General features: G+C 46.4%; 3 protein-coding genes across 9 annotated transcripts; 1 reads left to right on the forward strand and 2 right to left on the reverse strand.

Moving 5' to 3' along the window:
* The first annotated feature begins 14,158 nt into the window (after window positions 1-14,158).
* On the forward strand, window positions 14,159-60,309 carry PNPLA1 (patatin like phospholipase domain containing 1). The gene is given in 10 exon segments (NM_001290109.1): window positions 14,159-14,802; window positions 37,123-37,355; window positions 38,724-38,789; window positions 39,996-40,205; window positions 41,707-41,767; window positions 49,288-49,872; window positions 52,447-52,525; window positions 54,140-54,265; window positions 57,940-58,045; window positions 58,865-60,309. Coding segments are annotated over 10 exon segments (1,698 nt in total). The 5' UTR covers window positions 14,159-14,597; the 3' UTR covers window positions 58,892-60,309.
* A 2,216-nt stretch (window positions 60,310-62,525) lies between these two features.
* On the reverse strand, window positions 62,526-83,710 carry BNIP5 (BCL2 interacting protein 5). Of its 4 annotated transcripts, none has more exons than XM_038553866.1 (12): window positions 83,526-83,710; window positions 76,350-76,972; window positions 75,114-75,233; window positions 73,358-73,422; window positions 72,854-73,094; window positions 71,686-71,817; window positions 70,777-70,835; window positions 70,230-70,467; window positions 69,224-69,355; window positions 68,286-68,350; window positions 66,594-66,851; window positions 62,526-64,529 (listed from the first exon to the last, which is right to left on the reverse strand). In XM_038553866.1, exons 2-12 carry the CDS (start codon window positions 76,966-76,968, stop codon window positions 64,494-64,496), a joined length of 1,965 nt encoding a protein of 654 aa, XP_038409794.1. In that variant the 5' UTR covers window positions 76,969-76,972; window positions 83,526-83,710; the 3' UTR covers window positions 62,526-64,493. The 4 variants fall into 4 exon arrangements, with proteins under 4 accessions (XP_038409794.1, XP_038409793.1, XP_038409792.1 ...); XM_038553865.1 differs by having other exon boundaries at window positions 70,230-70,470; XM_038553864.1 differs by having other exon boundaries at window positions 70,777-70,838.
* A 29,852-nt stretch (window positions 83,711-113,562) lies between these two features.
* Window positions 113,563-136,940, reverse strand: ETV7 (ETS variant transcription factor 7). 4 transcript variants are annotated; one of them, XM_038553869.1, is made up of 9 exons: window positions 136,041-136,378; window positions 135,848-135,904; window positions 134,926-135,055; window positions 123,142-123,306; window positions 122,640-122,765; window positions 120,369-120,584; window positions 118,729-118,871; window positions 116,117-116,217; window positions 113,563-116,006 (listed from the first exon to the last, which is right to left on the reverse strand). In XM_038553869.1, the coding sequence occupies exons 2-9, from the start codon at window positions 135,851-135,853 to the stop codon at window positions 115,889-115,891; spliced, it is 1,005 nt and encodes a 334-aa protein (XP_038409797.1). In that variant the 5' UTR covers window positions 135,854-135,904; window positions 136,041-136,378; the 3' UTR covers window positions 113,563-115,888. The 4 variants fall into 4 exon arrangements, with proteins under 4 accessions (XP_038409797.1, XP_038409795.1, XP_038409796.1 ...); XM_038553867.1 differs by lacking the exons at window positions 135,848-135,904; window positions 136,041-136,378 and adding an exon at window positions 136,698-136,940; XM_038553868.1 differs by having other exon boundaries at window positions 135,848-136,378.
* Between the last annotated feature and the right edge of the window lie 2,541 nt (window positions 136,941-139,481).

The raw sequence follows: 139,481 nt of genomic DNA on the forward strand, positions 1-139,481 counted from the left end.
TTACTAATCCTGAATTATTTTCAATCACAGCCAAATATTAACCTCGCCTTGATCCTCTGATTGATTAGAATGGACCACTCCAACTGGAGTGGAGCTTAAAAGTCCTTGTTAGGGGATCCCTGGGTGGCTCAGCAGTTTGGCGCCTGCCTTTGGCCCAGGGCACGATCCTGGAGCCCCGGGATCGAGTCCCGCATCAGGCTCCCGGCATGGAGCCTGCTTTTCCCTCTGCCTGTGTCTCTGCCTCTCTCTCTCTCTCTCATATGTCATGTCTATCATAAATAAATAAAAATAAATCTTTAAAAAAAAAAAAGTCCTTGTTAGGCTGGCGTAAGGACCCGTCTGGCTTTCTAGACTTGGAATCTGTTAAACTGACTATTCATCCTTGGGCTCAGAACCCCTCAGGGGCTTGAGACCTCTCTGAGCCCTGACTAAGCAGACAGGAGGGGCTAGCTGTGTGAACTGGATTGTCATATTTTCCTCCTGAGGGACAGGACAGCCCTGGGCATTGAGAGAGGAGCACAGTCCCAGCAGAGACTAGAGAGGATGTTCAAAGGGGTGTCAGGGACTGACTTCCCAGTTTGGTTAGACATCAAATGTCTGCACCATCAAAGACCATGATAGCATCTGAACAATGAATTGGCCACCTTTTAACCTACTATAGGACTAGAGAAACTTAATATAATAAATGTCACTTTATTACTCTGAACCTCAATTTCTTTTCTGCAAACGGGGTTAATAAAACCTCTAACTCAGTATTGCTGTGAAAGCCAAATGAGATGATTATCTGAAGGTCTCTGAAAACAGATTAAGAAATTAACTAAGGGGCACCAGGTGGCTCAGTCGGTTAAGGGTCTGAGTCTTGATTTCACTTCAGGTCATGATCTCAGGGTTGGGATCAGGCCCCAAAATGGGCTCTGTGCTCAGCTGGGAGTCTGCTCCCTCTCCTTCTGCTCCTCCTCTGCTTGCATGCTCTCTGTCTCAAATGAATAAATAAATCTTTTTTAAAAAAAATGAATTGTTATGCTTTGTTTTCATTAATAATACAGCTAACATCTCTACTGCAGCATACAGTATAGTAGTTCTTCTTAGACTCCAATGTGTGTATGAATCATCTGGGAGTCTTGATTAAATGCATATTTAGATTCAGTGGGTCCAGGGTATAAGACACTGCTTCTGGTTCATGCACACACTTTGAGTAACAAGGATGTACAGCAATTTGCAAGCATGACATTTTCTAATAGTAGATTCCAGGCAGACTTCAAAATTATCAGTTTGGACAGTCGTTATGCATTCCATGTTGTCATATGATCAAAACAGTCTGTGGCCTTTAATATCCTACAGGTGAAATAATTGAATGGCACAGCTTTCGAAGGTAGAAACTAGAGTCTACACAGGACTTTCCTAAGTGTGCTTGACATTTCCTTAGATACTAGTTAAAAAAAAGATGTGGTCACATACATTGGGTAAACCTTGGGTCAAATGAAATTAAGCCAAGTTTTTTTTTTAAAGATTTATTTATTTATGATAGACACAGAGAGAGAGAGACAGAGGCGGAGGCAGAGACACAGGCAGAGAGAGAAGCAGGCTCCACGCAGGGAGCCCGATGCAGGACTCGATCCCGGGACTCCAGGATCGCGCCCTGGGCCAAAGGCAGGTGCCAAACCGCTGAGCCACCCAGGGATCCCCTAAGCCAAGTTTTTTATTGTAATGTTGTAACTTATGATGCCTTCTTTCTCAAGTGAGTAACATAAAACCCAAATAGAAATTGCTTAAGTAAGGCCTTTCTATTTTTCTTCCAATACAAGAAGACTGGCTGCAGGGAAGTTTCTAGGCTGGCTAATCCAGTAGCTGGCTGATATCATTAAGGACCCAGGTCCTGTCTATCTTCTTGCTTTGCCATGTATGGTGCATGGGCCCCATCCTTGGGCTAGCTATCCTCATGACCAGAAGATGGTGGAGGCTGTCTTTTTCTTCTGAGTATTTTTCAGTTCTAGGATTTCCACTATGGTCTTTCTGTAGTTTCTGATTCTTTTCTGAGATTCCCTATGTTTTCATTCCTTTTCTTTTCCATATTTTCCTTTATGTTCTTGAATGTAGTTATAATGGCTCCTTTAAAATCTGTGTCTGCTAATTCTTCCATCTTGGTCATCTTGAGTTTGGTCTCCACTGATTGAGCATCCTTTGTCAGCTGGGCCACATTTTACTGTTATTCTAAATGTTGAGTATCCTGAACATTGCAAGCCATATGCTGTAGAGACTCTGGATTCCTGTTGTTCTTCTCAAGAGTGTTGCTTTCTGTGTTTGTTTCAGCAGGCAGTTGGCTTGGCTGAACCCCCAAACTGCAGACACTGTCTCCTCACTGGTGGATGCAAGCAGCCTTATCTATCCTACATAAGTGGTCTTCAGAGATGCATGCAGTCTACACACAGAGCTCAGGGTGATTATTTTGTGGCTCCTTCCCCTTTCCAGGATTTTGCTCCTCACTTTCCAGCCATGTGTTTACCAGAACTCTGTCCTCTGGTGTTTCTTTTTTTTTTTTTTTCCTTTAAGATTTTATTTACTTATTTGAGAGAGAGAGATAGAGAGAGAGAGAGAGCACAAGCACAGGGAGGGGCAGAGGAAAAAGCGGACTCCCAGCTGAGCAGAGTCTGACCCAGCGTTCAATTCCAGAATGCTGGAATTATGACCTGAGCCAAAGGCAGACGCTTAACCAATTGAGCCACTCAGGCACCCTATCTTCTTCTTATTTTAAGATTTTATTTTTAAGTAATCTCTACATCTAGCATGGGCTTGAACTCACAATCCTGAGATCAAGAGTTTCATGCTCTACCAACTAAGCCAGCCAGGCACCCCTTAGGATCTTCTATTATAATACTGTGTCATCCTGTATGCAGAATTTTTTAGTCTCTCTTTAAAAAATGAAGAGAGCTTTCTCAGAATTCCTCAGCAAATTTCTTCTGTCTCCTTGGCTGGAATTATATTCATCTGTTCTTTCTTAATTGCCCTCGTTCTTAGATTTGCTTGCCCTGAAGGGACATGGTTGCCCTGAAGAGGGTAAATAGAATTAGGGTTTGATTAGCCAGGAAGAAGCTGAGAATCTCCCAGCTGAGTGTGGAGCCTGACCTGGGGCTCAATCTCATGACCCTGAGATCATAACCCAAACCAAGAGTCAGACATTTAAGCAACTGAGCCACCCTGGTGCCCCCAGGCACTGGGTTTCATCAGTGTTTTCCACTCAACAATTGTTGGTGAACTATGCAGTGGCTTGGACCAAAACTTGAGATCTGAAGCGATTGCTGAAATAAACAAGAAAGTGTTGTCTCAGTTTTTGATGAACTGTTCCTGGAAGGTGGGTATCTCAAGAAAAATCCAAGGAAAATGAATCTTTCCTTATACCTGCACCTAAATAGAGGGCTCAGGGCTTTGCTCTGATAATTATTCAAACTAAGCTGAGGAAGTGGTGACTTCCCTGGATTTTCTGCTTTGCAGGTAGGTTAGCTAGACCCTGGTGCTGGGGAATGCCTCCCTCTAAAAGCACCAATTATCCTAAAAACAGTTTAAAATATGTTTTTAAAAAACTATTGAAAAGGTGATGTATTTTTACATCATTTTTACATGTAAAAATACTAGTAAGGACCATTTAAAAGTAGAAAGATCCCCACAGGGCAGCCTGGGTGGCTCAGCGATTTAGCCCTGCCATCAGCCCAGGGCGTGATCCTGGAGACCCAGGATCGAGTCCCACGTCAGGCTCCCTGCATGGAGCCTGCTTCTCCCTCTGCCTGTGTCTCTGCCTCTCTCTCTCTGTGTGTGTCTCTCATGAATAAGTAAATAAAATCTTAAAAAAAAAAAAAAAAGATCCTCACAATCCCACCACACAATGGTTTTCATTGTTACAATCCCTTTCCATGTGCCACATTTTTGTGTACTGTTTTTCCTTGATTCTAAAACCATCAATTTTAAGACTCAGCATCAATTTACTAAAAGCTTTTTAGGGAGAAGAAGAAACTGCCACAAGAACCTATTAAGAATGCCCATTGATTGTAAGATACGTTCTGATACCAGAAACTTTAAAATGTAGGGGAAAAACCCATGCCTCAGAATTGAGGAAAAAAGTAGGAAAAAAAACCAAACCATTGATCTATTTTACTTTGCTATGTAGCAGCAAGTGTTTTATTTTACTTTTCTCTCTTTCTCTTTTTTTTTGGGGGGGGGGGGAAGTAATCTCTATGCCCAAAGTGGGGCTTGAACTCATGACCTCGAGATCAAGAGTCACATGCTCTGCTGACTGAGCCAGCCAAGCACCCCCTAAACTTTTTCTTTTTCTTTTCATAGCAAGTGTTTTAAATTATTTGAGTTTTGAATTGGAAACATTCTCACATGGTGCAACATTCAGAAGGTACAAAAGAACTGTCAGTGACCTATCCGCCACTGCTCACCTCTCTGTCTCCTTCCTACGGGCCCCCAGTGATTTCAGTCTCTTGTGTGTCATTCAGAGGTATTCTGTGCTTATAGCTGCTGCGAGTGAAACCTTATATTCCCTGCCCCCCTTTAACATAGATGGTAGGTTATTAGACTCCCTTTTCTGAACATTGCTTTTTCACTTAAAATATCATCAAGCTTGATCAACATCATGTCCAGACCATATTGATTTCTTTTGTTTTTCTAAGACTGTGTCACAAGCTTATCTCTGTCTTTTTATATAATTGCCATAATTATCCTTTTCGATGACTGGTTTTGTGGGGTGACTGGACCCCACTTAATAACAACTCCCCGTTGTTGAGCATTTATATAATTTCCAGTGTTGCTCTGACAGGAGCATGCTATGACCATTTACTCATTCAACAAGTATTTATTTGACAACCATAAATTGAGCTCCTCCTCTGTACCAAAGTGTTTTCCCCTAAGGGGCTGACAGGCAAGCCGCTGGAGCCGCCAGGGAAATAAATAAGCATAGAAGTGTTTGCACTCTTCCAAGGAGCCTCTGAGTACAGTCAGGGCTCCCACATGGGTAGTGGAAGGAAGGGCGATGAGGGACTCACCCACTGTGCTGGCCTGTGTAAAGGTACAAGCTGGGTGGCAGCTTATTCTGCAGGCTTGAGAGTGGGTTACTGTGCACACAGGGCAGACACGGATCTCGCCTCCCAGGGCCTGGGCTGCGGTGGGATTTACAAAGGAGGTAAATAAAGACCATATTAACCATGTAAGCACTTCCTATGCATTTACCATTTGCCAGGTGAACCCCCGGTGGGGTAAATATTACGTTCCCATTTTTTATTTTTTATTTTATTTTTTATTATTTATTTATTTATTTATGATAGTCACACACACACAGAAAGAGAGAGAGAGAGAGAGGCAGAGACACAGGCAGAGGGAGAAGCAGGCTCCATGCACCGGGAGCCCGACGTGGGATTCGATCCCGGGTCTCCAGGATCGCGCCCTGGGCCAAAGGCAGGCGCCAAACCGCTGCGCAACCCAGGGATCCCACGTTCCCATTTTATAGATAAGAAAACTAAGTCACCAAGGTGTTAAGTAACTTGCCAGTGGCGCAAATGAACGTGGCTGTGATTTTGGTCCCTGCAGCCCGGCCCGGCCAGCTGCCACGATACTGTCCTGAGAGCACCTGCCGGGTTTAACCCTGGCAGCACTTGGGGTCTTGGTTCTGTAACCACTGACCCAATTCCTTCCCTTCTGAAATCTCAACACAGGTGAACTCAAGTGCCTTTAATTCTCGCTTAAAGGATGAGTGTTTCCCTCCTGGGAGCCTGGCTTTTCCTCCTCCCCAGAGAACTGCCTCCCAGAAGCCTTGAGATGGGGGCTCTCCTCCCCCACTGGGGAAGAGGATGCAGAGCCTTTTCTTACCCTGCAGCCAGACAGCACAAGGAGACTCAGAGCCTGGGCGGGAGGTGGGGACCCAGACCAGGGGACTCAGACAGCTGGCCTTGGTACCACAGGGACCCTGGCAGGTCCACTTGGCTCAGACCTGCCCCCACCTTCAGCTGTCTTTCCTCTGCCCGCTTCCCCCCCACACACACACACACTCCCATTCCACAGGCAGTTTCCCATCCCCCACTTCTCTCAGTTCCCCTCTCCCTTGTTCTGCAGAACCCCCCCCCCGCCCCCCCCCCACCCCCGTTCCCTGGACAATGGGAATCTCATCACCCGGCTGGAGCTGCTGGGAGCGCTGCCCTTCTGACCCAGCTCCGGAACATATGTAATGAAACTGTCCCGCTGACGCCCAGTCTCCTGTCCCACTTCTAATAATTCAATTGCTTCTCAGCTATTGGAACGAAGGCCCTCTTCACCTTGGAATATTTCAAATGCCAAAACAAATAGCAACTTATAGCAAAAATGGGACCATCCACAGCCATTATTCTTTGTTTACAGTCATGGAAATAAAAGGGAAACAGCACAAAAGATGGGCAGTGAACATGGGGTTTCCTTCCTACCCTCAAATCCTGGTCCTGTCCTTACAAGTTACCACCCTCAATAGTTTTATTTCTGGAGTTTTATAAGCACACACATAGAGGATCTTTTTTTTTTCTTCTCCTCCTCCTTTTCAACATAAATGAGAGCATATTGTTTGGATCTTGGGTTTTTTTTTAATTTTCATTTTTCCTACTTATCAATATATCTTAGAAAAATACATTTCATTTATTTATTCATGAGAGACACACAGAGAGAGGCAGAGACACAGGCAGAGAGAGAAGCAGGATCCCTGCACGGAGCCTGCTGTGGGACTTGATCCCAGGTCCTGAGCCGAAGGTGGTTGTCAACCACTGAGCCACCCAGGCGTCCCTTTACCAATATATCTTGGAGAACTTTCCCTATGAGCACATCCGGATCTCCCTTATTCTTTGCTATAGCTGAGGAGAGTTATATTATATGACCATGCCATAATTCATTTAATGAGTTTTCCACTGATAGATATTTAGGTCGCTTCTAGATTTTTGCTGTTACAATTGTTGCTTGTATGAACAACCCCATACATATATCTCTGGGGACTTCTGTGAGTATGTCTGTAGGATAAATTTCTACACGCATTTTATTTTAAAATGGATGGTACCAAACTGCCCCCCAGACTCTAGTTTTTCAATGGAGACGGAACCAATAGCTTAGGCTTGATGGTTAAATCATTTAAAGTAATCAAGACTCTATTTTACATGGGAGAGCTTTTTTTTTATGACTTCAAGCCACAAAAGCGCAAATTGTAAAGGAAAAAGAACGACACATTTTAAACTTCTATACCACGGAGACATCATTAAAAACGTAAAAGACAAGCCACAAATAGGGAAGTGATGTTTGCAACGCATTTAACACTAGCTCATGTTAGTACCAAATGTACATGTTCTCGACAAAAGACAAACACTGCCCCCACCCCAAAGGGAAGAGGCTAAGAACAAGGATTTCAGAGAAGAGGAAACTGGATTGGCCAACGGATGGATGAAATGATGCACAGCCTCACAAATAACCAGAAAAATATCAATTGAACAATGCGATAGCCTTTTACATCACTCAGATTGGCAACAATTTTTATTCTGGCAATACCAAGAGAAGCAAAGTAATTAGATTTCTTATAAATGCTCAGTGGATCGTAACTTGGCATGACCACTGTCAATGGCATGACCACTTGCCACTGACCACTGTTGACAGCAACAGTCAAATTGAAGAAGTGACCTCTGCATTAACTACATTTTCTTATTTTGTATATTCTTTTTCAAAAAGATTTTATTTATTTATTTGACACAGAGAGGGAGAAAGAGAGAGAGAGAGAATAAGCATGTAGAGGGAGAAACAGGTTACCACCAAGCAGGGAGCCCAATGTGATGCTCAATCCCAGGACCCTGGGATCATGACCTGAGTCAAAGGCAGAAGCTCAACCAATGAGCCACTCAGGGGCCCCCTTATTTTGTATATTGATGCTCTGGCCTGTGTGACTTCCCTGACTAGGGAGAGACTGCCCTCCCATCTCACCCTTCACCCTAGGGCTGGCCAATTCTGAGAAAGTGCAAAGGGTTGGGAGCACACCTTTCTTATGCAAACACGCAATCTGAGCTGAACTACCAGACTCTGAACTACCTCCCCTAATTGGGCTCCTACACCCCAGGAGGCGCTATTCCCTGCCCTAATCACCCAGGATCCGGTACTAGATAGCTAGAGACCACCCCTCTAGTTCACAGCCCTGGCCGGCATGCCCCCTGGTCTCTGGAAATGTTAAGTGTGGTAGTCCCCCCCTTAACCAGTGGTTCACTTTCCGTGGTTTCAGTTACCAGTAGTCAACCATGGTTCTGATGCAGACGATCCTCCTTCTGACGTAGTGCCAGAAAGTCAGTGGTAGCCGATTCTGAGTCCCACGCCTGCGTCATTCACTTCGTGTCATCTTGTCACATGGGCATCTTCTCATCTTGCGTCGGCACAAGAAGGAGGGTGAACATAGTACAGTAAGATATTTTGAGAGAGAGAGAGAGAGATGGAGAGAGAGAGAGAGAAACCACATTCACACAATTTTTATTACAGAATTTTGTTATAATTGTGTTGTTATTCATTATTGTTGTTAACCTTTTATGTACGTACTGTACCAAATTTATAAATTAGACTTTATTATAGTTATGTATGTATAGGAAAAAATAGAGTATAATAGGGCTCAGTACTATCCATGTTTTCGGGGATCCACTGGGAGTCCTAGAGTCCTTTTCAGGAGATGGGACCACCGTAACAGAAATCTTCTTTCAATGGTATTAGCCTCTCCCATCATCTCTCAGTTCCCTTCCATATATTCAGATTTTGTGGGTGCAGTTGATAACACCCATATCGTGACCTGAAAATCCCCATACCCTGCAAAGGGAGATGTAAATCAGGGTTGCTCACTGCAGCATTATTGGTTATAGTGAAATGGTGGAAACAACCAGAATGTCTGTCAGTAGGAGAATGATAAATATGTTGTCCCATGGTCCCGTAACGGGTCACCCAAAAGGAGAGAAATGGAAAAGACGAGAGCCGTGTATATCACAACATTGAATGAAAATGCAAACTGCATAATAAATCAATGTGTGCCCTTATGTAAAATTTAGAAATATGTATAAAACAATACTATACATTGCGTAGAAATCATATTCATGTAATAAAAGTGTAAAAACATGAAAGAGACAGATTTTATCCAATCTGGGACCTGGTTTCCTGTGGGAAGGAGAGTGGGGGGTAAGACTAGAAAAGGGTTCCAGGGAAGTCTCATCTCCATCCGTGGTGTTTCGCTTCTTTAAAGCCAAACAAATATTTGACCAAGATGTGGTGAAATGTTAAGGTTGTTGAATATGTCTGGTAGGTACTTGGATGTTTGCTGTTTGCTGTTCTATTTTTGGTACTTTACTGTATGTGGGAGCTACTTCATGAGAAGATATGATTTAGGTTGCATTAGTTATCTCAAGGTCATATAAAGGACAACATGACAGGATGCCAGCAAGCTCTGTTGCCACCTCTGTTGTGTCACATTTTCTCCTCTCTCCCTAAGCCTTATTTTAAAAAATTGCTGACTTTTTTAGAAAAGGTGTAAACACTTGCACCACACAGAGAATATACCTATAGTCGATGGAGTATTCTTTTGCTCATTCAGTGTGGAGGTTAGCCGCCAAATCAGCCCTTAACAATTTCTACCTTTTGGTATTCACACCCTTCCTACATTTTACCAGGGCCAGCCTGTGTGGCCAATAGAATAGGGCAGAGGGGATGGTATCGCTTTCGGGATGAGGTTATAAAACGGTTACAATTTCCATCTTGGGTTCACAGTATTTCTGGTTTTATTTTTTTCTCTCTCTTTATCTCTCTTCTGCTCTCTCACTTTCTGGCATCCCTCACTCTGGGGAAAGCAAACTGTCATCCTGGGAGCAACCCCTTGGAGAGGTCCATGTGATGAGGCATCAGAGCTTTCTATTAATAGCCAGCTAAGAACTGATGCCCACCAACAACCATGAGAGTGTTGAGCCACTCAGATAAGCCATTTCTGGCTTCCTAATGCTCAGAAACTGTGTGAGATCATAAATATATATTTTTAAGATTTTATTTATTTATTTAGAGAGTGAAATGCATGAGTGAGGGGAAAGGGCATCGGGGTTGGATGGACGTGGGGCTCAATCCCAGGACCCCAGGACCACAACCTGAGCCAGATGCTTAACCAACTGAGCCACCCAAGCATCCCCATAAATGTTATTTTAAGCTATTAAGTTGTGAGGTAGTCTGTGACACAGCAGTAGATAACCAATACACTCCCTGGGTCCACCATGTTTCCCTCATTAGGTGTAAGATGACTGCCATAGCTCCAAACATCACATTCTCACAAGGCAGCATCTCAGGCAGGAAGAATAGGGGATGGAAAAAATGGGGCTCGCTCTCCCCATGTACCTTTCTCTTTCCATCAAGGAGGAAAGTCTTCCTTAGAAGCCGCCAGTGGATTTCCCTTTGCTTCTCATTGACCACAACTGGATCTTCTGATTGCTTCTAGATGCAAGGGGTTGGGGCGGAGGGCGTGGCTGGGAAATCAAGTATCAGGTTTTTCAGCTGCTTTATAGGGATGTGGGCAAAGAACAAGTGGATAGGAAATGGGTGCCATGACAGCAAAGCCAGTAACTACCTGCCCTTCCCACAATTTCAGTTTGTCAGGTTATTTCCATCTGGCACTCTTAAGTTTTTCCTTCATACTCTGTATTCACTGTGAACTGGAAAGTAAGTCTTAATTAGATTCAGGTTAAACATTATTGGCAAGATTATTCATGGGCAATGCTGTGACCTTCATACTCGCTCACCCCAAGAAATTACCAGTTTCTTCACCAAATAAACATTTCACAACATTTAAGCAGAGGATGGCGCGCCATCAGTGAAGAGCTAACCCAGAATCTAGATGGTGTCTTTCTCCCTGAGACTTGTCCTGGGTAGCTTCACATATTTTATACTTATGGGAACTCCAGGTTCTCCTGTAAATTCATTTTTGGTTGTCTCGTTGTGATGGTGGGCGGTGAGCAGTCTCATTTTCCTGCCAGTGACTGCCTTTGTGTGGGGGGGGGGAGGGGCGGGGGGCTAATGAGTCACATGGGCAGTGCTACCTTAGTTCAAAACCCCTAACAGGGTTATGAGCTGACTTTAAAAATCAAACGCAGAAATACTGGAACATGATCCTTTCTTGATGTCATCCATTTGAGGTTCTCAGGGCTTTCAGTGTAACATCAGGAACGTGGGACAATGAGATGAATCTTCTCCATTGATCAACTCCGGGGCCCCTGACCATCGAGGCCTGCGGCCCACTTGCCCTCATCAGATGCGCAGGCACTTTGCCAGGGTCAGCGCTTGGTGAACACCAAGGTTGGCGGCTCCTCTGGGGCCTTCTCGTGTGCTACTGTGAGATTCTGGTTTGCTTGATGGCAGCCGGGCTGTCCTGCACCTGCTGGGGCCTGCGCCATCCCTGTGGGATACGTGCCCTCAAGAGAGACTGCAGCCTAGTCCAACAGCCAGGCCTGGGCCATGTCAGGACAAGGCACCACCATCCATGAAAGGGTGATGGGCCCCCGCCTTCTTGAGCCAGGGCAGCCTGTGTAGAGCAAGAGTCTTGCTTCCTATTTCAGGGATAGCGAGGTGAACCTGGAAGGAGAATATTTGTTCAAGATTGTCTTTCTTCAGCATAACCCTGTGCCAATCTCCTCCAGCTATTTACCCTTCTTGGCTGCCTCGATGGCAGGGATCTCTGACACCTCTCTGGGGCCTTCCCACACCCCTGCCTCCAGTTCCGACATCTTTTTTTTAAGATTTTATTTATTTTTTCATGAGAGACACAGAGAGAGAGACAGAGACACAGGCAGAGGGAGAAGCAGGCTCCATGCACCAGGAGCCCGAAGTGGGACTCAGTCCCAGGACCCCGGGATCATGCTCTGGGCCGGAGGCGGACATTCAACCACTGAGCCACCCAGGTGCTCCAAGCTCCAATGTCTTCTTATCTTCTCAGATATGTCCTCTATCCAGTTTCCTCAGCTCAGCCCCAGTTTCCTTAAGTCAGCCAAAGGCTTCCCTACCCATCCAGACCACCCTCCCCCTGCCCCAGGCTGAATATAAGGCATCAGCAGTGACTCATTCCCGTCCAACCAGTCCCCTGGCCGGGAGAGTCTCTCTGCGTCAGTGGCATCACTAACTTGTCTTCCTTCAGCTGCTGCTCCGGCCTGGCCTCCAATCTCTAGGAGGATCCGATGCTATTCTCCTTCTCATCTTCCAGTCCTGGTCTCCTTGCCCGGTGTGAGCCGCCTGCCAGCTCCTCCTGCACGTCACAAGCAGATCATGCCTTCCTCTTCCCACCCCACCTTTCTATTCCGCTGTATCTCCCAGGTCCGTCTTTTCCCGAAGCCTTGACCCTCACTACCCTTTAATCATAACAGATGTTCCACATGCCAGGCATTTTACAGCCACATCTGTATAGCTACAGCATAGGTGTTATTGTCCCTTTCACAGATGAGGAAAACCGAGTCCAGGAGAGGCTACACAGGTCCTGCTGCCTATAAACAGCTGGGATTCAACCTATTGTTGGTGTGATCCAAAACCCTTCATCCTGCGTAACCGCCCGCCATCACACCCGTCCCCTCCTCTGCAGGAGCTTGCGCTGTTCCCTACCACTCTACGCTCCCTCTTCCTTCTAGCTTCTTCATATCCCCCAACCCACGACTCCACTGCTTAGCTTCTCTCGTGGTTCCTGCCCACGCTACTCACCCTTGATTCTTCACTTCACTGGCAGGAATCTCAGCCTGCACAGTTTGGTCCTTAATTATAGACTGCCTTGTGTGGTTCTCTGGTTATTTCACATTTGCCTGTCTCATTCCCAAGAAGCCTGTGAGTGTCTGAGTTCGGGGATGGTGCGTCCACCACTCCTATCCCCTGGGCCCCCGTTACAGAGCCGGGTAATCAAATACTCAGTGGAACTGACCTAGTGTCCCAGGAAGGAGGCGGGTCTCGATGTTCCAAAAGCTGACTGAGCTCCATCCTGTCACATCCCACCTTCTAGTCCAGCGGTAAGCCTCATACCTCTCTCTGAATGCGTGCGTGTGTACACACAGATGCACACGTTTTCCCTGTCACTCACACATTTAATCCAAAGGGCTCTTCCCAGATGGAGGATCAAATTATGTATCTGGAACTATCCACCCAAGAGAGAAAACTCCTTCCTAACTGAACCCTGGGCATGGCCCTCATTGTGGATTCCAGGGGGGACCAGTGAGGCTAAGAGTTGATAGGAGTTCCCTGTGTCAGGTGAGGCATTGACATCATATCCTAACAGTGTGGAGCTGGACTGAGCACCAAGTGGGGGACTTGGTGGCTCGATTCCGATGCTGGAATGGTTTTGGGGAGAGGGGAGAGATGTGATCTTGCCAGCTTTGTAATGACATCCTAGGCAGAGGAATCTGTGGGCCGAGGAGGGGCCCTCCTCTCCAGAACCACATTGCACTGCTCCAGAGGGGGCATGACCAGTGCTTCCTGTAGCCAGCCTTGGTCCCCAAGCACCACCTCCTTGCCTTCTGGGCTCCAAATGCCTCACAGTCCTGACCCCAATGCCCCCATACCTGCCCTCCCAAGCTGCTCATTCTTGGGGTTAAATATTGCCATCTCCAATTTATCATTAGAAGAGCATGCAGTATGAAGGTCCAAACACTTAGAATGATCTAGATTTCAAACTGATTTTTTTTCCTGGATGCTGAGAAGACCACATGAGAGTCTGGGACTTGGTGAGAGGATGCTACAGCTGAGTGGGTCAGTGTTGGGCCAGGAGAAAAGCTGGAGAGCGATGGAGAGGCAGTGGAGGGTGGGGCTCTGAGGCCTGACTTCTCTTTAAAATTTTGCCGTGGCCAGTCCTGACATGTGAACAAACACACACATTCTTATGTAAGAACAAATAAAAACAATTGTGTAACACACCACACCCGCCCCCAGAGAGCCTGGGGAAGGAGTCCAGGGAGGAGTGATGTTGTCAGGGGGCATGGGTAGGAGGGAGTGTGTCCCCCCTCAGAAATCATAGCCCACATGCTGGCTTTGCCCCTGCCGGGGAAGGGACACCTTCCTCCTGGGAGAGAGGCCAGCATATAACTCCTTGGCTGCCACAGCATGTCAGAGACAGAGGCATCATCTGATAACCATCAGTGAAGGGTTTTGCAACTCTGTGTGTGAAGCCTCCTGGGCTGAGGGCTGAGCAGCGCTGCCTCTTTGGGGTGGCCCCAGTGGCGGCTGCCAACGCTGCTAGGTTTACGCAGCCTCCTGGGCCAAGGGCTGAGGAGCCTGTGCCAGAGATGAATCTAGCCACGCAATGACGCCAGGGGGGACTCGCAGACCCGAGACGCTGCTCATACATTCAGGGTGCCTTCTGCACCTTGACCTGGGCCTGAGGCCTTTGATCAGCATTTGGGACTGCCTCCTGGAGGAGCTGGATGGGCCCAGGCAGTGGCTGCTGAGCCGTCCGTGGGTGTCCCAGCCGACCCAGGAGAGACGGCCCCTTTCCAGGTGCCGGGCTAGCAGGAGAGTGCGGCCCTGACTTGCAGCAGGAGCGCAGCCCAGGAGGCAAGCCTTGCCCAGGGGCCAAGGAGATGGAAGAGCAGGTGTTCAAGGGGGACCCAGACACTCCCCATTCCATCTCCTTCTCCGGCAGTGGATTTCTCTCCTTCTACCAGGCCGGGGCTGTGGATGCCCTTCGAGACTTGGCCCCCCGGATGCTGGAAACGGCCCACCGCTTTGCTGGGACATCAGCAGGTGCAGTGGTGGCGGCTCTGGTCATCTGTGGGATTGAAATGGGTAAGGCGTTTGTTCTGGATTCCCTGGGGGAGCCTTGGGGGTGGGGGGACTCCCCAAAGTGGGGATGCTTTGGGAAACAGAGCCAGGCCTTCTGGCTGGTGGGAAGGGAAGGTTGAGAGGGATGGCAAGAAGCTGGGACATTTGAGGTTGGGGTCAGCCAGGTCCCAGTCTCTGAGCCACTGGGTGAGTGTGGACCCATCCCTCCTTCTCGGTCTCCCTCAACATTTCTGTGACACCCTGTCTGCCAGGGCCTGGGAGGGACAAAGGCAGTATCTCCCTCAAACATTCTGGTCTTGGAGTCACACCATGACACAGTCAGACACTGGGATGGAGTGTCATTCCGGTTTGGCCTCTTTTGTAGTGCACCCATCCTTGGGTGGGGCAGCACTTTATACCTTTATTACCTTGGCAGGGTAGCTTCCAGGTGGCTGGAGAAGTGGAAGCCTTGTGGCCACAGGGAACAGCCAGACTGGGAAAGAATCGGGAAGGTGTCCCTTCACCCTCTTTCCTGCTGTCCCGGGTCCCACTGCTGACCCGGAGGCCAGAAGCGCCATCCGGTGCAGGACCACCTGGCCGCCCCACATGGCAGGCCTAGCCCAGCGTCCTCACAGCTGCCTCAGATGGCAGTCATCCCTGCACTGTGCTACTGCTCAAAGGCCGTGCCCCGGGAAGCAGAAATTCTAGAGAGGGGAGACAGAAAAAAAACATTCAGACAGGCAACCTTGTGATGTCACATCAGGACACCATAAGATCTATGAATAAGATTATAGCAGGAAAGGGGCAGAGAAAAGAGAAGCTATTTTTTTTCTTTTTTTTTTTAATCAACCCAACCTTTTATCTATTTATTTATAATGTATGTATGCATGTATTTAGTCTATTACCCAGTTACCCCTTCCCTCATCCTCCTCCTCCCCCAGCAACCCTCAGTTTGTTTCCTATGATTAAGAGTCTCTTATGGTTTATCTCCCTCTCTGATTTCGTCTTGTTTTATTTTTTCCTCTCTTGCTCTATGATCCTCTGTTTTCTTTTTTCTTTTTTTTTAAAGATTTTATTTATTCATGAGAGAGAGAAAGAGAGAGAGAGAGAGGCATAGACACAGGCAGAGGGAGAAGCAGGCTCCATGCAGGGAGCCCAATGTGGGACTCGATCCCAGGACTCCAGGATCACGCCCTTGGCCAAAGGCGGGCATTTACCTGCTGAGCCACCCAGGCGTCCCTATCCTCTGTTTTCTTTCTTAAATTCCACACATGGTGGACCTCACATATGGTGAGATCATATGATAATTGTCTTTCTCTGACTGACTTATTTCCCTTAGCATAATATCCTCTCATTCCATCCATGTCATTGCAAATGGTGAGTTCCATTTTTTTGATGGCTGAGTAGTATTCCATTATATATATATACCACTTCTGTATCCATTCATCTGTCAGTGGACATCTGGGCTCTTTCCTCAGTTTTGCTATTGTGGACATTGCTGCTATAAACGTTGGGGTGCATCAGATCACCACATTTGTATCTTTGAAGTCAATACCCGGTTGTACGATTGCTGGATTGCAGGGGAACTCTATTTTCAACTTTTTGAGGAACCTCCATACTTTTTTCCAGAGTGGATGCACCAGGTTGCATTCCAGTGGGGGCTATTTTAGAAAGAGTGGTCAGGGAAGCCCTTTTGAAGGAGACAACATTCAAACAGAGACCCAAGTGCTGTGAGAGAACAAGCCATTTGAAGTGAGGGAAAGAATTTTCCAGCTGGAGGAGCATCCAGGGAGCCAGGGAGTGGGGGCAAGAAGAAAGGAGTGGGGGCAAAGGGTGGAGGGGCAGGCGGGGGTCAGATGACACCCACATGATGCCTTGTAGCCAGAGCAGCAAGCTCTGAGTCACCCTGATAGCTAAGGAGCGCAGGCAGGCTGTAAGGGGGCGAAGTGGGGAGGCAGTGAAGAGCACGTGATCCAGGTGGATTGGACCCCAGCTCTGCTGTTTCACCATGTGGACGTGAGGCAGACTATTGAATGCTCTGTGCCTCTGTTTCTGCATCTGTAAAGTGGGAATTCTACTCGTACCCAATTCCAAGAGTTGTTAAAGGGTTAACTGAGCTAGAGTGACCAGTTTATCACAGTGCCTGGCACAGGGCAACTGCGTGGGATGTGTCAACTCCCTGGTTAGGGTTTGTAAGGAACCCCAACAGCTGGGCAAAGTGCCTTAGGAGGAGAAGGGCAGCAACAAGGAGCTTAGCGGGAGACCACAGCGTGTCCAGGCAGGGGTGAGCACAGCAGGTGTCTGGGTCTTGAGGGGCAGTAAGAAGCCAGTGGGTTTAGGATGTACTTTGAAGGTGGAGCCAGTGAGACCTGCCAAAGGGCCAGCTGCAGTGTGCGAGGAAGCGGTGCCAGCAGGCTGCCTTCCTGCCTGGGGGCCTCTGTGCTGGGTGAGAAGTCTTTCTTCATCATAAAGAATATTAGTGATGCCCATTCACTGAGTACCTCTTATGAACCAGGTAATTTTTTTACTTCTAATATTTCACAAGTAACAAATTCCTTCTCACTGTACAAAATTCAAACAATGCAAAAGTATATGTCCTTAATCCCACTCTTCCTCCTGTAGCTAGTCTAAGAGATCATTTTTTTCCAATTAAAAGCATTTTAAAATTCCAGTATAGTTAACAAAGCGTTGTATTATTTTCAGTTCAATACAGCGATTCCACAATTCTACACATTGCTCAGTGCTTATCATCTTAAGTGTACTCTTAATCCCCTTCACCTGTTCCACCCATTCCCCACCCACCTCCCCTCTGGTTGCTACCAGTTTGTTCTCCATCGTTAAGAGTCCGTTTGGAGTTTGTCTCTTTTTCTCCTTGTTCATTTGTTTTGTTTCCTAAAGTGAAATCGCGGTATTTATCTTTTCCCTGCCTGACCTACTTCACTTAATATGCTATCCTCAAGGTCCATCCATGTCGTTGCAAATGGCAAGATTTCGTTTTTTTATGGCTGAGTAATTATCTATTCATCTCTCAATGGACTCCTGGGCTGCTATTATAAATAATCCTGCAATAAACATAGAGGTGCATATATCCTTTCAAATTAGTGTTTTTGTATTCTTTGGGTAAATACCCAGGAGTGGAATTGCTGGATCATATGGTAACTCACTTTTTAATTTTTTGAGGAACATCCATACTTTTTTCCACAGTGGCTGTACCAGTTTGCATTCCCACCAACAATGCACGAGGGTTCCCTTTTTCCCACATACTCACCGACACTTGTTTCTTGTGTTTTTGACTTTAGCCATTCTGGCAGGTGTGAAGTGATATCTCCTTGTGGTTTTGATTTGCATTTCCCTGATGATGAGTGATGTGGAGCATCTTTTCATGTGTGTTTTGGCCCTTCTACATCTTCTTTAATGCACAGAGTCCTCTTTGAATGTAGCAGTTCACTTCAGTCACACAGTAGACCCTAGAACAAGCCTTCAGAAAGGGGCTGGGTGAAAGCCCACACTCTCTTGTCTGGGAGTCACAGAATTCCTGTCCTTGGAGACATCCTGTCTCTGGGATTCTCTCCCTTTCTGGGTATGTGTGTCACTCACATGCTCCATCACTCCCACTCTCTTTGTGTCTTTATTGCGACTTCTTAAAAGACACTGTCTGAGAGAGTCTGTGGTGTTTCCACCCTCTGGCATTCAAGGATTTGCCATAATTCATTCATTTCAATCAGTTCCACCAGTACTACCAAAAACGGACTCGGCCAGGCTGCGAGAGGCATGGACAGCAAGTGAGAGGCACTAAAGCCTAGGAGGACACTTAACTGTAGGTGCGACCAAGGCCCTGACCATGCACACTGCCGGTGATCAGGACAGTAGTTCAAGGAGGAGTGAGATGCACGTGGGACTTGCCCTTGTCATTCAGCAGCATGTTTATGAGATTTATCCACGTCATTCCAGCCACCTTCATTCAGGTTAACTGCCACATAATTCACTGTTAACTAGCACTTCCTTATACCAGGCACTGTTCTAAGTCTTTGGTATATTAACTCATCCAGTCCTCACAGCAAGCCCCTGAGGTGAAAACTCTTATTGCCTCCATTTACAGAGGAGGCAACTGAGTCACAGAAGGCCTAACTAACTTGCCTACAGTAATAAAAAGAAGCATGCGGTAAAGCTGGGGTTAGAACCCAGTCTGGCCTCACCTTTTATTTACATATTTATATTTATTTTTATTAAAAAATTTTTTTTAAGATTTATTTATTTTAGAAAAAGAGAGTGTGCACAAGTGGGAGGAGGGACAGAGAGAGAGAGGCGGGGGGCGGGGAAGGAGACTCTGTGCTGAGCACAGCACCCAACGTGGGGCTCAATCTCATAATCCTGAGATCATGACCTGAGCCAAAACCGAGAACTGGACACTTAACCGACTGAGCCACCCAGGCGCCCCTGGCCTCACCTTTTAAACTACTCTGCTTCTTGACAGAGCAGGGTCAGGGAGTGCAGATGCTGGTTGTATGGCTCCTGGGGTCAGGAAGTCTCTCTGAACAGATGGAATTTGCACAGGGACCTGGAGGGGGTGAGGGAGTGAGCCACGAGAATATCTGGGGAGATCATTCTACAAAGAGGGACAAGTGACTTGTGTAACGTCCTGTTATCAGCCAGAAGCAGAGCAAGAAGCAGGACCAGATTTCCTGACTTTTATTAAGGATCTTTACCTCTTTCAGTATATATTCCATTAGGACTATATCATGGCTCATCCAGCCATTCTGTTGATGCTACAGCCTTGTTTTTGTTATAAACAACTCTGCCATGAACATCCTTGTTTGTATTTCATGCCCACATGAATGTTTCCCTAGGATATGCATTCACATTAGCATTACCAGACTAAAGTATTCTCTGAAGTGGTTGTACCAATTTAACCACTAGCAGCGTGTACAAGTTCTAATTTTCCCACAATGTCACCAGCTCTTGGTACTGTCAGACCTCAAAGTTCTAAGTCAATCTAATGAATGTGATACTATATCTCACTTTACTTTGCTTATTTAATCTTCCTACCCTGATTGGTAGTAAGCAATGTTAGGCATCTCCGTGTATTTATTGCCTGTTTGCGTGCCCTCTTCTGTGACTTACCTGTCTGCTTGTGAACTTCTCCTGCCTTTTTTCTCTACCATTATCTTGTTCTCTTTAACTTGTAGATGTTCTTGATATAGTCTGTGCATGAATTATGTCAGTTTTAAGCATTGCAGCTACACTATTCCACTCCGTGGCTTGTCTTCTTATTTAAGGATGTCTGTTTTTCACTCAGAAAATTTTAGTTTTAATATAGTCAAATGTATGAATCTTTTCCTTTTAACAACTTCTGTGTTTTAATATCTTCACTTTGTTACAATGAGTCCTATATTTTCTTTTAAAAGTTCTAAGGTGGGACACCTGGGTGGCTGAGTGGTTGAGCATCTGCCTTTGGCCCACAGCATGATCCTGGGGTCCCGGGATGGAGTCCCACATTGGGCTCCCCACAGGGAGCCTGCTTCTCCCTCTGCCTGTGTCTCTGCCTCTCTCTGTGTCTCTCATGAATAATTTTTTAAAAAAAGTTCTAAGATTTCTTGCTCTTCCATTAATCTAGCTGGAATTTATTTTGTGGCTAGTTTGAGGTCAAAATCAAAAATTTTCATTGTTTTGCCACATGATAACCAATTTCCCCACACCATTTATAGGCAACTGTTTTCACACTGGTCAGCTCCCTCTAGTTTCATTCAAGGTCCTGGATTCTCAAGGGTCCATCCCTGGAGTCTCTCTTCTCTCCCACTGGCAAATTTGTAGATTTCTGCACCACATCTCGCTGTTTTAATCACTGTAGCCTATTGTGTATGGCAATCCCTCTCTCCTCTGCTCCTTTTCTAATTTCATCTTCAACTATTGCCTCTGTTATTCATGCTCTTTCTTTCCCCCTTATGAAAGAACTTGGGATTTTAATTGAAATTATGTCTTCCCATTTATAAATATAGTCTATTTCTTCTGGCCTTTTATGTCATTTAATAAGGATTCTGTGTCTTTTATTGGATTTATTAGTTTTTGTTGCTATGAAGAATGGGTTCTTTTTTCCAATGGCATTTTCTAATCTAATCGATTATTGTTGATATAAAGGAGTGTTGATTGTTTTTGCACATCGATCTTGTTTTGAGCAAACCTGTGAATGTTCTTAATAGTTCCAAAAGTTTATTGATAGATTATTTCATATTTTATGTGTAAACAATCACCGTATCTCCATATAATCAGAGGTTCATTTCTTTTCTAGAAAATCTTTGAAGTGCCTGGGTGGCTCAGGTGGTTAAGCCTCTGATTGTTGATTTTGGCTCAGATCATGATCTTAGGGTTGCAAGATCAAGCCCCATGCTGGGCTCTGTGCTGGGCATGGGGCCTGCTTAAGATTCTCTTTCTGTCTCCCTCTGCCCCTCCCCACCATCATGTGCACATGTTCTCTCTTTCTCCCTCTCTCTTAAAAAAAAAAAAAGAATTCTCCAACACATGGCATGCAGGGCTTCTCTCCTCCCGGTCACAGCCCTCCTCTTGTTCCAGTCTGGGCTTTCTGCCCTGGGAGAGCATGTTTATTTCCCTCAAATGCTAAGGCAGCAGTGGGTCCACCTTCTGGAAAGTGTGCCAAGCTCTGTGATAGGACCAATTTGGGGTATATGAAAATGTTTGTAAAAACACTTAGCACAGTGCCTGGTTTTCATTAGTAATGCAGTAAAGGTTTCTGTTCATTCATTCATTTACTTAAAGATAGATGGTCTTAGTGACAACTGGTGGGGGATTCAGGATTTCCAAGCTGGACAAAACTGGGCCTGGGAACTTGTCCCCAGTTGCATAATTTTGAAAAATAAAATTTCTTCTTATTCAAGAATGGGGATTTGGTGGACTTAAAACCCCATCCCCGCTTTAGCTACTTAGCACCTTTTCCCCCATAAAAACTACATAAGCAAGCCCTTCCTTCCTTCCTTCCTTCCTTCCTTCCTTCCTTCCTTCCTTCCTTCCTTCCTTCCTTCCACAAGTGTTTTCTGAGCATATGCTTGGCTCTGCAGAGGACACAGAGAACACAAAATGAAACTCTGTCTTCGCCCTCACGGAACTTACAGTCTACTCAAACTCAAAGGCAGCTGCTGAGTAGGTACAACACAAGAGAGTTCCAACTGAATGTTGAACAATTCAAAGGGTTAGGAGAGCAGAGGAAGGGAACAACACCTCCAATGGTAGGAAGCCTCGCGGAAGTGGCATCTGAGCTGGCACTTCAAAGATGAGGAGAAGCTCCACAGGGAGGGATAGGTAGGGCAGGAGCCTAGCCTTCTAATGAGGACCAGGCATTACAGCACAACAGTAACACAACGGGGGAAACGTGATGCCTCCAGGAGGTGGTGAACTGAGCAGGTTGGCTGATGTCGGGGCCTTGTGCGAGAGTCACAGAAGCAGCTTTGTCTCAGCAAGAGTTGCCCAAGACGGGAAAGAACTGGTCCTGAAGAAAGGAGCACCTGCCCTCGGAGAGGCCCACACAGAACCTGGAAGCCACCTGTCTGGTTGCTGCTCCCATGGGTCCCCTTCATTTGGTGCAGTCACTGAGATGACCCATAAACCCGAGGACTCCAGATTCCAAGACCTAAAGGAACAGGGAAAAATATTATTTATCTTGTGACTCATCGTAAACATAATTCTAAAAACAAGAAAAGTTTCCATGATAGGATACTATCCATACATGCCATAATTTTATTTTATTTTATTTTATTTTATTTTATTTTATTTTATTTTAAAGACTTTATTTATTTGAGAGAGAGAGTGTGTGAGAGAGCACAAGCCAGGTGGGGAGGGGCAAAGGGAGGGGGAGAAGCAGACTCCTCATTGAGCAGGGAGCCCCAACACAGGGCTCGATCCCAGGACCCTGAGATCATGACCTGAGCTGAAGGCAGATGCTTAACCGACTGAGCCACGCAGGCTCGCCTCAAATGCCATAATTTTAATATTCTCTTCCTGTCATTAAAACGACTTCCATTAAATCAGTGGTCCTCTCAGCTGCATATTCGAATCACCGGGGTGCTTTCAAAATGTCCACTGCCCAGGCTTCTCACCAAGTGAATTAATCACATTCCCCCAGGATAGAACCCAGGCTCTAGTGTTTATTCAACCCCCAGCAGATTCCACTGTGCAGCCACGGTGGTGACCCAGTACGCGTTGAAAACCTACGTGTACCACTTCCCTAAGACTCTATGAATGTCTGACCAGGCAGTGGGAATGGGTTGGGCATTTCATATGCAAACCTGCAAAACGCCCATCACAGTCCTGGACTAATGGCATTTCTCTGTCTGATTATTAATGGGGAATGGCTTTTCCCAGGATAAAGAGAAACTGTTGCCTTAGGTTGGATTAGATTCTGTGAATTCCTCTGGCTGGGCCATAAATGAGGAAGACTGATTTTGTGAAGGGGTTGGTCCATCCCTTTCTCTTGGACCATCCCCAGGTTGAAACCACTTTTCAGAGAAGCCAGTGGACACCCCTGGCCCAGAGCCTCCCCTGGCTGTCTTTATTTTTCTCCTTTACAACCCCCTCCTGGCCTTTAACTTGCAAAAAACAGCTTTATTGAGATATAATTCACATACTGTACAATTCACCCATTTAAATCATGCAACAGAATGGCTTTTAGTATATTCACAAAGTGGTACATCCATTATTGCAATCAATTATAGAACATTTTAATTACCTCCAAAAGAAAGCCTAGATACCTTAGCTGTGTCACCTCTCAATTCCTATATTCCCCCCAAGCATCTGACAGTCGATAATCTACTTTCTGTCTCTGTAGATTTGTTTAATCTGGACATTTCATATCAATGGCATCACACAATATATGGTCTTTTGTGTTCAATTTCTTTTATTTATTTATGCATTCTAAAATATTTTTTCCTTAGATTTTATTTATTTATTTGAGAGAGCGAGTGAGAACAAGCCCGGGGGTGAGTAGGGGGGCAGAGGGTGAGGGAGAAGCAGACTCCTTGCTGAGCAGGGAGCTCTATCCCAGGATCCCGGGATCATGACCTAAGCTAAAGGCGGATGCTTAACTGACCCAACCACCCTAGGTGTCCCTCAGTTAATTTAGCAGAATGTTTTCAAATGCATCGTATTATAGCCTGTGCTAGTGTTTCATTCCTTTTTATTGTTGAATAATATTCTATTGTGTGGATATGACATTTTATTTATTTATTCATCGGGTGATTTACATTCGGGTTGTCTTTGCTTTGGGCTATTATGAATAATGCTGCTATAAACCTTCATGTACATTTTTAACACTTATTAATAACTTTTTTAATGAAAAAATTTCAAACATGTTGGAGAGGGCAATACCTCGACCCCCAAGGACCCACGTTATAACTTTAGTAGTTAATTACCAGCATTTACCAACTGGATTTCAACCACAGACTCCCCGCCCCACTTTGTTTTGTTTTGTTTTTTATATTTTTTGTTTTGTAATGATTTTAAGCTCAGATGGAAGTTGCATGGAGCCTCGCCAGGCTCTGTTTTCTGTGCCAGTGTTCCAGAGCATGTATCTCTGTGCAGATAAGGACTGTGAGCCTGAGGAAACCCAAGGGAATGGGACAGGTTGATCTGCTTGCAGCACAGAGAGTGTGTGTGTGTGGGGTGGGGGGTAGGCACCTGCTTGGTAGAGGGGACTGTTCTCCAGCTCTTCCCCCCTGGGTGAGGGGAGGGACCAGGAGACAGAGCTGCCTTTCAACTGAGATCATCAAATGACTTTGTTTTGTTCTCTAAAAGTAATTATCTTCCAATATTGTCACACTGCCTTCTCAAAAATGCCAACCCTGGCCTCTACTCTCACCACCTCCAAACACCCAAACCACTAAATAAAATATTAAAAGGGTGGGGCCCAGGATCCGGGCTGGGTTTGGGAGCTTTTCTTTTCACTTCCACAGTAGGCAGTCTCAGGAGATGTCAGTTCTCTACCTCTTTGGTGGAGCTGTTTCCTCTCTGAGGAATGCCATCTCTGCTTCTCTCCCTGTGGATCAGCTCTCCATCCTCCAAGTGAATCCTGATTCCCTTCAGGCACTGAATCCCTGGTGTTCCCACAGCCGGCTCTAGGATAGGCTTGTCTCAAAGGCCGGAATCGCCAGGGGAAAGGGCACCTGACTAGGAATAAGGCTCTCGGGACTCTGAGAACTGGAATGTCCCACAGTCAGATTATGAGCCTAGCTTGCCACATGCATTATTTTCACATGGTCTTTCACAGTAGAGTTTAGTAGGGAGGGAGGTGCTACAGGGCCTGGGCAGGGCACCACGGCACCGTTACATCCTCCATGTAAAATGACCTTCTGGTTTTCTCTCGAGAGATGTTACCCTCCCAAGACACCTTCCCATTTTACCCTACTGGATCTCTTTCCATGATCTCTAGTTTACCCACAGAATCTATCCACCTGTCCTAGCACTTGATATACAATCTTATTTCAGATGCTGCATCTTATTTCATCAGCTAGATTGGTTGAGCAATCTGAGATCTTATGGGTCCCAAGGCTTCACAGACTGCTTGTCAAACAAGAAATCTTGATAAACTCCTCACGATTGCTGGCCATGGGCAGGCATGACCTTGAATGGGTTTTCGCATTTCTATTTTGGGGTTCACCTGACTCTTAGATAACTTTGTACATTTATGGATATGACTTTACTTATAATACTAGAATTTCATAGAAGGAAGGTCAAGGAGTCCAACTTTTTCATTTTAAAGGTAATTGTATTTAGACTTTGTGAAAGGAAGTAACTGGCTGAAGGCAGACCTTGCTTAAGCCAGTGATTTCCAAGCTGTGTTCTGAAAAAAAACCAAAGTCCTATGGGAATGAGGGAGGTTGAGGGGTGGGGGAGGGAGCCAGGGAACAGGGAGAGAACACACACTGAAGCTCTGGGACCTTCCTCAGCTTCAAAAAGTATAGTCCTGCTATTGTCCATTCTTTTTAAAATTTCATTTAGAGGAAGTTTTCCAAGTGATTTTTTTTTTTTAAGTTTCAAAAAATACTGTTTGAGTATAATCCACTTAATGTGCAGACAAAGAAATTGAGGGCCAGATTCTGGCTGAATTACAGTGAGTTCCCGCAGTGAACAAAACGCTGTCTGCCCTCATAAAGCTGACATTGTCTTGGTGAAATCAAGCCATAAATAACCAAACACATAGAAAAACATCAGCATGCATGCTCCAAGGAGAAAATAAAGCAGAGGAAGGGTGTGGTGAATGATTAAAGGGTGAAGTTTCAGGTGTGCAGGTCAGGGGAGGCCTCTCTCAGGCAGAAGGAAGGGAGGAGGAGCCACATGAGCTCAGAGAGAAGAATGTGAGACCTATGGCACAGGCTGAGAGACCTATGGCCCAAATGCAGGCTGAGAGACCTATGGCACAAATGCAGTTGAACTCAGCTGTCCTTCTGGACAGAAAATGGTCTTTAAAAGGACCTCGCAAAGCATAGGAGAGGGCCGGCAGAGCAGTAGGGGCCCTGCCCCACATCCATGGGCACAGCAGGACCCAGCAAGACCCTCCCATGGAGAAGGAGTCCACCACAGCTGTTTGGTCTGCCTCCCACATGTGGGCCAGTGCTGCCTCAGGCAGCTCCTCCTACCCCAGAACCAAAGGCCTCCTGGGGCACTTGGAGCCAAGGGTGGCTGAAGTTATTGTCACTGGCAGGTGGCTCAGGTGTATTCTCCGCACTGGGCCCAGTGGGGTCTCAGGGGCATGTGCTGGGAGGACAAGACTACTTTGCAAGAACCTTGACTCTGGTAACTCCTTTCTTTTTTTTTATTTATTTAATATTTTGTTTATTTATTCATGAGACACACAGAGAGAGGCAGAGACACAGGCAGAGGGAGAAGCAGGCTCCACGCAGGGAGCCCGACGTGGGACTCGATCCCTGGACCCGGGATCACAACCTGAGCCAAAGGCAGACAGACGCTCAACCGCTGAGCCACCCGGACTGCCTTTTTTTTTTTTTAAGATTTTATTTTATTTTATTTTATTTTATTTATTTTATTTTATTTTATTTAAAGATTTTATTTTATTCATGAGAGACACAGAGAGAGAGAGAGAGAGGCAGAGACACAGGCAGAGGGAGAAGCATCTCCCCAATTCTTCAAGCCAGGAAGGAGAGCCTCCATTTCCCCTGTGCGTGCGCGCGTGCGTGCGTGCGTGGGTCCGTGTCCCTGTGTGCCTACGCGCCGGCACGCATGCGCATATGTGTGTGCGCGTCCCTGCGAAACCCTGGGTGGGCCCTGGCTGCCGCGTGCGCCTCCAGAGGCCGAGTGTCTTCATCAGCCGTCATCCCCAGTTACCTACCTGCCCGGAACGGCCACGTTTCCTGTACAGTCACTCCGCTCTGAGTCCTGCCTTGATGTCGTGCTATTAACAGCTATTTATCAAGCCCTGAGAGTGTGCCCGGCACTGTGCTCAGCGCCTCGCACGAATCACTTGCTCTAATTCTCTCGCAACCCCACGAGGCAGACACTGTGTTTAGACCCATTTTGGAAAGGAGGAGACAGGTGTTTAGAGCGGTTAGATAACCTGCCCGGGTCTATACGGCAGAGCCAAGAGTGAGCTCTCTCTTTTGCTTCTACCTTCTCCGTCCTCCAATCACGAGTTCACATGTTGCTTTGCGAGCAGCGGGACAGCTTTCCTGCCAAACTCTGCCCAAGCAATTATTTGCACGTTGCCTAAGAAAGTGAGATCACATGACATAATCAATGCAAAAAATGACTTTTTATAACATGCTATAGAAGTGACATCACTGCATGGTGATGGTTGTAACTCACTACGGTGTTGACATCAGTACCTTTTAAATCACTCAAAGCAATTTGTGTTTTGCATGTTTAACATTTCCAGCCAAGTGGATAAAGGTTAATTTCCCCCAAACAATCCTCTCGACTCTTAAGTTGAAGAGAATTGAATGGCAAATCTGGTCAAACTCTGTGCTGGTTACACAGTAGAAACATCTAACGATTTGGAAAACAACTCAGTGATGTCCTGCAACCCGTTTCCCCCAACGTCCGCAGGCGTGAGCTGAGCCCCTGCTGAGTGGCAGGCTCTGTGTGTCTGACAGCCCTGTCATCCGTGGTGGTTTGTTTGTTTGTTTGTTTTTAATTTCAATTATGATAAACTTTTAATTCTGGAATATTGCTAGAATTACAGAAAGGTTGCTGAGATCATACAGAGAGTTTGATATGTTCTTCACCCAATTCCCCTCCCTAATGTGAGCATCTTCATAACTATGGTACACTTGTCAGCAGTAAGACATCAACGTTGGTACATTACTGTTAATAATAGATTTCACCAGTTTTTCTACTGATGTCCTTTTTTTTTCTGTCCTAGGATCTAATCTGGGATCCCTCACTGCATTTCATGGATCCATTTCTTTTTTTTTTTTTAAATCACTCTGATTTGGTGACTTTTTTTTTAAAGATTTTATTTATTTATTCATAGAGACACACACCGAGAGAGAGGCAGAGACACAGGCAGAGGGAGAAGCAGGCACCATACAGAGAGCCTGATGTGGGACTCGATCCCGGGCCTCCAGGATCACGCCCTGGGTGCAGGCGGCGCTAAACCGCTGCGCCACTGGGGCTGCCCCATTTCTATTTTTTAAAAAGATTTTTAATCTATTCATTCGTGAGAGACACAGAGAGAGAGGAGAGGCAGAGACACAGGCAGAGGGAGAAGCAGGCTCCATGCAGGGAGCCCGATGTGGGACCCGATCCCGGAAGACCAGGATCACACCCTGGGCCAGAAGGCAGGTGCTAAACAGCTGAGACACCCAGGGATCCCCTATAGATCCATTTCTAAACCAACTCAACTCAGTATTAAGATAGCATTGTCTTTCTTGCTTCACTTTGGGATTAACTTCAGCAAAGATAGCAAGCTCCATTTCCAATTCTATAGGGAAAACAGGCAAACAACGGATAAACAAACCTCCAGACCAGCTTGACTCCCATTTGAGTCAAGAGTTGACCCATTGCTCCAACTCTGACCTTGTGAAACCACCACATTAGGAAGAATCTCCTCCTCTGCTCCAGCTCAGGGCTTTGTGCACATTGATCGATGTGGGGGCAGCAGCCAAGACCAGGCTTGACAGAGAAAACTGCTCTGTGGTTTACTTTCTCACAACCCCCAGTCTGGCTGAGTCACTGAAGTTTCTACCTTCCTTATCAGCCGTTGGAAAGATCCTTAACAGCCCAGTAGAAAAGATATTCTCTCTCTCTCTCCTTTTTTTTTTTTTTTTTCATTTTTATTTATTTCTTAGAGGCGGGGGAGAGCATGAGTGGGAGAAGGGCAGAGGCAGAGGGTGAAGCTGACTCTCCACTGAGCAGGGAGCCTGATGCGGCGCTCGGTCCCAGGACCCTGGGATCATGATCTGAGCCGAAGGCAGATGCTTAACTGACGGAGCCACCCAGGCACCCCTAGAAAAGACATTCTTTGATCTCCTTTTTCAGCTCATTCTTTCACTCATTTTGTTAAACATTTATTATTAATTTATTAAATTGGGCATCACGGGTGGCTGGGCGGTTTGGTGCTGCCTTTGGCCCCGGGTGTGATCCTGGAGACCCAGGATCAGATCCCACGTCGGGCTCCCTGCATGGAGCCTGCTTCTCCCTCTGCCTCTCCCTCTCTCTCCAATCTGTGTTTCTCATGAATAAATAAATAAAATCTTTAAAAAAATAAAAAAAATTATTAAATTAATAAACATATATTAAGTTCCTACAGTGTGCCAGGTACTGAATTAAGTGCTGGGGCGTAATGGGGAACAAAACAGAAATAGTCTCTGCTTGTGAAACATTAAATAGTTTATTTATTCTTGAATACTGACCAAGTGATCAACTCTGAGCTAGGCAATGATGGGAGAGAAGGGTATTCTTTTTTTTTTAATTTTTATTTATTTATTCATGAGAGAGAGACAGACAGACAGAGACACAGGCAGAGGGAGAAGCAGGTTCCATGCAGGGAACCCTATGCAGGACTCGATCCCAGGACCCTGGGATCACACCCTGAGCCAAAGAGACGCTCAACTGCTGAGCTACCCAGGCATCCCAAGAGAAGGGTATTCTTAATATAGGCCCTGCCCTGTCTTCAAAGGATGCAGCTAGCCAGAGAGACAGGACAGGCCACTCAAAACAGACTGAGCTAAATTGTGTGGATGGTAAGGGGAGACAGAGAGTGACTCCTATGGCATGAATGGAGAGAGATGGAGGTAACAGACCGGACCATCCGAAGTGTCGGACAGCGGGGGTAGTGAATGTCTCCAATCAACAGAAATAAACTTTTGTTATCATGGTGTTTGAAAGAGGGAGGCATGGGTGTTCCTCTGCGGTGGCACCCTAAATTGAGCATATCTGGAATGAAGAGATGTTCAGAGATGGCTTTCTGTCTGTAGAGCAGAGGCTCACATGAAGGTCTCTTGACTACCCACCCCCTCATACACAAAACAAAACAAAACCAGCTTTTAAGACTAAAGGGTGACTAGTTCACAGCTCTCACATTATCCCAGGAGCCCCCTCAGTAGTGCAGGGAGAATCTGGAGGGTAGGACAGGCCACAGCCTAGAAAGGAGACAATGTTGGTTTCTACCTTGGGGCAGGATCCCAAAGAGACTTCTAGATCCACCAAAGAAAACAGAGAGAAAAGAGCAGGGGCAATGGCCCTCAGAACATTCTGAGGTTCCAGAAAACCTTCTGGATACATTCCCTGACTGCTTGTTTTATCTCAAGGTGATGGGTAGATCCTTCAGTGGAAAGCTGGGGAGAGTGTGCCCAGGTTCTGGGGGAGAGGCACACAGGCAGAGTGAGGCCCCAAGTGCTTGGAAAGAGCCCCAGGGGCACCTTGATAGGAACCTAGGTGAGGAACCAGTGGGAGGCACTGCTGTTTCCATGGCAACCTGAAATTTAAAAAACAGATATGAACTTTTAAAGCCAATTCTCTAGCAAACTCTTAGGGTTAGAAAAAGGTCTGTGTGAAAGATTGTTATTATCCGTAGGACAGTATTGGTTTGGGGTTTTGTTTTTTATAAGTGCTTACTAGGTCAGACTTGTTTTGCCTTTGGCTGAAGCCTATAATGCATTCTGAACAGGGTAGAAAAATGTGAGTTTTGTCATACATTCTACTTCCAGCTTTTGTTAACATAGGCTGTGACCCAGGGTATATCCACCCTTTTCATTTCTCTGTGCATCCAGCCACCCAGCCATCCGGCTGTATTTATTGAGCTTAATCTTCATTTGGGCTCAATTTCTTACCTGCAAAATAAGAGAAATAGTCTGGTTTCGCATTTTGACCTAGGCTCCTAGCACCTTAGGAGTTTCAAGGTGGTGCTTTCAGCAGTCACCTTCCTAGGGTGGGATGGGGCGGCAGGCAGGGTCTGACACCCCACTTGGCTTCAACTGTTATGGCCCTGTTATAAGCCGTTATATGTATTGGATTTCCACTTGAGATTTCTTTGGAACAAAGGCTCCCTGACTGAAAAATCGCTGCCCCAGAAGATCTCCATGGATCTTCCCTGTGGCAATACTGTCGCTTCAAGCCAAACTGTTTTCCAGTCAATGCCCCTGCAGTGCAGGGTATGGAAATAGAATGGTGAAGGAACCAGGGTCACTACCCCTCGGGGGCTCGCGTCACTGTGAGGATAGACTGAGATTGTAAGCGTGAAAACCCGCTCGGGTGAAATGACTGTTGTTAAGATAATAATTTTTATTACTATAGTGCAGTCGCGCAGTGGAAATATACCCATGGGGAAAGGCAGCCGATAATTCAGCCTGCAGTTAGGGACCAGGTAGGAGCAGCAGACTCCCAGGGGCTCCACACAGGGCCTCGGAGAATTGCAGGGCTTTCCTGGGAACGCAGCTCTGCTCGCCGCCGCCTCCCCTGGGGCTCCCCGCGCCCGCTGCTGCAGGGGGCGGCCCGGGGCGATGGGGGGGGGGTGTTCGCTGTGATTGGCTGAGCCGGAGGTTGTTGCTAGGCTACCAGTCCGCGGGAGACTGGGCCACGCGGTCCCATCCTCCACCGCAGATCTGTCCCCCACTGCCGACACCAATCGGCCACCCCGTGAAGGAGATTCCCCAGCAGTTTAAAGTGGCAGCTGCCAAGTGCCCATCTTTCTAGGATTTTTTCACTTAGCTTGAGGTCTGGTGGAGGAGGGGAAGAGAAGCTGTTTTATTCTCCGATCGCCTTGAATAAGCTGCTTGCCTTTCTGGCCCTCAGTGTCCTCCTTCGATTCCTGAGGTCCCTTCATTTATTCATTATGCATGCATGCATTCATGTTTATTAAGTGCCTCCCATGCTCCCGGCACCAGATCAGGCGCTAGAGACAAAAGGATAAATAAGATAGAGACCATCCTTGCTCTCAGGAAGCCGGGATGGGGATGGAGGTGGGTGAAGCGGTGGAAGACATTAGACATTTAAGCAAATAAATAAGATAATAAAATAAACATTTATTTAATCCCTTTCCTTCCTCTTCAGTGATATTTCTAAGCCCTGTCCCTTTTCCCTGCTAAATCTGTAGGGTTCCCCAAGTTGACAATGGAGGGAGTGCAGATGCCAACAGTGCCTTTACTGCATTACAGCTGACCTACCTATCACCTTACTGTGCTCTGAAACAGAGGGACACTCTCATCCCCACAGTGCTTGCTCTTTTGCATCCCAAAGGAAGCCTGAGCTTACCTCAGCAAAGATATGAGGCAGCAATCATCATGGTCCTCTGTTCAGATGAGAAAGCTGAAAGCCAGAAACATCAAGAAGACTTCTACATGGTCACAAGAATTACTAGCATAACCTAACTGATAGTGAGCACTTATTATGCACAGAGACTTAAATAAAACAATCTGCCTCATAACATAACAAGTCAGTTAAGTTATTATTATTCCTATTTTATAGGTGGCAAAATTGAGACTGGAAGAAGTTATTTGACTTGCCTGTGATAGTATGTGGTGAAGCCTGAGCCTTTCTGAGAAATGGAGCTGGTCCTAGAAAAGAGTAAAAGACTGTCTGAGTGGCTGAGACCTGGCTTCCAGATGCCCTTTAAAATCTCCTAGTCCCCAGATCTTGTTTATTTATTTTCCTATTGAAATTCTTGGCACAAGAGACTCATAAAATTTGATGAATTGGCCACAGTTACCAATACAGTTGACCTTGTTGTCGCTCCATCTATCTGGGATGATCCTGCCTTCAAGCTTTTACTGAGTAATGATGTTGAGTAGCTCTTCCCTGTGAGCATCTCCATCGCTTGCTTCTCCTCCCTACCAGGTTTTCATGTTTCTTTGTTCACATACTGAACAAACATTGGGCACCCACCAAACGTCAGGAGAGGCTTGATAGTGGATGGATACTCAGAAAGGTGAGTATCCATCCTTGAGGAGTTCCCAGCTTACAGCAAAGGTTTCTGAAGGGCCTTCCATAGGCAAAGCGCAGTGATAGGCCTTAGAGAGGAAAGGACCATAAGGATCTTCCCCCAAAGAATCTTCTTCTTGGCTTGGGAGACAGACCGAACTTAGATAATAAAAGGTGTGAAAAGAGGTGGGAGGAAGCAGAAGTGAATGTAGCAAGTGTGGGTTGGGGGTGGGAGAGCCAACCTTGAGTCTCCTGTGGTGCTGCTTTTAAATCCCATCTTGCCGTGGTCAGTGTGGGAAAGTGTGTCTTAGAGCCCAGCAGCATGCAGCTTGGAAGGAGGCCTTTAAATGGGAGAAGGTGCTGGAAAGTACAGAGATGCATAAAGAAGCAAGCTAAATTTATCCCTTCTCCCAGCACCCAGCAATCGCTATGCTTAACACTTGACTTTCTACCAACAGAGACTTGTTTAACCAGAAGATTAGTCGCTTCTCCCTCGGCTGGGAAAAGAGAGAAAAAAGAGAGAGACACATTTAAGCATCGGCCTTCGGCTTGGGTCATAATATCCGGGTCCTAAGTTTGAGCCCTGCGTTGGGCTCTCTGCTTGACAGGGAGTCTGCTTCTCCCTCTCCCTCTGTACTGTCTCTCTCTCAAATAAATAAATAAATAAATAAATAAATAAATAAATAAATAAATCTAAGAAAGAAAGGGAAAAAAAGGAGAGACAGTCAAAAAGAGACAGAAGAAGGGATGGTCAGAGACTCTAAAGACAGAGACACAGAGAGACCTGAAAAGAAGTAGGAGAGGCAGGGATAGAGGCGGCCTCTGCTACAGAGTACCAGGGAGCAGCAGGAAAGAATTTGACACTGGGCGCCTGAGTGGAAGAAATCAGACAATCTCCTGCCCCCTCCCTCCCTGACTACATGATCCTGGCTAGAGCACTGCTAATTTCTAGAAAGCACAATTTTCAGATGTGAGTATCCTGGAGATGTCTGTACTATTCCTATTGTCTTGGTCACTGATTTGTCTCTGTCACCCATCACCACTCCTGAATAGCTGAGAATGGACTGTAAATGGGTGATACACAAAAGCCATGATTAAAATAAGCAATACAAGATGAAATATGCATGCCTTTGACCTAGCATTTCCACCTCTAGGAATTTATCCTAAGGACAATAATTAAGGACATAGGTTAAATAAAGGGGGGGGGGGCATGAGATTATTCCCTGCAGCATTGTTCAGAAAAGCAAAGAGCAAACTACATAGCTAACCCCTACCAGGCACCTGCTCAGCAAATAATGGTGTAACCTGACAATAGCTTTCCATGCCGCTTGTAAATTGGGTTATAAATAGACACTTATTGATGTGGAAAGATGTTATTTATTAGGTTAAAAAACCCAACCAAGTTACAAAATAATGTATATAGTATGACTCCATGTAAGTATTATTATTAGTAAGAATACATATAAAACCTATAGTCTAGGAAGACATAAACTAGATGTAATCTCTGGTTGGAGAGATGCCCAGACACTTTATTTTTTTTTTCTTTTGGCATTTCTGTATTTTAAAAAATTATTTTTGCCACAAGGAACATGTGTTTCTTGTGCAATGGGAACAAATTTCCTTCCATCAATCCCAGTGAGCATCTCCTGCGGGGAGTCCAGGTGTGTAGGGGCAAGCTGAACCAGTTGTTCCTGGCTCAGAGGCATTGTGGGAAAGGCCAACCAACCCATGCAAGGCCATTTGAGCTGCTCATTAAGAATTCCACAAACAGCATGTCCCCAGCCTGGTTTGACTCCCGTCCTGACTGGTCTGGTGGGCAAGAACTCAGTGACGTAGCCACTCGGTATCCACATGCAGTTGCTTCGTAACTACCGGTGAGTTGGCCATAGCTCTCCCTTGAGGGAAAACGCTGTTGGTACAAGTTGGCACATGGTAAAGCTAATCTTGCTAAAACCCTAGGTCCTTCCCACCTCCCGGGGACACCTTCCCCTGTAACAGGATGACGGCCAGCATGTTCTGTTGCTCTGGTCAGTCTCTACTACACAGATGCAGTTTGATTCTGAACGTTGGGAGGCGGGAGGCCGTCACTATGGCAACCCAGACTTGCTCGGCCTCTGGGATCAGTCCAACACCCGGGAAAGAAGGTGGGGTCTAGAGTCAGAACAAACATTGCGGGGCTATCTGACCTCACGCGAGGCACTTAGCTTTTCTCTGCCTCAGTTTCTACACCCATAAAATGATGCTGAAGCTCTTTATCCTACCCACCTCCAGGATAAACTGTAAAACATGGAAGGAGTAGCGCAGTCCTAGCTTTCATTTGTCTTCAAATTGCTGTGTGTGAGTTTGAGAGAATCACTTAACCTCTCCATGGCTCAGCCACTCTATTTGTAAATAGGAATATAACATCCACTGTGATGACTTCCCAGATATATTGTCAGGCATCTGTAAGAATCCAGAATCCACATGTTGGAAGGAATCTTAGCACTCATGCAGGAATCCCTTTGATAAACCCTCTGGCTGAGGTGCCTGTCCCTCCTTTGCTTGATTACCTCCAGTGGCAGAGAGCTCATGACTGCCCAACTTCCCAAATAACCATTGCTACCATGACACTAATTGTAAGAAAGTTCTTCTGTATAGGATTTCTTACAGTTAAATATTTATTTTAAAACATTGGCAATCCTTTTCCGAGCTATTGCTGCTTCTGATTTTGCCAGAGGGCTTGCACAGGGTAGAAATTAGCAGCAACTGGCAAGGAGCAGGTCCAGGCCCAGCTCTAGAAGCCTGTGGTTTAGTGTAAGGGAAGGAGTGTGGGTTCTGGTGTCACACACCCCAGGTTAAAATCCCACTTTGTTCAATTGCCAGGCAGCTGGTCTTGGGCCAGTTATAGTATCTCTCTGAGCTGCAGTCTCCTGATCAGTGAAATGAGGCTAGAAATGCCTACCTCATAGTGTTGCCAGGAGAATCTGGCATGATAACAGTTCTCATCGAAATTACACCCTTAACTTCCGCAGGAAATTCTAGGGATTGGGAGGACAGGTAACACCTTCTCTGTGATCCCCTGAACAACACATCTGCCCGCCAAGCCCCATCTGGCACATGTAGACTCTTATGTGACCTGACTGTGCTCCTCTCAGAAAGAGGGAGAAAGTTCCTCTCCAGGCCCTTGGGACACCTGCAGCCTGGCCTGGCGCAGTTTGTGCTCCATATTTTACGGCCTTCTCTCTCTCAGGCCTGTACCAGGGGTCCTAAAGGGAAGATGCATGCAATGGTTTCAAGACACAATTCACTTTCCCTATAATTCACCTGCCTCAGGGCCAGCACCCCCTCCCTGCCCACAGATATTGTGGGCACTAAGCTAAGTGTCACAGGGTGTCACTTGATGAAGGCTTTCAACTGTATCAGTGTGTTTATTTAATTTTTTTCAAAGATTTTATTTATTTGACAGAGCAAGAGAGAGAGCACAAGCAGGGGAGTGGCAGGCAGATGGAGAGGGTGAGGCAGGCTCCCACTGAGCAAGGAGCCCGATGCAGGACTCGATCCCAGAACCCTGGGATCATGACCTGAGCTGAAGACAGACGCTCAGCTGACTGAGCCACCCAGGTGCCCCTGTATCAGTGTTTTAATAGGAATCTCATATAGGGCAAAAAGTCTCTAAGACTCCAAAAGAATGTAGTCTGGTGGTAGATTTCCATGCAAGTTGGGGTAGGCATGGGGTCCTTTGCCCTCAATATGAAAGGGGTCAGGATGCCTGCATCAAGTTTGGCCATCGACTAGCTGCAGGCTCCCTGGAGCCAGTGACTTAATTCTTCTGTGCCTTGCTTTCCTCATGTGTAAAACGACAGGTTGATTCCAGAGACCAACACTGCCTCAGAATTCTAGGGTTTCCCGTGTTGGCTGCAGCCTGATTGCCACTGACCTCTCTTGTCCACAAGCAGCTGACCTGCCCCCTCCTTTCTGCTTCCTCCACAGATGAGTACCTGAGAGTCCTCAATGTAGGTGTGGCTGAGGTGAAGAAATCCTTCCTGGGGCCCTTGTCGCCATCGTGCAAGATGGTGCAGCTGATGCGGCAGTTTCTGTATAGGGTCCTGCCCGAGGACTCCTACAAGGTCGCCACAGGGAAGCTCCACGTGTCCCTCACTCGGCTCACGGACGGAGAGAGTGTCGTGGTTTCAGAGTATACATCCAAGGAAGAGCTCATCGAGGCAAGGGGCAGGGCCTGGACCAAGGGGTGGGGCCCAGTTTGGGGAAACAGTCCCCCATTCTTGGAAGGAGTGAAATATCACCAAATGGGTTATCACTTAGGAAAGGGCACTCTGGGAGCTTATTCTATACTCATTAATATAAATCTTAGTTATGAATTATTATTGTTGGAAAGTGCTGTGGATATGCCCAGTTTTCTTTTGGGACAAAAAGGTCAAGTGGCATGACCCTCTGTCCCTTATCTCCCCTCCCCTCTCCTCTCTGGAATACAAGGCCCTTGCCATGCAGACTCACAGCCCCATGCTGGCATGGCCATGATCTTGGGGGTGAAGAATGAATGGCAATAGGCATGGATACCTCCTTCACCTACCTCACGTCCTCCTGGATTTATTAGCACTCAGCTCTTCAAGACTTCTCTCTCCTGGCCACCTACCAGCTCCCACTCTTGCTCCTGCCAACGAGAGTGAACCATATACAAAGCAGACCTCTGTACCTTTGCACCTGCTGTGCCATCTGCCTAGGATGCCTTTCCCCCCTCCCAGCTTGCTTCACCTGCTTAACAAGACACTAGTCACTCTGCCTTGGAACTTACCTTCATCATCTGTCTGCCCCGCACTCCCCTGGGCTGGGCACTCCTCCTTAGGGGCCGCAATGCCCATGCTCACTTCCTTCACAGCCCCTGTCACCCTTGTACTGTCACCTACTTGCTTACTCTCCCTCATTGAGCATTCTCAAGGGTGAGCATCTTACCCTCCTTTGATTCCAGAGCCTGGCCCAGGACACACACACATTAATGGTTGCTGAATTCCATTGAATTCATGGAGATATGGGGCTAGAAGGAACCCTGGAGGTCACTGAGGCTGCCCTGTCTCTTTAAAACCGGAATCTTGGGGATCCCTGGGTGGCTCAGCAGTTTGGTGCCTGCCTTTGGCCCAGGGTGCGATCCTGGAGTCCCGGGATCGAGCCCCACGACAGGCTCCCGGCATGGAGCCTGCTTCTCCTTCTGCCTGTGTCTCTGCCTCTCTCAATCTCTCATGAATAAATAAATAAATACATCTTAAAAAGAAAGAAAGAAGAAAGAAAGAAAGAAAGAAAGAAAGAAAGAAAGAAAGAAAGAAAGAAAGAAAGAAAGAAAGAAAGAAAAAGATACCTTTAAAAAAAAAAAAGGGGAGGGGGGGAATCTTGGGACCAGACTACCAAGCACGTTCACAGGGACGCAGCTCTTTGGGGCCAGGCCAGGAATTGAACCTGGGGCTCTGGTCCCCATAACAGTGCCTCTGTCTTGGATTTAAGAAGGGCCAGGCTGCTGAGGAGGCCTCCCCATCCAGCCGCCAGAGCCTCAGGCATCTCTGCTGGTTCTCTCCCCACAGGCACTGTACTGCAGCTGCTTTGTCCCCGTGTACTGTGGACTCATCCCCCCAACTTACCGTGGTGTGGTGAGTGCTTCGGCGTGGGAGAGGATGAGCCAGGACCCAGGAGTGCTCTGGGGCCCATAACTGGGAGATTAGAGGGGTGGTCTCAGAATTCAGTGGGAAGACCAAGAGTTGGAAAGATTCTTGTGTTTTTCTACTTCTAATTCCCAGTGTGGATGGATTTCTGGGGCTTTGAGGTGAACTTTCCCTCCATACATTGGGCTTCACTCTGGACCCACCAACCCATTACTGAGCCTGGCTAGTCAAGACTCCATAGGCTTGCTGGATTTTCTCACACTTGACAGAGGGTGTAGAATAAGACCCTGTGACATTGGTACCCGGAACTGTGATTGACAAGGACCTTTAAAGTCATCTAGGCTAGAGTACATGAATCACCTGGGGTCAGAGGGAGTCATGTAAACTAATGCAAATTCTAATTCCCTAGGCCTGGGCCAGGGCCAGAGACTCTGCCCCTCAGACCAGCCACGGCTAACGCCAGTGCTGCTGGTCCACGGACCATGCTTTGAGTAGGAGGATCTAACCCATGTCTCTTCTTCATTTTATATGGAAAGAAAATGAGATCCAGAAATCAGGATTCAGCTAAGAGATGGAGCACATATTGCACATGTCAGCCGTGTACTTCTCAGGCACCCCAGAGAAGTATTTGTGGTCCTTTGTTCAAGATTGAGGCAACAGAAGCCCCATGAGGGAAGGGATATGTGGCGGCCAGTGGCCAGGCCAGGGTCATTCTGGAGAGTGCCAGGGATACCTGACCTCAACAGAGGGAGGCAGTGTAGACACACAGCAGTCTGGAGAGGGGATATTTCCCAGCCTGCTCAGACCCACTATGTGTTCACATTTTCAAAAGGCCATGGGAAGGCTCCATTCCCTGGCCCTGCCCTTAGCAGTTGACTGGCTCAGGAGGGGTAGCCTGGGAGAGGGAGCTGTGACTGGGAGCATTTGTTCATGCTTTATCCAGATTATAAATGTCCCTCTCCCTGCAGAGGCCTGGAAGCCCCAGTCTCAGGACCATAGAGATGGCTGAGGACAGACAGTGAGGGACAGAGCACTGGGCTGGGGGTTCAAGGATCACGTGGACACACCACTTACCCACCTGGACCTTGGTCTCAAGGCTTGTCCCAAGGGACTCATTTCCTGGGGGTACTCCTTGATCGGGGAAAAGGAACTCTGATCCCATGAGCATTTATTACTCTGCCTGCCCCCCCATAGCGCTACATTGACGGGGGCTTCACGGGCATGCAGCCCTGCTCCTTCTGGACCGACTCCATTACCATCTCCACCTTCAGCGGGCAGCAAGACATCTGTCCCCGGGACTGCCCCGCCATCTTCCACGACTTCCGCATGTTCAACTGCTCCTTCCAGTTCTCCCTGGAAAACATCGCCAGGATGACCCATGCCCTGTTCCCGCCAGACCTATTGGTGAGAGGAGGGGCCCAGAAGGGAGGGAGAAGGTGACAGGGCCTAGGGGTAGGGTTGGGGAGCCAATGGGGTCCATGCATTTCCATTTGTGTCTCCTTAAACTTCCTCCTAAACCTGTATCCTCGCTTTGCTGCTACCTAGCTATGTGACCTTGAATGAGGCCCCTATGTGCTCTCAGCCTCAATTTTCTCCCTTGTAAAATGAGATGATATCAGAACTGCTGATAGGAATCTTACCTGAACTTTTCCACTCTGACATACAATGTAGGCAACAGCAGCCATGGCCCATGAGCCAAATCCAGCCAGTGGCTTGTGTTTTGTTTTCAATTTTCAATTTCCAAAACTGCTCTTAAAAAAATAAAGTCTACATGTCTTTCCAAATGTATGTCTTTCTCCAACACAGAAGGGTGAACCTGGGAACAGGCACCACGTTTAACTCACTTTTTTTACTACACTCACCATGTCTGCAGAAGGCATTGCTTATAGAAGGTTCTCAGTAATTGTTGTTTGAATGATTAACTCCTCTGAGCCAGTTTTGTGACTTGCACTCTAATTATTGTTTACAAAACTCATAATCAAAACACTATTACACTTAGTCAGGCTATGGATACACAAGGTATTTTATTCATCTGATTGACTTTGTCCTCCAACAGTTGCGTTAGGAATTCCAGCATCTGCCTTAAACTAATTCTTTGGTAAAGATTATGTCTATTTACTTTCTTAAAAGCAATCCACAAATAGGCAGTTCAAGAAAGATAGAACACAAATAGGCAGTTCAAGAAAGATAGAACAAATGCATTGTATTCGTCAGAGCCTCTAGAACTTGAGTTTCTGCTCACAATCAGTGCCTGACTTCCATTCTCAAGGTGGCTTATTTTTATATAGCCTGTGAGCTGAGAATGGGCTTTCCATTTTCAGAGGGTTGTAGAAGTAGAAGAAAGAGAAGGAGAAGGGGAAGAAAGAAAAAGAGGAGAAGAAAGAGGAGGAAGAAGAGGACAAGAACAAGAAGAGATAATCTGTGGCTTTCAAAGCCCAAGTTATTGACCATCTGGCCCTTTATGGAAATGCTTTGTGAGCAGTGATAACCCATGTAATCCTCCAGAATCCTTTGCAATAGATACTATCATATTCCCATTTTACAGGTGAAGAAATCGAGGTTGTGAGAGGCTACAGCCACACAGCACCAGGATTTGAACCCAGTCTCCAAATTCTGCTCTTCTTATGGCCCAAATGCACCTTCTCTGGCTCTGCTATAAATATCTCTCCTGCCCAGGGGAAGCTGATGATCAGCTAGAAATGGTTTAACACATTAATGCACTGTCACTATGGACCCATAATCTGCAACTGCTCCCCACTTCTCAGTAGATAGTGAGGGATGGAACACTGGATGGGTACATTCTGAAAAATCCATCAAATAAAGCTCAAGGGCCATGAGGTGAGGGGACCTCGGCTCTCTCCATTGCTGCAGCCTTAGTCACTTTCCTGCTGTCCCCTCCTTGCAGATCCTGCACAACTACTACTACCGAGGGTATGAAGATGCTGTTTCATACTTGAGGCGGCTGAGTAAGTACGGGGTAGGGCCCCCAAAGGGGTGGGTTGGGGGGTGGGGTAAGACAGGAAGTAGAAGGGCTGAGTCCAGGAGCATTGTCCTAAAAAGAGAACCCGAGATGCCCTTCCCCAGGAGGGCTGGGAATGGGTGCAAGGACCTGGCAGCTTGCGTTGTCCAGGACACACCACTGTGGCCAAACATTAGGATCTCCATGGAAAAGTGGTCTTTAGGGTCACTGCTGGGACAGTCGATATGTTTTCATACAAATATATTTCTGGATTTAAGGACTGTGTTTAGGAAACACCATAGCTTGTATCTTCCCGGAACATTCCATTTTCAGGTCATTTCACTTCATTCTCTTTCCAAGACAATTGCATTGTTAATGCAGAACTAGACATGATGAGTTTATATTTGGGTAAGACTCCAAGAGACATTGATCAACAAAGGAGAGGGTCTGTGTCCAACAAATGTTGGTTTAGCAAATATGGTCCCCTACACCTGCAAATGGCTCCGTGCATCCTTGCCTGGAAGATTCCAAAGGCATGTATTTTACACGCTAACTCCACGAAGACCATGGCAAGCGTCCCTGACAAAAGGAAAGAAAAAAATCTTTTGCATATTTAGAATTGTTTCCATAGAACATATTTCCAGGGGGAAGAAAGGATTCCGGGATTGGATGGTGTTTACCTAATGCTGTTGAAGTGGGGGTTTTTGTTTCCCAGGTTGTCATGTGGTCTTTGTGACTGTCTTTTTTGGCAATCCTGTGATATTCCATGACAGTTGAACAGAAACTTTGATCATTCCTTTGAGTTTCCAAATGTTCACTATTATAAGCAATACTGTGGTGAACTTTTTGTGTACATAGTTTAAAAAAATATTTTAGGAGTGAGTTAAGGGATTGAATGTGGGTTTTTCCCTAGGATGTGTTGGCTATTTTTCCTTCAAAGCTGCTTCCTGCTTTCCCAAGCTCCCTTTGTCTTGACTCTTTCCTTTCTCCTAGGGCCATTCTCCGAACAAGGGGTGGGGAGAAAAGGATGGAGGGACTGTGAGTTCTGGAGGCAAGTAGGTCTGGGCCAGGATTCTCATCCCCCCTGGCTGTGTGAACTCAAGGAAATCACTTGCCCCCTCTGTCTTGATTCCTAACCTGTAAAAAGGATTAAATCGTTGTTCCTGACACCTACTAACTGTGTGATCTTGAACAGGTAATTCATCTTCTGGGACCTCAGTTTTCTCATCTGTATAAGGGGGCTGACCATGGAACTTACCTCAGAATTATATTCCTAGACACAGTCATTCCAGCCCACTGACCCTGTGACATAGGAGTCAGGGCCATCCTCTCACCTCCCTGGGGGAGAGACTCCTCCTCACCCCGACTCTGCTTGGACAACTCTCCTCTTCTCCACATTTACATGAGTGACATCTCTGAAAACTATGCCAAGCGTCCAAAAGCTGGACCACCTGAGGGGTGTTAGTGGAGGGTTAAGATGGAGTCTCACCTATGGAGCCTCCGGAATAGGAGGGGCTGGTGAGGGCCTGGGGTCCTTTCCACCACCAGCTGGGAAACCCCTTCACTCTTTCCTCAGTGATGGTGTGTACTGGGGATGTGGTGTTGGGGGATCCCCTGATTTGGGACCAATTCCCTATGTCAGGAGACCCCTCTACCTCTCAGGTTCCAGCCTGGCTGCCTGGCTACCACCATACCTGTCTTTCCCCTAAAACTTCTTTCTCTTCCTCTCAGGGCAAGCCTAAGGAGAGTTACAAAGTGCTTTGCTTTAGCATCTCTGGTGTCCCTCACTCCTCAATAGCCTCTGGAAGGAACCCAGTGCCATCTCATGCCCCCACACTCTTCTACCCTTAGGTGATATGAACACCATGGTCTAAATGGCAGTCTTAAACCGAAGGATGCTCTAATAGGAGCATTTTGGGTATCCATGAAAGAATCAGGGCAGAGTATGGAGGCTGGTGGGCTTTCCCAGGGGCCATGGAATCACTCCAAGTAGGAACTGACACACTGTGTAAGGAAAAAATGTCTCTTGCTGGCTACTGACTATTTTTTATTCCTCTTCCAATTTGCCAGTGTTTGCATGGCTTTCTCAGTGCAGGTTTCTTCAGCTCCACCCTAGATCCTCTTAGGTTTGGTAGGGCTGGATTTTCCTCCCAGCACCAGATGCGAGCAGGAGGTATGACGCATCTTGAGAAATTGTGGCCAGTGCCCAGAGCCACACTCTTAATTCCCACCTCCCATCTGGGAACAGAAAAAAATGAGAGTCCGCCCCAGCCTCCCACCCACCCTACTGCTTTCTGGATGGGGGTCAGCTCCAGCAGAAGGCTACACCTGCAAAGTGTCACCCTCAATTCCTCCACTCACATCCTGGCATCTCCCTCTGCTGCCCTCCTCAGGGCTCAAATCCACCTAATTATTCCTGCTGCCAGGCGAGCTTCCCTCTCCACCCTTGGCCTCCCCTGGCAGCAGCCTTCTGCCAAAGGGAAGGGCACTGCTTGCTGGCATGCTTGAAAATCCACATTCCCCACACAGACATGTGGACGTGGGTGCTGAGTGAGGTTGGAGCTCAGAGGATGCCATGTCTAAAATAATCCAGCTGGCATCCAGGCGTGCCTGGCCAGACCAACCCATCCATCCTTCTTTCCTCCTTCCCTCCCTCCCTCCCTCCCTTCTTGGCATTCTTCCTTCTCTCACAATTTGTTAAGTTCTCTCTCTCTCTCTCTCTCTCTCTCACACACACACACACACACACACACACACCTACCTATGAAACTAATACCACAATCAAGAGAGTGAACCATTATCCATCATGCCCCAAGTTTTCCTTACGTTCTTTTGTGACCCTTCCCACCTTCCCCCAGAGTCCCCAATCTACTTTCTATCATTATAGAAATTTCCTACTGGACTTACAGTATGGGCTCTATTTTGTCTGCATTCTTTCACTCAGTATAATTATTCTGAGATTCATCATGTTATTGCATGTATAAATAGTTCATTCCTTTTTAATTTCCAATCCATTTATGAAAATCCCACAGTTCATTTCTCCATTCACCAATTAATGGACATTTAGGCTGTATCCAGTTTGGGCTATTATGAATAAAACTGCTGTGAATACTCATGGAGTCTTTCTATGAACATATGCTTTCATTTCCTTAGGGTAAATACCTAGGAGTGGAATGTCTACATGGTATGGTAAATGTACATTTAATCTATAACCGTATTTACGTAACATACAATATTATATGTGTATAATTAAGGTAAATGCATAACACAAAATCTATCATCTTAACTATTTTTTAGATTTTTTTTATTTTTTAAAAATATCTCTACACTCAATGTAAGTTGAACTCACAACCCCGAGATCAAAAGTTGCACGCTTTTCCCACTGAGCCAGCCAGGTGCCCCACTATCTTAACCATTTTAAGTGTACGGTTTGGTAGTATTATGTATAGTCACATTGTACAACCAATGTCCAGAACTTTTTCTTACTGCAAAACTGAAACTCTATACCCATTGATCAGCAACTCCTCATTTCTCCCTCTCCTAGGCCATGGCTACCACCATTCTATTTTCTACTTCTAGGAGATTGACTACTTTAGATACCTCATATCAATGGAATCATACAGTACTTGTCTTTTTGTGACTGGTGTATTTCGCTATCATAATCTCCTCCAGGTTTATCCATTTTGTAGCATGTAACATACCACATTTTCTTTATCAATGAACAATTTGAATTGCTTCTTCCTCTTGGCTATTGTGAATAATGATGCAATGAACATGGGTATGCAAATATCCTTGTTTCAATTCTTTGGGATATAGAGTAAGGACATATATCCAGAATGTATGTTTAACTTTTTAAGAAACTGTCAAATTATTTATCAAAGTAGTCGTATCATTTTACATTCTCACCACCAGTGCAGAAGAGTACCAGTTTCTCTGTATTATCACCAACACTTGAAATGGTCAGTCTTGTTAATTTTAGCTATGTGAATAGTTGTGTGGTGGTATCTTACTGTGATTTTAATTTGTATTTCCTTAATGACTAATGATGCTGAGCATCTTTTCAGGTGCTAATTTGCCATCTATATTATATATCTTCTTTATTGAAGTGTTTAACTCTTTTGGTCATTTCCCACCTAGACTTACAATAAGCTTTATTTTTAAAAATACTTTTAGATTTCCAGGAAAAAATATGAAAATAGCATGGAGAGCTTCCATATACTTTACATTCCCTATTATTATGTCTTACATTTGTTATATGTTATAGTATGGTATATATAAAATTTGGTACATAGTATAGCATCGTGTCTACAATTAATATGCTAATAATGGTTATTATTAACTGAAGTCTGTATGTTCAGATTTCCTTACTTTTCAACCTAATGTCCTTTTTCTGATCCAGGATCCCATTCAGGATACCACATCACATTTTACCATGATGTCTCTTTAGGTTCCTCTTATCTGTGACAGTTTCCCAGACTCCTTGTTTTTAATGAACTTGGTAGAATGGAGTACTGGAATATTCCTTAGTTGGGGTTTGAGGTTGCCTGATGTTTTTCTCAGGATTAGGCTGGAGTTCTCAGTTCTGGGAAGGGAGATCACAAAGGCAAAGTACCATTCTCATCACATTATATCCAGGTGCATGCTATCTACATGGCTTATTATTCATGATGTTGGGCTTGGCCATTTGTCTGCAGTGGTATTTATTGGGTTTCTCCCTGTGAAGTTGCTCTTTCTCCCCCTTTCTCTTTGAAAAGAAGTAACTATGCACCACCTGCTTAAGGGATGGGGAGTTAAGCTTCACTTCCTTAAGGACAGGGTAATCTACAAAAATTATTCGGAATTCTTCTGGTTGGGAGATTTGTCTCTTCTCCCCTATTTGTATACTTCTTCAATTCCTTGTTTGTTTCAGTATGGACTCCTGGATACTCATTTTATACTTTGGGCTATTATTCAGGTTTCCTTTATTTATTTTGCTACTCAAATTGGTTCAGCTTTGGCCATTGGAAGCTCTTTCAGTGGGCTCTTTTGCCCATCTTAAAAATTGAATTGTTTGTTTTCTTATTTAAGAACTTTTATGTAGTTCAGATAAATGCTCTTTATCAGAAATATGATTTGTAAATATTTTCTCTCAGTCTGTAATTTCTCTTTTCAAGTTGTTAAGTCTTCTGAAAAGGTATTTTTAATTTTGATAGGGCCCATATTATTAATTTGCTTCTTTTATGGATTATGCTTTTGGTGTTTAATTTGCTTCTTTTATGGATTATGTTTTTGGCGTCTTATCTAAGAAATCTTTGCCTTCCTCAAGATCACAAAAAGGTTTTCTCCTATGTTTCTTTCTAGAAGCTTTATAGTTTTTTGGTTTTTCATTTGTGTCTATATTCCATTTTGAGTTAATTTCTGACTATGGTTCAAGATAAAAAACAAAGTTCTTTTTTTTTGCATATGGATATCCAGTTGCTCCAGCACTATTTGTTGAAAAGGCTATGCTTTTGGGTGGCTCAGGGTTTAGCGTCTGCTTTGGGCTCAGGGCATGATCCCGGGGTCCTGGGATCAAGTCCTACATCAGGCTCCCCAAAGGAAGCTTGCTTCTCCCTCTACCTATGTCTCTGTCTCTCTCTCTGTTTCTCATGAATAAATAAATAAATAAAATCTTAAAAAAAAAAGACTATGCTTTCTCTGTTGAGTAGCCAGTTGTCTCTATATGTCATGGGTCTATTTCTAGGCTTTCTGTTCTGTGCCATTCATTTATTTCTCTGTCTTTATGTCAGTATCATACTGTTTTGATCACTGCAGCTTTATCATAAGTCTTGATACCAGGTAGTCTTGGTTTTCCATCTTTGTTTCTTTTTTTTTTCTTTCAAAGTTGTTTAGGTTATTCCAGGTTCTTTCTAATTCCATATAAATTTTAGAATTAGCTTGTGGATTTCTACACAATGTAGTCGTGCTGTATTTGTCTTGGCAACCTATTCTCTCCTCCTCTGCTATCACCACCCTAACACTTCCCTACTCCCTGACCTTGCCTCCAAACAACTTTACAAAAGAAAGCAAAAGCCAACAGAGAGTTCTCTCAACTTTGTGCTACCAAATATACAAACTCACCTTGCTTTGTTTCCCTCCTTCCTAGAACATTAAAGGAAACAACCATCTTCTTGCCTAAAGCCCACTTCCTACCTGTGCTCAGACCCTTCCTCAACTCAACTCTTGAATTATCCATTATTCCATCTCTCTTTTACATATCCACCCTCCACCTCTCAACTGGATCCTTATCAGCAACTTGTAGGTCTACCCCAATCTTGCCTATTTTAGAAACTTGGCCTAGGTTCCTCTCTCCCCCTCTCTTTGCTCAGTCCTGGCTTCCTCCTCTTCTCACTCTGCTTTTCCTCCCTCAGCAATCTCCTCCATGGACACCATCACAGCTTCAGTGACCATCCATAGATGGGACTCCCAAATGTACATCTCTAACCCTCATGTCTTCTCTGAGATCCAAATTCATGTATCCAATTGTCCACTTGTCATCTCTCCTTGGACATTTCTAAGGCCCCCTAAAATCCACATATCCCCAAACTATAACCTTTGCCCTCCTCACTGCTTCCCTGACCCATCCCCTTCATGGTCACCCTGCCAGCACCAGCATGCATCTGGTTGTGCAAGCCAGCTACTTCCTCTCTTTCCCCCAATCAATCCATTGCCAGTTCTCATTTATTTTACCTCCTAAACAGAATCTTCTATTTCTGTCTCTCTCCTTCCAAGCACAAGTCCTAAACACCTCTCCACAGCAGCCTTACAAGTTTCCTGGGGCCTCTCTGCCCTTTTCAGTGAGTTTCCACACAGCAGCCACAGTGATCTTCTTAAAGCCAGTGGCAGTGCAGCATTCCCCCCTACCTATAAGTCTTTCAAGGTTTCCATGAAAACCAAAGACCCTCAATGATGTCTATAAGCATGGTCTGGCCCCTGTAGCCTCCTCAGCCCCATCTCCCACCAAAGTACCCCTCTCCAACCACACTGACCTTTAGCCCCTCCTCATGCTCCCTCAAACCTGTGGCATTTGTGTGTGCCGTTCCCACTGTCTGAAATGCTTCTCATCCCACCCTGACCACCCTCTGGAACCTCACTTGCCCTTCAGATCTCAGTTCAAATGTTGCTCCCTCAGGGAAGCCCCCCTCCCCCCCCGAGGAAATCCTCCCTGCTATCATGGTCCTTTCTTGCCTAGGACTTATCTTGGTTAAAATGAGATTATTTACATAGTCAATGCCTGCCCCCATGCCAGACTGTAAGCTCCAAGAGGCCAAGAACCATCACATCTGTTTTTGTCCACTTCACTCCTCAGCGCCTGCTATAATGCGTGGCACATACAGATGCACAATAACTATCCGTTGAATAAGTGAATCAATACACAATATAAATTTGAGCACATTCTGCTTCTGAAAATAATTTGGGAATTTTTGCAAATTTGGCATTTTTGCAAATGCCAGACTGATGTCAGGGGTTAGTAAAGCCACCAGTGACCCCAGGCTGTTGTTTTCCTAGATGCTGCTTACATCAATTCTCCCTCCAAGAGAGTGATGTTCCCCCGTGTAGAAGTGTACTGCAATATAGAACTTGCCCTTGGCAACGAGTGCCACGAATGCAGTCAGTCAAGCCTCCAAACACAGCAGCAAGAATCCATACAACTTCACACACAGAGGGCTCCTGAAGGAGAAGGAAAGGGCAGCCACGGTTCACTTCCGTCCTCACCTGTGCAGACACCCGGAGCCACATGTGAGTGGCCTGTAGAGTCACCTGTTTCACCACCTGTCCCTTCACTTGAGCAGTCACCTGCAACTCCACTGGCTTCATCACCATCACATTCTGCAGCTGACCTGCCCCCTGCTTCGCTCCCAGCTGTACCCTTACCACTCAGCTCAACACTTGAGCTGTCACGTGTATCACCACAGCAGCAGGTACAAACTACTGGATCGCCACCAAGATCCCCACCTTCCCAGTCATCTCTGTCACACAGGCCACCCTTGGGGCCTTCATCTGTAGGGGCATCTCAAACACTGCCCCAACGTTCTTCTTCAGCATCACCTGCACAGCCACCTGTGGAGGAACTAGGCCCAGAACAGTCCCAAGGTACAGACCCTTCTGGCTTCTCACAGCTTCCTTACGTCTGGAGCCTCTCAACAAGTGTGCAACAACATGGTAGCTGATAACCATTGCTTCGGAGGGGTGCACTGGTAAAGTTAGCAGTCAGCTTTAGCAGCTCTACCTATTTTGAGGATAGGCCACCACAAGGGAACAGTGTTCTTGACATTTGTTCATGTCTTTAGTCCAGTGATTTTCAAAGGTTGGTCTCTGACCAACAGCGAACTCATCACCTGGGAATTTGTTAGAAACGAAAATTCTCAAGCCCTACTGTAGACCTACTAACTCAGGGGGTGGGACCCAGCTACCTATCTTTTTTATATGCCCTCCAGGGGATTCTTTTGAGAACCATGTTTGGGAACCACTGTAATGGAAGGTTTTTATTTTGTGATAACCACCGTGCCAGGGCAGTGCTACTCAGAGTGCTCTGTGGACCAGTGCTGGTCCCTAAACTATTTGTTACTAATTTACAATGAAATGAGCACAGAAGTTAAAAGTAAGCATTTAGAAATGTTTATAGCCATGACATCCAAGAGTTTGGTCATTTTCTTACCAGTTCATTGTATTGTATTTCACAAAAGTACTAGTCCATTATGGATTACAAAAAAAAAAAAAAAAAAGATTTTTAAAAAGCTGGTTCTTCATAACTGGTTTCTTCCACAGATAGTTTGAGAAGCATTATTCTAGAGGCTTCAAAGCCACACAATTCTCAGCTCCTCACTCTCAGAAAATCTCCCCTCCAGCAAAGGGGATGACAGAGATACCAACCTCAAAAATACAAGCAAGAGTCATTAAGTACAACATTACTAAAAAGAGTATTGGAAATATGCATAGAGATTAAGATTACTTCTCTCTGGGGAATTAAGGAAGGCTTCTTGCCGCTGACAGGTGAGTTGAAATGAGCAAGATTTTGACCATCATGGTTTGTGAGACAGGATGAGGCAAAGTAGAATGAGAAGTTTAGGCTTTGTTTATCCTAGAGGCTCAGGTACGGAGAGGGAACGTGCAAGGTACGTTCAGGATGAAGAGGATACCTGTTTAGCTACTGAGGATGGTCCGGGTGGGGGCAACAGGAGAGGAGCCCAAATGATGGACTGAAGCCAGGTCATAGGGTCTTCATGATCCATCCACCAAATTCCCATAGTTATTAGGGTAAACATTAGCACCAATTAGCACGATGGTTTCCTTCTTGGCAGATCTGCCCCAGGCAGGGGCACATTTTCTCTAGAATAGATTTGACTCTTTTAATCACGGTGGGACAAAAATATCAGGACATTAAAAGTAAGGAAATTGGCCCAAGTGTTTCACATGCTTTCTTATTTGCTGTTAAGTGAAATGCATTTCTCTTATGTTATTCACACCTGTGCCTAAAGTCCTCTTCAGGTAGCCTGAGCAATCCTGGGCCCTGAGCTGGCATTCCGTGCTCAGATTGGGGATAGAGGGAACAGATTGTCCAGTGGGTCTCAACTAGGAGTGATTTTGTCTCCCAGAAGACATTTGGCATCAAAGACATTTTTGGTTTTCACCTAGTGGGTAATATCTAGTTGATTGTAGATCAACGCTGCTGAACACTGTACAATGCACAGCCTCACAACAAAGAGCCATCTGGATCCTACATTCAGTAGCTCTGAGATGGAGGAACCTTGTTACAGTCTTCAACTGAGCCTTAGTAAGGACAGCCTAGGCCATCTGTGGGAGCTGAGCAGAAGGGAGCCTCTTCAGAGGCTAGTGTCATCTGTCATTTAGTGATGGCCATGTTGTTGTTGGGGGTGGAAGGGGTTGCAAAAAAGTTTCAGGAAAACCCATAAGCAAGGGAGCTTCAAATAGATTTGGGAGTGCCAGAGATATCCAATGTGACCCCCAAATGAAAGAACTTCAAATAGAACTAATATGTTTTATATTATTTTTATCTACACATATTACAAAATTACATACCAACCTTTATATATTATATACCCCCATATTTACATAAAATATGAAAAGCACTTACTTAAGAACAATAGTCATGGGTGCAGCACCTGGGTGGCTTCATTGGTTAAGCATTCTACTCTGGATCTCAGCTCAGGTCTTGATCTCAGGGTCATGAGTTCAAGCTCCACATTGAGCTCTATGCTGGATGTGGAGCCTACTTGAAAAAAAAAAAGAACAATGGTCATGAAACTAGTAATGTTTTCTATTCTGTTAAAAAGGAAGAAAGCATTATATACAGATAAAGCAGGCGATGGAAAGTTCAGGCCCCTTAGGGGGACTTTTCCTGAAAACTCACACTAAAGGGCTGTTTTTTGTGAGGGAATTGTTGATAACATTGCATTAATTGATAAATTACATCGATTATTGATAACATTACATCAAAGATCAGCATCTGTCCTGCCACAGATGCCACTGCCCTGGGTCTCAGTCAAATCCAACAACGTGGTTCTGGTCCTAAACATGAGACTTTGAGATTAAGAGAGCTGTTTATTGTTTCTGGACACTCTCACTTACTTCCTATTTTTATTTCAAAAATGACTAAGTCCTCCTCCCTGACCTTACCTCACTCGTGTCTCTTATTTTTGACTGCAGCTCCCCTTGCCTCTTCAAAGCCAGAAGGTACGACACCTTTGGTTAATGTGAAGGAAGCCACCAGCAAGCCTCATGCAATGTAAATTTCTCCTTAATCGTGACACATTCTTTCCTTTGGCTGAGGGTGGGGGAAGTAGGGGGGAGGGTAGCTAAGTGAAAATTTCCTTTTCTTTAGTTGCGCTAGAAACACTGGGATCCTTTTCCAGTTTGTGTGATTACATTCCAAGCCTTTACATTCTCTCTTCTTCAGTGGGGGCAACGAATGGGAAATGAGTTATTCATGCTCACAGTGTCATTCTCTTCATCTCCTTGCTGTGCCCCCTGGGGAATGTGCCTTCTCTGAGTGTAGTAGGAGAACATGCACCCCCTCATGTCTTATTCTCTGGTAGTGTCTCAGTTCAAGGGAGCTAGCAGGCATGCTACATACTAGCCTGAGGTAGGCTATTTCCTGCATGGTACGAATTGTGAGACTCTATCAAAGGCCTCCTTTAATCCAAATGATTTTCTATCAACACAGTAAGAGGGCTGATATTGCTATGTTGTAGATTGTCCCCAGAAAATCTTTTTTATAACACACATCAATTGTCTGGATTGTGTAACATGTTCTCCATTACTTAGCTTCACAGTCATTCTGAGAGGCCTGAGGATTAGTATATTTTTTAAGATTTATTTTTATTTATACGAGAGAGAGCACACATACTGCATTTGCAAGCACAAGGATGGGGAAGGGAGAGGGGTGTGTAGGAGCAGAGGGAGAGGGAGAGGGAGACCTATGCAGACTCCGCAATGAGTACGGAGCCCCATGTAGGGCTCTATCTCATGACCCTGAGATCTCGACCTGAGCCGAAACCAAGAGTCAAAGGGCCAACCAACTATGCCACCCAGTGCCCCAGGATTGGTATTTTTAAGTTCCTTGGGGACCACATTACCCAGGCTCCCTTGCTGGCTTCTTGCTAGTTGGGTTAGCCAGTAGAAGGCACCAGCAGGAGATTAGAAGATGGGCTAAAGAATATCTCTCCCCTTTCCCAACCTCATCCTTCCCGCCTTGGGCAGTTCTGGCAATGACTATTCCATGGCCATGGCTGCAGCTATTGGGAGAGCAGGTCCTTTTGATGTTCCAACTCCATATCATCAAATATATTAAAACATACCTGCTTCTCACATTAAGTATCACTTTAATTATAAAACTTTTTGAGGAGCAGCTGGGTGGCTCAGTTGGTTAAGCATCTGCCTTCAGCTCAGGTCATGATCCCAGGGCCCTGGGATTGAGCCCCACATCAGGCTCCCTGCTCAGCCAGGAACCTGCTGTGCTTGCTTGCTCTCTCTCTCTAATAAATAAATAAACTCTCTCTCAAAAAAAAAAAAAAAGACTTTTCGTAAGAGTTTGCATAAATTTAAGAATTTTGTGCTCGGGCATATACTATGCGTTTTGTTCACATGGTTTAAACTTTATTGCATTGACATTGAACTTATAAAAGTTTAATTGAGTTTCAGTTGACTAGTTGGCATGATGTTACTTAGATAAATAGTCATTGGTTATAAAACGAATATTTGCTGTGGAACTCTGGTGTCAGCCAGGGTTAAAAGCCATAACATTGGCTTGTCTGTCTACCTTCTGAGCTGGAGCAGGGCCCTGATAGTGAAGGACACAGGACGGGTCATTAACAAACTATTTACTTCATCTATTGCCCAGGGGAAACCCTACTGAAGACTCCAGTTGGATGAGCAAGGTGTTCAAGAAGAACAAACAAAAGACAAGTAGCACCAGAAAAGGCTTCCCAAGACATCCACGATCCAAAAAAACAGGCGGCAAAGTGCAGTGAGCATGACTAATGTTTTTCGAAATCCACGGGGAGGAAAAGCTCCGGGAAGAGTCTGCAGGAAGATCACAAGGGGCAGAGGAAGAATCAGCAGGAGCAGGTGTTAGGAGCTGGACTTTGGAGTCAGACCCACCCAATATAAACTCCCTGCTCTGCCATAATCTTGCTCAGTGATCATGCTTAGGACATATGGTCTTTCTAAGCCTCTATTTCCTGATCTGTAAAATAGGGATAATATTGTGAGGGTTTAATGAGGCCAACATGTAAATTTCTTTGCAGAATGCAAGATGTGTAATCAGCACTCAATAACTTAGTAGGTATTAGGGTTATATGCAGAGGTTAACTACCTGCTTCTCAGTTTCTGAATAGAACTCTATTTACAAACCAAACTAAACAGATGTGTGACTGTGTGACCCTCAGCATATAGAGATCCTAACTGTTGCCAAGCTACAACTAAAAGCCCTAACCAATGTAAGCCTGCTTCTTACAGCTTTTTTATTATATTATATTGTCATTGATCCATCAATTAACTTTGATTGAGCACCTAATGAGTGCCAACCACTCTTCTGGGCTCTAGAGATAGTAAAGATTAATTGAATTCAATCTCTGACTTTTTAAAAAACATTTTATTTATTTATTTGAGAGAGAAGAGAGAGATTACAGAGGGAGAGGGAGAAACAAAGATTCCCTGCTGAGCAGAGCCTGACACAGGGCTCGATTCCAGCATCCTGGGATCATGCCCTGAAGCCAAAGGCAGACATTTAACCAACTGAGCTACCCAGGCACCCCTCGATCCTTAACTTTTAAAAGGTTACCCCAAAATTGAACTTAAGACCAAAGACAATAACCAAGTTTTAATTTTTTATTGAAATATAACATTGTTTTTTAAAGGGACATGCATATATACATACACACTTACAAATGAAAAATGCCAGCTTCAAACAAACCAAGCCAGGGATCATCTACAACTATTTTATTGGATTGTCAAAATATTCTCTGAATGGAACAGACCCACACTGCTATCTACTTTGCTTCAAGCTTCCATTGGTCAGAAAAATCCCTAGATTATTCTAAGCGACAACCTTCTGTATTGTTCCTTTCCCAGGTGGGGATCCCAGGTGAGCAGAGAGCTGTATCAGGGAGATGAGGGTCAGAAGCTTGCCCTAGCATCTCAAGTTCACTTTGAGGTCTGGGCAAGTAGGTACTTGGTGGGTGGTGGGAAGGAGATTCTCAGGAATCCACTGCAGGAAGTGGGGCAGATGCATGTGTTACTTTCTGGATTAAAGGACAGGCAGGGAAGGTGCAGGACCCAGTGGGCAGTTGGCAGTCTCCTTGGGGGTCATGAAATTAGTGAATCCTGGAATTAGTTTCACTCTGTTCCTTGGTATCCAGCCCCAAGTCTTCTTTGACTTTTGAGCGTCTGTATCTCTGTTGCTAGGAGCTCAAGGTCAATTTTGGCCAAGAGACCATGGGCAGGTCTGCTGTGGGGGTGGGGAAGCTTCCTTGGAGCTGGGAGTGCCATCTGGAAGCCAGGCTCAGAGTTAAGTCCCTTCATTCCAGAGCCAGGCTTCCTCCTATACATCGGAGCAGGGGGAACTATGTAATTCAGCCATAGCTACCCTGGTCGTTAAATTTCTAAGAATCAAGGTGCTTTATAAAGAAGAAGGCTATGATAAAAACAAACAAAACAACATTCACAGCTGTGGGAAACACTGTTGTCAGTAGGTCACACATTCTGTCTGCGGCATTCCTTTATAGAACAGATTACGAAACTGCCTGGAAGCAATTTACCAATTGATGGTCTCAAGCAATTCCATGCAAATTCACTGCTCTGAGCTTCAAAGACCAGGGTAGGGGTAGGGGGGTAGAAAAGACAAGTTGAAAAAGGTTAGGCATAGAAGAGGAGTGATCCAGAAAGAGAGAAATCTGCTCATTTCCTCCCAGAGTATAATCACAAGAGAGATGGTCACATCCATGGGCTAGTCCTGTGCAACTCCTGGCCCCCAGCTGATATTCCTCCCAATAAAGAGGAGAGAAGCTAGAATAAAAGCTACAGAGTAGATGTTCCATACATTAATCTCTCTCTCTCTCTCTCTGTTTCTTAAAGATTTTATTTATTTATTTATTTATTTATTTATTTGAGAGCAGAGAGAACCAGTGGGAAGGGGGAGTAGAGGGAGAAGGAGAGAATCTCAACTAGACTCCATCCTGAGCATGGAGCCTGACCCAGAGCTCAATGCAGAGCTCCATCATACGACCCTGAGATATGACCTGAGCCAAAATCAAGAGTCTGACACTTAGGGGATCCCTGGGTGGCGCAGCGGTTTGGCGCCTGCCTTTGGCCCAGGGCGCAATCCTGGAGACCCGGGATCAAATCCCACGTCGGGCTCCCTGCACGGAGCCTGCTTCTCTCTCTGCCTGTGTCCCTGCCTTTCTCTCTCTCTCTCTGTGACTATCATAAATAAGTAAAAATTTAAAAAAATATATCCATATTTAAGAGTCTGACACTTAATCAACCAAGCCTCCCAGGTGCCCCTCCTTCTGTGTTTTTTAAGTCAGATGTTCAAGTTCATACTCTGATGCTGGTTATTTTAGTGAGTAGTTGCTGTTTGATAATGCTACCTAACAAACACCCCTCTCCATCTCAATGGGTTACAAAGCAAATGTTTATTTTGCTCTTTCAGAGTTCTGTGACTTGTCTGGGATAGCTCTGCTTAGGCTACTGGTTGGGGTCGAGTTTGATCCCTGTCCCTTTCATTCCAGGACCAGCAGATGTGCCAGATATGCTCTGCCTCTGGATCATGGCTAGATACATGTCTCAGCCTGGCTTTCCTCTGCTAGTTTGTCTCTCCTCCAGTCAGATTTCAGCAGTCGTCTGATCCGGGTTGTGTAACTGGCCTCAAAGTGGCAAGACAGATTGAGAAATTCAGGGACTGCCTACGGCTACAAATGGAAAAGGAGGAGGTCCCACTTGCTAACTGCCACTCAAATCCTCTGGACTGCTACTGTCTGTCAGACTCCTCGAATTTCTAACATTTCTACAGCTAGAAAGCCCCTCCTTTTAGTTACTATGGAATTTCCCCCTATTCAAATGAGAATGTGATGATAATAGCTAAAACTTAGAGTAGTTATTATGTTCCAGGCATTGTGGTACAGAGAGGGTAAGCAACATGCCCAAAGTCACACAGTAGGTAATGACAGAGCCAGGATCCGAATCCAAGTTGTCTGTCACCAGCATCTTGGTGTCAAGCACTAAGTGATATAGCCTTCCAGGGTAGGAGCACCAGAGTGCATCGGAAGTCACAGGGTCTAGTCCTAGATTGTCTGTTTGGCAGGGAGGGTGCACTTGGAGGTGCACAGACACGGCAGGGATAGCTTGGGTGCCATGCTAACAAGGTTGGACCTCACCTGTGGTGCTGGGGAGACATCACAGGGTTTAAACAGAATGACATGGTCAGATTTGAAAACCATCCAAGAATGTACCGTGTACAGTGCACACGCCAACATTTCTCTGAGGTGGACTCTGCAGGAGGCTTCCTACAATATCCTTGAGAGGGCCAATGACTGGCCAGGGCCACACAGCAAGTGGAAGAGGCCTTGAAACTCAGGGCTTCCCATTGGCCCCCTTGTCTCATTTGTCCTCACACATGCTTTCTTGGCTTTTCACATCCAGGTCTGCTCCCTGTCCCCTCGACTTCACTCTGCTCTCCACTTCCGAGACAGTTTGGGTCACCTACAGGCCTCATCCCAGCCAGATCCAGGAACACAGCTGTCCTGAGGTATGGAACTGTCCAGCATCACCCTGGAGGCCACACACGACCTGCTCTGTCCCCAAATGCTGCGGTGACCTCTGAGCACTGTTGACCCAGTTTCCTTTCTGACCCCACCTGCCTCTTCCTGGTCACAGTCAAGGCCAACCCTAGCGCATATAGTTACTCATGTACTAAGAAAACAGTACCCTTTCCGAAAGAACTTGATTGCGAGCTGCTGGATGATCTTGATAATACACTGATTTTGTTAAAACAGTTGACTGCCACCTGCTAGAAATCTGTATGAACGACATATAAAGCTACAAAACGGTACACATAACATACAAAACTGTACAAATAACATGTGGCATAAATAGGTCCATGATATGTGGCCCCGTTGCATTGGCAGTTTCTCCTTGTACAGTGTACAGTCTGTACAACTGCACAACTCAGCACTCTGGAGGCCACTCCACTTTTTTTCCCTTCTCGAAAAGCCAAGTATTAACCAGACTTTTGTAAATCTAATAATGTTTCAAACACTCTTTTATCTACTCCTGCTCTGCAAATGGAATTCTCCATTTGCAAACAAAAACAAAAACACAACAAACAAACACACACACACACCCCACAAAAAAACCTCTTGTATAACAGTGGGATTTGCTAACTGACTTTTTGGTATAGATTGAGATTTCCAATTTACACACATCAAGTTGGCTATAATGGGGCCTGGCTACTTGCTTGGGGCTGCCCGAGGCATAGGAAGCTATGAGGGATGTTCTCAGCGGAAATAAGGGGAGGAAAGTCCTAGATGAGGGACTTAGAAATGATGCATCTCTGTCCTTTTTCTAGGAAGCTGTGAACCAAGAGAGAACTTGAGCTGGAATGAAAGAGAACCTGTTGACCGCAAGGTAGAGCCTTCTCCCCAAGGCTCTCAGACACATTCTCTTCACCTAGGCCTTTTGGGGATCAGATGTCACCCACGACCAAGCCTGTTCATGCAGAGGGTCCTGCTTCTCCTGGTCAAGCAACTCCTTGTCTGAACAATCTCTCAGCTTCTCTGCGGTCCTCCAGCCCTTCCACTACTCTGCTCTGGACAGATAGATGGACACCAACATGGATAGGCTCTGAAGAGCCCACAGCACATCCTGCTCCCATCTGGCTGGGCTCTGGGCCTTCCTCCCAGCCCAGCCTGAGTTTGCTTCTTCGAGATGGACCACATCAATTCTGGCCCACCCGGGATCTAGTCTACAGGGCCAAGCTCTTGGGGGTTGAGCAAGACTGAGCATGGATGCACTTTCCTCTTTCCTGTGGTGTCAAGAGACTGAGCTCTTTGGTTTTGTCTTGTTTTTCATTCTCAAGTGTACCAAAGGCTTGATTTGGAACCACTGGACTCGGCCTCAGCTGCTCAGTGGAATCACTTGTGGAGCGGATCTGGCGTGAGGTCTTTAAGAGGGCTTGTGCAGCACGGCCATGTTGAGCAGGCCGCCCTGGGCTTCCCTGAGCCTGGTGTGGCTGTGGAGGAAATGGGAGGCCAAATGCCCCTTCCCTTCCCATCCCCAGAAGGGCGGCACGAGGACAGACTCTGCTGTTCACACCTCAGTGAAGACATCCCATGACAAAGATACTCTCAGCCTCAGTTTTTCCAGCCTGTCCCCCCCAAAATTAGCCCCACTTCTTGCTGGAGCATGGGTAGCTTCCAGCCCCCAGCCAGGCCCCATAAGGAAACCCAGGCTGCCCACAGGCCTCAGATGTATTTGCTTAGCAAATTCCAGACGACTGAGTGGAAAACAGCTTTGAACTTGGTTGGAACCCCTGGAGGAAGCATGCAAATGTTAGCCATGGAGGGTGGAGGGCTGTGGCAAGGGGGCCTGGTGGAGCCTAGTCTAATGGGGCCATGTCCCGGAGCAGGAGTCCACACAGGCAGCCTTAAGAAAGTTCTTCCAGGAAGAACCTAACTGATGTGGGAAACAAAGGAAAAAGAAAAAATTAAATGTCCTTGCTGCCTACAGCCCATTGACAAGGCCTTGAAACAGGCAGAGTGACTTTCCTCTGGGAGCTCAGCTGCCTCCGTGTTGACACTCTCCTAAGGGCAATGTTACTCCGACCCCCCAGGATTTCCTTTAAACCTACTTTTACATATAAAACTCCCTTTGGAAACTTCCTCTATCTCTAACCCCCCCTCATGATACATGTTAGCAACCATCCTCCAGGCACATGGTCCACTGATCTACATCTGAAGGGGCTCTTGATGGAGTTTTTACTAAACGATAATAAATGACCTTTTCCTAACAATAGCCAGTGCCCTCTTGCTCCCTCAGGATCCTGAAAAGCTTGTTTCTAAAATCGCTTGGAGGCTTGCACCGTCCCTAACCCCCTCCCCACTTGAAAGTATATAGACTGTCACAGCTCCCCAGGGCTGTTCTTTCTGCCCACAGGTCCTGTCCCCCTGCTTTTAATCAAACCACCCTTTTGCACCAAAAATGCCTTAAGAATTCTTTCGCGGCTGTCAGCTTCGAACCCCAACATTTCCTACATCACTAACTGTAACTTTGAGAGGCTCAAAAGGGTCAAATCTCAGGTGTTCTTGCACCTTCTGCCTACCTGATACTGATACCCTGATGCTGTGGCTCAGACGGGTCAAGGGGAGCACCCGGGGACTGTGTAGCGGGGAGGAGAGAGGCCCCTGCAGTGGCCCACCTGGCTGTGTCTCCTGCTCTTGTGGTTTGCAGGTGGCTGCGTGCAGGGGGGCCGGGAGACACGTGAACCGGGGGAGGGAGGGTTTCATTCCCACGCAACTCTATTCCCTGGCGTGCAAGGGGGACTTGAACATAACAATAAATTGTTCCAACCGAAAGCCTGTATTTAGAGCCCAAATGCCCTGATGTTAGCGTTATGTTACTGTCAGAGGTTATCGATAAAACCCCCTGGATACTTTCCTTCATTTTGCTTATTTCCCTTTTCCCCTTTACAAGGTAATTAGGAGAATTGTTCTTGCATTAGCCCCAGGCTTGCCAGATAAAATACAGGGCAACTTGTTCGATTTGAATTTCAGAGGAATCATTACTCAGTAAGAGTATGGCCCCAGCATGGCTATTATTTGTTGTCTATCTGACATTCACAGTTAACTAGGCCACCCATATTTTTATTTGCTAAATTTAGCAACTCTAATTATCTCCTTTCTCCTTATAATGCTTTTTTTTTTTTAAAGCCAATACTAGTAGATCGTTTTTTGATGTGCCAGTCACTGTACTCTGAAATTGGATGTCTCAGGCTGCGGAGGCCAAGGGCAGACCGCTCTGGTCTTCCAAACAAGCATATCTGAATGACCTCTCCAGCCCAACCCTCCCTGATAACTCAGCTAACACCCCGGAACTCAACCAGGTCTTGGCTGACCCCATTATCTCTGACTCACTCACTTAGCCTCCTGACTTCTCAGGGTCAGAAATGAGGTTAATTTTGTCCTGAGGTTACTTACCCACCTTTTCAAAGCCTTTCAGAGCAGCAGGGTCTCCCATGCATCTCAGCGCTCTTGAAAGCCTCAGCGGGGTGAGTTAAGGGAACCCCGCCCTCACACAGTAGTGTCCCTGCCACCCTATATTCTTACTGGCACTAAAATCCCGTAATGAGTAAGGTCTGTGAACAACCTGAGGGCAGAGGTTGTGCCTTTTGCATTTGTGTATTCCACAGAGCTGGGTCAGATCTGGCACGTAGTAAATGCTCAATAAATATTGGTTGAGTAAATGAAGTACTGAATGAGACAGTACCCGGAGGCACTAAAACAGGGGTTCTGGGAGCTGGATCCTGTCCTGGTTCTGTCTGTAGGGGGCCGCGGGACCTTGAACAAGGCGTCTGCCCATTCTGAGCCCCTGCTTCCTCGTCTATGAAGTGATGTGCTGCCCTCTTCTGCCCTCCTCAGATCATTACAGGGAGCCTTCAAGGTTGGGGAGTGGAAAGGTGGTTGGGAAAGAATCTGTACACCAGAGGGCCGCCTTCCCCAGGAAGCCACTGGAAGAATTCATGCATTCCTTGAGCAAGGGGAGAGGAGGTCTTCGATGCCTTTCAGCAGAGACCATATTCTCTGGACCAAAACCCAGACACTGTATCCTGTCCATTTTTACCCTGGTTCTGAGTGAGAGTTTGGGCACCAAAATTAGGGACTTACTAAAACAGATGATGTAGAATCAAGACTGGCCCAGATATTCTTGGACTGTCATCTTGGCAGGCACAGAGTTGTAGAATGTCAGGTCCAGAGGCAAGTCTCATGTCCCTGAGGTCCTCAGCCTGCGGGGAGTTAGACTAAAACCCAGGTCTCTTGATGCTCAGGGCACTCCACGACTGTCTTACCAAGTTGGAGCCCAAGGATGGGACCCCTGGGTAGCAGCTGGAGAGGGACCCCCAGCTGGGGACAGGGAGGCTGACCCTCACAGCCTTGCAGGCACCAGACTGGCCTAGATGTGGCAGGTGCCCTCACACCCTGCCACCATTGTGAATAATCCAGATTAGACCTTTGTGCAAGGCAATGTCTTTATTTGCTTAAATAACACAGTACAAAAATGAGACTCAGATGCCAGCATCAGGAACTCATACCAAATACTCCTACAACTGAAAGAACATCATCCCAAATAAGAAATTATGTACAGAAGGTTCCTGACCTTCATTACAGAACTGATTCTGCCCCTTTACATTTAGGGGTTGTGTTCTTGACACTAAAATAAATCCATAAATAGCTCATCTCTCCCCAACTTCTTAGGATCGGCAATAAAACAAGATGACTTCAGAATATGCTTTGTTGAACTTCCTAAAACTTTGCCTCCGGTTTGAGGCCAGTCCTGTCTAAGTGCCCAAGGCCTCACCGCCCTTGGTTTTACTCCCTCTCCAGTCCTACCCTACAGTGATCACCATGGGTTCAACACGACAATGCAGTGTCCACTATAAGGGTAATAAGAATGAGTCTAGATTTTAACACTATCTCCCCCATGGTCATGTGTTCCGGGCAATGTCCAATGGCTATGTTTATAGCCCTGTTGGGCATGCAGGGACATGTGCAAATTGCCCATCTGAGCCAAGCTGTTCAAACTATTCAGCTTTGTAGAAGGCAGAGCCTCTAACAGCCTACACCTCACCTTTGTGCAAAAACAAAAGGGAGTCCCTTTCTCAAGACTTTTCTGCCATGAGGCAGAAAACTATTATCATAAATCTATAAATCTACAATGTCTAGGAAGTGAATAGCATTTCCTGGGGTATGGTACTCTTGAGCAGTGCACACCCATGCAACCATCCCTGGCAATCCATCTTAAAGCCCTTCCCTATTTCCTGAAAACTACCCAGTTGTATCTGTAATAAGAATAACAACATACATGAACATAGCACCATGTAATTTTCAGAACTCTCCATATTCATTTTCTCACTGACTCTTGACAAACCCTCATGAGATGGGAGAAGTGCAAGACATCAGCTTCACTTCTCTGGACATAGAATTATAGTATTACAGCACTGGAAGGATTCTGAGAGACCGAGGATCCCCAATTCACAGGTCTTCTCTATCTGAGGCCTGTAGACTTCCTGAGAGGTGTCTGCACATCCATGTGGATATTGGTAATCACTGTTGGTCAACTGAATAAATTGCTTGTTGCACATGGATGCACATCTAGCTAAATGCATGTGGGTATTCTGGTGGGAGATTAAACAAAAATTTAGATAGAAAACTAAGGCTCACTTGAAATTGACATCTAGAAAATGCCAGCCAGCTTTTCACATGATAGTAGGTATTGTTTTAGCCCCTAAGGGTCAAGAAAATACATGATAGTAAAAAATAAGGGTACCTAAGTCCATACTAGGGTTGGCCCCAGAATGTGAAGGCCTTGACCCCAGCCCCCAATTTGGAGATAGAACTACCGGTTGCACAATCCCAGTTGAGGACCACGGCCTTCCAAGGAATGCCTGGTAGAAGCATCTGGATCTCAGGAGCTCTCATACTCATTTGTCTGATCATTCATTCATTCAGTGAAGACTTAAGGACTGCCTCCAACTCAGTGGGGTGTATTTAGCCACTGAGTGAAAGCCTGACTCCCCCACCCCCACCCCATTTAGGGAGACTTCAGCATGATAGAGTCCAAAGAGGTCTGATGGGTCACATAGTTTTTGCCCAGAATCCAAGGTGTGGAGAAGGTGACAAGTCCAGGATCTTGCAGCAAGTTTGGGGCAGGTCAGGAGGTGGAGCTCTGGTCTCCTAACTCCCAGTACAATGCTTTTCTTTCCCAGACATGGCCTCTGCCTCCTGCTAAGTGGAAGAGGGCTTTGTGTATCTCAGTCTCAGTAAGCCCACAAGGGCACACGGACACAGATGGCCATCCATACTTGTCTTCGTTCATGCCTGTGAAGCACTGGATTGGGATATTATGAAGCATCTTCAGAGGGACCGGCTAAAGCTTACAGTTGCTCAGGTAGTTCAAGGAAACTTGAGTTAAAAGTATAGCTTTTAATCTGGACTTCCGGTTTCAGGACTTGTGATATTCTGAGAGGAGAAAAAAGAACATAGGTTTTAGCCATAGCTCAGTTACTCATGTGTCCCACTGTAATAGCAACAGACAATAGACTTCTAATTAACATATTAACACACCACACTAGCTGTCACCTCTGGGTCTTTACTCAGACAGCAGCTCTTGCCTTATAGTGCCCTCCTGGCCTTTTCTCCCCATCAACAGCCTCCCCACCCTCAAAGGCCAAAACCTATGCTTGCCACCTCCTGGAAGGCCTCCCAGATCAATGGTTTCACTGGCCTCAGTTACCACTAATTTGGCATTTTACTGAAACTTAATTTTGTCATCAGGAAACATTCTGTCTTTCCATATAACAGAACCATACAGAGGCCCTCCAGCATCTCACACAGCTGGGCCCAGTGGAGGCTCTCAATACTTATTGGTTGAATGAATGAAAGAGTGAGTGAATGAATGGTTAGTAAAACCAAAAGCTGGAGCTAGGGCTACTGAGGAAGTCAGAGCTGTTGTTTCTATAATATCTTTCACAAAGAACTCAGATGACTCCATAAGTTTTTATCTAACCCATCCTAGAGGGCAAATTATCCATAATATCCCCCATATCTGGGCAAAGATAATGAGGCTGAGGAAAGAGACATCGAAGGTCATAAGGAGTTCCCACCAGGAAAACAAGTCAACATAAAGCAGACCATTTGAATGACAAGAAACGAGTATTATGAGATCAGAGCTTTCTTGAGAAACTTATCATATGACTTTGAAAGGTAATTCCAGGAAAGACTGGGTGTTTCCATAATGGTGACATCATTGTACTAAAGATCTAAGGACCGTTTGGATGTAGAAGTCCTGTTTGGCCAATGCCAACAGACAGAATCCTTCCTCCCTTTATTTCTTTTTAAGATTTATTTATTTATTTGTTCATGAGAGACACACACACACACAGAGAGGCAGAGACAGAGGCAGAGGGAGAAGCAGGCTCCATGCAGGGAGCCGGGCGTCAGACTGGATCCCGGGTCTCCAGGATCAGGCCCTAGGCTGCAGGGGGCGCTAAACCGCTGCGCTACCAGGGCTGCCCTCCTTTTTTTTTTTTTTTTTTTTTAAGATTTTATTTATTTATTTATTTATTTATTTATTTATTTATTTATTTATTTATGAGAGAGAGAGAGAGCATGAGCAGGAGGAGGGATAAGCAGACTCCCTGTTGAGCGGGGAGCCTGACAGGGGGCTCAATCCCAGGACCCTAGGATTTTGGCCTGAGCCAAAGGCAGACGCTTAACCAACTGAGCCACCGAGGCACCCTGGGGAACACTTCCTTCCTGTAATGTCACCCCTTCATTCAGTAGATTTTGCACTAAAGATCTAGGTCAAAAGGCCTATAGGCAGGTTATCTTAAGTGATTTTGAAAAAAGTGGGGAACACTGTTTATCAGAGTCCACCAGACAACATGAAAACTCAGACTTTAAAAAAATCAGTGAGGAGTATTATTTCTAAAGGAACCGCCTCAGAGCCTTAGGGGCAGGGGCGAGGTTATTAGGAAAAACACGAAACCAATCAGAAGAGTGAGCTCGATGATAGGGAGAAGCTACTTTTAATCAATCAACCAAGACAAGGTCAGTGAAGGATCACTGCCCCCTAGAAGCCTTCCAAATCCAACAGCCATGGATCCTCCTCATCTACCTCAACCACTTACTTCACTTGATATGGAATCTTACTCTGCTTTGTCATTCGAATTTTATGACAGTCTTGAATTTGGGAAGCCAAACAGCACAACCCATAAAATAATAAGAAGGGCAAGCTAAGGTAGCACCGGGTCCAATATTCCACATCCAAATCAAAAAGTATGGAAATGCACATACAATTAGGGGCTGGAGCCAAATAAAGAAGATTCTAATGATCAAATAAAGTAAAGCCAGTGAGGGTTTGGGGGAAAAAAATAGATCACGTGGGTTAGAATCATCTCACAAGGCCTTAGCAAGAAGGTGGCATTTGAGCTAGACCCCAAAAGTCAAGAACTCAGCAGAGGAGGGGAGAGGACAGTATACCAATCCTGTTGGGATCTTGAGCTGGGTGTCGCTTGTTCTTACCTGCTGGGCCTCCCGACAGGGGAAATGGGAGTAGCTGTGTTGGCTGTAGCGCAGGCCCATGAGGCTGAGGACGGCGTGGCTGTTGTTGCCAGCAAATTTGTTAGGCAAGCCAAAGGCAAAGTGGTAGGGTCCCTTAATTAGCTTCCTGTCCGACTCCGTAGAGTGGGCCTGCTGACTGTGTAGGGTGGCTGCCAGCTTCCTGAGGGAGGAGTCTGAGAGCCTGTATAAAAACCTCTTAAAGCTGGGGTGTCGCTTGATCTGGAAGCAGAGATGAAGACAGGCCATCAGTGCCGCTGGCGAGTAGCCCCCTCCCACCAGCTGCCCCTGGCCCCAACTGCGTGCACCCAGGCTGGACACCTTCCTGCCCCTTGGATGAGCTCCCGTGTTAAATGCTTCCACCACCCCCAGCCTCTCAGAATCTGTTCCGCAAGATTCAACTCCAAGCAGCAGAACAACATGGGGGGGGGGGTGGGGAGAACGTGCAGGTCTTTGTATAACAGATGCTTAAGTAGCATTTACTAGCTGTGTGACTTCTCTGAGCCTCAGTTCAGTTGTGGGTAAAATGGCAGTAATAATACCCCCACCCACACTCAGCGTTGTTCGGGGAAGGGAATTAAGTGAGATGGTTTATGTAAAATGTTTCATGCAGAGTAGATGTTGGATGGATTTAAGTTCCCACTCTAAGTCGCTTCCTCTTAATACCTAAATGTCCTAGGTTGGGTTCCCCCAGAGACAAGGGCTTAAGTGCAGTTGGTTTATGTGGTCAGTGATGCTGCAAAACACCAACAGAGGATGAGGATCCAGGACAAAGATGGGAAGGAGGTCCACAGAGGTTAGCTACTGAGCCTGGTCCTCGCTGGCCACTCCAGGAGTCAACATAGAGCACATTCCTCAGAGTTATCCCCTCAAGGGGCAAGGGAGCTAAAGTATGTATACACCAGCTCCCAGAAGCCATGGGCTGCTCCTCAGAAGGTGGGGGGTGATCATTCTGGCTTACTGTGTGGATGGTAAAATGATTCTAGGGGCCAGTCCTCAGGCAAAAGGATGCAGGTGCTGGCAGTGGGGAGCTGGGCCAGTGAGCACTGTGATGGTAAGGCGAGGCACTCACAGTGTCCCTATGCTCATGACTCATCTGTGACCTGGGCTCATATCTATTGTTTCATATGTGATCTGTGTTTGTTTCTCCAAGTAGACTGTGAGATTTTCAACAAGAGAACTTTCTGTTATTGGCTCTTTGGCAGGAGAGGCAAAATCTAAAAGCTTGAGACAACTGCTGATCATAAAGATGCTGAAATGTGTGCCAACAGAGAGTGAAAAGAAAGCTAGTAGAGGACAAGATCAATGGGACTGGCAGGCCCAAGGAAAGAGGCTTCAAGGGAGGTGTGAACATGAGTTGAACTTCAAGGGGGATTTGGATCGGGGAGGTCCCGGAGGGCGGGGTGAGCTGCATAGACATTATATTAAGCTAACATTTATCTCATCTGCTATGTGACTGGCATTTTCTATATATGCACTAAACTTTGTCAAGTAGGTATATACCCCCCATTTTGCAAAAGAGAAAACCAAGACTCAGAGAGTTTAAGGGACATGCCCAAGGTCACCTGGATGTAGAGATGGGGATTGAATTCAGGCCTGAGTTGTGGGTTGATGAGGCCTCCGGGGCCAGCCTTGGGGGTACTGAGTAGTCCTTACCTGCTCCCCTAACTGGCCATCCACTTCCTGGAGAAGGTCCGCCAGCCTCTGAATGATCATCTCCTCTACAGAAAATAAAGAACGATTCAGAGGCCATTGACAAGTTCTGCAACAACACACCCTCCCACTACAGACGGTATTTTGTCTCTAAAACACAGTACACAGATGAGTTTTGAAGGGCAAAGAAAAATCTTCTCCAAAACTAGGGCTGGAGCATGAGAGCTTTATTTGAGTTTGTTTATAGGAATTGAAAAGACTTTGGCCAGTCGAGCCTCACCTCAGCTCCATTTTTACAAATGTGGAAACTGAGATCACCCAATGTCTCCTATCCAGGCTATAGAGTAGCATGGTCACGAATGGGAGTTGAGACCAGGAGCAGCTAATTAGAAAGCAGGGAGGGGGAGACGCCACAGCCATGGATGTAACAAGATCGCGTCCACCAGGCGGGGCTGTAAATGGCCACATGCGTTTGTCTGATCCTACCAAGACCCAATGGCAAATATTCTGAATATTTGCAGACCTTTCATCATCAACAGTTGGCAGCTTGAAATCAGCCATGGTGGAGACACTTACACCACGGAAATCTGCAAAAGCTACATATCGGGGCTCCCCCACCACACCCACCCTCATTCTGTTTGCCAGAACACCACTGGTTATGAGACCCAGAGCAAGCCGGGAATTTTATATGAAACATTCGAGCAAACCAGTGGAGCAGGGTGGGTGAATTTACATCCCACAGAAAGACAGGTGTTCTCACCTGCAACTTGGCCCCAGGAGCCCCAGTTGAAAGGCCAAGGCTGCCTCCTCCCCAGCCTGCTAGAGTCTCCTGGGGTGTTTGTCAGTAGCCCTCCCAGACCCTACTCGAAGTCACCCTCTGAGGCCCATGCAAACAGAAACCCCACAGCAGCCGCCCCGGGAGAGAGTAGGGTGGTACTAACTAGATTCGAACACTTCATCTGGCTGTGGTCCCTCCTCTGGCTTATGGCCTCTGGTCTGGGAGGGTGCATCTGAGGGCTTAACAGGTGCCCCTTCGGTGGGCAAGGACTCCCGGAACTCGACGCCGTCCAGATCTGAGGGCAGAAAGGAGATGGTGTGAGCATGTTTTGCACCTGTCTCAAATCCACAAGCATATCCAGGTCCAGGTTCTGACAAGAAGCTGTCCAAAGGCACTGGCCCCAGAGGGGTCCTGCTTCCCTGGGCTCCTCAGGGAGCCCCCAGACCTCCAGCGCCCACCTCAAAGGCATTCACAGAGCCTTCTCTACCCCCTCCAGAAATATTCTTATTTTCTGCCACCAGCCCCCTCTGCCTCCCTCCTCACAATGCAGGAGGAAACAGAGCAGGCCTGTCCACAGATCCCACCAGATGAGCCCACATCCCCTTTGCTCTGTGAGGCTTTGCCAAGTCACTTCCCCTGTGTGAACCTCACTTTCTCCATCTGTCAAATGGAAATACCAAGACTGACTTCACCGGTTATAAGTGGCTTAAGTGAGATAACATGTGGGACAGTAGCATGTAGTGGGCCCTCCATACATGTCAAGGGAATCACTGTATACCTCATGCTTCGGAGGAGTAAAAAAGCAGAGGCCCTGGCCATATCCTACTTCATCACACCCAGGTCTCTGTGGTTTTCTATTAGCTTTCGGGTGAGTCAGATGCACCCAGCTGATGAACCCATGCACTGCTCTCCGACTGCATTTGATTTTAAGTATTTGTGTGTTTGTGGGTGGGGGAAGGGAAGGCTGGCATCGTGGGTGGTGGGTCCAGCTGGCAATCAGCACCCCCTCTCTCGACAGCCCTCCCACACCTCCCCACCTCATTGGAGCAGAGAGCCAGAGAGTGGAATCAAGCTTGAAGCAGAGGTCACACAGCTGGCCTAGCCTGCTCTGAAGGAAGCCCGGGGCCAGAGGCAGCCTCTGTTGCCATGGTGATGCTGGGGCTGCTCACCAAGGCTGCTGGAGGTGGAGGGCTGATGGCCTCCCACACACAGGGGCAGAAAGCTGGGCCTCCTGTGCGGCCGGGACTCTGGGCTGGTGGCACCTGCAGCCCCAGCTCTCTTCTGGTCCTTGGAGCCATGTTTCTTATGTGAAAAGGCTTTTCTGAAGCTGCTCTTTTTCTCATGGGATTTCCTTCTGTAGGGTAGGGACAGGTTTTCTACAGCCACCTCTGGTTCCTGGACTTGAAGCTGCTGTGGGGGAGATGAGGGAAACTGAGTCAGGGCCCCCGACCTTGAGGAGATTGCAAGCAAGCTGGGGAAAGAGACCAGCCCCCCCTGAAACACACAGAGACCCCGTGTAGACCAGAGGGTGCAGGTGCAGCCTGGCCAGCGCGAGTGTGGCCTGAAGCCATGGGGGTCGGGGAAGCTGGCTTCGGGAAGGCGGAAGGCTTGGAGGTGGGCTCTGGAAAGATGGAGAATTGGGGGAGGGGCAGCGAAGTTATTATGGCAGGCAGGGGTGGGGGTGTCCCCAGCAAGGGTTGGGAACGTCGGCCTCACCTTCACTCCCCACTGCTCCTCTGCATCCGGGAGTAGGGCAATGATCTCCTGGATGAATTCTTCTAAAAAAGAACAAAACGGTGGCTTGCACTCGAGGGTAGAGAAAAGCTTATCTATGGTCTGTCCTCACTTCCTAAGGCCCAAGTGGCTCCCTGGGTGAATCTGACCGGTCTCCAGGCTGCTCATGAGCTTGCCCTTGTCCGGTGTCCCAGGCCGGGCCCTGAGGACACCGGTAGATTCCTCAGAAGTGGCCTGAGCAGAGCTGGTGCCCTGGGAATATGTTCATTTCTTCGTTGGTCAGTGAGCGCCTATAGGTGCCACGTTACATGGTGAGCCCCTGCCTCCAGGAGAAGGTGCCTCGAGGCCATTTGGAAAGGCCTGGTCCCCTCGCCCAGCACCGCCCTCCTCTTCTACTTAGAACAGGGGCCTTCTCAATTCCCCTTCAAGGCACATTTTCTGTGAAGAGCAAACAAGCAGGAGGGGTGTGTGGGGGAAGGGGATCTTTAAACCGTCTCCAGACGCACAGAACTGACAGTGATCGTACGACCCCATCCTTGGCCCTGCCGATGGCAAGGAAACAGTAAGCATGCTGGCAGCCGGCCACCTGTTGAACTCCCCCAGAGCCCCTGCCTCTGTCCTTCCCTCTGGACCTCTGCTGAGGCCCTGTCCTCAAGCTGGGCTCCATGGCCACACCAATAACAACAACAAAGGGCAGCTAACATTAATTAGCTCTCGGCAGCTTATTAACTATGCTGAGTGCCCCGGACGCCACACTGCCCCTGCCTGCTGTGCTCGGAGGAAGTCAAGGCCCCGTCACTGTCTCTCTCTGGGTCCGTTTCTCTTCTACATGTAGAAGGGTCGGATCAGATAATTTCCAACAGGCCTCTAAGAAGAGGAGAGGGTACTAACTGAATTCCAAGGCTGTGTTGGTCTGCACGTCCTCTTCTGGTTCCTGACCTCCTGCTTGGGAGGAAAGCTGGAAGGGACTTGGACCCCCACTGTCTGTGGATGCGGCCTCTTGTATGTTATGTTCCTCCAAGCCTGAGAAGCAAGAAGAAAGGGTGGGTGTGTTTCATCAATGTGAAGGTGTTGACTCACATGCAGAAGTTAGCAGAGGTTCCAAAGTTCACTCTGTGGCTAGAATGTGCAAAGGTCTTGATGCAGCAGAGGTGAGCGGTGGGTCAGGGTCAAGGCTTCCGTGCACGGGCCCAGACCTGCCTCCCTTATCCCGCTGTACTTCCTAACAACCAGTTTTCCTGGGCTCTGCCCTCCTCTCCTCCCTCCCCTGATAACCTCATCCCTCCTCCAGCATCTTGGCTTGGAGAAGAAAGGCCTGATTCCGTAGTGTGAATTATCCCAGCAGGGCCAGAAACCCCCTGCATGAGGCCACCTGCCCCTGTGACCTGCAATTCTGCCACTGGGGCTCATATTTGGTGTGAAGCATTGCCCCTCCTTTTTAAAATCTAAATTCCCCCAGCCAGGCCAAGCGGCTGGGCTAGGCTCTTCTTCCCCGCCACCCAGGATGATCCTTTCTCTCTGGCTCAGTTTCCAACACTGGTGGGCCATGTGACCCTGAAACACATTGTTTTACCTCCTCAGGCCTCAGTTCCCTCATCTATAAAATGGGGATAACAATATGGCTATGAACACTGATCGAGTATAGACACGCAGTACGGAAGTATCTTATTTTATAGGTGAGGAGCCTGAGGCAGGCACAGGGATGGCGAATGATGTAGAAAGCGTAGCTCAGAGTTCAGGTGCCCTGCTTCCCAGGCCGTGGTTCCTTCCTGCACATGCTACCCCCTGCCAGGGTAGAGAAGCTGGATGATGGAGAGATGTGAATGGCTAAGGGATCCCTCAACAGTGTCTGCTGTGGGCTTAGCTCGATTGCCTGGGCAGTGAGGTCTCGCGTGTGGAGGTGATCTTTCTCCTCCCACTGCCCTCCCCACACTGCTTGGAGCAGAACAAAAGTCAGAACTGGGATGGCAGCCCTTCAAACGGCCAATTCCAGCCCTGGAGAAGGTTCCAGAACTGGAAGCAGCTGCAGTGTTGCTATGGTGACTCTGAGTCTGCTCACCAGGGCTGCTAGAGGTGGAGGGCTGATGGCCCCCCACACACAGGGGCAGAAAGCTGGGCCTCTTGAGTGGCCGGGACTCTGGGCTGGAGACCTCTCCAGGCCCCGCTCTCTTAGGCTCCTCCGAGCTATGTTTCTTGTGAGAAAAGGCTCTCTTGAAGTTAGACTTTTTCTCTTGGGATTTCTTCCTGACAGCTGGCGCTGGGTTCTGCGACACCAACACCAGCTGAGGAGCTTGAAGCTGCTGTGGGAGAGATGAGGGAAACTGAGTCAGGCCCTGACCTTGAGGAGAGGGAAAGCTCCTCGAGAAGCAACCAAAGAGCAGCCAGGTGCTTCGGGGTGGCCCCAGGTAAGGGAGGTGAGAGAGCCCAGAGCCGGGGAGCACTGAAGCCTGGAAGGGCAGACAGGGTTTGAGCATGGAGGAGGAGGAGGAGAGGGGAGTAGGGACAGGAGGAGGAGGGTTGAGGTCAAGCCGATGGGGGTTTACACAGGCCCTTTGCTCCTTACCTCTTCCTCCCACTGGTCTCCCACTCTTTGGAGAAATTCCACTATCATCTTGATGATTGTATCCTCTGGAAGAAAGTGAATGCACCCAGTTAGTCTTTCCATGTGCATAGAGACCCCTTTCTAATGACTGTCTTGGACTTCTGGGATCAACTTAGTCCTGTATTAAGAGACAGAGCTTTAAAAAAAACGAGAGAGAGAGACAGAGCTCTTAAAACAGGTCCATGGCCCACGGACATGGGGAAAAGCACCGTGTCCCAGGAGCTAATCCTTCTAGAGAGACTCTGGAGAGCCACAGGAAAGGGCAGTAGGCCAAAGCATGCAATTTTAGGCAGGCAATCTCAGGTCAAGCTTCAACCTATACCCCCTATTTCCTTTGGCCTTTACAGATTTGTAAGTACCTGCTTTGGGTTTGGCAAGCTGTATGACCTTGAGTAAATCTCTTAACCTCTCTGGGCCTTCATCTCTCTGTGAAGTGTGAATCGTAATCCCGGTCCCAATTCCCTCAGTTGGCTATCAGGCCATTAAGGAACTGTGCTTGGAAATAATTTAGGAGCCTAATACCAATCTTCCCACCTGCAAAGTTCCAGTGGGGAAAATTGTGGAGGCTCAGCCTAATTAAAGTAGAGAATGGAGAGACTCCAGCAGATGTAACACAGACAGCCTGACAGGTGGACACCTCTAGCACACCAAGTCTTTACGGAGAAACCACAAACAACATAAATGGTTTTCATTGATACCCTCATCAACCGACCCAAAGACGGTATGCTCAGAGTAGCTTCTGCTAGCTGTCACCTGACCGGTTTACATGAAAGAAGGTGTAAACAAGACTCCCCCAGCCCCGGGCTGTCTGCACATTTTGACTCAGTCAACCAGCCAATTTCCTCTCATGTGAAAAAGCCAATTCGAGGGGCACCTGGGTAGCTCAGTGGTTGAGCGTCTGCCTTTGGCTCAGGTCCTGGGATCGAGTGCCACATCAGGCTCCCCATGGGGAGCCTGCTTCTCCCTCTGCCTATGTCTCTGCCTCTCTCTGTGTCTCTCATGAATAGATAAATAAAATCTTAAAAAAACAAAAACAAAACAATTTACGTGTAAAATAAACAGCCTGCAGAATAGCCAACTAGATGCCTTTTAGTTATTGTTTGACAAATGCAGAGATGTTTTATATCTTTTAAAATGTGCCCATTCATTATAGGGAATTAGATTCATAGAGCATTCACTATTGATTTTATTAAGGGCAATAACAGTATTGTGGTTGTGCATGAGACTGTACTCATTTCTTGGAGAGACGTGCTTAAGTATTTAAGGATGAAGGATCATTTTACTGAAAATGGCTCAGCAACAAAATTAAACACACACACACATTTATGAAGCAAATGGTGGCCTACATCAACAATTGTGAATATATGAGTATCTGTAGAACTCTTCCACTCTTCCATATATTTAACAATGTATATACAATCTATACTCTTCTATTCCACACTCCTTCTCTAAATTGAAAAAGACTTTAAAAAGTCTCATGCTCATTAACACATAAGGCAGGAACATTTGCCAGTGGCCGTTCTAATTCCTGAGACTCCCTTCTGTGAAACTCTAAAATAAGTAAATGTGACCAGAAGCCCCAGAAGGAACAAGATCTGTACATGATCTTGAGAGGACCATCCAAGGTCCAAGCAGTCATCCAGAACAATGCATTATAATCATTTGGTATCGGCCACCCCCACTGCAGAGAAAGAGGACACTGTAGATTCTGACTCACTGTCAGTGTTTTTGAGGTCTTCTCCCCACCGGTGACCTGTGGCTTGAGGAGAAATTTCTGCTGCTCCAGGAACCCCATCCTCAATGCACAAGGACTGGGGAAGATCAGAACCTTCCCCACCTGGAAGAAAGATGGAAATAAGTGTATGGGTTGAGGGGAGATCAGGGGGTGTCAGGGACGTTCTTCTGACTTTGCTCACGAACACAATAAAATGACAGAATTTGCAGAGAGACAGACACTGATGTAGCCAGCTCCAGGCTTAACCAAAAACAAAAAATGAGAAACCTGCCAAGGTTTCCATTTCAACCCAGGCATTCCTTCTCCTTATGAAAAACATGGTGAGTTTGGGGTCATCTGGGTAGCTCAGTCAGTTGAGTGTCTGACTCTTGGTTTGGGCTCACGTCATGATTGGAATCAGGTCATGATCTCAGGGTCCTGGGATCATGGGATCGAGCCCTGTGTCAGGCTGCACGCTCAGTGCGAAGTCTGCTTGAGATTCTCTCTCTCTCTCTCTCTTCTTCTGCCCCTCCCTTCACTCATGTATGCTCTCTAAATAAACAAATAAATAAATAAAATCTCAAAAAAAACCCAAAAACCCCATGGTGAGTTTTGAGTGCTCTACCTCCAGGTGCCTATAGTGTATTCAACTCCAGACATAAGAGTCAGAAAAGAAAGGCACCTTGGGGACCAGCTTCCTTGTTTTAGAAATGAGGAATCAAAGGTCCCAGAGAAGGGCCGTAACTTGCCCAAGGTCACAGAGCAAGTTTATTCCTGACACAGCCAAGTGTGGGACTGGCACTGGGCAGCTGGCTCTTTCCACGTCTCTGGCCGCACCCATGGTCCACACAGATGGATCGATGTCTGGGGCAGGGCTCCCCTCCTCACCGCTCTCCCTGCCTTCCCGTTTCTCCCTGGTCTTTGCTCCTTCAACTAGAGTACTTAACAACAACAGCCACCATGTGCGGACCATGGGCCAGCTCCGGGCCACAGCTATCCCAGCGGAGAGCAACTATTACCCCCATTTTATGGATGAAAAGAAAACAGTGGTGGAAATGGGCCTTGACCGCAGGCTTTCTGCCATGGTGCTGTTCTGCCTAGAAGACATTTCACAGTGGAGCTGTGCCTGATGGTCGCCCCACCTTCCACGTCCCTTCTGTTGAGAGGTTTGAAGAGCCCGCTTAGAGGACCATAGCCCTTGAGGGTGGGGCAGGGGGTTACCAGGCACGGTCTGCTCACCCTTGGGTGCTGGGCCCCGGTCAGCCTCCTTGGAGCATGGGGTAGCAGCCAGGTTGGGCAGCCCTGTCTCTTGGCCTTCGGCCTCATGATCTTGGGCCCCCTTGGTTTCTTCAGCAGCATGTTTCTTGTGACTGTGTTTCTTGCGGCTGGCCTTCTTGTCGTGGGCTTTCTTCCTGGGAGCTGTGTCCCCTGGTGCTTCCGGGGTTTCTGCAGACTTGGGGAGGCCTTCTTTCCCCTTTGCCTTCCGGCTGGCCTTGTCTTTGGGCTCCTCAGGGCCTGTCCTCAGAAAGAAGTTTATGATGGTCTTCAGCCACCCCTGCTGGCCCCGCTTCTGGGTCTTGTCCTTCTTGGTGTCCTGCGGAGGCCTCTGGTCACTGGAGAGAAACTTCTTGGTCTCCTCCAGGCTCAGGACACCATGGCCATGAGCTGGGCTCTGGGGACATCTGGTCCCATCACTGGCCGTCTGGTGAAGCACCCTCTTGGAGGGGGGAGTGGACATGGGCAGGGAATGGCCCTTGCAGTTCCATGACTCTGAGTCCTTCTTGGGGCTGTGTGACCTCTCCAGAGACCTGGCTCTCCTCCCCGACGGAGGCTTCTTGGGTCCCCGTGGATGATCCATTGCACTACAAACAAAACAAACAGCTCCCTTACAGGATACCTCCCAGAGATGTACAGGTGGGCTAACATGCCGACCCATGCTCCGACCCACCCTGCCCATTCGTGTGAGTGACCATCAACCCCCAATGCTATTGTCTCATTTAAATTCCTCAACCATCTGGGAGGAAGGGCTATCTTTGTCCTCATGTTCCAGAGGAGGGAACTAAACCATAGGAGGTCATGCCCCAGATGTCACAGCCGGTCTGCAACTACCCCAGGGCCTCCAGAAGGACACGGCCTTGCCAGCAACTTGCTTTTAGCCCTTGAGACTGCTTGTGGACTTCTCACTGCCAGAACTGGAGGATGATTAATTCACATTTCCCCCAAACCTCCGAGTTTGTGGTATTTTGTTATAGCAGCAATAGGAATCTAATATAACGAGCCAGGGGCCACGTCCTGCCCCTTGGGACTTTGGGCAGCTCATGTACCACAGTCCTCATCTGAAATATGCCTGAGACCTGCCTGTCTGTCTCACAAGACAGCTCGGTAAATGGCAACTCTGCTCCTCCAATTGCTTGGGCCAAAAGTTTGAAGTCATCCTGACTCCTGGCTTCCTCTTGCTCCCCACATCTAATCTGATGTGGTTTAATCCCACATCAGCAAAGACTGTTGGTTCCATAAAGCACATCTGGACCCCCACCCGTCTCCTCTCCTCCTCCACCACCCCATGGGTAAGCTAGGCCCAGCTCTGCTCACTGGGGCTATTGCAATCGCCTCCCAACTGGTCTCCCTGCTTCTTCCCTCAGCAGCCACGTGTTTCATTGTTATTGTCTGAATCTCTCTTCCTTCCCTCTGTTTTACCAGGTCCTGTATCCTGACTGCCTAGCATTCAGTAAGCACTCATTCAACAAATGAATAAATGTACAACACAAACATTTAGGAGACTGTGCAATACATAGGTATCTTTGGCTGCGTAGTTAACATACAGGACACATATTTGGACCAGTCCCATCTTAGAGCAGCTGGAGCCCTTCCTTTCTCCATCCAGAAGGAAGTAGCTGCCCACAGAAAAGATGATAGAATCATCTCCTCCTGGGCACCATTTTAATCAGGCCAGACTATGAGCAGTGCACCTAATTTGTGTGTCTTTAATCCGAAAATCCTGTAGCTTCCCAATTCTTCCAAAGCTGTTCAGAAACCCTTTGCCCTTTGGGGGAAGCTAAAATAAAATATGGTCTTGAATCCCAAATCTGAGCCCCTGGAGATTCCTATGTAGTTTAGATACACAGACTGCCTATGCTACTTTGTAATTACAGCTTTATCATGCATTTACTAAGTATTATTTAGCATATTCCCTATTCAAGAATTACCTATTTACATCATGTCTCCTGCATTTACCAACTAATTCATTAAAGTGTGCCCCATCACATGTCCAGCTTAGAGGCACAAATAACAACCTATAATTGCAATTGATTTGGAGGTGACCGTAGCATTCAGGATATCTTCCCTGCTTCATGCACAGGTCTGGGGAGGAGGGACTTCGAAGGGTGGCCAGAGGCCAGCGGGAACCAGCAGCATTGCTGGGGATCCACATGGACAACCTTGCAGGAAATGATAAAACGGGCTGGGGAGGAAGCTGGCAATTTGGAAGTCTTTATTCGGTGTTTAATGTTCCTTAAACGGAACTTCTGAGTTATATGAAAACTTTAGCTCTCCGTGCCTGTACCTTATGTGGAAATTAAGTAATGTTCTCAAAAGCCTCAGAGGTCGCCTTCTGGTCATGCTTTTGAAATGTGGTATGGGGTGGGATGAGCAGAGGAAATCATAGAAGAAAATATTTTCTTTCTTTTCATTTATGCCTTTCAATTAAGCATCCACTAAATACCAGGAATTATGCTTGGTGCTAGGGATATATTGTACAAGATGCAGGTGGTACCCTCGGAGGGAATGCTCTGGTCTTCTTCAAATGGGCACCACATAAGTGGTGGTGACAGTAATGCTCTATTCCCCTGAGAGCCGCTCTCTCTTTAGTAGCACATGGTCTTAAGAGAAGATAAATTTAGGTTGAAGGTTTATTTAACTTAAGATCCAAGCAAGCTGAGCCAGAGATATTTACTGAATGGTGTCAGGGTTCTCTCTGCTTCTTCCATATATTCCTGTGGTCAGGGCACATTGGATGGGGCTGGCCGAGAAGCAGTTCGCTAATAAAACCACCGAACCACCGAACCAGCGAACCACCGTAACACAACAGAACACCCTTGTTCAGGAGCGGGGAGGGGGCTTAACACAGAGAGAGGGTGGGAGCATCCTTCCCAGCTAATGGGGAAAGAGGCGCAGTAATCCGTTTAAAAGCTGTCATTGCCATGGGAACGGTTTCCACCATCGGGGATGGTCGGATGGTCGCAGTGTCCTCCTCCTGCATTCAGGGGACACGCCGAGATTCCTAATCACAGCATCGGTACAATTCCACTGGGCGATGGTTTCCTTCTTGATGTTTTCTCAAGAAAACTGCCTCGATTTGGCCACCCTCTCTCCAAAGCAGCAATGCCCTGGGCCCAGAGGGAGGCGATGGAGCAGCTTAGAGCAGCACCTGAGGCTGGGAGAGGCCTTTCTGAGTGTTTACCCAGAGAAGAGTGACTCCAGTATCTCCTGAGGCCTCCCAATTCCAAATCCAGGGACCTCATCCTTCCCTAAGGTGCTACAGCATTTGATACGCTCTTCCCTCTCTAGGCGGCCGTGACCCAGCTCAGTCCACCCTCCTCCTACCTCTCAGACCTCTCCTCCTCTTTCACACTCTAAAGATCGGCCAATGCCAGCCCCAGGAGTTGAGACGGTGTGGCTGGCCAAGGAGGCCAAGTCCACCCATCCCCCAGGGAGACACCCCAGAAGAGCCCCCCTTTGGCCAAAGTGTCCTCAGACTTTTAAAATCTCTCAGCCCTAAGAGGACTGTGTTTTCACACACACTCCACATTCTACATGTGCTGGAATTAAATCTTTCCAGACATTCTGATTGTAAAGTTCTGCCTATCTAGAATTCATCAAAGCAAGATGTTCTCTTTCCTTCCTCTTTTTTCCACGTTTCATGCCCCTGCTCTGCCTGGGGGTCCACCCACGTTCAGCCTCCGGGGGAATTCCACTCTGTCCCGGAGGTGTGTCCAGACCAGTAACCCCAACACTGCAGCCAACCCCTACTGTACAGAAACCCAGCTATTCTTGTAAACCGGTTTATGACCTTGGCAGAAAAGGGACTTCGGAACAAAGTCCGAGCCTACTCAGAAACTCCCAAGCGATGTGCAAATCACAGGACTTCTGATAAGACGTGATACAGGCCAGTGACGTGTTACAAACAACCGCCACCCACCAGAGAAAGCCCACAGAGCTGACCTTGACTTACCAGGGAGCAGGAAGTTTGCCAAGTTCTGAGCGTGCTGCTCTTCTTGTTGCGCTGTCTAAATGCTGCGCTGACCTCATCTCTATACCATTCTCTAATGTAGTCCTCTGGCTCCATTTCTCTGTAACCGCTCTGGCCCAGTTCACAGAGATACTCTGGGGCTGCCTTTATCCACCCCTGTGCTTTGCACAATAGATATTCTTTTTTTTAAGATTTTATTTCTTTATTCATGAGAGACAACAGAGAGAGAGAAAGAGAGAGGCAGAGACACAGGCAGAGGGAGAAGCAGGCTCCATGCAGAGAGCCCAATGTGGGACTCGATCCCGGGACTCCAGGATCACGCCCTGGGCCGCAGGGGCGCCAAACCGCCGAGCCACCCGGGCTGCCCTGCACAATAGATATTCAACAAACAGCTGGCTACTCCGAGGGAGTGTGTACGGCACCCACATCGGGGCCCCGCGTCAACACCCACAGACGCTCATTGTCATGGTCTGAATGTTAGTGTCCCTCTGCTGCAAGTTCATATATTAAATCCTCACACCCAATGAGATGGCATTAGGAGGTGATTAGGTCATGAGAGCAAAGCCCTCCTGAAAGAAACAGGCTCCCTGGCCCCTCCTACCATGTAAGGGAACCACGAAGCCCCCACAAGACACCAAATCTGGGGCACCTTGTTCTTGGACCTCCAGCATATCAGAACCGTAAGAAGTAAAGGTTTGTGGTTGAAGCCACCAAGTCCATGGGCCAGAATGGGCTAACACGTTCATGTGTCACAGAAACACACTCTAATGCACATAAATCTATGTGGATTTATGACACCGTGTTATTTTTCTTAAACCAAAGGCAAGGGAATAATGAATTAAGTGTATTCGCCGCCACACTACCACCACCACCACCCCCAAGTTAGGAGAGAGGACCTGAACCTGCCTGGTTCCCAACTGTATCCACACTGCCTGGGCGGGGCTCTCAGGTTTGCAGAACAAATAAGCAATACACAGATATGCACAAATTCAACCAGTCACCTGTACGCAGCCACAGAGTGTCCAGAATGCCCTTTGAAACTGGCCCAGCTTCAAAGCCACAGCCTTATGAATCCTACAGGCTGGTGGTGGGAAATTGAGTCTCTGAACAGTTGAGAGACTCACCTGGGCTCCCACAGCCAGGAAGCATAGAGTTGGGGCTTGAGTCCACCTCCTCGAATTCTAAATCCTTTGTTCTCTCTCTGACACCAGGTGGCCTTCCATAAACATAAACACACACCAGGACTTAGTGGTGAGCAAAGCTGCTATTCCACACTCATGCACATAACCACATCTATACACATGCACACTGTGACCTGTACACATGGAGTCACAGATGCACAGGTGCTTGGTATAGATGCCCATGCCCCAGAGGCAAGACTGTCAACACCAGGCAGGGCTCACAGACCCACAGACTAGAAACCACTCAATAGGCTGGAGGGTCAAGGGCCTCACTTTGAGGTCACACTTGCTTCTCACTGGCAGAGGCAGCCCCTTGGACACTCCAAACTCCTGGAGTGAGAGCCATGCCTGTCCCCAGGTTCAAAGCCTTCTACCTGGGCTCCCACAATGATGTGGGTCCCATTTGAAGCTCACATGCCACCCCCCACAACTTGCAGTATAGTGAGGAGTTTCTTTGGGGAAGGCCCTCCACCTCCACTGACCAGACTCAAGGGGATGGCGAAGCTGTCATTTCTCTTTCAACACTAGACCCATCCTCTTCCCACGCACACCTCTCAGGTGTTAGATGGTAAAAATCCAAGGTATTACTTCTCCTTTCTGGAATTCCTAATAGGTTCTAGGAGCCAGAAGTCACCTGAAAAGGATCTAGCCCTACCTCTTGGATAGGACTCCTTTATGCCACATTCCTGGCAGGTAGGCTTGCTAACCATGTTGAAACACGTCCTGCAGTGGGAACTCACCACCCTTCCGCTGTCAGCCAGTCCGTAGTTTAAGAAAGTCCTCCTTAGACTGAGCTGAAGTCACCAGCAACAGCCCAGCCCAGTCCATCACTCTCTGTCCAGTCCATCACTCCAATCATTCCAGCCTCAAATCGCATGGTTTCTAGACCTGTCACCCTCCTGGGAATCCTTCCCTCGGTATTCACCTACTGGTCCTTGTCCACTTCAAAATGGACAGAAGCTCCAGCCAGGGCCCAAGCCCAACCACAGCAGAGCCTGATCAGATCTTTGCGTGAAGCCTCAGGTCACAGGGGCATTTGAGCAGCCACATGGCACCATTCGGGGTGCCAGCTCGGTGTAAAGGGGTGGAGGAGTGGACTTTGACCATCTGCCTATTCTTTATTGCCACCACCAAACACACTTATACCTGGTGCCTATTTTACAAAAGGCTGTGTGCTTGCATCTCTTGAGGATCCTTTAAAACTCAAAGAGCTACCTAATGGCGGAACTTCAGGCACTAGGATAGAGCAGTGGGGCAGACTTGGGGCAGGGGAAGTGCAATCATCATTCCCAAAGCTGAAAAACTCCTAAGATAACCACCACTCCCCTCCATCCAACACTAGACTGTGCTCTGCTGATGCCCCATTCCATCCTCACCCCATCATGTCCTCTATCAAAGACCACAGGCAATGCAATGTTATAATCTGCCATCAAATCCCTGTCAGAGCAGCAGGCCACCAGAACTCTACATCTCTTCCTAGCCTTGGACTAACTTCCAAGAACTTTAAAAGGATAGACATTGAATCAAGCCATATCATAATAACAATACCTCCTGTATGTGAGGTCTCTTTACTATATACCTTCACATAAAATCCATGACTTGACCTCTACTATGTTCAATGGGGAAATGAGCAGGAGAGGTAGGTAATGCTGCTCCCATTCTATAGATGAGGAAACAGAGGCCCAAAATAAGGAACTTGCTCCCCCAGGCTTGCTGGGCTAGTAAGAGGCAAGACTAGGACTTGAATTCAGAGCTTGTAAGCCCAAGTTAATTCAGAGCTCTTTGAGCGGCACTGCCCAAGATTACTTCACTGACATCTGCCCTTTCTAGAGGTGAGGAAACTGAGGCCTAGGGAGAGCCCAACAATCCAGAAGCAGAATTGGGGTTCAACTCAGAGTCTGAGTCCTGGGTCTGCACCTACTTTTAGGACCCCAAGATACCCAACTGCTACTCCAGCCCCCAAGAAGAGAGTATCGTTCAACTAACCTCAGACCACAGAAGTTACTGCTGCCACAGGACACCCTTGGCCAGGACCTCCAGACCACAGACCAGGAGCTCTGTGTCGGGTACCCCTGCAGTATCTGGGTACAACTCGCTGTCGGCTGGAAGTTGCACCGAGGGGTAGTCCCCCTAGCTCGCCCAGGGAGAAGATGCTACTATTGTTGCTGCCAATTTCCAGTGTCTCAGAAGATGCTTTGGTCATGGTCATTTATATCCTAACTCCCAGGAGCTGAGCTCATGGGCAGCCAATCCAGAGAGCCAAGTGTCAACCTTTGCGGGTTATGGCCTCACCCTGTCCTATCACAGCACTGCTTCCTGCTCCTCCAGCGATAGGAGGCTTACCTCAGCTACCTGGGGGAAAAAAACAAACCAGTTTCATTCAACAACTTCCCTATTACATCCAAACATCAGCAAGAAACCAACGCCAGAAAACAACCTGAGACCTGGCTGGAGGAAAGCTGGTCCGTGAAAGAGAAAACCAGCCAAGAGGGAAAGATCTAAAAAGAAAGGTCACTGAATGCAACATATATACTGGTTGAGTTGGGGGGCAAACTCAGAAGGAGGAGTGATAAGGCGCCTGTTTTCCAAATCCCGCTACCCCTGGATTAGGGTCTCCGTGAATTTCAACAACATTCTAAAAGGTCTTAAAAATTCACATTTTCACTTTCTGTAATGCCTGGATGTTTTTAGAGAGTTTATACATGTTTATAATCCAAAAGAGAAGAACTATTTTTATTTAAACACAAGCAAAAATTGTCAGAAATCCAGTCTTGGTTAACTTGACATGGGAGGTATTGCAAAGTAAATATTGAAAGCATCACGCTTTGGAGGCACCCAGACCTGGAACCATATGCCAGCAGGGGACACAATGTGTCTGAGTTTGTTTTTCATTCAAAAACTAAGTAGTCTCCAAAGAGGGTGAGCATAAGGCCAGGTGTGATAATGTTCCTAACGAAAAGAGGAAAATCTACTGAGTGCCAAGCCCTTTTCTCAGTACTTTGTTTTCTTTTTTATTTTAATTTAATTTAATTTAATTTAATTTTATTTTATTTTAATTAATTAATTTATTTGAATGAGTGGAGGGAGAAGGCTACAGACAGTGCACATGAGCTGGGTGCGAGGGGGTGAGAGAGGGGCAGAAAGAGAGGGAGAAGCAGACTCCCCGCTGAGCAGGGAGCCCACAACGCAGGATTCGATCCCAGGACCCCAGGATCATGAGCTGAGCTGAAGGCAGTTGCTTACGTGACTGAGCCACCTAGATGCCCCTCCATCCTTCCTGTGTATTGAGAGTGCTTCGCACCTAGTAAGTGTTCAAAAAAGGGCCAGTGTTTTGCTGTGTTTTCTTAGCCATGTAATCTGGGCCCCCTGTGCATCTATGTGCTCTTTCTTATTCGGAGGTGAATAAGCCCCACCCAGCCCTCACGGCTTCACAGTGTAGCTGGAAGAGAGAAGAATCATACAAACAGGTGGTAGGGTATGGGGAGTATTGTTTTACGGGTACAGGGTATCAGCTTGGAGACATGAAAGAGATCTAGAGATGGATGGTAGGCTGGTTGTCCAGCAAAGTGGATGTACTTAGTGCCACTGGACTGTAGATTTTTAAAATGGTTAAAACGGTAAATTTTGTGTTACATACATTTTACCACAATTGAAAAAGAAAAAGCAGATGGAAGAGCAGGGGCAGAGCCAAGGGGGAGTGGTGTCCAAGCCCACCCTGTGACACAGTAAGTCCACTCGCAAGTACATCCAATCCCAGGTTCTCATAGGAGGGAAAGCCATCCTGGGGCCATTATGGCATTTGACACCTTCTGTAGTCAGCCAGAGGGGACCCTCGCCCTGGCTCTGGTGCCCGGGGCCAGCTGCAGGATGTGTGAGGCTTAAGCCAAATGAGAACCAAGGGCCCCTTGTTCAAAAAGTGCTAAGTAGGGGCACCTGGGTGGCTCAGTCGATTAAAGGCTGACTCTTGGTTTTGGCTCAGGTCATGATCTCAGTCAGGGTCATGGGATCGAACTCCACCCACATCAAGCCCCGCATTCCACTTGCTGGTTGGTGGGGAGTCTGCTTGTCCTTCTCCCTCTTCCCCTCCCCTCTACTTGTGCTCACCCTGTCTCTCTCCAAAGTAAATAAATAGAATCTTAAAAAAAAAAAAAAGGTTGGTAATTATTTCAAGACAGAGACAGCAGAGCATGAAACCGTCTCAGGCCTTTCTGAGTGTAAGCCCTGTGCAACTGTACAGGTCACAGGGCCATAGGGGACTCTGATGTCAGGATGGTTCCCAATCAGTGCTGTGATGAAAGTTGACAGAGGAAGGGAGAGGGGGAAAGTAAGAGAGACTGCTTTTTGAAACTTTCGTTTAAGTATCACGTATAGAAAGGAGCACCAATCATAACCATACAGAATTTTTGCAAAGAGAATAAACTTCTAGAACCAGCACCCAGATCAAGAAACAGAATCCCAGCATCCCGGAAGCCTTTCTCATGCTTCTCTCACAGGTACCCCAATCGAGACTTCTAACAGCTTAGATTATTTTTGCCTGTTTGGGGGGGCTTTATGTAAATGGGAACCCGAGTGCATGTTTTCTTTCGCAGCTGGTTTTTTTCTATTCCATGTCTCAGCCATACAGCAGCCTGTAGTGGGGTTGTAAATTCTCTGACTGATGTATCAAGTGTCTGAGAGGATGTGGGGGGGACCAGAACTCTCCTAAGCTGCCAGGTGCAGCCACTTAGGAAAACTGAGTGTCGATGTCTACTAAAGTTGAACAGACACCAACCCTCTGACCCAGGACTGCATTCCCAGATAGAAACACAACAGAAATGCATGCACATCCCCCCAAAAGCAACATTTATAAGAGGGCTTCTATTCTGGCAGCCACTGGAGGGACAGGAAAAGTCACCGAGGCAAGGGAGCATAGAGGGGGATTGAGATTCGCTGAGCACTGAAGGCATGAAATGTAACTCCAGTCATTTTTTTGGGCAAAAACCAAAAGAAATTCTGAGACTGCCTTCTGGCCAGGAGTAATAGCCCCAAACTCAAAAACTTATAATAGCCCCTTGCACAGGGGCACCTAGGTGGCTCAGTCAGTTATGCATCTGCCTTCAACTCAGGTCATGATCCTGGGGTCCTGGGATCGAGGCCCCAAGTTGGGAGCCTACTTCTTCTTCCTCTCCCTCTCCCCCTACCTCTTACACCAGCTTGTGCTCTCTCTCTTTCAAATAAATAGATAAAATATTTTTTAAAAAGTGGTAATTCAAAATGGAGATTTTTATTCCCCTGAGAGTCTGTGTATTTGTTTGTTTAGAAAGACCATTTACCCTCTTCTGTGGCCTATGTAGGCAATAATATGGACACTCCAGACCAGAAGATAAACTTGGTCTCGAGGGAAAATGAAGGTATCGAATGAGGAGGGGTGGGTAGGAGAGAATGCTCCAGTTTCAGGAGCCAGAGGAGGGGCAGTTCTACGTGATATGTTTAACAGAAGAATTTTCCCAACAGAGATTCAAATCTGTCTGAGTTTGAAACCCCAATTCCCAGAAATCTACCTGCCATCCCAGCGAGAGAATTGACGTTATGGAAACGATGGGTCCCAAGAGCAAAGAGCAAGCGCCTGGACATGCCCTCCTTTCCAGGGCCACACCCTCTGCCTGGAATCCACCAATCCAAAGTCCAGCCCCAACCTTTTTTGGGCTTTCCACTTACCCAGCTTCCTGGAGACATGTCATCTTCACTCTCCTCAGTGAGAGGTGCCCGAACCCTGTGACCTCACACTTTGCCAAGTCAGGTTAGAACCAAGGACCAAAATCCCCTAGCCAGAAGGCAGTCTCAGAATTTCTTTTGGTTTCTGCCCACAAAAATGACTGGATTTAGATCTCATGCCTTCAGTGCTCAGTGAATCTCAATCCCCGTCCATGCTCCCCTGCCTCGGTGACTTTTCCTGTCCCTCCAGCAGCTGCCAGAATGTCCCCTCCCTCAGTCATTTCTGGGTCCCTGCTGCAAGTGGATGACTCAGGTGACCATCATGATGGCATGGCTTTGGCTTTGGACAGAGCTGCACTGTAATCCAGGTCCTCGCTTGCAGTGGGCACACTGGAATAGTAATGCCAGCAACAGCCAAGAGCTTTTATGTGTGGTATTTATTTTCATCCCCATAATAATGGCTATAAAGTCAATATTGTTCTTTTACAAATCTGGAAACTGACACTCGAAAAAATAAAATGCTGGGTGCCTGGGTGGCTCCGTCAGTTAAGTGTCTGCCTTCCACTCAGGTCATGATCCCGGGGTCCTGGGATGGAGCCTGCGTCAGGCTCCCTGCTCAGCGGGGAGTCTGCTTCCCCCTCTCTCTCTGCCTGCCACTCCCTGATTGTGCTCTCTCTCTCTGTCAAAAAAATAAAAATCTTTATTTTAAAAAAAAGATTAGGGCAGCCCCGGTGGCACAGCGGTTTAGTGCCACCTTCAGCCCAGGGCGTGACCCTGGAGACCCTGGATGGAGTCCCATGTCGGTTCCCTGCATGGAGCCTGCTTCTCCTCTCTCTCTCTCTCTCTCTCTGCCACGAATAAATAAATAAAATCTTTTTTAAAAAAAGATTAAATGCTTAAGTGACACTTCTAAGTGACAGAAGAAAACCTGTCAGTAAGTCTCCAAACATGTCATTAACGATGGCCCGCCACTGCTCTTCTGAACCTCAGTTTGCAAGGCTGTGCAATGGGAATAGATGATGCTAACCTGGCTTAATTGTCAGGAAAGTTCAAGGAAGCAATTCCCATGAGCATTACCTGGGGCACATAGTAAGGGGCTTGGGCAGTGGCAGTGCTGGATGTAGAGGATATCTCAGCCAAGGGCCTGGGGACCACAGCTCTCTCACGGAACTTGCGACAAGCCTAACAGAGCTGTGGGAGTGAAGCCAGCTGGAATAATTACCTACATGTCTCTTTCCCATGTCCCATGTGCTAGACATTCGTCCGTTCACCCTCCTGTGGCTCTGGCCAGCCTTTCATATTCTCTGTCTCAGTAATGAACATACTTGGTCAATAATGGCTTATACCAGTCTCTCACCCTGGCTCTATTGACATTTTGGACCAGATAATTATTATGTGGCCTCTCCTGTGTATTGTAGAATATTTAGCAACAATCTTGGCCTCTACCCACTAGATGCCAGGAGTACCCCCTTCCAGTAGCAAAAACCAAAAATTCCAAATATCTCCCAGAGGGCAAAACCACCCCAGGTAAGAACCGCTGGCTTAAGCAACAATGACATGTAATGAACTCATCCGACAGGGAGTCCCTGAAAGTTGGCAGTTCCAGGTTTGGTGCAGCAACTTGATGATGCTAACAAGGACCATCACCTCATGATCACAAGATGGCTGCCACAAATCCCATTGTACCACCATCACATTCAAATTCAAAAGTAGGCAAGAGGCACAAAGGGATAGTGTCATGTGTGGCTTCACCCTCAATCTTAAGTTTTCCCAGACACTCCTCAATAGATCTTTTCTATGTCTCATTGACCAAAACTGGTTGTATGTCCATCTCTAGCTGCAAGGGAGGCTGGGGAAGAGACTAGGTGGCCAGGGAGGATGAGGTAGGAAATGGTGTGGATCTCCCCTGACATGGCAGTATGGGCACTCCCCTTACCTGTGGAAATTATTTTTCTATCTGCTTTCCTTACCAGACTAGAGCACCTTGACAACAGGGGACCTCCTGGGGTTTTCCTTTGTGTCCTCAGAATTTAGCCAGGTGCTCAGCACTGAGAAGGTGCTCGACAATGCTCATGAATGAATAAGTGAGTGAACCAATCAATCGATGATTTCTCTTCCTTCTTCTTTGCTCTTATCACTACAAGCCCTACATAGGCAGTTGTATATTCATATGCAAACTAAACATGGTTTAAATACAAATAAGCCCATAATGCAAATGATGATGCAAACATCTCCCAGTTCCTTATACAAAGCATGATCCCTCTGGTCATCAGACATGCTGTTCTCTTTGCCCAGAACATTCTTCCTGCCACCTCCAACCGCCTCTCACCCATCTTCACACGGCCAGCTCCTTCTCACTCTCTAGGCCTCTGCTTACATGTGACCCCCTCAGAGAAGCTTTCCCTCATCTCCCCAGGGTGGCTTAGCACCTCTGCTCTATTCCCCTCAAGCCCTCCATGTTGTCTCATTCTAGCTGTTGTCACCCTGTGACTTCCATCAACTGTTCTGGAGACTAGAATAGCACCTTCTTCACTAGTGGGTTCTCCATAAACTTTTGTTGATTAAATAACTTATATTAGTGTTTGGCAAAGTTTTTATGTAAAGAGACAGATGGTGAATATTTTCAGCTTTGTGGGCCACATGACCTCTGTTGCAACTATTCAACTCTGAACAGAATGAGTGAGAAAGCAGCCATAGATAACATGTAAACAAATGAGCGGGGCTCTGTTCCAATAAAACTTTATTTATGGCCGCTGAATTTGAATTTCATATAAGTTTTACATGCCATGAAATATTATTCTTCTAAAAAATCTCTTTTCAACCATCCTAGACTGTAAAAATTATTCTCAAAGGCTCTTTGGCCATACAAAAACAGGTGACAAGCCCTAGTTTATTAACTCTGATTGATACTAAGAGTCACATGCTTTGGGATTTCCAGGTCACTCTCAGGAATACACCAGAACCACTTAAAGCAGTAATATAGCAATATTTCTTTTTTCCCTCTTTTTTAAAAATGTATTTATTTATTTATTTTAAATTTAAATTCAATTTGCCAACATATAGTATAATACCCAGTGCTCATCCCATCAAGTGCCCTCCTTAGTGCCCATCACTCAGTCACCTCTTCCCCCTACCCTCCTCCCTTCCCTCAACTCTTTGTTTGTATAACAGTATTTCTTAATTCCAAGCAACAAATTAAACTTGAAAGTACATTAAATGACTTTCCCATAACATTCAGTAGGCTGTATTTTAAGAAATCAAAGATGATTTGAGATTAAGAAACAGTTACTGTCAGGAAGCCATGTCAACAGGTTTTAATAAAATTGTTTGACAATTTCTTCTTTTTTTTTTTAATATTTTACTTATTTGAGAGAGAGCACAGAGGGAGAGTAAGAGGGAAAAGCAGACTACCCACTGAGCAAAGAACCCAATATGGGGGCTCAATCCCAGGACCCCGAGATCATGACCTGAGCCAAAGGCAGACACTTAACCGACTGAGCCACCCAGCACCCCTGTTCGACAATTTCTACACGCAGAACTTGAATTTTTTTGAACTAGACCTAGGAAGGTATTTCTTTCTCTTGATAAAAATTATTTATCTTAAATAATATCCAAAATATGACTTATCAATGGAAGTAACCAGTGAAAAAAAACAGGGGCTTTTTAAAACTGAGTTTCATGTATTAGAGGACTATGAAGTGCTGAATGGTAGTGAAGCTGTGGGGGACACAGGAGCTTCCACACTCTGCTGGGGGGAGGGGGCATATGCGCTGGTGTCTGTATTTCCAGTATGTAACAATTCCACCCCTAGGAATTTTCCCTCGACTTCTTAAGGGGACGTGAACAAGGCATTCACCACAGCACTATTCATGATAATGGAGATCCTGGGAGATGGACAAATAAAATATAGAGGAGGTACAGCCTGAAGAGTTATTTACACATTAGAGGCATCTGGTTGGATGAACACGTGGCAATGTGGAAGTATCCTAAAAATACAGTGTTTGGTGAAAAAAAAGTGGGAAACAGAATGAGATATACCAAATAGCATTATGAAAATTAACAAGATAAACAGGCAGGGGCGCCTGAGTTGCTTAGTCAGTTAAGCATCAGACTCTTGATACCAGCTCAGGTCATGATCTCAGGGTCATGAGATCAAGCCCCTGTTGGGCTCTGTGCTGGGCATGGAGGCTGGTTAAGATTCTCTTTCTTACTCTCCCTCTGCTCACCTCCCCCACTCCTGCACATGTATGCATTCACTCTCTCTCTCAAAAAAAAAAAAAGATAAACAGGCAAAGTGACAAATCTGGATTTATAAGAATATATAGAAAAAGATACACATCCAACATATTGGCAGGGTCAGTTTGGGAGACAAAGGCACACCTGGGATAAATACATACATAACACGTGCTAGAGGAGACCTTCTACCAGCAAATGATGTACCATGAGCTGTACCTGAGGTCTAGTAAAAAACAAAATAAACGAAGAAAACAAAAATAAACAAGAAGAATATAAATCTCTTTTTTTTTTTTAAGAAGAATATAAATCTCTTAAATCTGCACACATCATTACACAATAGTGAAATATCAGGTCTTCCAGTTTATCCTCTACAGGAATAAAAGGTAAAGTAGTTAATTATCTCATAATTGGTGAACATTGTTCCAGGTATTTCAGACCAACCCATTAAAACTCAAGTTCGAAATAAAGGTTGTACATTAAAGGTGAATAGGTAGGGAGATGGATAGACAGATATACAGATACAGATATACACATACACACAGATATAGATTTTTTTTTTTTTTTTTTAGGAGAGAGCAGCAGAGACATGGGCAGAGGGAGAAGCAGGCTCCCTGTGGGAAGCCCGATGCAGGACTCGATCCCAGGACTACAGGATCATGACCTGAGCCGAAGGCAGACACTCAACCACTGAGCCTCCCAGTTGCCCCCATAGATGCACAGCTTCCACTTTAGCCAACTTCTGACCACAGAGCTTCCTAAAAAAAAAAAATCCTTTCAAGTATCTTGTCAGGTTTCAGCTGGGACAAACAGTAAATATCCCTAGCAGTATTAAACAATGCCATGGAGGGATCCCTGGGTGGCTCAGTGGTTTGGCACCTGCCTTTGGCCCAGGGCACAATCCTGGAGTCCCGGGATCAAGTCCCACGTCGAGCTCCCGGCATGGAGCCTGCTTCTCCCTCCTCCTGTGTCTCTGCCTCTCTCTCTATGTCTATCACAAATAAATAAATCTTTTTTTAAAAATAAATAAACAATGCCATGGATCTGAGAGGCATCCCCCTAAAGACTGCAAAAGATGATACCTGCCAAAGATCCAAAGCCACTCCCAAAGATACCTAAATGAGAGAAAGACTTAGACAAGTTCCCCAGGAGCTCTGCCTGCAAATGGGCTGCAACCCACATTTGTGTTCAGCCTGAGGCCTGAGGCCTCTAACCTAATGGTTGCCACGCCAAGTTCTTAGGGCACAACACAAGACAAACAAGATAGTAACAGCTACCCAGGGGTAGGAAAGGATCCATAACCAATGGATTTGGATTTGGATTTGAAAAGGAAGAGACAATGTGAGATTTTACCTTCCTCTCTCACTTGAGCCCTACAGACAGAGATTCAGGGGAGCTGGCCCTGGTGAGAATTCTTGTCCTTTGCTGGTGGCTGCTAGCTTTCCTAGGATCCCATCTGCAGGATCCAAAGCAAGTAGAGTTTAAAGTACTGAGTGTAGCTCTGGTATCTACGAGAAATTGGCAAGATTTTCCATGCATTTTCAATTTCCCTTGACTGTTTAAGGTCACAGTTTATCAGAAAACCCCTCAGATCCAGTCAACCCTGGAAGGGACCCATGGGGGTGGGGATGGTCTCCTTCAAGGATAGACATGGGGCCACCTGTAAGACCACCAATAGCTGACTTTTGTTTACAGTCAGGTAGTCTCTTTAGAGTAGAAAGATCCATCAGATAAAGGACTAGCAGAATGAGTACCTAAGCAAAGGAGGGTAGGTAGACGGGGCCATAGGAGTGACATCAGTCTCATGGTCTTTTGTTTTACGTACATTTATGCCTTTAAATTATCATTAGCCTTTGCAGTGAATATTTAAATGAAACTATTTTGGAAATTTGAAGCCTTTGGGAGGCTTCTGCATTGCCAATTGAAAGGTGTCCCCCCCCCCCAAAAAAAAAGATGTCCCATTTTGTTTGATTTGAGAACCCTTGCTTTCAAGTGCATCTTTTATTTTTTTTTAATATTTTATTTATTTATTCATGAAAGACATGAGAGAGAGAGGCAGAGACACAGGCCAAGGGAGAAGCAGGCTCCATGCAGGGTGCCCAACATGGGACTGGATCCCAGGTCTCCAGGATCACGCCCTGGGCTGAAGGTGGCACTAAACCGCTGAGCCACCTGAGCTGCCCAAGTGCATCTTTTAAATGAATGAGCTTGTCTGATTGGAACGTTCCTCATAACGGTCATTGTTTTAGGCTGTCTTCAGTAAGATTTGTCCATGCACATGAAGAAAGATCATAATTTTTTTAAAGATTTTATTTATTTATTTGAGAGAGAGAGAGTACAAGCTGAGGAGAGGATCAGAGGGAGAGAGAGAAGCAAATTCCCTGCTGAACAGGGAGCCCCATGTAGGGTTCGATCCCAAGACCCCAGGTTCATGACCCAAGCTGAAGGTAGACCAACTGGGCCACCCAAGCATCCTGAGACCATAACTTTTTTTTAAACATAAAACCAGTCATTATTGCTAAGGAGGGGGCCATTCTTAAAGCATTTAGATGACTAGGATCCCATTTTTGGAGTTTTCCTGAGAACAAAGGAAAAAAAAATCTTAGGTAGCCTAGGGGCATGCTTGGGGTTGAGATGTCAGTTTTGTTTGACAGTACACCTCTCACAGGATACTTCTTTCTCCTGGCAGACAACTTCTGCCCTATTTATCTGACCTGTGACCAGGTATCCCTCATTACACCAAATTTTCTTGCTGGTAGCAAGTACCCTAACATGAAACTTCCTCATCTGTGATCACCTTATCCTTACACAGTAGTCTTGCGCTTCAGAGATGGTTGTCTCTCATAGAAAGGTGGCAAGTGCCGTGTCCATTGGTTTTGGTTTTAGTCTTGCTCTCAGGAAAATTCACAAGTTTAAATCTAAACCAAACACATTCTAATTCATAAACCAAGTACATTCTAAATTCAGAAACCAAGTGCATTCTAAATTCAGAAACCAAGAGAGTACTAACCAGAAGGACAATCTGTCCTTATCCAAATCCCAAAAAAAGTCAGAGCTCAACCAAAAGGAGGAAGCTTGAAATCCGAGAGGAGACTCCCAAAACCAGAAGCAGAAGGCCACTTGTGAAAGCAGTCAAGGAGCGCATAGAGGGGAAGTCCAGCCAGAGTCCTGTGTGCAATATAAATACCACAAAAAGATCAAGTTTTTCTATTTACTGTTATTTTCAATATTTTCTATTTACTATTTATTTTTATATAGCCAGGAAGGTGTGATGGCAGGAATTATGGCAGACACAATAGCAATTTGAGAATACTCTGTTCCAAAGAAGAAATGTAAGATCTATAAGCCGTATAAAAGATTTGAGAAAATACAGAAACATCCACATTCTTGAAAGGAAAGCATATGCAAAAAAATTACAGTTCTCTGCTGGTAATTCATAGTTCATTATAGTTAAGATTAAAATTCAAAAGAATTTGACAGAATCTGAATTTAGAAACTGACAAATTTTCCCTGGCTATATGTCCCTGGAAAATTAACAGGTAAGGCCACTATAAAATTTTTGGAAGATAAAAATAATTGAGATAAAAAAGGGATGTTGTCTCTGCCGGATAATATAATATAATATAATATAATATAATATAATATAATATAATATAGCAAATGTACTATAAAGCTAAAGAGGTAAAGCAAGGCTGTATCAGCAAGAATCAATGAACAAATCTCCCAGAAAAAAATAGCTCTGAAACCATTGCCAATAATATATGAATTTTCTGTATGAAAAAGAAAGCTCACAAACCAACAAGAAGAGGTGGGTTGTACAGCAAATGATATTGGAGAAGGAGGTGGGGAGTACCTGTTTAGATCCACATTTTATACTGTAATATAAAATAATTTGCAGATGCATTAAAATATTACATGTAAAAATAACACCGCTTTAAAAACTTAAAAAAAATAGCTACATAACTAAGTTTGGGTGAAGGACTTTGTAATAATAGAAACCATAATGAGGGGCACCTAGCTGGCTCAGACAGTAGAGTACCCAACCCTTGATCTCAAGGGTCATGAGTTCAAAATCCACGTTGGCCCTAGGGCTTACTTTAAAAAAAAAGGAAAAAAGAAAAACAAAACACAACATAATGAGAATGTCACATAAGAAAAAAATTACAGATCTGACAGTCAAAATCATAAACTTCTACAAATCAAAAACACTACCAAAGGTTAAAAGGCAAACAACCAAAGTAGAAAGAATTATTTGCAACAAATAATACAGGCAAAGGGTTACTCTCTTTATTTTATAAAGGATGCAAAAATAAATACAAATTTAAAAGTAATTGATAGGGGCACCTGGGGGGCTCAGTCGGTTAAGTGTCTGCCTTTGGCTCAGGTTATGATCCCAGGATCCTTGGATCAAGCCCTACATCGGGCTCCCTGCTCAGCAGGAAGTCTGCCTCTCTTTCTGCCTCTGTGCACTCTCTCAATCTCTCTCTCTCTCTCTCTAATAAATAAATAAATAAATAAATAAATAAAATCTTAAAAAAAAAAAAAAAGACATGGCTACTCCCTTTGGTAAAGAAGGTGTGTGTGGGGGATTCCTGGAGTATCTTGCTCAGTGACAGCATCCAAGTTGCTGTGCCCCACGGAAGCTCCTTCTTGTCCACATGGAGTCTCAGATACGTCACCCTGGGTCTCTCCGTTTCACCAAAAGACTCAAGCTACAGGCCAAACTTTCTCTATCATGATCCTGCTCCCAAGGAAGATGCCATGCAGTGGCTCCAGCTCTCCATACACTGAACAAATTCAAATCAAGCCTTCCTATCTGGGAGGGTTGTTGCGGGGAGGTCCCCACCAACACAAGGCCAGGGAGTGACAACAAGCAGAGGGGAAGAGGAGTTTCCAGAAGGCCCTGGCTCCTCAGGAGCTGATCACCTGCCCTAAAGTGCTCATGTATTTCCTCTTCTATTGAGCACCCAGGGTCTTCTGCAAAAGGGCCCCATTATGCCCATCTTCCAGCCAGGTCTGAACTGGCTGAAAGGCTGTGATTTAGGCTCCAGGAGCTGGAAGCTGCTTTGCAAATATGAGATCATGCAAATTATTAGGCAGAGAGAGATTTGCATCTGCCATGACCAACTGCAGTAGCCCAAAGGGCAGTGAAAGCAGCAGTGTCTTCACTCTCATTGGGCCCTTCTCTGTAGTGGGTTGAATAATGACCCCCAAGAGGCTATGACCAAGTCCTAACCCTTTGAAACAGGGGAATGTGACCTTATTTGGAAAGACTTTTTTTGCAGTTGTAATTAAGTTAAAGACCTCAAGATGAAGGGTGCTTGGGTGGTTCAGTGGGTTAAGTGTCTGCCTTTGGCTCAGGGTCCTGGGATGGAGCCCCACATCCAGCTCCCTGCTCAGCAGAGAGTCTACTCCTCCCTCTCCCTCTGCCTCTCCCCAAGCTTATGCGCGCACTCTCTCTCTCTCTCTCTCCCATTCTCTCTCTGTCAAATAAATAAATAAAATCTTAAAAAAAAAAAGAAAAGACCTCAAAATGAGATCCTCCTGGATTTAGAGCAGGCCCTAAATCCAATGGCAGATGTCCTTAGAAAGACGGAGATTTGAGACTCACAGAGGCACACACAGGAAGAGATGGGAGTGACACATCTCTTGAATGATGAATGCCAACAGTTGCTAGTGACCACCAGAATCTAGGAGAAAAGCATGGAACTGATTGTCCCTCAGAGCCCTCAGAGGGAACCAAACCTGCTGAAACCTTGATTCTCAATCTCTGGCCTTTTAGAAAAGAATAAATTTCTGCTGAGTCAAGCCCCCAAGTTTGTAGTCATTTGTTACAGCAGCTACAGGAGACTAATACACTCTCTTTCACACCCAGCTGTTCAGCAGTCTGGGTCTCCAGGTTCTGGCACCCCCACCCAGCTAACTCTCACCCAGACTCATGGTTCAGCTGCCCACCAATCTCCTCCAAGTCAGGAACCTGCTGCAATACTCCCTTTCCTGCTAGAACAAGAAGCATTCAGAAGCACCCTAAGTCATCCAGCAGAAGGGTGCATACCAGGCAGATAACAGTGTCATCCTGCCACTTCCAAAGTGTCCCTTCACAGCCCTAAAAATAAAGCAAAGAAAATGAATTATAAGAGAAAATAATGGGGATCCCTGGGTGGCGCAGCGGTTTGGTGCCTGCCTTTGGCCCAGGGCGCGATCCTGGAGACCTGGGATCGAATCCCACGTCGGGCTCCCGGTGCATGGAGCCTGCTTCTCCCTCTGCCTGTGTCTCTGCCTCTCTCTGTCTGTGACTATCATGAATAAATAAATAAAATATTTAAAAAAAAAAAAAGAAAAAAAAATAAGAGAAAATAATGAATGTTGAAATCTTAAAAACTGTGAAACCAGTATCATAGATACTGAAGCCAAGGCAAAGCATTGCTCACAGGTTTTTCTGTCCTGAGGGACAGAAGGTTCTTAGTCATCTCTGACTTTCCCATTAAATTCAAGGTAACACTAGGTTTTCACTTGCAGATATCATCCAAAGGTAACACCTGAGGGTCAGGCCTTTCTGATCACTCTGGAATTCCCTGGGGAATGTGATCAGCTATCAGAATCCTGGGTACTAGGCTCCAGCTGGAAAGAGCCATGTTTCAGGGAAGAGGCAGGCCTTTGAACTAGCAGGTGACTGACTGTCTTGTAGTTGATAAGTAAGATCTCTCCACTCCCACCAGGGCACCAGAAAACAAGCAGTCCAGGATAGACTTTGAAGGTCTTATCTTATCAAAACAAGAGCCTACTGACAGGCAGGCAAGCCTGTGGGCCAACTTGGCTGGGAACAGAGCAGCTTCCTTCAAGAATAATACATGTCTGTGGGATCCCTGGGTGGCGCAGCGGTTTGGCGCCTGCCTTTGGCCCAGGGCGCGATCCTGGAGACCCGGGATCGAGTCCCACATCGGGCTCCCAGCATGGAGCCTGCTTCTCCCTCTGCCTGTCTCTCTTTCTCTCCCTCTCTCTGTGACTATCATAAATAAAAAAAAAAAAAAAAAAAGAATAATACACGTCTGTGTGTGACTTAAAACACCAGAGGCCACCCAACGCCCCCACACTTGGAGATAGCCATTGCTTTGAATAAGCCTTTCTGGGATTTTTTTTCTTTTAATAGAAAATAGCATAGCATTACATATTATTATTATGTTCCCATTTGGGGAACTTTTAGTATATACTGTTGCATAACACCCTTTCTTGTTTAGGGTCCTCTGGTTGTGGGATTCCACAATTAACAGTGTGTTTTAAGGGAGTTTGGCACCAAAGAGTGGAGGAAATTCCCTTCTTCCTTCCAAGCCCCAAATAATTTTTTTTCTCTTTTTTTTAACTGAGTGAGTGAAAGGGTTTGCAACTCCAAGAGACAGTCAATATTCAGGAAGTGAATTCAACAACATCCCCCATACTTCCCATGCATTTTAGACTATTTAGAAGAATCTTGCATTTTTCCCACACTGGCTTCTCAGCCTTCTGCTGATGACTTTTTCTCCTTGGAACATACAAAAGCTTCGGGTGCCTGGGTGGCTCAGTCATTGGTTAAGCATCTGCCTTTGGCTCAGGTCTTGATCTCAGGGTCCTGGGATTGAGTCCCATGTGGGGCTCCCTGCTCAGTGGGGGAGTTTGCTTCTCCCTCTCTCTCTGCCTCTGCCTTCGGCTCAGATCATGATTGATCAGGTCAGGTTCTGGAATCGAGTCCCACATCAGGCTCCCCGCAGGGAGCCTGCTTCTCCCTCTGCCTGTGTCTCTTATGAATAAATAAATAAAATCTTTTTAAAAATTAAATTAAATTAAATTTATAAAAAGACAGGAAAAAATTTTGGAAAGCTGGAGTAGAAGTCACTTGCCCCCTTCCCACCCAACCCAGATAGGCAGGGATGTGGAAAGGTGACAAGGAAACGGACCAAAATCAGCCTTGGGCGGCTAGGTCACTGGGCTTTTGGGCTTTTCCCAAATTCCTGTAACTACAGCCCCATGTTTCAAAGACTGTTTCTATAAATATATTTTTGTTTGTATGTGAGGACATTTCTGAAAGCCATTTTCTCAGAAACAGAATGGCTGGATCATAAGGGAGATACTCAATTTTTTGGTAGGCCCTGTTGAATTTCATTTCCAATCTTTGCATCTCTTTACCCCACCAGCTAAGGTCACTGAGAGTGGCTGCATCTCCGCACCCACACTCATAGTGGACATGGGTCTAGGGAGCTTCAACCATCAACATCTTTGCCATAGACCTCTCTACTGCAAGTGTTTTCACTGAATAACTAATTGACTGAAGGCAATTTTGCCATAAGAGCTGAAATAATGCAATATAAGAGAGACATTAAAACAAAACAAAACAAAACAAAAAAACACGGGGCACCTGGGTGGCTCAGTCAGTTAAGCATCTGCCTTTGGCTTGGGTCATACTCCTGGGGTACTGGGGTCAAGCCGTGCATCAGGCTCTCTGCTCTCCTTCTCCCTCTCCTTCTGCCTGCCAATCTGCCTAGTTGTGCTCTCTCTCTCTGTCAAATCAATCAATCAATCAAGCCTTTAAAAAAAATAATGAAGGGCTAAACCCAGCGGTTTAGCACCACTTTCGGCCTGGGGTGTGATCCTGGAAACCCCGGATCAAGTCCCACATCGGGCTCCCTGCATGGAGCCTGCTTCTCCCTCTGCCTGTGTCTCTGCCTCTCTCTCTCTCTCTCTGTGTCTTTCATGAATAAATAAATAAAATCTTTAAAAATAAATAAATAAATAAAAATGTAAAAATAATGAAATATGGAAAAATTATTAGAATCACCATAAGGCAATTTGTCATAAAAAATAAAATCACAAAAAAATAAAAGAGGAACATTCATTAAAAAACACATAATGAAATATGAAAATTGAACAACGGAATTAAAAATATTGGGAAATGCAAAATATTTGAACACATTCAAGATGCATAGTGTAGATTCATTGGAAAATATTTGAATACATTCAAGATGTGTAGTGTAGATTCATACAATGTGTAGTATAACAACACTGCACAAATAATTGATTTTATTTTGTGGATTGTCCCTAAGCATGTGTCTTCAAAGTCTTTCATTCATAGCAATACAGTGATCTCCCCTTACCCATAAGGAGTATGTTCTAAGACCCCCAGCGGATGCCTGAAACCACACCGACCCCTATATATGCTGTGTTTTTTCCCATATGTACATGACTGTGACAAAATTTGATTTATAAATTAGATGCAGAAAGAGATTCATAGCGACAGCTAATAATAAAACATAATATATTGTAATAAAAGTTATGTAAACACAATTCCTTTCTTTCAAAATATCTTATTGTGCTATTATCACCTTTCCTTTTGTCATGACCATGATGATGTAAGAGGAGAATCATCTGCTTTTGCCAGTGTTGATGGACTAGGGTAAATGAAACTGGTGGGGGCAGCACCAAAACTCCAGATAAGGGGGAACTACTGTATGCTTTTTAAAAAAATTTTTGCTTGTTGAATCATCTCCTCCTTCTGTATTACACTTTTTTTTTTTTTTTTTGCATGAAAATTTATTTTCAGGGACACCTGGGTGGCTCAGTAAGTTAAGCATCTGACTCTTTGTTGGCTTCAGTCATGATCTCAGGGTGGGGCTGCAATGCTCAGTGCAGAGTCCGCCTGTCCCTCTGCCTTCCCTTCTGCTCCTCCCCTTGCTGGCTCTCCTTCTCTCAAATAAATAAATAAATAAAATTAAAATTAATTCAAAAATAACAAAATAAAATTTCTTCTCACTAAAAGAGGTATCAGTTTCCAAAGAGTGGGATGTATATTTGTAACTGAGATTTGTGTTGCCTTGTGAAAGCCTTCCATTCCACATTGTTGTTTGTTCTTGGCATATTGGCACCTGTGGAAGAAATGCCAGTGTGATTACTGTACCTGATAAGATATCATCTTCTGGCACAGTGTGGCATGCGGTCTGCGCTACACACTATGTCACGCTGCTGATAAACTTGGCCACCGAACTTTCTATCAAGTAAGATAAACATAGCTGTTATCATCCACTGTTTTAAGACCACCACCCCTACTCAACACTGTCTAGACCATTATGAGGGCTAGCGAAGATTTATATAACATAGAAACAGGAACTTTGTCAGAGGAGAAATGAAACCCAACATCAACCAGTTATTTTAGCTTGTATGGCAAAATCGCCTTATGGCCAATTAGTCATGTGACAAAAACGTTTGCAGCAAAGGTGTGTACAGCAAAGATGCTTAGAGCAAAAATATCAGAGGCAAATAGACACTCCTGAGCCTGTTCATTGCTGTTGATGTGACAAGCCACTCTCATTTTTTTATTTGCTTTTAATTATTCATGAAGCGAAGCATCTTCTCAAATGCTTCTTACCTCTGAGTTTGTTCTTAAGTAGTTGGTTCTTTATTGGAAAAAAATTCAATTTATTACATTATATTGTTTCCTCCAGGAAGGGCTCATTATTCTCAAGAGAATACGTGGAAGCTCTTACTTCCTATAACACACAGGAGTTTCGCACTTCCTGTAGGAAAAGTGGCTATTCATTTCAGCAGCAGCCAAATACAGAGCACTTGAAGTCAGATACAAGGAGTCATCGCAGGAAACCACTTCTCCTGGTTTCAAGGGCTTCGGAGGTAAATTTATAGACTCCTCACACAGGAAGAAGTCATTTCACACTGCAAATATAAATTTTCCACAGCCAAAAGGATACAGAGAGGGAGAGAGAGAGAGAGAGAGAGAGAGAAATCATTAGTTGTTTAACCAAGTAAGTTTGAGTCAAAAGAAATGTCAAAATCTTGATATAAGGAGGCTGGTCTTGATGGATGGACGCCATTCATGTCCATCCCAGCCTCCTGCCAGAGTCCTTTCCTTTACTGCATAGGCTGAAAAACAGAAAAGTATACTTCCCACCCTCCTTTGCCACTAGAGTTTTAGAAGTGAATTGGGATCTGACAATTAGATGCTGTGGCCCAAGATTGGAGAGGAGCAGGTGAGACAGGGTGTCTTCCTGTGAGGACAAGTAAGGCCAAAAGAAACTGTACTTTCCAGGAGCATTCCAGCCTCGTGGGCACCTCTTCATGTAAAAAGAGTCCTCGATGTCCGGATCAGAGGTAACATGGTGGTTTCCTAACATTTTAGTCAGAAAACTTCATCCCTGTAGAAAATTTGAGAAGTACGGAAAAGGCCAAAGAACAAAATAAAAATTATCTGTTATTGCACAAGAATCAACTATTGATGAGAAGAAAAGATTTAACTCCACGAAGATATAGTCCTAATGGGCCAGCTGTTGCTGTTCATTTGTACACAGAATCACTGGCTCAGCCTGGGCTGATTTTGGTGCTCACGCTTAATACCTACAGTGAGACTGCAGAGCAGCTCCCAGCCCCTTCCCAAGAGTAAGGGAGAAAAGTTGAAGCACTAGAATGTGCCAAAATACCCAATCTGCCTCCTAGTTCTAACCTACTTGGCCATAGTACTGGGAGGCTGAGTATCTGTACTCTTTCCCTCTCCAATCACCCCCCTGGAGAGGGTTCTCCATATCCCTCTAGCCCTGGCTGCAACCTAAAATCTATTTGTCTAATTATTTCATCTGGGCCTCTTCTTCCCACCTTTTATCCAAGACCAGTTTCCTTCCAGAGACCCCTTCCCTCTCTGTCCAAGAAAATAATAATAGTAATAATAATAATAATGATAATAATAAGCAGCTATCATTTATTGACCACTCTAAGCTACCAAGCAGGTAATCCTCCTAAGAACCCTACAAAGTAAGAATTATTTTCATGTTACAGATGAGAGGCTCAGAAAAACCATTTCCCAACACTCTACAACTCATGAGAGGTGGAAGCAGTGTTCAAGTACACAACCATCAGGACTCAAAACCTGAGTTTTGATCCTTACTCTCTCTCCCGCTCTTAGAGCCCTGGGAAAGTGCCTCTGACCTGCTGTTGTCTTTAGGGAAGCTGCCACTCCACATGGAGGCCTGTTTGCACATAAACACTTTTTTTCTTCAATCACGTCTTTATTGCGATCTAATTCACATGCCATAAAATTCACATGCCATAGTTTGTAGAAAACCGGAGTTATGCATCAGTCACCACTATCAGATTCCAGAACATTTTCAACATTGTGAGAAGAAATCCCATTCCCATTAGCAGTCATTCCCACTCCCCCATCCTTCTAGTCCCCAGAAATCACTCATCTGCTTATCTCTATTGTTTTGCCTATCCAGACATTGCATGTAAATGGGATCATACAATCTGAACTTTATTCCTTTTTATGAATAATATTACACTGTATATCTACACAGATATACTACTATTATTTATACATTCATGTCAGTTGATGGACATTTGGGTTGTTTCTACTTTTTGGCTATTATGAATCATGCTACAATGAACATTTATGTATGAATTTTTGTGTGGATCTATATTTTCAATTCTCTTGGGTATGTACCTAGGAATTGAATCGCTGGATCACACAGTAAATCTATTTTATCTTTTTGAGAAACTGCTAAACTGTTCTCCATACCAATCACACCATTTCACATTCCCACCAGAAGTGTATGAGGGTTCCAATTTTTCCCCATGCTTGTTACTGTCCATCTTTTCCAAGATGGCCATTCTAATAGGCATGAGATAGTATTTCACTGTGGTTTGGTCTGTATTCCCCTAATGATTGATGATGTTGAGCATCTTCTCATGTGCTTATTGGTTGTTCACATACCTTTTTTGTTCATTGTCTCTTCAAGTCTTTTCCCTATTTTCAGTTTGGTTACTTGTCTTTTTATTATTGGTTTTAAGAGTTCATCATATTTCCTGGGTATAAGCCCCTTGTCAGATACATGATTTGAAAATATCTTCTCCCACTTTATTTTTTTAATCTTTTTAAAAAAGATTTTATTTATTTATTCATGAGAGACAGAGAGAGAGGCAGAGACAAAGGCCAAGGGAGAAGCAGGCTCCATGCAGGGAGCCCAACGTGGGACTCGATCCCAGATCTCCAGGATCACGCCCTGGGCTGAAGGTGGCGCTAAACCACTGAGCCACCCGGGCTGCCCTCTTCTCCCATTTTCTGTGCTGTCTTTTCAACTTCTTATTTTGATGAACTCTAGTTTATTTATCTTTTTCTTTTGTTGCTGTGTTTTTGGGGTCTCATTTAAGAAACTGTTGCCTAATCCAAGTCATGAAGATTTAATTCTGTTTTCTTCTAAAGGTTTTTTAGTTTTAGCTCTTATATGTATGTTTTTGATTCATTTTGAGTTAATTTTTGTATTAAGCTGAATTTTCTATTGAGCTAAATTTTGTATATTGGTGTGAGGTTAGGGTACAGTCTCACTTTTTTGAATGTGGATACCCAGTTGTCTCAACACCATTTGTTGAGGATATTATTATTTACCCATTGAATAGTCTTGGTACCTTTATCAAAAATCAATTGCCATTGATGTGTGGATTTATTTTGGGATTCTCAATCTTATTTCACTGATCTACATGTCTATCCTATGCACGTACCACACTATTCTGGTTACTGTAGCTTTGCAGTGTGTTTTGAAATTGGGAAACATGGGTCTTCCAACATTGTTTTCCTTTTCACGATTACTTTGGCTATTGTTTTTGGCTATTCATGGTCACTTACAGTTCCATATAAGTATTAGTATTAGCTTACCTATTTCTGTAAAAAAAAAAAAAAAAGTTGGAATTTTGATAGGGATTGCACGGGATCTGTAGGTCAATTTGTGGAGTACCACCATCTTAACAATAGTAAGTCTTCCGACCCATGAACATGGGATGTCTGCTTATGTATTTAGGTCCTCTTTAATTTCTTTCAATAATGATTTGTAGTTTTGAGAATATATTTCTTATTCTTTATTTTTTATTCCTAAGTATTTTATTCTTTCTGATACTATTGTAAATGGGATTTTTTTACATTTCATTTTCAGACTGTTCATTGTTAGTGTATAGAAATACAACTGACTTTTATAGATTGATCTTGTATCCTGCAACTTTGTTCTAATAGATTTTTTCCTTTGGCATTTTTATATACAATATCATATTATATATGAACAGACATAGTTTTACTTCTCCGTTTCCAATATGAATGCCTTTTTTTTTTTCTTGCTTAATTTCTTTGGCTAGAATCTCCTGACATTAGGGGGAAAGCATCTCATCTTTTACCACTAAGTGTGATGTAGCTGTAAGGTTTTCATAGACGACCTTTACCAGGTTGGGAGAGGTTCAATTCTGTTCCCAGATATGAGTATGTTTATCATGAATGAATGTTGGATTTTGTCAAATGATTCTTCTGTGTCTGTTGGGATGATGACATAGGTTTCATCTTTCATTTTATTAATAAAGTGTATTATATTGATGTTCATAAACTCTCCAAGTATGGGTTCAAGAGAAAAGTAGAGCTGTGTTCAAATAGTAGGCCTACCTAATCTCTGGCAGGAAGAGTCTGTACACAATGGGATCGGTGACAATTACTGAGAATATTTGATGCCACACAGTTAAATATCCTGAGCTCCAAAGCAGCAATTCTCTCTGATTCATCCCAAAGGACACCCCCTCTCTGCTCAAAAACCTCTGGTGATAAGGAACTCACCTTCTAGGATGGAGAGAAGTGGCAGGCCTGGAAACAAACTTGAAGAGTGCCAAACAATTTATGGCAAGAACTGTATCTCCTCTAAATAGAGTCCAAGCATTCTTAATTATATAAGACAGAAACCCCAGCTCAAACCAACTTAAGTGAAAGGAGATTTATTAGAAAGCTAGCAGGGTTGTCAAAGAATTGAAGGAAGATCTTCAGGGATCAGAACAGCTCAGAGCTCCCAAGGATTGGCACTGGACAGCCGACCCTGTCAGGACTTCCCTCACCTTCCTGCTTCTCTGTCACACTGTCATGGCTGAGGGTGTCACCACCACCAGCTTGGGGGTAACCTCCCTGCCAGCTCCAGTTAGAAAAATGCCTGGGAAGGATTTTCATTGGCCTGCCTGGGTCACATGCCTTCTCTGGGACAATCACTGTGGTCAGGGGAATGAGCGTCTCTCAATGGCCCCGCTTGAGTTGTACGGACTTTTCCCAATTGCCAAAGGGCAGGAGACTGTGATGGAGCAGGAGAGAAGCTGCTCCCAGAGGCAAAATCAATTATTACCGGGAGGATGACAAGAGGGGTGCTGGGATGACACCAGCATTATCTCATTGCCAATCTCTTTGGGGCATAGTCTTAAGAAGATTCATGCTTCAAGTAGAGACATGTTATTGAGGGGAATTTGAAGGACTCTCTTACCTCCACTGAAACATCGTCACAGGTTATCAGAGTACTGAGCAGTAACCCAGAGAAGCCTTCAAGGGCTAAACCCAAGATGGGACATGTATCAGTTTTCTAGAGCTGCCATCACCAAGTACCACAGAGTGGATGGCTTAAACAACACAGATTTACTTTCTTAAACTTCCAGAGGCTGGAAGTCTAAGATGAAAGTGGCAGCGGGGCTTGGTTTCTTCTGGGCCTCTTTCCATGGCTTGCAGATGGCTGCCTTCTCACTGTGTCCTCAGAGGGTCTCCTCCCTTGTGCACACATATTCTGGGTGTCTCTGTATGTGTCCTAATCTCCTCTTCTTGTAAAGACACCAGTCAGATTGAATTAGAGCCCACCATAATAGCCTCGTTTTATTTTAATTACCTCTTTAAAAGCTCTATCTCCCCAATGTAGTCACATTCTGAGGTACTGGGGTTAGGCCTTCAAGAGATGAATTTGGCACAATTTAATCTATAAGAGGAAGTTAAGAGAAGATATGTACCAGGTGATATATTATGAGAGTACTTTTATTTTGGAACCAGAGAGAAAACCTGCATTGAGTTCACAGGTAAGGCACCACGTAGCTCGGGACAACCAAGATACAATTTGCATTTGGAGGGACTAACCAAATGTCAGTTGAATAGATCCCCTGCTCAGTCCATTCATTTTACAGGTGAAGAAGCTGGGGTGCAGGAAAGAGGCATTACCCTCTACTAGCCTACACAGAAAAGCCAAAAAGCATAGAGGTCAGAGCGGATGGGGCAAAGACAGCTGTCCATCAAAGAGTCCCTTCCAGATGGTGAAATGAGGCACTCAGGTTGGGCCACCATTCCCCAGACCCTCTGCATCTATGCGTGTCCACATGAAGCAGTTGGGATCACAGCAGGAAAGGCACACTCTACCAGACAATTGTGGAAAGTTTAATAACAAGACCATGTACAAGGTTGAGCGCAGGGTGTAGGGAAAGCAGCAAATGATGGTGCGGTTTCCTGGGGCTGCCAACAGTGGGCAGTGGTTACCACCCTTCAGTCTAAAACGGCAAGTGAAAAGAACAGGAACAGAACTTGGAAGGAGTGACTGTATGGAGAGGGCAGAGACAGAAACATGGCCTTTAGTAGAAGAACACAGCCAAACTATGCACCTGGCTGGCACCGGGTGGAAAGTCTCCCAGTCAAGGAGGGAACTAGGAGAAATGCATACCTTGGCCACATTCTCAAGTTTTCCTGCCAGTGGCTTCCTTGACCAAACTCCAAGCAGAGGACAAAGGAACCCCTTGGCGCAATCCATACAGGTCAGCCTCCTGGCCATGAAGCAGGAGAAAGAAGGCTGGAGAGTGGAAGAAAGAAGGGTGGAAAGTCATTCAGAAGGAGCAAGAAACATATATATCTGTATGCCATCGGCCTGAGTTCTGGCAATGGAATGTGGGCAGAAATGATGGGTGCCTCCCTCACCCCAATCGAACCCATAAAAACCACCCTCACAGTCCTCTGGGCCTCTCCCTTCCCCACCAGCTGCCTGGAGGTCAAGCCCCCACGGAAACCATATGAAGAAGATAACAGTAGCGCCTCCAGCAGCCTGAGTCCCCAAATGACTTCGTGGAGAGAGCCCCACAATCAAACTTTACATGACTGAGAAACAAATGTCTACCATACTAAGCCACTGAGACTCTAGTTCATATGATACAGCTAACATGACCTTAACTAATACAGTAGGAGCAGATTAAACAGGACTGGCTTCCTTAGAACAAGAACTGGATTTTGATCTGGGCACCTCCAACTCACCATAGTCAAATGAGTGAACTTGCATTATCAGAAAGGCACTTCATCTGGCTGAAAATACAGATGAGGTTGACCCACTAAGTTTGTTTCTGCTATTTCTCTGGGGACCTTCTGCTGTTGGCTCCAGTTCAGATCTTCTGCTTGTCAAAGGTCTTTTTTTCTTTTTGTGGCTGATTGAGACCCAAGTTGTTAAATTATTCACCCTTCAGCCAGGAAAACATAACATTCTTTATTGCAAATCACATTAGAGTTTGTAAGAGGCTGGAGTTGGGATGATCTGTTCCAAAGCTTGGAAAGGAGCCTGGATGAAAGCCAGGATCCCAGACCCTTGGGCTCCCCTTGACATCTCTGATCTTCCATTGTCCCATCCCTAAAACGGGACCAGATCGTGATCCTCATACAAGATGGTAAGAAGAAAAGTGCTTTGTCAGATGCTTCAGAATCTCTCTGGGGGGCACCCCGGGTGGCTCAGCGGTTTGGTGCTGCCATCAGCCTGGGGCGTGATTCTGGAGACCCGGGATTGAGTCCCACATCAGGCTCCCTGCATGGAGCCTGCTTCTCCCTCTGCCTGTGTCTCTGCCTTTCTCTCTGTGTTTCTCTGTGTCTCTCATGAATAAATAAATAAAATCTTAAAAAAAAAATCTCTCTGGAGATTTACTCACCAGGTCTAGCCACCCCCAGGCATCTGCTCCCTGATAATCTGATATGCACCCTCCATCCCAGATCACAGGTTGAAAACCTGAGCATGTCACTAGCTGGAGTGCATGACTGAAGGGAAATCCCTTCCTGATAAGAATTTCTGGGATTTCAAGGGTCATATTTAGAAGTCTGGGCTTTCTAGTCAGAGTGCTTCCAACAATGCACAGCGCTTTCTTGAGTTGTGGAAATGGGCCTGGCCTGGAGAGTTCAAGCCTGTTCAGAAGAATTTATTATCTCATTGGCCTTAGTTTGTGGTTCCCCCACGGGGAAAAGAGGGGACTGGAGAGGATTAGCTCTGTGTCAGTTTGGTCTTCTCCTCCCAGCCTTTCCATCTGCATTGTTCATATCCATGAGGATTGCGTCTGATTGCACATAACAGGAACTAACGACAGTGTCTATCTCAAAAACGCTCAGAAACAGTACCCGTCTCACTTTCACGGCGTGAATCACAGGCCAAAGAGAAGGGGGATGGACACACTATGGGGAATCATTCCTGCTTTCACATGCTTGTCACCTCTCTGATAGCTCAATTTAGATCTCCCTCCTCACTTGACCCCATTGCATCTTCCTTCCTGGCACTTACCACACCACTCAATATCAGATGCACTCTTTCTTGTTTACTTATGTCTTCTCTAGTTTCTAGAATTGTGCCTACCTTATAGTAGGTGCTCAAGAAATACTCGTTAAGGGACACCTGGGTGGCTCAGTGGTTGAGCGTCTGCCTTCTGCTCAGGTTGTGATCCTGGGGTCCTGGGATCAAGTCCTGCATTGGGCTCCCTGCAGGGAGCCTGCTTCTCTCTGCCTGTGTCTCTGCCTCTCTCTCTCTCTCTCTGTCTCTCATGAATAAATAAATAAAATTTAAAAAAAGAAATACTCATTAAATAATTAAATGCATCATTGCATTGGCAATTTCTTAACAACTGAATGCGGCAAGCAGGGTAAAGGATGCTGTTAATCTCTTTACAGATAGGGAAACTGAGGCCCAGAAGGTTGACTTCAGTAAAGCCACCAGGGAACTCAGGTAGCCTCAGTCCTTTGATTCCTAATCAAGGCCCAGGGGGTAGGAGGTTAGGAGATAGAGAGGCTTTCCGACATGCCCCTGGCCTGTGTCCCAGATCTGTGAAAGATCTCTTTGGGGCTGCTGTTCAGAAACTTGACAAATTACTCAGGGATAAGGTAATTTAAAAGAAAAGGAGATAATAAATTATTTCCAACAAAGAACCTGGTACTAGGGATTTTAGAAACCAGTTGCCTGGGACGCCTGGGTACCTTAGCGGTTGAGCATCTGCCTTTGGCTCAGGTGGTGATCCTGGGATGGAGTCCCACATTGGGCTCCCTGCATGGAGCCTGCTTCTCCCTCTGCCTGTGTCTCTGCCTCTCTCTGTGTGTCTCTCATGAATAAATAAATAAAATCTTAAAAAAGGAAAGAAAAAGAAAGAAAGAAAGAAAGAAAGAAAGAAGAAAAAGAAAGAAAGAAAGAAAGAAAGAAAGAAAAGAAAGAAGAAAGAAAGAAAGAAAGAAAGAAAGAAAGAAAGAAAGAAAGAAAGAAAGAAAGAAAGAAAGAAGAAAGAAAGAAACCAGTGGCCTGAGCGTTGGACAAGTAAGGGTGACATTATCACCCAACAGGTGGCTTTTGGATGGCCTCAATTTCACCCCTACCCCTACCTCCACTACTTACCCTGCCCCCATAGGTGGTGAGCTCCCCGTCCCCGGAGGTGTTTAAGCAGAGGCTGGATGTCTGCTTACGGGGTATGCCAGAATTGGGGTTTTGTATTCCCGTCCTGGTAGGAGAGGGCAGGCCGTCCCAGACACAGAACAGGTGGTGTAGGCAGTGGGTCCAGCACCCGCAAGGAAAGGAGGCTTTGCGCCACCTGGTGGACCTATCTTTGAACTGCAGGCCTTTCCAGGGGGAGAAGCCCAGCTCCTGAGTGTCCCCAGAGTCCTGGGCAGTGAAGACAGATTAGGCCTCTGACGGCCTCAAAGGGACCCGAGTTAGTGTGTGAGAGCTCGGCGGAGCCTCAGCGTAGATCCAGGCACCAGTAGGCTCCCGAGGGGCCACTGTTACAGGGAGGATTTATTAACAGAACTCAAGGCTTGCTAAGGCATGTGCCTGGGATTGGAGGGGACACAGCCCCCCTAAACTCAATCCAGATTCCTGGGAGGACAAACCGAGAAGTCACCTGGCAGGAGGAGGCTCATTTCTTCATTCTGCTTGCCTCTGTATCTGGGAGTGACCCTGGACTCTCTTTGCCCAGAAGTAAAACTTCCCAGTTCAGCTCCACATGAGCCTCCGTAAAACCACCCATAAAAAAGCAACACCTCGGGATGCCCGGGTGGCTCAGTGGTTCAGGGCCTGCCTTTGGCTCAGGGTGTAATCCCGGGGTCCCAGGATCGGGTCGGCATCAGGCTCCCTGCCTGGAGCCTGCTTCTCCCTCTGCCTGTGTCTCTGCCTCTCTCTGTGTGTCTCTCATGAATGAATAAATAAAATCTTAAAAAAAAAAAAAAACCTCTAAAAGTGTTTTGCCCGGTGGATGTCACGTCCAAAAGAGTGTGTACCAAAGTGCATATTTTCATTATGTTTGTTATTGGATTGCATCATTCATTATCATCAAAGGCCCTTTACAACTGCTAGTAGAAGCCACGACAGGCCTTGCCCATCACCAGGACCACATGGCATGCCTTTAATTGAGCAAAAGCGTAGACGTTTGAAAGATCAGTGAGTCCATGCAGCCCCCTGTGAGGTAAGTGTTGGATTATGCTCAGCCCCCCTAAAACACTGAAATGGGCTCCAGCTCCCAGCCCAGCCTTCCTTCTGCTCTGGGCAGTGAAGCTCAGGGCTCAGTTACTCCCTAAGAGACATGTACTCCCTGCCCAGCACTGGGCCCTGGCCAGCTGCCCTTCTCACCACTTCTCCTTTCATTTTCACTTCAGTTCTGAGAAGAGGGCATAGTTTTAACCAACAGTTCATCCCAAGCCTGGTCCTGGGTGACAGAGGCCCATCAGGATCCTGCAAAGTGGGGCAGGGAACCCCGGTCCAGGACCTGGGGTTTTCTCCTGAGTGAACACTTGAAGGCCCCCTGTGTGAACTGGCTCTAAATCATGTCTTTCCCCAGCATCAGCTGGCCCATGAAGTGGGGTATGTGCAGTTGGTGCTGTTGGGGTTGACACAGGACAGCCCCTGCCTGTTCCCAAAGGCTCTCTCCTCCCCCTTGTGATGATCTCAGCCCCAGTCCTGGTCTATTTTCCCGCCTTGTGAACAAGGCTGACCCAAGGATGTAACTCGGGGACCCCTTTGCCCTGGCCCAGGGACGGGCCTCTGTGGTCAGCCCCTGACCTACCCTCACTCACAGTGATCAAGAAGCCCACAGCCCCACCACACCTCCAGGCTCTCCAAAAAAAGGGAAAAACAGAGCAGAAGCCTATAGGATCCTCCTAAGGGGCACTCTCTCTGGCACCTCCCAAGCAGAATTCACCAGTGTTTTGTCCTCACTGTCTCCAGTGGGCATGGACTGTGACAAGGTCTAATGTGTGAACTTCCCCAAAGGCAGGGCCACATCATTCTTCCTATGCCACCCCTATATCAGCAATGAACTTACAAGGATTTGGGAATTTTAAAAAATTAAGTTCATGATTAAAATATTTTTAAAATATGCACATTCTGATTTTCAGAACAGCATACTCAAAACTCCCTGCCCAAATCTTGGAGCCATCCCAGGGCAGCTTAGTTCAATAGTCCCTCCGGGTAGCCAAGTCAGCACACAGGAAGGGACCTGGCATTCCACAGACTCCTTCTGAGCCAGGATCACCTTCGTATTTACCGCCAGAAGCTGGATAGTTTGGAGGTATTAAGACCTCGCTCTATAAATGGATGTGTCTTCTGAGCATCTCTATAAAACTTCGGAAAAGAACGCTTGAGTAGAAAATGTGGATTTACACCATAATGAGGGACCAGAGGAAGAAGCCAAGGAGAGTTGTCACTACTAGGCTCCTCCAGGAGAGAGACGATAGGTCACCAGCATCAGCCCAGGCTTCCCATAGGAGCTCGAGAGGTGGCAGGGCCACCAGGATTGAAGGAAGTGCTAGATGTTGTCACCTCAAGTTTACACCATGTTATACGTCAATCATATCTTGGGGAAAGCCAGGGAGAAGTGGAACTTCCTTGCAAGAGAAAAAGACTGTTGGCAAGAATCCATGTAGCAGAGATAGAGAATCACGGAGCCCATGCTTTGGGTTCATGCTGTAAGTGGCTTGACAAGATGGTGACAGTGACTTGTGTCATTTATTTCATTAATGAACTTCTTTACACACTCAGTTTTTAAATAAATTATTTATTTACTGTTGACTTTAATATTATCTGTGGAAAAAAAAAAAGAAAAACCGACATGGCTGGCTCTTCTTTCAAACTATGAGAATGTATCTCTTGCTTTTGAAAATTATGTGAGGAAATCCGTTTTGACATGTTTTCAGTGACCCATCACTTTTCGGGAATCTGTGCCAAAAATGGTTGTAAACCCAGAGCTTCACCTAGTTCCAGGTACACAGCAAGTGCTCAGTTAATGTTGGTGGAGGGAAGGGCTGAATGGATCTTTTTATTCCTGGCACCCAAGTATACATCCCAGACCCAGGCCTAACATGCATGGGGAGGTGGGGAAAAGGTGGACTTTCCCCTGGGGCTGAGTGGGGAGGCTAAGGATCTGGGCTCTGGGGTGGAAGAGTCTGTCCTAGCCCAGGCCCCTGTGGCCCCAGCACTGGGTGAGATTCATCGCCTTGGGTAGAGACATATTCCCTGGGACACACAGCTGTTGACAACCATTAACGAACGCCAGGCAAATGCCAACATCGTACCTGGAAGAAGTGACTTATGGGGCAACGTTAGGAGTCAGTCAGGCTGAGCTGTTTGTCCTTGAGCAAGTTACCCACCCTGCCACCACCATCTCTGGCCTCAGTTGCCTTATCAATAAAAGGAGGGGCTGGACAAGGGAGGTTTCAACAGTCTTTCCCCGTCCAATTGTGGAGTTCTGGGTTAGAGATGCTGAGAAACGCTATGGAGCACAGGTTCATCCTGGTCCAAAGCGGAGGAGATGGAACCGTCTCAAGGAAGAGGAAAGAGGCCAAGGATTTTCATACTGAGCCTTTATGCCAAGGCCACCTTGCTGTGGCCCGGCCACTTCTGGTGTGGAACAGTCGAGGCCCGGGACGGGACTAACCCAGGACAGAAGCCCTGCTCCTGAGTGATCAAGCTCTGAGTGCCAAAGTCCAGGAATCCTTCTCAGCTTCTGTGTGGTGACTCAAAGCCAGCTCAGGCTGGGGATTTCCTGACCTGCCCAGGGGGTGAGAGGCAGAGGTTTCCTCCTACCAAGAAAGAAGATGTGAATCCAAGAAGTTCTGTTTTCGGTGAAGTGAAAACATCCCTTCCCTTTCTCCCCCAAATCTTACTGGAGGAGGTCACAGGGCAGAGGTTCTGACCCCCTCCCAAGCCTCCAGCCACTCCTAGGGGCGTTGGGGAGAAGAGAAGAAAAGCTGAACCCATAGCGCAGAGGCATTTTCAAGCTTCAGAGTGGTTTGGGATTTGTGGAGTCACCAATGTTGTCACCAATGTTGTCGTATGGAGATTTCTGGCAATCCTGTGAGGTCAGCTCAGAATAGCACCTGCATTTTATGGGTGAGAAGCCTGAGGTTCCAGGGAGGGGAAACCACCTGCCCAAGGTCACATGGCAGGTGCAGGTCCAGGAGCAGGAGCACAGGAAACCACAGATACTAGGAGGCAGTGGCAATCTCCACTGGGCCATAGTCATAGTGTCACCAGAGGACTGAAACCTCAGGAAAGAAGGTTGGGCCAAGTGAGATGAACCACTCAACAGAGACCCTGAGGGCAGAGAGGCAGGGCCATGGCTTCTGCTTAAGTAAAGTGCCCCATACACGCAGAGTCACTAAAACAAATGCACAAGCCAAGTAACAGTGCTGCCTTCTGGAGAGACTTCCCAGCTCTGTAAGCCTCTGCCTCTGTTTCCCCATCTTTAAGCCTTGGAGGTTTGGAGGGTGAATTGAATGAGATAAAATGTGGGTAGGAACCGTAGCACAAGGCCTGGCATGTAGTGAGCGCTTACATGTCAGTTCGCATTATTATGTTGCTATTACTAAGACTGATGAAGCCGTGTCCCTTTCTCCCAGGCCAGCATCAGCCCCCTGAGGGCAGGTCTTCAAGAGCATGTCCCTTTTACAAACTAAGGCTCAGTGAGGGGCCTCTGCTTCCTTCTTCTGTAAGTTGATGGAGCTGGGCTGGATGCCCTCTCAGTGCCCCGCTACCTCTCCCAAGCTGGGCAGGTAACAAGGGGTAGGGCAGAGAGGGTTCACACCCGGTGCCCCACTGAGCTCCAGGGCTGCCTACCCAAGGACGATGCCCACCATGATGCCCTGAATGTAAGGCTCCCCCTCCCCCCCCAGTTCTCAGCCTCCCGGGTGGGCAGGCAGCTTTGAGGTCTGGGACAATAGCTGGGATCTCATGAGTGCAAAACCCCGTCAGGGATCCCTGCTGCTCCGGGAGGAAGGCGGAGACCACCATACAGCTAGCTGCCTTCAAGGGAGACTCAGTTTCTGGCCTGTCACTGCTTGGTGCCCAGAATCCACCTGCCCCTCACGGAGAGACTTCCAGCATCTCCTCCTTGAAATCCATCCTGTCCTGCTCCTGGCTCTCCGGCTGTTCCAGGTGGCTGCCCTTGTCCTGGCTGACCTTCCTGGGTGTCTTCAGAAATCTGGAATATTCAGGCCCCAGCTGCAAGTCAGCCCCTGCCCCAGCCGCTGGGGGTTTCCAGCCCACCCAACCACTGCTTCCCCTTTCCTCCTCAGCCCCTAGGCTACTCACCTGAATAGCAGTTTTTGCCCAGGTTCTTTCTTAATGATGTTCAGCTTATAGTAGTGGCGCAAGGCACGTGACATCTTCTCATAGGTCATGTTCACCCGGTTCTAGAAGGCAAAGCAGTCCCACATCATCCTCCGCTCCCCACCCCATTCCCTCCGGGCCTCAGTTTCCACACCTGGAATGGAGCAGGTTGGGGGCACCTGGGTGGCTCAGTAGGTTAAGCATCCGACTTTTGATTTTGGCTCAGGTCATGCTTTCAGGGCATGCTTTTGGCCTCAGGCTCCATGCTCAGCGGAAAGTCTGCTTGAGATTCTTCCTCCCTCCCTGTGTCCCTCCCCCTGCTCACATTCTCTCTCTCAAAAAAAAAAAAAAATGTCTGTCTCTGTCTCCTTGCCTCCATCCTCCACCTCCCACTCTACCCCATTTCCTTTTTTTTTTTTTTTTTTTAAAAAGGAAGAAAGAAAGAAACAGGTTGAACCAGATGGTTTCTTAACCCCCCGGAACCAGAGTTTTTCGAGGGCTTATGAGAGCTCTCTTGAGTTTGGAAGGAGACAGGCAGGGGAAGGTTGGAGGAGAAATAATGAGTACCACCTACAGGGCTCAGGACCACAGGGCAAGAATGAATCACATGTTGCTTTTATTTATTTATGTTTTAAGATTTTATTTATTTATTTATTTATTTATTTATTTATTTGAGAGAGAAAGAGAGCACAAGCAGCAGACAGGGAGAGGGAGAAGCAGGCTCACCACTGGGCAGGGAACCCAATGCAGGGCTCAATCTCAGGACCCTAAGATCATGACCTGAGCCGAAGGCAAACATTTAACCGACTGAGCTGTCCAGGCGCCCTTCATATGTTGCTTCCAAATAGCAAATGTCACAAGTAGTATATATATATATCTCCTTGCTACCTGCCCCCCAAGTGAAGGGTGTTGGCGCTCTCTCTCTCTCTTTCTCTCTCTCTCTCTCTCTCTTTCTCTCTCTCTCTCTCTCTCTCTCTCTATATATATATATATATATATATATATTTTTTTTTTTTTTTTTTAGTTGGAAATGCAGTCAGAGAGACAGAATGGAAAGGGAAGCACAATGGTAGGGGTAGCTCGCCATGAGCTGCGTGACTTTAGCCAAGTCATTTTATTTTTCTCTGAGGTGTGGGCACTGCAGAGTAAGGCAACGAGGCTGGGCTTTAGTGTCAACGTAAGCCCCAGCTCCACCATGTGGCAGGTTCGTGGCCTTGGATAAATCTCTTCACCTCTCTGCATCTGTTTCCCCAGCTATAAAATGAAGATGAGAGCACCCATCTCACAGGTTTATTGTGAGGATTAAATTAGCTAATCCATGGGAGCACTTAGCACAGCACTTGGCATGGGGTATATATGCTCATTAAATGGAATCGCTGCTCCCTGGGCCGCAGTTCCCCTCCCTATACTAGAAGGGGATTGGACGAGGTGAACACACCCAGGCTTGAGTCATCTGCATCCGTTCCAACCACCAGCACCACAGAGAGGCAACAGAAGCAGATCATTTTGAGTGCCTGGGTGGCGCGGTTGGTTGAGTGCCTGACTCGTGGTTTCTGCTCAGGTCGTGATCTCAGAGTTCTGAGACTGAGGCCCACATGGGGCTCCTTGCTCAGCAGAGAGTTTGTTTCTCTTCTCCCTCTCCCTCTGCCCCTCCCCTCACCATAAATAAATATATAAATCTTTAAAATAGAGTGGAGGCAGAGGCACACACTCTGTGTTCAAGTCCATGCTCCGCCACCTACTGGCTGCAAACTCTTGGACAAACTACTTTGTGTGCTTCTGTTTCCCCTCTGGTGTCTACTTCACGAGGTGTCCTGAGGATTAAACGAGTTAATGCAGGGAAAGCCCTCAGAGCAGTGCCTGGTGATCAAATGCTATACCATTTTAGGAAACGCTATCTATTATAGATTACCATGATTGATTGCTAATAGTTTTTTTAAGACTCTTTTTATAGCTAACTGAATTTATTTATAGACAAGGACACTTGCTTTACATCATCACTGTAAAGCAAGAGATTGACGTCATAGTTAAAAACTTTTAATCCCAATTCTTACTAAAATAAATAATTAGTAAAATTTGGGGTAAACCACCTAAAATCTTCTGGCAGATGCCCTTTTAGGTTATGGGCATTCCTCACATTGGGAATGCAGACCTCAGTGCTTAACAGGCTTTCCCAGCCCTGATACCCAATGCTCCCACACAGCCTGAGACCTGAATCTCTACCCCAGCTCCCCCACCCCACCCCGGGAAACCAGTTTCCTCACCTGGCCTAATTACCCCACAGCATATGCAGTGTAATTCATGTAAAAACGCTTTGAGAGTCTCAAGAACTAAGCAAAGGTGGGTTTAAGTGAGTAGAAGGGCAAGATTCCTGAGTTTCGGGGACAGTCCCCATCCTCAAGAAGTAACTTCTTGTCCCTTAGGATCTCCCAGAATAAAATGATCCCAATACTTCTGGAGCTGCTGGTGAAGCCCCTCACCCCCACCTCTGTCAGTTGAAAACCGTCCCCTAGTGCTGAGGGGTCCACTCTGAACTCCTGCTCTGTCTCCTTCTGGAAATGTGGAGGCCAGCCCACATGCTAGCTGAGGTTTACCTTATGGTTTCCCCAGAGTCTGGCAAGCCCATTTGGATCCACAACTCTGAAGATCTTGGCGTTCTTATCTTCCCATCTGATGTAGGGCTCATACCTGGTGTCACAGAGCAGCTGGTACACATAATCCCACAGCAGCCGGCAGTCTACGATGGAGCACAGCCATTTGCGGGGGCTCATTGTCTCATTTATTCACCTTAACTCTAGGAAGTGCCCCCCCTTAAATAAATATATAAATCTTTATCCACAGCGAGATATGACGAAACAAGCCCAGAGAGGTATGGACATATCCCAGTCACCAATCTCCTGAGTGACACACAGACTGAAAAGACTAACTCAGCTCTGCAAACATGAGAGCCAACACCCTTCACTTGGGGGGCAGGTAGCAAGGGCAGGCAGTGGGGATGCTGGATGGCGGCCAGTGGCCTGCACCTGCTTCCAGATCCCTCTCTGCCCTTTGCCCTATTCTCTGTTAAATCAGGATTGTTAAATCCATCCTGTCAAGTCCTTTAGTGAGAAGCTTGAGAAAATCAAATCATCATGGAGGGCAAGTGGCCAAGGGAGCCTGGGAGCAAGAGCTTAAGGCCTCCTACCTGGGCCACCTGGCTGGGTCATTTCAGGCAGATTACCTAACCTCTTCTGAGCCACAGTATCTTTGTAAGGGATGATATGAGGATTGAGTAACATAATAAACCCAAAAGCCCTTAGCACTGTGCCTGGTACAGAGTAAGTGCTCAGAGAATATTAAGCATTATTATTAAAAAGATCAAATGCTTGTGCTTCAGTGATTCCCAGGCATTTCCAACCCAGAAGCCAGGCTTAGTGGTGTCTTAGGACAAATGTTATTGCCCTAGCGTGGCTCAAAATTATGCTTTGGAAAGGCAGGCAGGGGGTACCTGGGTGGCTCAGCGGTTGAGCGTCTGCCTTTGGCTCAGATCATGATCCCGGGGTCCGGGGATCAAGTCCTACATCAGGCTCCCTGCATGGAGCCTGCTTCTCCCTCTGCCTGTGTCTCTGCCTCTCTCTCTCTCTCTCTGTCTCTCAAGAATAAATAAATAAAATCTTGTAAAAAAAAGAAAGAGAGAGAGAGAAAAAAGGCAGTTTATCTGTCAGTTTTTCTGGTGGCCTGTTAGTCAACACTTTAACAATGAATGTAGAGTGGAAGTGTGTTGCCTGCTTAGAGCTCAGGCTCTGGAGCCAGACTGCCTGGGTTCATGCCCCAGCTCTGGCACTTACTGCTGTGTGATTGATCCTGGGGGAGTCACTTAAGTTCTCTGTGCCTCATTTTCCTTCCTATAAAATGGAGCTAATACTAACCTCAAAAAGCTGGTGTGGGATTAAGTAAAGTTCTCAGAACCATGCCTGATACACAGTAAGCACCCAATTGTTGAAAAATAAATAAATAAAAATTTAAAGAGAGGAATACTCCATGCCAATCTCACTATCTGACTGTGACTAGTTTAACTGTCCCTGCCCTATTGTGGCCAGATTATGGCAAGCACATGGGACAGTCACCCTAAACTCTTCTAAAAGCTCAGCACAGACTCCATTCCTCAGCTCAAAACAAACCTCTGCCCTGCCACCACCCACCCTCTAAACTTGGCCTCAGCCTACCTCCCAGGGGCACACAGCCTCCTACTCACCAGAGATCCTGCCATCGATGGGGGCCTGTGGCATCGTGGGGGAGGAGCAGTCTCCCTCAGTCTTGCAGCCCAGCTCCTCACAGTGAAATACATCGAGGGACTCCTCCCTGCCAAGGGGCCACTTAGCCAGGGGGCTCAAGAAGCTGGCAGGCCCCAGATGTGATGGCTGCTGCAGGAGATCCCTTTGGGGGGCCAACTGAGGGGGCCCGGTCCCCTCTGCAAGCAGATAAGCACCAATTGATTCTGTGGGGAGAATCCTGAGCCTCCCCCAGCTCAGACCCCTCAATGCCATGCCTGGGAGCCCCGTGAGGCAGCACTCCCAATGCTCTTCTTCCATCTGGTCCCCAGGTGGAAGGTCAAGGAGACATAGGGTCCCCAAGCTCTGGCACAGGTGAGGGCCAGACAGCACAGGGGCCAACCTCAGCTCTGAGACAAGTAACTTAATCTCTCAAACCCACCCCTTGCAAAGCCAAGAGGTGACAGAACCAGGTCCAGAATCCAGATGCTTGTATCTTAGTCCTGTATCCTCTCCATCCACCCAACAAATATTTATTAAGAACTTTCTGTGAGCCAGGCATTGTTCTAAAGCATGTGGGGGACATATCACTGAACCCAAAAAAGGCCCCTTCCCTCATGGAGCTTATATTATAGTGGGAGGGTAAGGGGGTTGCAAACGGAGAGAATGTGTAAAATAAAAAAGGAAATAGTATACAATACGAGGGGGGTGAGAATAAAGCACTGTAAGACAGATAGGGAATCCTGGGAAAGACAGGTACATGATGGTAAGGGAAGGTCTCACTGAAGTGTTAACATCTAGTAGACATCTAAAGGAAAGAGAGGAGTGAGCTATGTGAGAATCTAGAAGAGGGAATGCCAGGCAGAGGGAGCAGCAAGAGCAAAGGCCCTGAGGCAGGAATGTGTCTGGCTTATTCAATGACCATGGAGGCTGTTGTAGCTAGAGCAGCATGAGCAAGGGGGAGAGGGTTGGGAGAGGACAGCAGAAGGCAGGAGTCATTTATAAGGACTGTGGCTGGGCAGCCCGGGTGGCTCAGCAGTTTAGCGCCACCTTCAGCCCAGGGTGTGATCCTGGAGACCTGGGTTCGAGTCCCATGTCAGGCTCCCTGCATGGAGCCTGCTTCTCCCTCTGCCTGTGTCTCTGCCTCTCTCTCTCTCTCTCTGTGTCTCTCATGAATAAAGAAATAAGATCTTTAAAAAAAAATAAGGACTGTGGCTTTGACTCTGAGTTTGATGGGAGCCATTGGAAGATTTTGAGCAGAGAAGTGACATGATCTGATTTATGAATCTCTCTGGCTACTCTATTGTGAATAGATCATAGGAGATCAAGAGTGAAAACAAGGACATCAGTGAGGAGATTCTCTAGAAGTGATGAGGGCTGGGCCATGGGCAGCAATAGAGGTGTGTGAAGTGATTGAGTTCTGGATAGATTATGAGGGTAGAGTCCACTGGTCGTGTTGATGGTTGGGATTTAAGTGGGAAAAAAAAGAAAACAAGCAGAGGTGACATCCAACATTTTGGCCAGAGCAGTCAGGAAGATGATGTTGCAGTCTGCTGAGATGAGGAATCCCAGAAGAGGAGTAGAGTTGTGGGGAGAGAGGTGGGACAGGTGTTTGCTTTAGGAGCTCTTAAGGTTGAAATGCCCATTAGACATCCCAGGGGAGGTATAGGGTAGGCAATGTGGGGTGTGAAAGTCTAGAATTTGCAGAGGTCTGTAGGGGTATATGTAGGGGTCATCGGTACTAGATGGTATTTAACACTCTAGGTCTGAGTGCAGATAGAGAAGAGGCCCCTTGAGCCATGGGGTACTCCAACATTTAGAAGAAGGAGAGAAAAAGAAAAGCCAGGAAACTGAGGAGTGACCATGGGGTGTTCTGGAAGTCAAGGGAAGAGTTTGAGGGGAGGGGGTATGACCATTGAAGGCCATGAGAGGTGACAGTGAGTAAGTATTGACAGTGGACAGAGACATCCCCACATTCAGGTTTCTAGAAAAGAGTTTCCACAAAGAGATCAGGAGGAGAGGGAATAGGGACACCAGACAACAATGCTTTGCTAGAGAGGAGTGCAGAGAAATGGGGAGATGGGTGGTCTCAGGAGACCCACAGGGGCCAGGGGTGATGGCTTAGGAGGCAGGGCAGAGGGGAGCTGGGAGCCCAGCCCACACAGCTGCCTCTTCCTTTGCCTGGAGGAATCCCTGTTCTTCCAATGAAGCCAACTTGGGGTAGGGTCCCAGAGCTCTGAGAGGAGCCTCCTCACCTTTCAGGAGGCAAGGGTAGTGCTGAGTGGGCATCTTCTGCCTGAAGGCCCCTCCAAAAAAGGGCCCACACACCAGGGCTTGCCTCTGGGTCTTGATGTACTGGAGCAGCTCATACAGGACGTCCCCTAGGGGTGAAGGCAAGAAGCAGGTCGGTCACCTGCCTCTTGGGTGAGGTCTGGGATCAGTTACAAGCTTCATGCTGATGAGATGAGAGGCAGCAGAGTGGAAAGGGTTAGGGGAGACAAGAGCTGTGGGGAAGGCGAGGGGAAGTGACAGTAGGACAGAGCTCTGGGGCTCTGCAAACAACACCCAGATTCCTTTGCTGCAGGCTGCTTTTGTGAGGAACCACTAGGCAAACATTTATGGAAAAGGGGATGTCTGCCATGCTGGAAGCTGAGAATGCTCCTCCAACCAACACGTCCATCTCCCTCCAGCTTCCTCCCTGGGCCTACCTGGTTTTCATCGGAATGTTTTAGAGGGAATTCAGTGAGTTTCTCTGACCTGAACCAGGTGCACGAAGCCGGAAGTCATCCTTGGTGAGGATGCAGAGGGCTCGGCCATTCATCTCAAATCCATGCTCCCCAGTGCGCTCCAGAGAGTACTCCTGCTCTGCCCAACGCAGCCAGTGCAGTACGTCCTCCCTGCTCCAGAGTGCCGGCTGGATGCCTGCAACCAGAGGGACAGGGACTGAGAGAGAGCACAGGGTGGGGACAGGAGCTCTCCCCTCAACAATCACTCATCCTTCCATTTCAGGCCCTCTCTGGAATATCACCTCCTCCAAGAAGCCCACTCAGAACGCTACATCTGAGCAGATGCTCTGCTGTCCTGTCTCCTCCTTTGTCACCAGGTCCTGTTCTTTTACTTCCTGGTACCTTACTTTTCCTCGTCATTGCACTTGATATGGTCATATGTTTAAGTTAATCATTATCTATGCATTTTGTATATGTTCACTTATTTTACTTTGGGTACCCCCTCCCCCTGGCCTGTTTTCCAACTATTAAGTCAACAAATATTTACTGAGGAACTATTATATGCCAGGCACCAGGCTGGATGTGCTAGGGCACCTTGTTCTATGTATTCAGCACCCAGGACAGCGACCGGACCACAGGAGGCGCTCCACAGACATGTGTTGAGTGATGGCATGTATGATTAGACGTGAAGAAAGGGTGTTACTGTGACTGTTTCCCCAATAAGGAAGCTGAGGCTCCCAGAGGCTAAATGACTAGCCCCGGGTTACACAGGTAACACGGGGTACAGTCAGGCCCAGAATCCAGGTCTGTCTGGCTGCCCCACTCTTCCGCTCTCTTGTACCAGCTCAGGTCTGGGTTTGCTCAGAGAGCAGCCCAAGGGACCAGGAAGTCTCCTGCACCCATTTTAAGTTTGTGTGTTCTTGCCTCTGGCAATACCCAGACAATGAGTTGCTTTCTTTTATTCCTTCTCTCTACATGTCTACACTGCCTGGACCTATTATGCTTCTAATGCCAATAATTTGCCTCACTCATCTGGGTTGCATTTAAGAGGGCCACGTGACAACTTTCACGGTCCTTGGTACTCTTGCTCATAGGCCCTTTCCTTCCCTAAAAAATATTTTTAATTTTATTTTATGACTACACTGGTATAAAGACGAGTATATTGTTATGTATTAAAACATTTTCTTCTGCCTAAAAGTTTTTTTTCTCCTAATTTTAAAATAAATCAGAACATTTCTGTTGGCCCCTAAAAATATTGGGGCCCCCAGAACTGTGCCCACTGTGTTGACAACCTGGGGCTTTGCTTTGTGTGGTGCTTCTCCTCTCAAGAGCATTTCAACCCTGCCAGGATCCTGGCCACGTAACAGTGGAAGGAGCTCAGGGTTCATCAGGGCTGGTATGACAGGTAGAAAGCTGAGGCAGGGGAGATACCTGTCCATGGCCATATCTTGGCAGTGACAAAGATGGAGCCAACCTGTGACTACTTTGGTCCCAAATCAGCACAAGAGATAAAACTCATTTTCAAGTTTACGAAAGAAAGAAAGAGAAAAAAGAAAAAGTGCAGTATCCACTTATTCATCAATTCAGCCAATATCCCAGGCAAAGTGAGGCTGGCAGGAGGGAGGTAACCAATGACTACCCAATGAAATCCTGCTCAGCCGTGCAGAGGGAAAGAGCCCTGAGCTACAAACACAGAAAGCAGGGCAACACAGCCCAGCATGGGAGGAAGGAGGGGCTCCTTACTTTATTTTGGGACTGAAGAATGAATAATAAAGAAGAAATTTCTGAAACTGACTGAAAAATTATTTAAGGGGGAAAAAAAAGAACAGACGTGGCAACTGGCCTTCATGGTACTACATACCACAAAGCCACGTAATCAAGATCTGACGCTATTACCTGAGACTCACAAGTATCATTGGAAAAGAAGGAGCCCGAAAGTGTGAGGTGGGGTTTTAATTCAGTGGGAAAAGATAGTGAATTTAAGCTATGGTAAAAACCACATTGGTTGTCCACCTGGAAAAAAATATATCTGGACCTTTACCTGTCACCATTTACAAAAATCAGTTCCAAATGGGATTAAGCCTTAATATATAGAATAATAGAAACTCAACAGAAAAAAAATTAATTAATTTAAAAAAAAGAAACTCAATAGAAGTGGGGGCACCTGGGTGACTCAATCAGTTAAGCATCTGCCTTCAGCTCAGGTCATAATCTCAGCGTCCTGGGATCGAGCCCCAAGTCGGGCTCCCTGCTCAGTGAGGAGACTGCTTCTCCCTCCCCCTCTGCCTGCCACTCTCCTCTGCTTATACTCGTCCACCCTCTCTCTGTCAAACAAATAAATGAAATCTTAAAAAAAGAAAAAAAGTGGAAATAGGGGGAGTACTTGACGTCTTACTTGGAGGAGCATGCAACTTTTTATTTCAGGGTTGTGAGTTCGAGCCCCATGCTGAGCATAGAGATTACTTAAAAATAAAATATTTAAAAAGCAGGAATAGGAAACCCACATGCATTCAATAAGGATGGGGGAACCTCAAACCTCAACCATGACAGTAAACTCAGAGGCTATAACATTATGTGGAGGATGCACTTGACTACATTAGGTTTTGTATGTGTGTGTATACCATAAATGAAACTAAAAGAGAGCAGAATAAAGGAAAATAATTTGCAATGTAGATGACAAATAAAGGATGAATGTCTGTCATAAGTGAAGAGCACCTTTAAATTGATTTTTTTTTTTTAAGACCAAACATCTTACCAGCAATTCAGGTGGAGCAATCAGCCTCGGCACTTCTGACACTTTGCACCTGATAATTCCTTGCTGTGGGGGCTATCCCGAGCTTTGTGGAATGTTCAGCAGGATCCCTGGCCCCTGCCCACTAGATGTCAGCAGCAAACACACACACACACACACACACACACACACACACACACACACTGAGATGTGACAACCAAAAATGTCTGCAGACACTGGGCAGCCCTGGTGGCTCAACGGTTTAGCACCACCTTCGGCATGGGGTGTGATCCTGGAGACTCGGGATTGAGTCCCACATCAGGCTCCCTGCATGGAGCCTGCTTCTCTCTCTGCCTGTCTCTGCCTCTCTCTCTCTGTCTGTCATGAATAAATAAATAAAATCTTTAAAAAAAAAGTCTGAAAAAAAATGTCTGCAGACATTGCCTCATGTCCCCAAGGGAGAGGAGAAAAATTGCTTCCACTTGAGAACCTCTACAGTAGAACAATCCACTAATAAAGATGCGCCAAGACATGACACTTCACAGTCAGGGACAGGCATAATCAGAGAAGAATGAGATATCATTTTAATGATAACACCTACACCTGACAGGAATGCAGGGGAAAGGATGCCTTGCTGGTGGAAATAGGAATTTAGAGCCTCCATGAGAGATCAGTCCAGTAATCACAGAAGTGACTGAGACACAAAAGCTGAGTGGTATGAAAGCTGAAGCCACCTGACAGTAAGATTCAGGAGTATCAGGGGCAGGCCCATCAGCCAGCCAGGGCTTCTGGGGCTCTGGGAGCCCACTGGCCATTGCATTTTTGCGGGATTGCCTATTTCATGATATTTGAGGCTGTCATCCTGAAAATTCAAAACTATGTTCCAGAGTCAGAGGAAAACATGGTCCTGTGTTTGGCCAGAGTGAGGGGATGGAATCTACCCCCTCCAGCTGTCCTGCTTCCAGAGAAACACTAAAACTACAGAAAGAGGAGGAAACCATGAACTTGGCAGATAGTATCAACCACAGATGTGGTCCTGCTACCAGGTCTGGAGACAGGGGCATAGGACTTCCCAAGCCATCTGTGACTGACTCTAAGGTCACACAATAGTACCTGAAAGTGAAGCCAGTCGTCACTCCGGAGTGAAATTTGGTTTTTCTTTCATTACCTCTTCTTCTCTCCTACCCTCACTTTTCATCCCTCTGCTGTCAAAACCTCCAGTCCAATAAATACAGAAAAAGGACCTTCCGGTTCCTTGTGTCCTCAAAGAATACTAGGGTTACAAAAGGCTTTCCAATAGGATTTGAGCCCCCAGGGAAGGACCAAGTTCCAAGCAGTGGCTCAGCCATCTAGTTCTGGGCCAAACCTCCAACCCCAGGGTCTGGGTCCCAGCTCAACCCCTTACTAGCCAAATCACCTACAAGGTGTTCTTAGCCTCAATCCCCCCACCCCTGTAAAATGGGATAAAATTTCACTGCCTGAGTGGGCTGCTGGGCTGTATGAGGGGCAGGATGGTGGAGGGGTTAGGGACCCAGGCTACATACTATATCATTCAGCATCTCACCCCTACGTAAAGACCCAAGAGACATGGTGGGAATGCATCCACCAGAAGACATATATGCGAATGTCCGCAGTGTCAGTTCATAACAGACAAGTATGGAAACATTCCAAATATCCATCAGCCAGAGGAGGGACAATCAAATTGTGATGTGTCCACGCAATGGAATGCTGCCTGGCCATTAAACAGAGAGTATAAGGCACTGCTAATCCATGACACATGGATTAAAGTTTACTGATATATTGAAGGAAAGAAGCCAGACGTAAACATGTAATCAAGAACAGATGCTAATCTAGGGGGAGAAATCAGAGCAGTGGTTGCCCTTTGTAGGGGAAGGGACCGGGGAGAGGAGCAGGGGAACTTCCTGGGACACTGGAAAAGGTCTAGTTCCCGATCTCACTATGGCTCACAGGTGTATCCAAACATAAACATAGGGATCCCTGGGTGGCGCAGCGGTTTGGCGCCTGCCTTTGGCCCAGGGCGCGATCCTGGAGACCCGGGATCGAATCCCACGTCGGGCTCCCTGCATGGAGCCTGCTTCTTCCTCTGCCTGTGTCTCTGCCTCTCTCTCTCTCTGTGTGACTATCATAAATAAATAAAATCTTAAAAAAAAAAACAAAATAAACAAACATAAACATTTGTAGACTCAAGATCTGTACACATAATCTTATGTAAATTATACCTAAAAGAAAAGGAGAATCATACAACAAAAAGGATCAATGATGTTGCCAGACCAGCTGAAAACTGGCAAAACAACTATGCTTCAGTGTCCTCACCAGCACATCGAGGGTGGTGACGAATACAGTACTAGCAACATGGGACTGTCATGAGGGTTCTACAAGATCACCAATTTAAAGACCAGGGTCTGGCACGTGGTATGTGCTTTCCAAGACAAGTGGAGCTCCTGACACTAGCTGAGGTGACACAAGTAAAATGGTTGGCACAGGACTCAGCACAGCCTAAGAGCTTAGCAATTGCTGACGAGCATTATCTAAGGTGTCCACTACCCACCCACCCTCACACACACAATGTCTTCCTGACCTCATTACTGGGATGACCCTAAGAGTCTCCCCTTACCAGTCTAACCACCTTTCAAGGGCTTTACCTGCAAACCAACCCATGTTTTTCCCTCTCTTGGATGTGATCCACTGTATTTTCAGTTCCTCACATCAACCATCTTTGTGTCTCAAGACTCCAGCTGATACCACCTTACTCTCCCTGCCCCAACTACATGCTTACTGGGGATTTCCAGCTTGGCTGGTTCCTGACTCCTGGGACAGATCTGGACAGAGCCGCCAGCTGGGAAAGATGGAGGGTTCATGTATCTTCCTGAAGAGTCAGCACTGCCTCCCACCCACCCCCAGAGCAGGGCAGGACTCAAGGGCTACCCTCCCCATCCTGGGCCACATTATCCTCTTATTACTTATTGCTTATTACTGGGCATCCTGCTTCCTTATGCAGTCACGGCATCCCTCGCTAGAATGTCAGCTCCATGACCACAGACCTTGCCAGTCTCGGTCACTGCTGTCTCTCCAGCACCTACAGCAATGCCCAGCACACAGGAGATGCTCAATAAATATAAATTGCTTAAATGAGTGAGCTGAAGGACTTCTAGGCATCCTGACCAACTCCCAGTCCTACCCCAACCAGGTCTCTTTTCTCATAGCATCCCTTTCACTCTCTTGCTCAAGAAACTGACATGGCTCCCAACAATCAACCCCAGCAAGTCAAAAACCCTCTGTCTTGATTTCCAGACTCCCTCCAGCTGCCCCTCCCCATGTGACCAAAGCTATTTCCCAGCTATTCCTTACCATACTCCTGCAGTTTGCTGGATAGAGTGACCTCCAGAACAACAGAGCTGGACCAATCATTAGCAACCAAATCAGAACTAACATCTGGTTTCTACCTTCCTGGCAGGGTTCTCAGGAGGAATGCAGGAAACTATGAAGTACTTGGCTAGTCCTTTAAAAATGAAAGCTGTCATCATCCCACAGTGGAGGCTGATGCTCAGAGTAAATGACAGCTTCAGAGTCTGACGTACCTGAGTTTGAATCCCAGCCCCCCATCTTTTTACTGATGGGTGACTATGGACAAGATAATTCTTTTTTTTAAGATCGTATTTGTTTATTCATAAGAGATACAGAGAGAGAGGCAGAAACATAGGCGGAGCGAGAAGCAGGCTCCCCGCAGGGAGCCTGGGATTACGCCCTGAGCTGAAGGCAGATGCTCAATCGCTGAGCCACCCAGGTGCCCCAAGGACAAGATAATTCTCCCCACTCTAAGACCAATGTTCACATCTATAAGATGGGGATAATAAAAGAATCTATTTTCCAGGCCTGTTCAAGTGTATTTAATCAGACAGTATATACAACACACCCAGCACAATGCCTGGTCAAGAGTAACAATTCAACAAATGGTATTTATTATGATTATCAGCATCCTCATTGGTGGAGCTTGCCTGAAAATAGAGGGACTAGCTTGTTTCTCTGCTCTGATGACCATAGTTTAGCAATTACCATTGTCCTTGGTTTACTGAGAGTCACTGTCCAGCAGCCTCAAATCCATCACCCCATTGTTTGCCCTGTTAACTTAGCTAATATTGCTTTTCTTGGCAATCATACTCAGCTTTATATTCACCAGACAGTGGGGCAGGGCCAGCACACACAGTTGTGTTGTGTCTTGCACAAAGCCACCATTAAGGAAGGAATGGGAGGGTAGAGATAAAACCAAGGGCTTTGGCTTAGCTTCTTCCAAAAGTGAGGTTCTTTTCAATCGGCACAAAGATGCACACAGTCTAGTCCAGGCCCTGACTTGAGGGAGGAGGAAGCTCTTGGTTTCCAAATTGTTGGGTTTGGGAATCTCCCATCTGTTTGTTGTTTGCCATATTCCCTTTCATTGGCAGGTGACAAACATCATTGTCTATATTCAAAGCTTCTAGGACATGCGCTTCTAGTCTCCAGACTCCCCATTCCACCCCATTCTACCTTTGTCTTGGCACCTGCGTCCATCTAACTTACTGCTTGTCATATGCCACCATCTAGGGCAAAGTTTCTCAGACCATTCTGACCTCAACTGGAAGTAAAAAAAAAAAATGCATTTTATATCATGACCCATACTTATAAAGAGCCCAAAGTATTTGTAAAATGTTCTATTTCATTTTTTAAAGATACTTATTTTGATCCATTAAATTGATTCCACTCCTTAGTGAATCCTGACCAAACACTTTGAAAAGCACCATTAGGACATAGCTATATAAAATGAGGTCCTCAAATGTATTTCTAGCAGCAGCAGTGTCACCCAGGAGTCTACTAGAGATACAGCTCTCTAGAAGCTATGTCCCACCCTAAAGCTACTGAATCAAAATCTGTGTATCTAGCAAGGCTCACAGGAGTCTCATTTGCATGTGAAAAATTGAGCCACCCTGGTCCAGGAGAGGAGGAAGCTACACTCTGTTAGAATTGTATATATGAAAATGAGTGCCCAGAGATTCTGTATAGGTGAAAGATATGAACTTGAACAGCAACACGAACACCTGTTAGAGTTCCCCCAAGGGCCTCTTCCCTTGTTTTATACTGCCAGGGAGTTGCAGGGATGTGTCATCCCTCTGCCTTTGACATTTGAAAATTGGACAGGGTGTGCTTTGTGGTCTCTTCCCATGGCTTACTCACAACTAGGAGCTTTGAAAGTCAATTTCAAAATGCAGAAATCACAGTTCTTCTCCATCCAGCAGTGGGAAGTTGACAGAGTTTTTTTCCCCAGGGAATAAGCTCCAGCAAAATGCAAAGACATGGGACCAAGGACTAAGAGTCCAAGGTGTGAGGCCCTATCTGGCCATTAGCTGCACAGATGACTTTCTCACATGGCGTCTCAGTGTCTCTGTCATCAAATGTGGCTGTGCCAGTGACCATCTCTAAACTGCCTCTTCTCAAAATCCCCTGAGCAGTCCCCTTGAGGTTGCATCATTTCCTCTCAGACTTACTCCCCAGGGACCTCTGCCCAGCCCCTGCCAGTGGTCCCTGGGCCTGTACTGTCTTCACAGCTCCTGACTCACCCTGGCCTTGAGAAAATCCTTGTGGATGCAGACTGGGGGATGGGGAAATGAATTCTCTTTCACTCTCCACTTCCAAAGAGGGAGGAATCATTGTGAATCTCCTTTTGTGAGTGCAGGACACAGTGCTGGAGCCTCGTGGATCCAGCCCCTCAGTCCCAGCCTACTTCCCGTCACTAGACAGGACAGTCATCTTTGGAGTGAACTCTGCACTGCTCTAATGAACATCTTTGTTTGTCAGGCAAATAGGCACGGAAATGTAAGCTCTACAGGGAAGTTGTGTGTGCTCCACTTATCACCAACTCACAAAGCTAAGCAAGATTTGTTTTGTTTATTCACCTTCCTGAGGAGGCAAATCACCCTGATGATTAGAATAGAAGCCAGAGATGGAGGAGGGAATGGGGTGGGCAATTGGGGATAAATGTCAGAGAGATGCCAGGCAATGGAAACCCAATTTCAGGAAACAGGGATGACATCACTCCAGCCATTTGAAAGGTCAATCTCTCATTAGGTGTCAGGAGTTTGCTTCTTTGGGATGTTGTTGGCAGGAAAATGAGTCATTTAGTGTGCCCTATCTTTTAAGATTGTTAGATATTTACTAAAGGCCAGAACCGTGTTGCCTGAATATTTTCAGAAGTAAATATGAGTCATGAAATCTAAGATGAGAAGTATAGAAGATGCTGCTGGGGTCCTGCTCAAGGCCCTTAGCTCTCACCTCTACTCCCTGAAGGCCACTGAATGCTGAATGTCAGCACCTGACTCTGCATCTGACTTAGCCAATGCAGAGGACAACTTGGAAAGCTGAAGAGGAATGAGAAAGTAGGGATGAAGCCAAGCCAATCCCTGGCTGGGTTTGGCTCCACTTCTCCGCAAAGGAGGGGTCTTTCCAATTTGCTGTAGAATCAAGGAAGCAGCCTCACCCCATCATGGATGGGAATTGGGTAGATGAAGAACCTGCCTCTTTATCCCTGGGCTAGCATGACTCAGGGGGTGCTCTCACTGTACCCCAGAAGTCCCCTCTGGGAGTGAGCTCCAACTGCCCACAGTGCTACTATTTAAATTTCTTTTTTTTTTCTTTTTAAGATTTTATTTATTTACTTATTTATTTAGAGAGAGCACAAGTGGTGGGGGAGGAACAGAGGGAGAGGGGGAAAGAATCCCAAGCAGACTCTGGGCTGAACATGGAGCCCAACATGGGTGGGATCCCACAACCCTTAGATCACGATCTGAGCCAAAACAAAGAGTCAGACACAACCAACTGAGCCACCCAGCCACTCCTACAATTTAAATTTAAATGGAATTTCCTTCTCTCTCTCCTCCATGGGGAAGTTTTTCCAGGTCTGTTTCTGGAGAAATCTAACCAAAGGCTATAGCACTAGTACCTCAGGAGCTCTAAATAGATCAAATGACCTGCACCCTGAGTTGAGTAACAGGGAATAAGGCTGGCTGAAGAGGGGAGGACGTTCTTGTCACTAGAAATGTGCAGAAAGACCTGGGGACCATCTCAGAAGGGACCCACCAAAGGTGACCTCAAAAAATTAAAAGCCCTGCATAACTGCATTTACCAAGATGATGACTAAATTTTCTAAGTCCCTACTCCCTCTCCTGTACCCTCTTACCCAATAACCTTGAGCTAGACACCCAGAAGAAGGGAGGTGACCAAAGATTACTTGACCTTGGGCAGAACACAATCTTCTGGCCCTCAATTTCTGGAATATAAGTGAGTTACCTGAGGCAACATCTAGGGTCTCTATCAGTGTTGACATTCTAGAACTTGGTGTGCAAGTTATGGGGGCGGTCTTTGAATATGGGGGAGGAAATGGGGGGTAATCTAGAGGGCCTTGTGGAACCTGCAAAGTAGCCCGTCCCTCTCTGAGAATCGGGGTCCTCAGCTGCCATGAGATGACATCAAAGCTTCTTCTCAACAGCAACACTCAGGGTCTTCAGGTCTGTCCCCAAAGTTCCATTTTTCCTCATTGCCATGGCTTGGGTTGGGTCAGAGTCCAAATTCTATCCTCTATGTAACCGTTGCCAAATATCTCCTTGGAACAGCCCTGAGCCCCGAGCTACCAGTCAGGGCAGGCATTTGGACAAAATGAAACAACAGAGATTCTTTATAGAGCTCCATGCCCGCCTCCCTAAATCACACTGCCACTTCCTCCACCACTGCTCTGAGGCATGAGGGCATCCTTCACACTCTGTGGTTCTCTCATATCCATGAGTCCCCCTCTTATCCTCATTAAAAGAATACCAGGCTGTGGACAGCAGGGGTATTTGGGGGGTATCCAGGTCTTCCCAAGGCCTGTAAAGTCATACCCAACATTCTGCTCAATCCTGTTGGTGGCTCAAAAATCAGGTCGTGGCCAGGAAATCAGAAGGGTATGAAATCGGTGTTTCAGACACTGAGTGAGTTGAGCAAGAAGTGGCCTGGAGGTTTCACAACTCACGTCAGATGTAGCTACCCACAGCTGCCCCAAGAAGATTAAGACCTTCCACTGGCAGTCGGCTTGCTGCCTATCCCATGATTTCCATGGCTTAGGAAGTACATTTAAAAATCTCTTGGAAGATTATCAGCAGGACCAAGGTTTGGCCTTAGCATGGAGAGCCCATGTGCTCTTGAGCATGTCACTTAGCTTTTCCACCTCTCAGCTCTGGTCATTGAAATACAGACATAAATACATGAATCTACAGCCTGTTCTATGGTTATGAGTTTACTCAGACAAGAGCATTACTTAGGAAAGTGAAATAAAAGGATATGGCCAGTATACTTCCCGTGGCTCTCTTTGGGCAGATTTGATTATTCTACGTATTCTTATGCTTCCCTGCCATTTCCCATTTTTTTATGATAAGCACGTGCTACTTTTGTAACAATAAAAATTAAACATAATTATTTAAAAGAGAGTTCTACATACATATAGCTGTTGCTCACTGATTAACCCTATCTGGCTTCCTCATTAGCAATATCCCCAACTCTTTGTCTTTAGACTGGAAGAGAACCCATAGCTCATTTGATCCCAGCCTTCATCTTACTAATGAGGAGACTGCCGGCCCTAACCTTTGGCCATGGCAGCTGCGCTCTCTGCAGTGAGAATTCACATTTACATCCTCTGACTTTCTCACCAAGGAAAAGTTAAATAAAACCCAGCAAAGAAATAGTAAATGGAGGGAAGGCAGTTCCTTAGGTAAGAAGTTTATGTGTCACATTTATGTCCTTTAAAAACATCAGCCTGGGGCACCTGGGTGGCTCAGTCGATTAAGTGTACAACTCTTGATTTATGCTCAGGTCATGATCTCAGGGTGGTGAGATGAAGTCCCATGTTGTAGGGCACCACACTCAGTGGGGAGTCTATTTGAGAGTTTCTCTCTCCCTCTATCCCTTCCCACCATATTCTCTCTCTCTCTCTCTCTCTCTCTCAAATAAATAAACAAATCTTAAAAAAAAAAAAAAAAAGTCAGCCTTTTCCTCCTCTCTACTCACGGAGTCTTCCTGGCAACTTGCAGATTTCCCCTTCACCCAGCAAGTTCATTCTAGCTTCACATCTGGCCTGGGCTCCTGGGGGTGGTGTGGCTGCCTCGGGGCTCACAGAAGAGCTGGCCAATGCTCCCTCCTAGAAAGAGGAAAAACCAGGGCAGTCAAAGACAAACCTTCTTGGTGAAGTCTCAGTCATCCTTAAACGTATTAAGAACTTTTCTCAAAGGGAAAGAGCATCCATCTCTGCATCTACCTTAAAGGTAGGAACCATGTGGGGTGCCTGGGTAGTTCAGTTGCCTGGGAGTCTGCTTCTCCCTCTCCCTCTGCTCCTCCCCCCTGCTTACTCTCTCTCTCTCTCTCAAATAAATAAATGAGAAATTAAAAAAAAATTTAAGGTAGGAACCATGCGCGTCTTCAGCTTGATATCTTCAACATTTTGTACAGAGTAGACACTTGATAAATTTCATCTTTCTGATTCAAGTTTTTCATGCATATGCGTAACCCCACCAGAAGGCTCCCCTGCCAAAATTTGACTTGTAAGATAGAAATCTGAGAGTCTAGAAATATCTACTGGGACCTTGGTGAGAGGACACAGGGGACATGAGGGGCCAGGATAAAAAGACCTTAAGTTGTAAATAAATAAACAAGTAAATGCTTATTTTAAGGGAGAAAAAGGAAGGATAAATTTCTGAATCCCAAAATCCCTCCAAGGGAAGCCTGTATCTTTACAATTTTATAACCAGCTCAGCCCCAGAGGTGATTTGGTTCATCCCTCAGGATGAGGGGATGAAAAAGTGACAAGATTTTGTAGAAACAGAAGTGGCCTTGGGGCTTATGCCCAGCTATATAGGTGCCACTCCGTGAAAAGTAAAAGTGAAACTAGTCCCAGCAAGTCATTTTCTCAAACTAGGATCTTCAAGAGCATTACATTCATCTCTTGATGTCTGAGAAGGGCAACCGGCAGTGAAAGACTGTGGATCTGGAGCTGCAAAGCAGAGGAGGTTTTAACACCTTTTGGGGTAGTTCTCACTGCATTTCTGGCTGGTATCCCCAACCCCACCCTCAACCCCCTCCAAGGCTGGTGCTATTTCCCAGGTAACCCAGCCTCTTGAGGCTGCCACCTAGGAGCATTGGCTTGCCAAGCTGGAGAAGGGTCTAGGGTCTCACGCTTGCAGGAAAGCCCCCTGTGGACTCCTCTAGCCTCTTCCAAGCATTAGGATCAGCCAATTCTGGAGTTTCAGCTGCCTGGAAAATACCAGCCAGGGAGCTACTGAGAGAACTCTGGGCTTCCGCATGAAGACCAGGGGGAGGTCTGATAAACTGTGGATATGGATCTGAATCTTCTTAGAGAGAGGAGGTGGAAAAGGGCCTTGGAGGTGGGAAGGGGACCAGCTCTGGGGCAGTTCTGAAGCTGCTGGTGAAATATGGCAAATGGAGAGGGACTGCTTGAGTGGGGGCCCCTCTGCAGTGGGCTTTTGTCAGCTATTAGGGTCGCAGGAACTTCCAGGGACGTCACAACTGGATGATCCAAGGGTGAGGAGGATGTAAGGAGGAGCAGAATAGAACACAGAGAGGTTCGGAGGAGAGACAGTGAGGCTGGAGGTGAGTGAGGAGGGAGGCCGGTGAGGGATGAATGGTGAGGTTTGGGGAAATGTTGGAGAGTGAGATTCCAGGCAGGAAAAAGGTCTGATAACTTGGGTATGGAATTTGAGGTGGCGGAGAAGGGATGGGGGTGCGGAGACTCGGCGCGCTGAGGGGTTCAGCCGCCAGGCTCTTACCTGCATTACAGGTGGAGGTGGGAGAGCCGCCGCGGCCGCTGGGCGCTCTCGGGCCCTCCTTCCCACCCACCCCGCAACGGGCCCCGGCACTGGAAGGCGAGGAGGAGGAAACCTCTTTGGAGAAGTGCCGGGCAGCGTGCCCTCGGGTTCCCCGGACCAGCAGGCTCACAGGGCGCTCGGGTAATCGCTGTCCTTCCGGGAAACGAAAACGAAAGAGCGGGATCTGGCTTCCACTCCCGCCCCGGCGGCTCCGCGGAGGGCAGGCGCGGCGGGCGCTGTCGGGTCGCCGCCGCGAGGCGTGGGTCCGGCTCGCGTCCTCCCAGGACGGCCTGGCGCTGGCTCCCGGGGGCACGGGCGTGAGATTCTGCGGGACCTGGGGGGCCGAGAGAACCAACAGCCACAGACCAACTGCGTGTCACCCCTGTGTGTCTCCGCATTTGGATGGAGGGGACCTTCCATGCTGCCCCCTGGCCGGGGCCTCTCCCCTTAGGGATGAGCGACCCCCCTGGTCCTGCCCCCACCCCGGCCTGCCGTTTGGCCCGCCGTGCCCCACCACCCAGGCAGAGCCCCATCATCAGAGCGGCTGTGCTACTCCCCCCGATAGACCCTAGTGACTGTGGATCCCGGCTAGCGCCTTTCCCCAGGCCTCGGCTCCTCCAGGCACACCCGCACACCCGCACACCCGCACACACGCACACACGCACGAGAAAAGGAGGGAAGTCTGAACCTTCTGCGGAAACTTCAAGGTATACATGGGGTTACAAAGAAGGCTTAGCGCTGATACAGCGTGAGCTCCCAGGAACTAGTAAGAACAGGGCCAAAAACCCAATAGAAAAAATGAGCAAAGGATATGAATAGACAGTGCACATAAAACAAAATATCGAGGCAGCCCGGGTGGCTCAGCGGTTTAGCGCCGCCTGCAGCCCAGGGCGTGACCCTGGAGACCTGGGATCGAGTCCCACGTCGGGCTCCCTGCGGGGAGCCTGCTTCTCCCTCTGCCTGTGTCTCTGTCTCTCTCTCTCCTCTGTTTCCCATGAACAAATAAATAAATAAATCTAAAAGAAAAAAAAAACTTTAAAACAAAATATCGAATGGCCCTGGGAACATAAAAGAAGATGCTCAGACTCACCCGTTATAAAAGATACGCACATTAAAGTTTTTGAGATACCATTTTTTTACCTGTTAAGTTGGCAAAAATTCAAAAGTTTAATAACATAGTCTGCTGGAGAGGCTGAGGGGAACAGAGAACACCGGGCAACCCATGGAAGGTAGTAAGGCAAGATCTGGCAAAGTTACAAATACATGTACCCTTCCCCCAGCAATCCCACTACTGGAAATGTATTCAATAAATCTACCTGCACATATCCAGAATGCACCTGCTATTTATTTCAGCATGGCTGTTGATAATGATTAGAAACAATCCAGGTATCCATTAAAAGAGGCTGCTGAGGGGCACCTGGGTGGCTCAGTGGTTGAGTGTCTGCCTTTAGTTCAGGGCGTGATCCCCAGGTCCTGGGATGGAGTCCCACATCGGGCTCCCTGCATGGAGCCTGCTTCTCCCTCTGCCTGTCTCTCTGCCTCTCTCTGTGTGTGTCTCATGAATAAACAAATAAAAATTTTTTTAAAAAGAGGGGAGCTAATGAAATAAATTATGGTAGATCCCTTTAACAGAACACCATGCATCGTCTGAAAGAGCTCTCTGTGTCAGATGGCAAGCTCTCCAAGAGGTAGTATAGTATAGCAGTTAAGAATCTAGATTCTAGGGACACTTGGGTGGCTCAGCAGTTGAGCTCTGCTTTCATCTCAGGGCGTGATCCTGGAGTTCAGGGATTGAGTCCCACATCGGGCTCCTTGAGGGGAGCCTGCTTCTCCCTCTGTCTATGTCTCTGCCTCTCTCTCTGTGTGTGTCTCTAATGAATAAGTAAATAAAACCTTAAAAAAAAAAAAAGAATCTAGATTCTGGGGGCCCATGGATGACTCAGTTGGTTAACCCACCAACTCTTGATTCCCATTCAGGGTTGTGAGATTGAGGTTCCACTTTGGGCTCCATGCTCAACACAGAGTTTGCTTGAGACTCTCTTTCCCTCTGCTCCTCCTCCCCCTAATAAATAAATAAATCTTTTGAAAAAGAGGGATCCCTGGGTGGCGCAGCGGTTTAGCGCCTGCCTTTGGCCCAGGGCGTGATCCTGGAGACCCAGGATCGAATCCCACGTCAGGCTCCCGGTGCATGGAGCCTGCTTCTCCCTCTGCCTGTGTCTCTGCCTCTCTCTCTCTCTCTCTCTCTCTCTCTCTCTGTGACTATCATAAATAAATAAAAATTTAAAAAAATATTTTAAAAAAGAGAAAAAGAACCTAGCCTGGAATTCCAGCTATGTCACTTACTGGCTATGTGCCCTTATGGAAACTAGTTAACTGCTCTACTTCCTCTCTCTATTAACTGCCTTAGTTTCCTTAACAGTAAGAGCTAATAAAAATAATACCTGTCTCTTAAGGTTGCTATTAGAAGTAAATAAGTTAACATTCGTAAGACTACTGATCACCATGCTAAGCAAAAAAAAAAAATCAAGGTACATAACAGTGTGTACTACATACTTCCTTTTAGGGTAAATATACGTATGTGTGTTTATGTTATGTATTTGTACATAGAAACTCTAAAGGGATATGTAACAAACTATTAGACATAACTGGGATTCAGGATAGAAAATAAGAGCAAGAGTTTTCATTGGAAACCTTTTTATATTGTTTTGATTTTTAACCATAGGAATAAATACCTATCAAAAGAGT

This window comes from Canis lupus, chromosome 12 (assembly GCF_011100685.1).
Source record: "Canis lupus familiaris isolate Mischka breed German Shepherd chromosome 12, alternate assembly UU_Cfam_GSD_1.0, whole genome shotgun sequence".
NCBI classification, from domain to species: Eukaryota; Metazoa; Chordata; class Mammalia; order Carnivora; family Canidae; genus Canis; species Canis lupus.

What these genes read in the sequence shown, in the direction of transcription:
- BNIP5 (XM_038553863.1), bottom strand. Translation starts at nt 76,968, where the DNA reads ATGGATCATCCACGGGGACCCAAGAAGCCTCCGTCGGGGAGGAGAGCC. An exon ending in AGATGAAGTGTTCGAATCTA is followed by an intron (nt 68,351 to 69,223) that starts GTTAGTACCACC and finishes TATTTTCTGTAG; the next exon opens with AGGAGATGATCATTCAGAGG. An exon ending in CCTGTCGGGAGGCCCAGCAG is followed by an intron (nt 64,530 to 66,593) that starts GTAAGAACAAGC and finishes TTCTCCTCTCAG; the next exon opens with AATATCACAAGTCCTGAAAC.
- ETV7 (XM_038553867.1), bottom strand. An exon ending in GCTTCGTGCACCTGGTTCAG is followed by an intron (nt 122,766 to 123,141) that starts GTCAGAGAAACT and finishes CTTCACCCCTAG; the next exon opens with GGGACGTCCTGTATGAGCTG. An exon ending in CTACCCTTGCCTCCTGAAAG is followed by an intron (nt 120,585 to 122,639) that starts GTGAGGAGGCTC and finishes ATCTGCTTGCAG; the next exon opens with AGGGGACCGGGCCCCCTCAG.